The sequence below is a fragment of the Aristolochia californica genome, unplaced genomic scaffold (assembly GCF_029961685.1).
Source record: "Aristolochia californica isolate CCGP_79_NKW_82.1479 unplaced genomic scaffold, dmAriCali1.0.hap1 SCAF_7, whole genome shotgun sequence".
NCBI classification, from domain to species: Eukaryota; Viridiplantae; Streptophyta; class Magnoliopsida; order Piperales; family Aristolochiaceae; genus Aristolochia; species Aristolochia californica.
Genome location: NW_027182268.1, coordinates 23272121 through 23416299, shown reverse-complemented (window position 1 = coordinate 23416299; position 144179 = coordinate 23272121).

The following is a 144179-nucleotide window of genomic DNA, read 5'->3' as shown; positions in this document are numbered from 1 at the left end:
TTATATCTAAGGTTTTGCCATCGTCGGGAAAAGGGGGAGGCGGGGGATTTTTAACTAAGATTTGACCCCCAATCCAAAAGTCATTTCTTACAAAAATATAGCCCATTATGTATGATCAATCACCATACAATCATCTATGATTGTTATGTCAGCCTTTTGCAAATGGGCAAAATAATGGCATGTTTGACTCGGGTACATATACCACCGCAAGTTCACTTCAGAATTTAATGAGCGTTTGTTATTCTATTTAAAAACTTTGCATCCATATCTCATTTGAATCTTTAACATGTTTCAAACAAGCATATCCATTTTTAAAACATCTGCAGAAGAAATCTCTTTCTTGTAAAATTCCAAGCTATTTGGGTTAAACTAGTGGAATTTCCCAAACTTGGATGACAAAATTTATGTGTTCATTTGTGGTGTGTGAATAAATTTTTTCCATACATCAACTATAAAATTTTCATTTTGTTGTGAGCTTTTTCCCTTTTTTGTTTACGGGATGAAGGGAGAGCGAAAACTTAAAGTTTTGATTGAAGAAAAAAGTGTACATCTAAAATGGATCAACACAATGCACAAATATAGAGAGACAATTCCAAAGAGAGTCTGTATTTTTTAGGGATTATAAGCCCTTTTTAGTTTTTATATCTCAGGTTTTCCAATCGTTAGGAAGAGGGGGAGGCGGGGAATTTTTAACTGAGTGTTGAATTGCAATCCATAAGTCATGTCTTACACAAATATATCCCGTTACACATGATAAATCACTTTACAATAATATTTTATTGTTATGTCAGCCTTTTGGAAATGGGCAAAATAATGGCATGTATTGTTCATTTGTGGTGTGTGAATGAATTTTATTTATTTAAATTTTTTATTGTTTAAAATATTTTCCATAAATCAACTATAAAATTTTCATTTTGTTGTGAGCTTTTTGCCTTTTTTTTTTTGGGATGAAGGGAGAGCGAAAACTTAAAGTTTTGATTTAAGAAAAAATGTACATCTAAAATGGAAGAGCACAATGCACAAATGTAGAGAGAGATAATTCCAAAGAGTGTTTGTATTTTTTAAGGATTGTAAGCTCTTTTTAGTTTTTATATCTAAGGTTTTGGAATCGTCGAAAAAAGGGGGAGGCGGGGAATTTTTAACTGAGTGTTGACTTCCATTCTAAAAGTCATTTCTTACAAAAATATATCCCGTTACACCTGATAAATCACTTTACAATCATCTTTTATTGTTATGTCAGCCTTTTGGAAATGGGAAAAATAATGGCATGTTTGACTCGGGAAAATATCCTAGCGCAAGTTCACTTGAGAATTTAACGAGTGTTTGTTATTCTCTTTAAAATCTTTGCATCCATAGCTCATTTCATCTTTAACATGTTTCAAACATTCATATCCATTTTTAAAACAGGTGTTGAAGAAATCTCTTTCTTGTAAAATTTCAAGCTATTAGGGTTAAACTAGTGGAATTTCCCAAACTTGGATAGCAAAACTTTTGTGTTCATTTATGGTGTGTGAATAAATTTTATTTCTTTACATTTGTTATTGTTTTAAATTTTTCCATACATAAACTATAAAATTTTCTTTTTTTTGTAATCGATTTGCCTTTTTTGTTTACGGGTTGAAGGGAGAGCGAAAACTCAAAGTTCCGATTTAAGAAAAAAGTGTACATCTAAAATGAAAATGCAGAATGAAGAAATTTAGGGAGAGATAATTCCAAAGAGCGTTTGTAATTTTTAGGTATTGTAAGGACTTTTTTGGTTTTATATCTAAGGTTTCGCAATCGTCGGGAAAATGGGGAGTTGGGGAATTTATAACTGAGTGTTGATTTCCAATCCATAAGTCATTTCTTACAAAAACATAGACCGTTACACATGATAAATCACTTTACAATCATAGATGATTGTAAGGTCAACTTTTTGAAAATGGGCAAAATAATGGCATGTTCTACTCGGGTAAATATCCCACCGCAAGTTCACTTGAGAATTTAATGAGCGTTTGTTTTTCTCTATAAAACTTTGCATCCATAGCGCATTTGCATCTTTAACATGTTTCAAACATGCATATCAATTTTCAAAACATGTGTAAAAGAAATCTCTTTCTTGTAAAATTTCAAGCTATTAGGGTTAAACTAGTGGAATTTCCCAAACTTGGATAGCAAAACTTTTGTGTTCATTTATGGTGTGTGAATAAATTTTATTTTTTTACATTTGTTATTGTTTTAAAATTTTCCATACATAAACTATAAAATTTTCTTTTTTTTGTAATCGATTTGCCTTTTTTGTTTACGGGTTGAAGGGAGAGCGAAAACTCAAAGTTCCGATTTAAGAAAAAAGTGTACATCTAAAATGAAAATGCAGAATGAAGAAATTTAGGGAGAGATAATTCCAAAGAGTGTTTGTAATTTTTAGGTATTGTAAGGACTTTTTTGGTTTTATATCTAAGGTTTCGCAATCGTCGGGAAAATGGGGAGTTGGGGGATTTTTAACTGAGTGTTGATTTCCAATCCATAAGTCATTTCTTACAAAAACATAGACCGTTACACATGATAAATAACTTTACAATCATAGATGTTTGTAAGGTCAACTTTTTGAAAATGGGCAAAATAATGGCATGTTCTACTCGGGTAAATATCCCACCGCAAGTTCACTTGAGAATTTAATGAGCGTTTGTTTTTCTCTATAAAACTTTGCATCCATAGCGCATTTGCATCTTTAACATGTTTCAAACATGCATATCCATTTTCAAAACATGTGTAGAAGAAATCTCTTTCTTGTAAAATTCCAAGCTATTAGGGTTATACTAGTGGAATTTCCCAAACTTGGATAACAAAACTTTTGTGTTCATTTGTGGTGTGTGAATAAATTTTCTTTATTTACATTTGTTATTGTTTTTAATTTGTTCCTTACATCAACTATAACATTTTCATTTTGTTGTGAGCTTTTTGTCTTTTTAGTTTTCGCGATGAAGGTAGAGCGAAAACTTAAAGTTTTGATTGATGAAAAAAGTGTACATCTAAAATGGGAAAGGACAATGCATAAATGTAGAGAGTGATAATTCCAAACAGTGTCTGTGTTTTTTAGGGATTGTAAGCTCTTTTTAGTTGTTTTTATCTCAGGTTTTGCAATTGCCGGGAAAAGGGGGAGGCGGGGATTTTTAACTTAGTGTGGAATTGCAATCCATAAGTCATTTCTTACAAAAATATAGCCCATTACGCATGATAAATCACTTTACAATCATCTATGATTGTTAGGTCGACTTTTTGAAAATGGGCAAAATAATGACTTGATAAACCCGGGTAAATATCCCACCGCACGTTCACTTGAGAATTTAATGAGCATTTATTATTCTCTTTAAAAGGTTTGCAACCATATCTCATTTGAATCTTCAACATGTTTCAAGCATGCATATCCATTTTTAAGACATGTGTAGAAAAAATCTCCTTCTTGTAAAATTACAAGATATTAGGGTTGGACTAGTGGAATTTCCCAAACTTGGATAAGAAAACTTTTGTGTTCATTTGTGGAATGTGAATAAATTTTATTTATTGACATTTGTTATTATTTTAAATTTTTTCCATACATCAACTATAAAATTTTCATTTTGTTGTGATCGATATGCCTTTTTTTGTTTACGGGATGAAGGGAGAGCTAAAACTCAAAGTTCTGATTTAAGAAAAAAGTGTACATCTAAAATTGAAATGCACAGTGCACAAATGTAGAGAGAGATAATTCCAAAGAGTGTCTATAATTTTTAGGGATTGTAAGCACTTTTTCGTTTTTATATCTTAGTTTTTGCTATCGTCGGGAAAAGGGGGAGGCAGGGGGTTTTTAACTGAGTGTTGACCTCCAATCCATAAGTCATTTCTTAGAAAAACATAGCCCGTTACACATGATAAATCACTTTATAATCATCTATGATTGTTATGTCAGCCTTTTGCAAATGTGCAAAATAATAGCATGTTTGACTCGGGTAAATATCCCACTGCAAGTTCACTTGAGAATTTAATGAGCCTTTGTTATTTTCTATAAAATCTTTGCATCCATAAATCATTTGCGTCATTAACATGTTTCAAAGATGCATATCCTTTTTTAAAACATGTGTAGAAGAAATCACTTTCTTGTAAAATTCAAAGCTATTAGGGTTAAACTTATGGAATTTCCCAAACTTGGATAACAAAACTTTTGTGTTCATTTGTGGTGTGTGAATAAATTTTCTTTATTTACATTTGTTATTGTTTTAAATTTTTTCCATACATGAACTATAAAATTTTCATTTTGTTGTGAGCTTTTTGCCTTTTTTGTTTACGGGATAAAGGGAGAGCGAAAACTCAAAGTTCTGATTTAAGAAAAAAGTGTACATCTAAAATGGAAATGCACAATGCACAAATGTAGAGAGAGATAATTCCGAAGACTGTCTGTAATTTTAGGGATTGTAAGCACTTTTTCATTTTTATATCTAAGGTTTTTCAATCGTCAGGAAAAGGGGGAGGAGGGGGATTTTTAACTGAGTGTTGACTTCCAATCCATAAGTCATTTCTTACAAAAATATAGCCCGTTACACAAGATAATTCACTTTACCGTCATCTATAATTGTTAGGTCAACTTTTTGAAAATGGACAAAATAATGGCTTGTTTGACTCTGGCAAATATCCCACCGCACGTTCACTTAAGACTTTAATGAGCGTTTTTTATTCTCTTTAAAAGCTTTGGATCCATAGGTCATTTGAATCTTTAAGATGTTTCTAGCATGCATATCCATTTTTAAAACATGTGTACAAAAAATCTCCTTCATGTAAAATTTCAAGATATTAGGGTTGGACTAGTGGAATTTTCCAAACTTGGATAAAAAAACTTTGGTGTTCATTTGTGGTGTGTGAATAAAATTTCATTATTTAATTTTTTATTGTTTTAATTTTTTTCCATACATCAACTGTAAAATTTTCATTTTGTTGTGATATTTTTGCCTTTTTTTTTACGGGATGAAGGGAGAGCCAAAAACACAGTTTTGATTTAAGAAAAAAGTGTACGTATAAAATGGAAATGCACAATGCACAAATGTAGAGATAGTTAATTCCAAAGAGTGTCTGTGATTTTTAGGGATTGTAAGCACTTTTACGTTTTATGTCTCAGGTTTTGCAATCGTCGGGAAAAGGGGGAGGCGGGGGATTTTTAACTGAGTGTTGACTCCCAATCCAAAAGTCATTTCTTTAAAAAATATAGCCTGTTTCGCATGATAAATCACTTTACAATCATCTATGATTGTTATGTCAGCCTTTTGCAATTCAGCAAAATAACGGCATGTTTGACTGAAGTAAATATCCCACCGCAAGTTCTTTTGAGAATTTAATGAGCGTTTGTTATTCTCTTTAAAAGCTTTGCATCCATAGCTCATTTGCATCTTTAACATGTTTCAAACATGCATATCCATTTTTAAAACCTGTGTAGAAGAAATATCTTTTTTGTAAAATTCCAAGCTATTAGGGTTAAACAAGTGGAATTTCCCAAATTTGGATAACAAAACTTTTGTGTTCATTTGTGGTGTGTGAATGAATTTTCTTTATTTAAATTTGTTATTATTTTAAATATTTTCCATACATAAACTATAAATTTTCATTTTGTTGTGAGCTTTTTGGCTTTGTTGTTTTTTGGATGAAGGGAGAGCGAAAACTTAAAGTTTTGATTTAAGCAAAAAGTGTACATCTAAAATGGAAAACCACAATGCACAAATGTAGAGAGAGATAATTCCAAAGAGTGTCTGTATTTTTTAAGGATTTTAAGCTCTTTTTAGTTTTTATGTTTAAGGTTTCGCAATTGTCGGAAAAAGGGGGAGGCGGGGGATTTTTAACTGAGTGTTGACTTCCATTCCAAAAGTCTTTTCTTACAAAAATATACCCCGTTACACATGATAAATCACTTTAGAATCATCTATGATTGTTATGTCAGCCTTTTGCAAATGGGCAAAAGAATGGCATGTTTGACTCGGGTAAATATCCCACCGCAAGTTCACTTGACAATTTAATGAGCGTTTGTTATTCTCTTTAAAAGCTTAGCATCCATAGCTCATTTTCATCTTTAACATGTTTAAAACATGCATATCCATTTTTAAAACATGTGTACAAGATATCTCTTTCTTCTAAAATTCCAAGCTATTAGGGTTAAACTAGTGGAATTTCCCAAACTTGTATAACAAAACTTTTGTGTTCATTTGTGGTGTGTGAATGAATTTTCTTTATTTAAATTTTTTATTTTTTAAATATTTTCCATACATCAACTTTAAAATTTTCATTTTGTTGTGAGCTTTTTGCCTTTTTTGTTATCGGGATGAAGGGAGAGCGAAAACTTAAAGTTTTGATTTAAGAAAAAAGTGTACATCTAAAATGGAAAAGCACAATGCACAAATGTAGAGAGAGATAATTCCAAAGAGTGTCTATATTTTATAGGGATTTTAAGCTCTTTTTAGTTTTTATATCTCAAGTTTTGCAATCGTCGGGAAAAGGGGCAGGCGGGGGAATTTTAATTGAGTTTTGACTTCCATTCCAAAAGTCATTTCTTACAAAAATATATCCCGTTACGCATGATAAATCACTTTACAATCATCTTTGATTGTTAAGTCAACCTTTTGCAAATGGGAAAAATAATGGTATGTTTGACTCAGGTAACCACTGCAAGTTCACTTGAGAATTTAATGAGCGTTTGTTATTCTCTATAAAAGTTATGCATCCATAGCTCATTTCTTCTTTAGCATGATTCAAACATTCATCTCCATTTTTAAAACATGTGTTGAAGAAATCTCTTCCTTGTAAAATTGAAAGCTATTAGTGTTAAACTAGTCGAATTTCCCAAACTTGGATAGCAAAACTTTTGTGTTCATTTGTGGTGTGTGAATAAATTTGTTATTGTTCTTTCCATTTGTTAATGTTTTAAATCTTTTCCATACATCAACTATAAAATTTTTATTTTATTGTGATCGATTTGCATTTTTTGTTTACGGGATGAAGGGAGAGTGAAAACTCAAAGTTTGGATTTAAGAAAAAAGTGTACATCTAAAATGGAAATGCACAATGCATAAATGTAGAGAGATATAATTCCGAAGAGTGTCTGTAATTTTTACGGATTGTAAGCACTTTTTCGTTTTTATATCTAAGGTTTTTCAATCGTAGGGAAAAGGGGGAGGTGGGGGATTTTTAATTGAGGGTTGACTTCCAATCCATAAGTCATTTCTTACAAAAATATAGCCTGTTACGCATGCTAAATCACTTTACAATCATCTATAATTATAAGGTCAACGTTTTGAAAATGGGCAAAATAATGGCTTGTTTGACTCCGACAAATATCCCACCGCACGTTCACTTCAGAATTTAATAAGCATTTTTTATTCTCTTTAAAAGCTTTGGATCCATAGGTCATTTGAATCTTTAACATGTTTCTAGCATGCATATCCATTTTTAAAACATGTGTAGAAAACATCTCCTTCATGTAAAATTCCAAGATATTAGGGTTGGACTAGTGGAATTTCCCAAACTTGGATAACAAAACTTTTGTGTTCATTTGTGGTGTGTGAATAAAATTTCTTTATTTACTTTTTTTATTGTTTTAAATTTTTTCCATATATCAACTAGAAAATTTTCATTATGTTGTGATCTATTTGCCTTTTTTGTTTACGGGATGAAGGGAGAGCGAAAAACTCAAAGTTTTGATTCAAGAAAAAAGTGTACATATAAAACGGAAATACACAATGCACAAATGTAGAGAGAAATAATTTCAAAGAGTGTCTGTAATTTTTAGGGATTGTAAGCATTTTTTCGTTTTTATATCTCAGGTTTCGCTATCGTTGGGAAAAAGGGGAGGCGGGGGATTTTTACTGAGGGTTGACTCCCAATCTAAAAGTAGTTTCTTACAAAAATATAGCCCATTACGCATGATAAATCACTTTACAATCATCTATGATTGTTATGTCAGCCTTTTGCAAATGGGCAAAATAATGGATTGTTTGACTTGGGTAAATATCCCACCGCAAGTTCACTTGAGAATTTAATGAGTGTTTGCTATTCTCTTTAAAAGCTTTGCATCCATAGCTCATTTGCATCTTTAACATGTTTAAAACATGCATATCCATTTTTAAAACATGTGTAGAAGAAATCTCTTTCTTGTAAAATTCCAAGCTATTAGGGTTAAACTAGTGGAATTTCCCAAACTTGGATAACAAAACTTTTGTGTTTATTTGTGGTGTGTGAATGAATTTTCTTTATTTAAATTTGATATTGTTTTAAATATTTTCCATACATCAACTATAAAATTTTCATTTTGTTGTGAGCTTTTTGCCTTTTTTGTTTTAGGGATGAAGGGAGAGCAAAACCTTAAAGTTCTTATTTAAGAAAAAATTGTACATCTAAAATTGAAAAGCACAACGAACAAATGTAGGGACAGATAATTCCAAAGAGTGTTAGTTTTTTTTAGGGATTTTAAGCTCTTTTTATTTTTTATATCTCAGGTTTTGTACTCGAAAGGAAGAGGGGCAGGGGGGTGGGGGAATTTTAACTGAGTGTTTACATGCATTCCAAAAGTCATTTCTTACAAAAATATATCCCGTTATGCATGAAAAATTAGTTTACAATCATCTTTGATTGTTATGTCAGCCTTTTGAAAATGGGCAAAATAATGGCATGTTTGACTCGGGTAAATATCCACCGCAAGTTAACTTGAGAATTTAATGAGCGTTTGTTATTCTATTTAAAAGCTTTGGATCCATTGGTCATTTGAATCTTTAACATGTTTCAAGCATGCATATCAATTTTTAAAACATGTGTAGAAAAAATCTCCTTCATGTAAAATTCCAAGATATTAGGGTTGGACTAGTGGAATTTCGAAAACTTGGATAACAAAACTTTAGTATTCATTTGTGGTGTGTGAATAAATTTCTTTATTTAATTTTTTTATTGTTTTAAAAATTTTCCATACATCAACTATAAAATTTTCTTTTTGTTGTGATCTATTTGCCTTTTTTGTTTATGAAATGAAGGGAGAGCGAAAAACTCAAAGTTTAGATTTAAGAAAAAAGTGTACATCTAAAATTGAAATGCAAAATGCACAAATGTAGAGAGAGATAATTCCAAAGAGTGTCTGTAATTTTTAAGGATTGTAAGCATTTTTCTGTTTTATATCTCAGGTTTTGCAATCGTCAGGAAAGGAGGGAGGCGGGGGATTTTTAACTGAGTGTTGACACCCATTCCAAATGTCATTTCTTACAAAAATATTGCCCGCTACGCATGATAAATCACTTTACAATCATCTATGATTTTTATGTCAGATATTTTTCAAATGGGCAAAATAATGGTATGTTTGACTTGGGTAAATATCCCACCGCATGTTCACTTGAGAATTTATTGATCGTTTGTTATTCTCGTTAAAAGTTTTCCAACCATAGCTCATTTGCATCTTTAACATGTTTCAAACATTCATATCCATTTTTAAAACATGTGTAGAAGAAATCTCTTTCTTTTAAAATTCCAAGCTATTAATAGGTCATTTGAATCTTTAACATGTTTCAAGCAAGCATATCCATTTTTAAAACATGTGTTGAAAAAATCTCCTTCATGTAAAATTCCTAGCTTAATAGGGTTGGACTAATGGAATTTCCCAAACTTGGATTACAAAACTTTTGTGTTCATTTGTGGTGTGTTAATAGATATTTTTTATTTGCATTAGTTATTATTTTAAATATTTTCCACACATCAACTATAAAATTTTTATTTTGTTGTGATCTTTTTTGCCTTTTTTGTTTACGGGATGAAGGGAGAGCGAAAACTCAAAGTTCTGATTTAAGAAAAAAGTGTACATCTAAAATGGAAATGCACAATGCACAAATGTAGAGAGAGATAATTCCAAAGAGTGTCTGTATGTTTTAGGGATCGTATGCACTTTTTTGTTTTTATATCTAAGGTTTTGCAATCGTCGGGAAACAGGGGAGGCGGGCGATTTTTAACTAAGTGTTGACTTCAAATCCATAAGTCATTTCTTACAAAAATATAGCCGATTATGCATGACAAATCAATTTACAATCATCTATGATTGTTAGCTCAACTTTTTGAATATGGAAAAAATAATGGCTTGCTTGACTGGGGCAAATATCCCACCGCACGTTCACTTGAGACTTTAATGAGCGTTTGTTATTCTCTTTAAAAGCTTTGGATCCATAGGTCATTTGAATCTTTAACATGTTTCTGGCATGCATATCCATTTTTAAAACATGTGTAGAAAAAATCCCCTTGATGTAAAATTCCAAGACATTAGTTTAGGACTAGCAGAATTTCCCAAACTTGGATAACAAAACTTTTGTGTTCATTTGTGGTGTGTGAATAAATTTTCTTCATTTACTTTTTTTATTGTTTTAAACTTTTTCCGTACGTCAACTACGAAGTTTTCATTTTGTGGTTATCTATTTGCCTTTTTTGTTTATGGGATCAAGGGAGAGCGAAAACTCGAAGTTTTGATTTAAGAAAAATGTGTACATCTAAAACGGAAATGCACAATGCACATATGTATAGAGAGATAATTCCAAAGAGTGTCTGTAATTTTTAGGGATTGTAAGCACCTTTTTGTTTTTATATCTCAGGTTTTGCAATCGTCGGGAAACATGGGTTGCGGAGGATTTTGAACTGAGTGTTGAATTGCAATCCATAAGTCATTTCATACAAAAATATAGCCCGTTACGCGTGATAAATCACATTACAATCATCTATGATTAATTATGTCAGCTTTTTGCAAATGGGCAAAATAATGGCATGTTTGACTCGGGTAAATATCCCACCGCAAGTTCACTTGAGAATTTAATGAGCGTTTGTTATTCTCTTTAAAAGCTTTGCATCCATAGCTCATTTGCATCTTTAACATGTTTCAAACATGCATATCCATTTTTAAAACATGTGTGGACGAAATCTCTTTCTTGAAAAATTCCAAGCTATTAGGGTTAATATAGTGGAATTTTCCAAAATTGGATAACAAAACTTTTGTGTTCATTTGTGTTGGGTGAATAAATTTTCTTTATTTATATTTTTTATTGTTTTAAATTTTTTCCATACATCAACTATAACATTTTCATTTTGTTGTAAGCTTTTTGCCTTGTTTGTTTTCGAGATGAAGGGAGAGCGAAAAGTTAAAGTTTTGATTTAAGAAAAAAGTGTACAACTAAAATGGAAAAGCACAATGCACAATTGTAGGGAGAGATAATTCAAAAGTGTGTCAGTAATTTTTAGGGATTGTAAGCTCTTTTTTAGTTTTTATATCTCAAGTTTTGCAATCGTAGGGAAAAATTGGTGGCAGAGGATTTTTGACAGAGTGTTGAATTGCAATCCATAAGTCATTTCATACAAAAATATAGCCCGTTACGCATGATAAATCACTTTACAATCATCTATGATGGTTAGATCAAATTTTTGAAAATGGGCAAAAGAATGACTTGTTAGACTCGGGTAAATATCCCACTGCACGTTCACTTGAGAATTTAAAGGGCGTTTGTTATTCTCTTTAAAAGCTTTGGATCCATATGTCATTTGAATCTTTAACATGTTTCAAGCATGCATATCCATTTTTAATACATGTGTAGAAAAAATCTCCTTCATGTGAAATTCCAAGCTTAATAGGGTTGGACTAATGGAATTTCCCAAACTCTAATAACAAAAATTTTGTGTTCATTTGTGGTGTGTGAATAGATAATTTTTATTTACATTAGTTATTCTTTTAAATATTTTCCACACATCAACTATAAAAAAAAAAAATTTTGTTGTGATCTTTTGTACGTTTTTCGTTTATGGGATGAAGGGTGAGCGAAAGCTAAAAGTTCTAATTTAAGAAAAAAGTGTACATCTAAAATGGAAATGCACAATGCACAAATGTAGAGAGCGATATTTACAAAGAGTGTCTATATGTTTTAGGGATCGTATGCACTTTTTTCGTTTTTATATCTAAGGTTTTGCAATAGTCGAGAAACGGGGGAGGCGGGCGATTTTTAACTTAGTGTTGACTTAGAATCCATAAGTCATTTCTTACAAAAATATAGCCCATTACACATGACAAATCACTTTACAATCATCTATGATTGTTAGCTCAACTTTTTGATATATGGGCAAAATAATGGCTTGTATGACTCGGGAAAATATCCCACCGCACGTTCACTTGAGAATTTAATGAGCGTTTGTTATTCTCTTTAAAAGCTTTGGATCCATAGGTCATTTGAATCTTTAATATGTTTCTGGCATGCATATCCATTTTTAAAACATGTGTAGAAAAAATCCCCTTCATGTAAAATTCCAAGACATTAGTTTAGGATTAGCGGAATTTCCCAAACTTGGATAACAAAAACTTTTGTGTTCATTTGTGGTGTGTGAATAAATTTTATTCATTTACTTTTTTTATTGTTTTAAATTTTTTCTGTACATACTCTATGAAATTTTCATTTTGCTGTGATCTATTTGCCTTTTTTGTTTACGGGATCAAGCGAGAGCAAAAAACTCGAAGTTTTGATTTAAGAAAAATGTGAACATCTAAAACGGAAATGCACAATGCACATATGTAGAGAGAGATAATTCCAAAGAGTGTCTGTAATTTTTAGGGATTGTAAGCACCTTTCCGTTTTTATATCTCAAGTTTTGCAATCGTCGGGAAAAATGGGTTGCGGAGGATTTTTAACTGAGTGTTAAACAACAATCCATAAGTCATTTCATACAAAAATATAGCCCGTTACACATGATAAATCACATTACAATCATCTATGATTAATTCTGTCACCTTTTTGCAAATGGGCAAAATAATGGCATGTTTGACTCGGGTAAATATACCACCGCAAGTTCACTTGAGAATTTAATGAGCGTTTGTTATTCTCTTTAAAAGCTTTGAATCCATAGCTAATTTGCATCTTGAACATGTTTCAAACATGCATACCCACTTTTAAAACATGTGTGGATGAAATCTCTTTCTTGCAAACTTCCAAGCTATTAGGGTTAAACTAGTGGAATTTCCCAAAATTGGATAACAAAACTTATGTGTTCATTTGTGTTGGGTGAATAAATTTTCTTTATTTATATTTTTTATTGTTTTGAATTTTTTCCATACATCAACTATAAAATTTTCATTTTGTTGTAAGCTTTTTGCCTTGTTTGTTTTCTGGATGAAGGGAGAGTGAAAAGTCAAAGTTTTGACTTAAGAAAAGAGTGTACATCTAAAATGGAAAAGCACAATGCACAATTGTAGGGAGAAATAATTCCAAAGAGTGTCTGTAATTTTTAGGGATTGTAAGCTCTTTTTTTTTTTTTATATCTCAGGTTTTGTAATCGTCGGGAAAAATTGGTGGCGGAGGATTTTTAACTGAGTGTTGAATTGCAATCCATAAGTCATTTCATACAAAAATATAGCCCGTTACGCATGATAAATCACTTTACAATCATCTATGATTGTTAGATCAAATTTTTGAAAATGGGCAAAATAATGACTTGTTAGACTCGGCTAAATATCCCACCGCACGTCCACTTGAGAATTTAATGAGCGTTTGTTATTCTCTTTAAAAGCTTTGGATCCATAGGTCATTTGAATCTTTAACATGTTTCAAGTATGCATATCCATTTTTAAAACATGTGTAGAAAAAATCTCCTTCATGTAAAATTCCAAGTTTAATAGGGTTGGACTAATGGAATTTCCCAAACTTGGATAACAAAAATTTTGTGTTCATTTGTGGTGTGTGAATAGATATTTTTTATTTACATTAGTTATTATTTTAAATATTTTCCACACATCAACTATACAATTTTTATTTTGTTGTGATCCTTTTTGCCTTTTTTGTTTACGGGATGAAGGGGGAGCGAAATAAAAGTTCTGATTTAAGAAAAATGTGTAAATCTAAAATGGAAATGCACAATGCACAAATCTAGAGATAGATATTTCCAAAGAGTGTCTGTATGTTTTAGGGATCGTATGCACTTTTTTTATTTTTATATCTAAGGTTTTGCAATCGTCGGGAAACGGGGGAAGCGGGCGATTTTTAACTGAGTTTTGACTTCAAATCCATAAGTCATTTCTTACAAAATTATTGCCCGTTACGCATGAAAAATCACTTTACAATCATCTATGATTGTTAGCTCAACTTTTTGAATATGGGCAAAATAATGGCTTGTTTGACTCGAGCAAATATCCCACCGTACGTTCACTTGAGAATTTAATGAACATTTTTTATTCTCTTTAAATTGGATCCATAGGTCATTTGAATCTTTAACAAGTTTCTGGCATGCATATCCATTTTTAAAACATGTGTAGAAAAAATCCCTTTCATGTAAAATTCCAAGATATTAGTTTAGCACTAGCGGAATTTCCCAAACATGGAAAACAAAACTTTTGTGTTCATTTGTGGTGTGTGAATAAATTTTCTTCATTTAATTTTTTTATTGTTTTAATCTTTTTCCGTACATCAACTATGAAATTTTCATTTTGATGTGATCCATTTGCCTTTTTTGTTTACGGGATCAAGGGAGAGCGAAAAACTCGAAGTTTTTATTTAAGAAAAATGTGTGATCTAAAACGGAAATGCACAATGCACATATGTAGAGAGAGATAATTCCAAAGTGTGTCTGTAATTTTTATGGATTGTAAGCACCTTTCCGTTTTTATATCTCAGGTTTTGCAATCGTCGGGAAAAATGGGTTGCGGAGGATTTTGAGTTGAGTGTTGAATTGCAATCCATAAGTCATTTCATGCAAAAATATAGCCCGTTACGCATGATAAATCACATTACAATCATCTATGATTAATTATGTCAGCTTTTTGCAAATTGGCAAAATAATGGCATGTTTGACTCGGTTAAATATCCCACCGCAAGTTCACTTGAGAATTTAATGAGCGTTTGTTATTATTTTTAAAACCTTTGCATCCATAGCTCATTTACATCTTTAACATGTTTCAAACATGCATATCCATTTTTAAAACATGTGTGGACGAAATCTCTTTCTTGCTAAATTCCAAGCTATTAGGGTTAAACTAGTGGAATTTCCAAAAATTGGATAACAAAACTTTTGTGTTCATTTGTGTTGGGTGAATAAAGTATCTTTATTTTTATTTTATATTTTTTTAAATTTTTTCCATACGTCAACTATAAAATTTTAGTTTTGTTGTAGGCTTTTTGCCTTGTTTGTTTTCGGGATGAAGGGAGAGCGAAAAGTCAAAGTTTTGATTCAAGAAAAAAGTGTACATCTAAAATGGAAAAGCACAATGCACAACTTCTGGGAGAAATAGTTCCAAAGAGTGTCCATAATTTTTAGGGATTGTAAGCAGTTTTTTAGTTTTTATATCTCAGGTTTTGCAATCGTTGGCAAATATTGGTGGCAGAGGATTTTTAACAGAGTGTTGAATTGCAATCCAATAGTCATTTCATAGAAAAATATAGCCCGTTAGGCATGATAAATCACTTACAATCATCTATGATTGTTTGATCAAATTTTTCCAAATGGGCAAAATAATGACTTGTTAGACTCGGGTAAATATCCCACCGCACGTTCACTTGAGAATTTAATGAGCGTTTGTTATTCTCTTTAAAAGCTTTGGATCCATAGTTCATTTGAATCTTTAACATGTTTCAAGCATGCGTATTCATTTTCAAAACATGTGTAGAAAAAATCTCCTTCATGTAAAATTACAAGCTTAATAGGGTTGGACTTATGGAATTTCCCAAACTTGGATAACAAAACTTTTGTGTTCATTTGTGGTGTGTGAATAGATATTTTTTATTTACATTAGTTATTATTTTAAATATTTTCCTCACATCAACTATAAAATTTTTATTTTGTTGTGATCTTTTTTGCCTTTTTTGTTTACGGGATGAAGGGGGAGCGAAAACTCAAAGTTCTGATTTAAGAAAAAAGTGTAAATCTAAAATGGAAATGCACAATGCACAAATGTAGAGAGAGATATTTCCAAAGAGTGTCTGTATGTTTTAGGGATCGTATCCAGTTTTTCATTTTTATATCTAAGGTTTTGCAATCGTCGGGAAACGGGGGAGGCGGGCGATTTTTAACTGAGTGTTGACTTCAAATCCATAAGTCATTTCTTACAAAAATATACCCCATTACGCATGACAAATCACTTTACAATCATCTATGATTCTTAGCTCAACTTTTTAAATGTGGGCAAAATAATGGCTTGTTTGACTCCGGCAAATATCCCACCGCACGTTCACTTGAGAATTTAATGAGCGTTTGTTATTCTCTTTAAAAGCTTTGGATCCAAAGGTCATTTGAATCTTGAACATGTTTCTGGCATGCATATCCATTTTTAAAACATATGTAAAAAAAATCCCCTTCATGTTAAATTCCAAGATATTAGTTTTGGACTAGTGGAATTTCCCAAACTTGGATAACAAAACTTTTGTGTTCATTTGTGGTGTGTGAATAAATTTTCTTCATTTACTTTTTTTATTGTTTTAAACTTATTCCGTACATCAACTATGAAATTTTCATTTTGCTGTGATCTATTTGCGTTTTTTATTTACGGGAAGAAGGGAGAGCGAAAAACTCAAAGTTTTGATTTAAGAAAAATGTGTACATCTAAAACGGAAATGCACAATGCACATATGTAGAGAGAGATAATTCCAAAGAGTGTCTGTAATTTTTAGGGATTGTAAGCACCTTTTCGTTTTTATATCTCAGGTTTTGCAATCGTCGGGAAAAATGGGTTGCGGAGGATTTTTAACTGAGTGTTGAATTGCAATCCATAAGTCATTTCATACAAAAATATAGCCCGTTATGCATGATAAATCACATTACAATCATCTATGATTAATTATGTCAGCATTTTGCAAATGGGCAAAATAATGGCATGTTTGACTCGGGTAAATATCCCACCGCAAGTTCACTTGAGAATTTAATAAGCGTTTGTTATTCTCTTTAAAAGCTTTGCATCCATAGCTCATTTGCATCTTTAACATGTTTCAAACATGCATATCCATTTTTAAAACATGTGTGGACGAAATCTCTTTCTTGCAAAATTCCAAGCTATTAGGGTTAAACTAGTGGAATTTCCCAAAATTGGATAACAAAACTTTTTTGTTCATTTTGATTGGGAAAATAAATTTTCTTTATTTATATTTGTTTTTTGTTTTAAATTTTATCCATACATCAACTATAAAATTTTCATTTTGTTGTAGGCTTTTTGCCTTGTTTGTTTTCGGGATGAAGGGAGAGCGAATAGTCAAAGTTTTTATTTAAGAAAAAAGTGTACATCTAAAATTGAAAAGCACAATGCAAAATTGTGGGGAGAGATAATTCGAAAGAGTGTCTGTAATTTTTAGGGATTGTAAGCTCTTTCTAGTTTTTATATCTCAGGTTTTGCAATCGTAGGGAAAAATTGGTGGCACAGGATTTTTAACTGAGTGTTGAATAGCAATCCATAAGTCATTTCATTCAAAAATATAGCCCATTACGCATGATAAATCACTTTACAATCATCTATGATTGCTAGATCAAATTTTTGAAAATTGGTAAAATACTTGTTAGACTCGGGTAAATACCCCACCGCACGTTCACTTGAGAATTTAATGAGCATTTGTTATTCTCTTTAAAAGCTCTGCATGTATAGGTCATTTGAATCTTTAACATGTTTCAAGCATGCATATCCATTTTTAAAACGTGTGTAGAAAAAATCTCCTTCATGTAAAATTCCAAGCTTAATAGGATTGGACTAATGGAATTTCCCAAACTTGGATGACAAAACTTTTGTGTTCATTTGTGGTGTGTGAACAGATATTTTTTATTTACATTGGTTATTATTTTAAATATTTTCCACACATCAACGATAAATTTTTTATTTTGTTGTGATCCTTTTTGCCTTTTTTGTTTACGGGATGAAGGGGGAGCGAAAACTAAAAGTTCTGATTTAAGAAAAATGTGTACATCTAAAATGGAAATGCACAATGCACAAATGTAGAGAGAGATATTTCAAAAGAGTGTCTGTATGTTTTAGGGATCGTATGCACTTTTTTTTTTTATATCTAAGGTTTTACAATCGTCGGGAAATGGGGGCGGCGGGCGATTTTTAACTGAGTGTTGACTTCAAATCCATAAGTCATTTCTTGTAAAAATATAGCTCATTACGCGTGACAAATCACTTTACAATCATCTATGATTGTTAGCTCAACTTTTTGAATATGGGCAAAATAATGGCTTGTTTGACTCGGGCAAATATCCCACCGCATGTTCACTTGAGAATTTAATGAGCGTTTGTTATTCTCTTTAAAAGCTTTGGATCCATAGGTTATTTGAATCTTTAACATGTTTCTGGCATGCATATCCATTTCTAAATCATGTGTAGAAAAAATCCCCTTGATGTAAAATTCCAAGATATTAGTTTTGGACTAGTGGAATTTCGCAAACTTGGATAACAAAACTTTTGGGTTCATTTGTCATGTGTAAATAAATTTTCTTCATTTACTTTTTTTATTGTTTTAAACTTTTTCCGTACATCAACTATGAAATTTTCGTTTTGCTGTGATCTATTTGCCTTTTTTGTTTACGGGATGAACGGAGAGCGAAAAACACGAAGTTTTGATTTAAAAAAAATGTGTACATCTAAACCGGAAATGCACAATGCACATGTAGAGAGAGATAATTCCAAAGATTGTCTGTAATTTTTAGGGATTGTAAGCACCTTTTCGTTTTTATATCTCAGGTTTTGCAATCGTCGTGAAAAATGGGTTGCGGAGGATTTTTAACTGAGTGTTGAATTGCAATCCATAAGTCATTTCATACAAAAATAGAGCCCGTTACACATGATAAATCACATTACAATCATCTATGATTAATTATGTCAGCTTTTTGCAAATGAGCAAAATAATGGCATGTTTGACTCGGGTAAATATCCATTGCAAGTTCACTTGAGAATTTAATGAGTGTTTGTTATTCTCTTTAAAAGCTTTGCATCCATAGCTCATTTGCATCTTTAACATGTTTCAAACATGCATATCCATTTTTAAAACATGTGTGGAAGAAATCTCTTTCTTGCAAAATTCCAAGCTATTAGGGTTAAACTAGTGGAATTTCCCAAAATTGGATAACAAAACTTTTGTGTTCATTTGTTTTGCGTGAATAAATTTTCTTTATTTATATTTGTTGTTGTTTTAAATTTTTTCCATACCTCAACTATAAAATTTCCATTTTGTTGTAGGCTTTTTGCCTTGTTTGTTTTCGGGATGAAGGGAGAGCGAAAAGTCAATGTTTTGATTTAAGAAAAAAGTGTACATCTAAAATGAAAAAGCACAATGCACAATTGTAGGGAGAGATAATTCCAAAGAGTGTCTGTAATTTCTAGGGATTGTAAGCTCTTTTTAGTTTTTATATCTCTGGTTTTGCAATCGTCAGGAAAAATTAGTGGTAGAGGATTTTTAACTGAGTACTGAATTGCAATCCATAAGTCATTTCATACAAAAATATAGCCCGTTACGCATGATAAATCACTTTACAATCGTCTATGATTGCTAGATCAAATTTTTGAAAATGGGTAAAATACTTGTTAGACTCGGGTAAATATCCCACCGCACGTTCACTTGATAATTTAATGAGCGTTTGTTATTCTCTTTAAAAGCTTTGGATCCATAGGTCATTTGAATCTTCAACATGATTCAAGCATGCATATCCATTTTTAAAACATGTGTAGAAAAAATCTCCTTCATGTAAAATTCCAAGCTTAATTGGGTTGGACTAATGGAATTTCCCAAACTTGGATAACAAAACTTTTGTGTTCATTTGTGGTGTGTGAACAGATATTTTTTATTTACATTGGTTATTATTCTAAATATTTTCCACACGTCAACTATAAAAATTTTATTTTGTTGTGATGCTTTTTGCCTTTTTTTTTACGGGATGAAGGGCGAGCGAAAACTCAAAGTTCTGATTTAAGAAAAATGTGTACATCTTAGGTTTTGCAATCGTCTGAAATATGTAGAGAGAGATAATTCCAATGAGTGTCTGTAATTTTTAGGGATTGTATGCAACTTTTCGTTTTTATATCTCAGGTTTTGCAATCGTCTGGAAAAATGGGTTGCGGAGGATTTTTAACTGAGTGTTGAATTGCAATCCATAAGTCATTTCATAAAAAAATATAGCCCGTTACGCATGATAAATCACATTACAATCATCTATGATTAATTATGTCAGCTTTTTGCAAATGGGCAAAATAATGACATGTTTGACTCGGGTAAATATCCCACCGCAAGTTCACTTGAGAATTTAATGAGCGTTTGTTATTCTCTTTAAAGCTTTGCATCCATAGCTAATATGCATCTTTAACATGTTTCAAACATGCATATACATTTTTAAAACATGTGTGGACGAAATCTCTTTGTTGCAAAATCCCAAGCTACTTGGGTTAAACTAGTGGAATTTCCTAAAATTGGATAACAAAACTTTTGTGTTCATTTATTTTAGGTGAATAAATTTTCTTTATTTATATTTGTTGTTGTTTTAAATTTTTTCCATAAAATCAACTATAAAATTTTCATTTTGTTGTAGGCTTTTTGCCATGTTTGTTATCGGGATGAAGGGACAGCGAAAAGTCAATGTTTTGATTTGAAAAAAAAGTGTACATCTAAAATGGAAAAGAACAATGCAAAATTTTAGGGAGAGATAATTCCAAAGAGTGTCTGTAATTTTTAGGGATTGTAAGCTCTTTTTAGTTTTTATATCTCAGGTTTTGCAATCGTCGGGAAAAATTAGTGGCAGAGGATTTTTAACTGAGTGTTGAATTGCAATCCATAAGTCATTTCATACACAAATATAGGCCGTTACGCATGATAAATCACTTTACAATCATCTCTGATTGCTAGATTAAATTTTTTAAAATGGGTAAAATAATGACACTTTAGACTCGGGTAAACATCCCACCGCACGTTAACTTGAGAATTTAATGAGCGTTTGTTATTCCCTTTAAAAGCATTGGATCCATTGGTCATTTGAATCTTTAACATGTTTCAAGCATGCATATCCATTTTTAAAACAAGTGTAGAAAAAATATCCTTCATGTAAAATTCCAAGCTTAATTGGGTTGGACTAATGGAATTTCCTAAACTTGGATAACAAAATTTTTGTGTTCATTTGTGGTGTGTGAATAGATATTTTTTATTTACATTATTTATTATTTTAAATATTTTCCACACGTCAACTATAAAATTTTTATTGTGTTGTGATCCTTTTTGCCTTTTTCGTTTATGGGATGAAGGGGGAGAGAAAACTCAAAGTTCTGATTTAAGAAAAAAGTGTACATCTAAAATGGAAATGCACAATGCACAAATGTAGAGAGAGATATTTCCAAAGAGTGTCTATATGTTTTAGGGATCGTATGCACTTTTTCGTTTTTATATCTAAGGTTTTCCAATCGTCAAGAAACGGTGGAGGCGGGCGATTTTTAACTGAGTGTTGACTTCAAATCCATAAGTCATTTCTTACAAAAATATAGCCCATTGCACATGACAAATCACTTTACAATCATCTAAGATTGTTAGCTCAACTTTTTGAATATGGGCAAAATAATGGCTTGTTTGACTCGGGCAAATATCCCACCGCACGTTCACTTAAGAATTTAATGAGCGTTTGTTATTCTCTTTAAAAGCTTTGGATCCATAGGTCATTTGAATCTTTAACATGTTTCTAGCATGCATTTCCATTTTTAAAACATGTGTAGAAAAAATCCCCTACATGTAAAATTCTAAGATAATAGTTTTGGACTAGTGGAATTTCCCAAACTTGGATAACAAAACTTTTGTGTTCATTTGTGGTGTGTGAATAAATTTTCTTCATTTAATTTTTTTATTGTTTTAAACTTTTTCTGTACATCAACTATGAAATTTTCATTTTGCTGTGATCTATGTGACTTTTTTGTTTACGGGATGAAGGGAGAGCAAAAAACTCGAAGTTTTGATTTAAGAAAAATGTGTATAGCTAAAATGGAAATGCACAATGCACATATGTAGAGAGAGATAATTCCAAAGAGTATCTGTAATTTTTAGGAATTGTAAGCTCCTTTTTGTTTTTATATCTCAAGTTTTGCTTCGTCGGGAAAAATGGGTTGCGGAGGATTTTTAACTGAGTGTTGAATTGCAATCCATAAGTCATTTCATACAAAAATATAGCCCGTTACGCATGATAAATCACATTACAATCATCTATGATTAATTATGTCAGCTTTTTGCAAATGAGCAAAATAATGGCATGTTTGACTCGGGTAAATATCCCACGCAAGTTCACTTGAGATTTTAATGAGCGTTTGTTATTCTCTTTAAAAGCTTTGCATCCATAGCTCATTTGCATCTTTAACATGTTTCAAACATGCATATCCATTTTTAAAACATGTGTGGACGAAATCTCTTTCTTGCAAAATTCCAATCTGTTAGGGTTAAACTAGTGGAATTTCGCAAAATTGGATAACAAAACTTTTGTGTTCATTTGGGTTGGGTGAATAAATTTTCTTTATTTTTATTTTTTTTTTGTTTTAAATTTTTTCCATACATCAACTATAAAATTTTCATTTTGTTGTAGGCTATTTGCCTTGTTTGTTTTCAGTATGAAAGGAGAGCGAAAAGTCAAAGTTTTGATTTAAGAAAAAAGTGTACATCTAAAATGGAAAAGCACAATGCAAAATTGTGGGGAGACATAATTCGAAAGAGTGTCTGTAATTTTTAGGGATTGTAAGCACTTTCTAGTTTTTACATCTCAGGTTTTGCAATCGTAGGGAAAAATTGGTGGCTGAGGATTTTTAACTGAGTGTGGAATTGCAATTAATAAGTCATTTCATACAAAAATATAGCCCGTTACGCATGATAAATCACTTTACAATCATCTATGATTGCTAGATCAAATTTTTGAAAATGGGCAAAATAATGACTTGTTAGACTCGGGTAAATATCCCACCGCACGTTCACTTGAGAATTTAATGAGCGTTTGTTATTCTCTTTAAAAGCTTTGGATCCATAGGTCATTTGAATCTTCAACATGATTCAAGCATGCATATCCATTTTTAAAACATGTGTAGAAAAAATCTCCTTCATGTAAAATTCCAAGCTTAATTGGGTTGGACTAATGGAATTTCCCAAACTTGGATAACAAAACTTTTGTGTTCATTTGTGGTGTGTGAACAGATATTTTTTATTTACATTGGTTATTATTCTAAATATTTTCCACACGTCAACTATAAAATTTTTATTTTGTTGTGATGCTTTTTGCCTTTTTTTTTACGGGATGAAGGGCGAGCGAAAACTCAAAGTTCTGATTTAAGAAAAATGTGTACATCTTAAATGGAAATGAACAATGCACAAATGTAGAGAGAGATATTTCAAAGAGTGTCTGTATGTTTTAGGGATCGTATGCACTTTTCCGTTTTTATATCTAAGGTTTTGCAATCGTCGGGAAATGGGGGAGGCGGGCGATTTTTAACTGAGTGTTGACTTCAAATCCATAAGTCATTTCTTACAAAAATATAGCCCGCTACGCATGACAAATCACTTTACAATCATCTATGATTGTTAGTACAACTTTTTGAATATGGGCAAAATAATGGCTTGTTTGACTCGGGCAAATATCCCACCGCAAGTTCACTTGAGAATTTATTGAGCCTTTGATATTCTCTTTAAAAGCTTTGGATCCATAGGTCATTTGAATCTTTAACATGTTTCAAGCATGCATATCCATTTTTAAAACAAGTGTAGAAAAAATCTCCTTCATGTAAAATTCCGAGCTTAATTGGGTTGGACTAATGGAATTTCCCAAACTTGGATAACAAAACTTTTGTGTTCATTTGTGGTGTGTGAACAGATATTTTTTATTTACATTGGTTATTATTCTAAATATTTTCCACACGTCAACTATAAAATTTTTATATTGTTGTGATGTTTTTTGCCTTTTTTGTTTACGGGAAGAAGGGCGAGCGAAAACTCAAAGTTCTGATTTAAGAAGAATGTGTACATCTTAAATGGAAATGAACAATGCACAAATGTAGAGAGAGATATTTCAAACAGTGTCTGTATGTTATAGGGATCGTATGGACCTTTCCGTTTTTATATCTAAGGTTTTGCAATCGTCGGGAAATGGGGGAGGCGGGCGATTTTTAACTGAGTGTTGACTTCAAATCCATAAGTCATTTCTTACAAAAATATAGCCCGCTACGCACGACAAATCACTTTACAATCATCTATGATTTTTAGCTCAACTTTTTGAATATGGGCAAAATAATGGCTTGTTTGACTCGGGCAAATATCCCACCGCAAGTTCACTTGAGAATTTATTGAGCCTTTGTTATTCTCTTTAAAAGCTTTGGAGCCATAGGTCATTTGAATCTTTAACATGTTTCAAGCATGCATATCCATTTTTAAAACATGTGTAGAAAAAATCTCCTTCATGTAAACTTCCAAGCTTAATAGGGTTGGACTAATGGAATTTCCCAAACTTGGATAACAAAAATTTTGTGTTCATTTGTGGTGTGTGAATAGATATTTTTTATTTACATTAGTTATTATTTTAAATATTTTCCACACATCAACTATAAAATTTTTATTTTGTTGTGATCCTTTTTGCGTTTTTTGTTTACAGGAAAAAGGGGGAGCGAAAACTCAAAGTTCTGATTTAAGAAAAAAGTGTACATCTAAATTGGAAATGCACAATGCACAAATGTAGAGAGAGATAATTACAAAGAGTGTCTGCCTATTTTAGGGATCGTATGCACTTTTTCGTTTTTATATCTAAGGTTTTGCAATCGCGGGGAAACGGGGGAGGCGGGCGATTTTTAACTGAGTGTTGACTTCAAATCCATAAGTCATTTCTTACAAAAATATAGCCCGTTATGCATGACAAATCACTTTACAATCATCTATGATTGTTAGCTCAACTTTTTGAATATGGGCAAAATAATGGCTTGTTTGACTCGGGCAAATATCCCACCGCAAGTTCACTTGAGAATTTAATGAGCCTTTGTTATTCTCTTTAAAAGCTTTGGATCCATAGGTCATTTGAATCTTTAACATGTTTCAAGCATGCATATCCATTTTTAAAACACGTGTAGAAAAAATCTCCTTCATGTAAAATTCCAAGCTTAATAGGGTTGGACTAATGGAATATCCCAAACTTGGATAACAACACTTTTGTGTTCATTTGTGGTGTGTGAATAAATATTTTTTATTTACATTAGTTATTATTTTAAATATTTTCCACACATCAACTATAATATTTTTATTTTGTTGTGATCCTTTTTGCCTTTTTTGTTTACGGGATGAAGGGGGAGCGAAAACTCAAAGTTTTGATTTAAGAAAAAGTGTACATCTAAAATGGAAATGCACAATGCACAAATGTGGAGAGAGATATTTCCAAGGAGTGTCTGTATGTTTTAGGGATCGTATGCACTATTTCGTTTTTATATCTAAGGTTTTGCAATCGTCGCGAAACGGGGGAGGCGGGCGATTTTTAACTGAGTGTTGGCTTCAAATCAATAAGTCATTACTTACAAAAATATAGCCCGTTACGCATGACAAATCACTTTACAATCATCTATGATTGTTAGCTCAACTTTTTCAATATGGGCAAAATAATGGCTTGTTTGACTCGGGCAAATATCCCACCGTACGTTCACTTGAGAATTTAATGAGCTTTTGTTATTCTCGTTAAAAGCTTTGGATCCATAGGTCATTTGAATCTTTAACATGTTTATGGCATGCATATCCATTTTTAAAACATGTGTAGAAAAAATCCCTTTCATGTAAAATTCCAAGATATTAGTTTTGGACTAGTGGAATTTCCCAAACTTGGATAACAAAACTTTTGTATTCATTTGTGGTGTGTGAATAAATTATCTTCATTTACTTTTTTTATTGTTTTAAACTTTTTCCGTACATTAACTATGAAAATTTCATTTTGCTGTGATCTATTTGCCTTTTTTGTTTACTGGATGAAGGGAGAGCGAAAAACTCGATGTTTTGATTTAAGAAAAATGTGTACATCTCAAATGGAAATTCACAATGCACATATGTAGAGAGAGATAATTCCTAGAGTGTCTTTAATTTTTAGGGATTGGAAGCACCGTTTCGTTTTTATATCTCTCGTTTTGCAATCGTCGGGAAAAATGGGTTGCGAAGGATTTTTAACTGAGCGTTGAATTGCAATCCATAAGTCATTTCATACAAAAATATAGCCCGTTACGCATGATAAATCACTTTACAATCATCTATGATTGCTAGATCAAATTTTGGAAAATGGGCAAAATAATGACTTCTTAGACTAGGGTAAATATCCCACCGCACGTTCACTTGAGAATTTAATGAGCTTTTTTATTCTCTTTAAAAGCTTTGGATCCATAGGTCATTTGAATCCTTAATATGTTTCAAGCATGCATATCCATTTTAAAAACATCTCTAGAAAAAATCTCCTTCATGTAAAATTCCAAGCTTAATAGGGTTGGACTAATGGAATTTCCCAAACATGGATAACAAAACTTTTTTGTTCATTTTTGGTGTGTGAATAGATATTTTTTATTTACATTAGTTATTATTTTAAATATTTTCCACACATCAACTATAAATTTTTATTTTGTTGTGATCCTTTTTGCCTTTTTGTTTACAGGATGAAGGGTGACCGAAAACACAAAGTTCTGATTTAAGAAAAAGTGTACATCTAAAATGGAAATGTACAATGCACAAATGTTGAGAGTGATATTTCCAAAGAGTGTCTGTATGTTTTAGGGATCGTATGCACTTTTTCATTTTTATATCTAAGGTTTTGCAATGGTCGGGAAAGGGGGGAGGCGGGCGATTTTTAACTGAGTGTTGGCTTCAAATCCATAAGTCATTTCCTACAAAAATATAGCCCGTTACGCATGACAAATCACTTTACAATCATCTATGATTTTTAGCTCAACTTTTTGAATATGGGCAAAATAATGGCTTGTTTTACTCGGGCAAATATCCCACCGCATGTTTACTTGAGAATTTAATGAGCGTTTGTTATTCTCTTTAAAAGCTTTGGATCCATAGGTCATTTGAATCTTTAACATGTTTCTGGCACGCATATCCATTTTTCAAACAAGTGTAGAAAAAATCTCATTCATGTAAAATTTCAAGATATTAGTTTTGGACTAGTGAAATTTCCCAAACTTGGATAACAAAACTTTTGTGTTCATTTGTGGTGTGTGAATAAATTTTCTTCATTTAATTTTTTTATCGTCTTAAACTTTTTCCGTACATCAACTATGAAATTTTCATTTTGCTGTGATCTATTTGCCTTTTTTGTTTACGGGATGAAGGGAGACCGAAAAACACGAACTTTTGATTTAAGAAAAATGTGTACGTATAAAACGGAAATGCACAATGCACATATGTAGAGAGAGATAATTCCTAGAGTGTCTTGAATTTTTAGGGATTGTAAGCACCTTTATATCTGAGGTTTTGCAATCGTCGGGAAAAATGGGTTGCGGAGGATTTTCAACTGAGTGTTGAATTGCAATCCATAAGTCATTTCACACAAAAATATAGCCCGTTACGCATGATAAATCACATTACAATCATCTATGATTAATTATGTCAGCTTTTTGCAAATGGGCAAAATAATGGCATGTTTGACTCGGGTAAATATCCCACCGCAAGTTCACTTGAGAATTTAATGAGCGTTTATTATTCTCTTTAATAGCTTTGCATCCATAGCTCATTTGCATCTTTAACTTGTTTCAAACATGCATATCCATTTTTAAAACATGTGTGGACGAAATCTCTTTCTTGCAAAATTCCAAGCTATTAGGGTCAAACTAGTGTTATTTCCAAAAATTGGATAACAAACCTTTTGGGTTCATTTGTGTTGGGTGAATAAATTTTATTTATTTATATTTGTTGTTGTTTTAAATTTTTTCCACACATCGACTATGACATTTTCATTTTGTTGTACACTTTTTGCCTTGTTTGTTTTCGGGATGAAGGGAGAGCGAAAAGTCAAAGTTTTGATTTAATAAAAAAGTGTACATGTTAAATGGAAAAGCACAATGCGCAATTTTAGGGAGAGATAATTCGAAAGAGTGTCTGTAATTTTTAGGGATTGTATGCTCTTTTTTGTTTTTATATCTCAGGTTTTGCAATCGTCGGGAAAAATTGGAGGCAGAGGATTTTTAACTGAGTGTTGAATTGCAATCCATAAGTCATTTCATAGAAAAATATAGCCCGTTAGGCATGATAAATCACTTTACAATCATCTATGATTGCTAGATCAAATTTTTGAAAATGGGCAAAATAATGACTTGTTAGACTCGGGTAAATATCCCACCGCACGTTCACTTGAGAATTTAATGAGCGTTTGTTATTCTCTTTAAAAGCTTTGGATCCATAGGTCATTTTAATCCTTAACATGTTTCAAGAATGCATATCCATTTTTAAAACATGCGTAGAAAAAATCTCCTTCATGTAAAATTCCAAGCTTAATAGGGTTGGACTAAAAGAATTTCCCAAAATTGGATAACAAAACTTCTGTGTTCATTTGTGGTGTGTGAATAGATATTTTTTATTTACATTAGTTATTATTTTAAATATTTTCCACACATTAACTATAAAAATTTTATTTTGTTGTGATCTTTTTTGAATTTTTTGTTTACGGGATGAATTGGGAGCGAAAACTCAAAGTTCTGAATTAAGAAAAAAGTGTACATCTAAAATGGAAATGCACAATGCACAAATGTAGAGAGAGATATTTCCAAAGAGTGTCTGTATGTTTTAGGGATCGTATGCACTTTTTCGTTTTTATATCAAAGGTTTTGCAATCGTCGGGAAACGGGGGAGGCGTGCGATTTTTAACAGAGTGTTGACTTCAAATCCATAAGTCATTTCTTATAAAAATATAGCCCGTTACACATGAAAAATCACTTTACAATCATCTATGATTGTCAGCTCAACTTTTTGGAATATGGGCAAAATAATGGCTTGTTTGACTCGGGCAAATATCCCACTGCATGTTCACTTGAGAATTTAATGAGCGTTTGTTATTTTCTTTAAAAGCTTTGGATCCATAGGTCATTTAAATATTTAACATGTTTCAAGCATGCATATCCATTTTTAAAACATGTGTAGAAAAAATCTCCTTCATGTAAAATTCCAAGCTTAATAGGGTTGGACTAATGGAATTTCCCAAACTTGGATAACAAAACTTTTGTGTTGATTTGTGGTGTGTGAATAGATATTTTTATTTACATTAGTTATTATTTTAAATATTTTCCACACATAACCTATAAAATTTTTATTTTGTTTTGATCTTTATTGCCTTTTTTGTTTACGGGATGAAGGGGGAGCGAAAACTCAAAGTTCTGATTTAAGAAAAACGTGTACATCTAAAATGGAAATACAAATGTAGAGAGAGATATTTCCAAAGAGTGTCTGTATGTTTTAGGGATCGTATGCACTTTTTCATTTTTATATCTAAGGTTTTGCAATCGTCGGGAAAATGGGGAGGCACCCGATTTTTAACTGAGTGTTGACTTCAAATCCATAAGTAACTTCTTACAAAAATATAGCCCGTTACACATGAAAAATCACTTTACAATCATCTATGATTGTTCGCTCAATTTTTTGAATATGGGCAAAATAATGGCTGGTTTGACCCTGGCAAATATCCCACCGCAAGTTCTCTTGAGAATTTAATGAGCCTTTGTTATTCTCTTTAAAAGCTTGGGATCCATAGGTCATTTTAATCTTTAACATGTTTCAAGCATGCATATCCATTTTTAAAACACGTGTAGAAAAAGTCTCCTTCATGTAAAATTCCAAGCTTAATAGGGTTGGACTAATGGAATTTCCCTAACTTGGATAACAAAACTTTTGTGTTCATTTGTGGTGTGTGAATAGATATTTTTTATTTACATTAGTTATTATTTTAAATATTTTCCACACATCAACTATAAATTTTTTTTTTTGTTGTGATCCTTTTTGCCTTTTTTGTTTACGGGATGAAGGGGGAGCGAAAACTCAAAGTTCTGAATTAAGAAAAAGTGTACTTCTAAAATGGAAATGCACAATGCCCAAATGTGGAGAGAGATATTTCCAAAGAGTGTCTGTATGTTTTAGGGATCATATGCACTTTTTCGTTTTTATATCTAAGGTTTTGCAATTGTCGGGAAAGGGGGGAGGCGGGCGATTTTTAATTGAGTGTTGACTTCAAATCCAAAAGTCATTTCTTAAAAAAATATAGCCCATTAAGCATGATAAATCACTTTACAATCATCTATGATTTCTAGATCAAATTTTTGAATATGGGCAAAATAATGACTTGTTACACTCGAGTAAATTTCCCACCGTACGTTCACTTGAGAATTTAATGAGCGTTTGTGATTCTCTTTAAAAGCTTTGGATCCATAGGTCATTTGAATCTTTAACATGTTTCAAGCATGCATATCCATTTTTAAAACATGTCTAGAAAAAATCTCCTTCACGTAAAATTCCAAGCTTTATAGGGTTGGACTAATGGAATTTCCCAAACTTGGATAACAAAACTTTTGTGTTCATTTTTGGTGTGTGAATAGATATTTTTTATTTACATTAGTTATTATTTTAAATATTTTTCACACATCAACTATAAAATTTTTATTTTGTTGTGATCCTTTTTGCCTTTTTTGTTTATGGGATGAAGGGGGAGCGAAAACACAAAGTTCTGATTTAAGACAAAAGAGTACATCTAAAATGGAAATGCACAATGCACAAATGTAGAGAGAGATATTTCCAAAGAGTGTCTGTATGTTTTAGGGATCGTATGCACTTTTTCGTTTTAATATCTAAGGTTTTGCAATCGTCGGGAAACGGGGGAGGCGGGCAATTTTTAACTGAGTGTTGGCTTCAAATCCATATGTAATTTCTTACAAAAAAATAGCCCATTACGCATGACAAATCACTTTATAATCATTTATGATTGTTAGCTCAACTTTTTGAATATGTGCAAAATAATGGCTTGTTTGACTCGGGCAAAAATCCCACCGCACGTTCACTTGAGAATTTAATGAGCATTTGTTATTCTCTTTAAAAGCTTTGGATCCATAGGTCATTTGAATCTTTAACATGTTTCTGGCATGCATATCCATTTTTAAAACATGTGTAGAAAAATTCCCCTTCATGTAAAATTCCAAGATATTAGTTTTGGACTAGTGGAATTTGCCAAACTTGGATAACAAAACTTTTGTGTTCATTTGTGGTGTGTGAATAAATTTTCTTCATTTATTTGTTTTATTTTTTTATACTTTTTCCGTACATCAACTATGAAATTTTCATTTTGCTGTGATCTATTTGCCTTTTTTGTTTACGGGATGAAGGGTGAGCGAAAAACTCGAATATTTGATTTAAGAAAAATGTGTACATCTAAAACGGAAATGCACAATGCACATATGTAGAGAGAGATAATTCCTAGAGTGTCTTTAATTTTTAAGGATTGTAAGCACCTTTTCATTTTTATATCTCAGGTTTTGCAATCGTCGGGAAAAAAGGGTTGCGGAGGATTTTTAACTGAGTGTTGAATTGCAATCCATAAGTCATTTCATACAAAAATATAGCCCGTTACGCATGATAAATCACATTACAATCATCTATGATTAATTATGTCAGCTTTTTGCAAATGGGCAAAATAATGGCATGTTTGACTCGGGTAAATATCCCACCGCAAGTTCACTTGAGAATTTAATAAGTGTTTGTTATTCTCTTTAAAAGCTTTGCATCCATAGCTCATTTGCATCTTTTTAAAACATGTGTGGACGAAATCTCTTTCTTGCAAAATTCCAAGCTATTAGGGTTAAACTAGTGTAATTTCCCAAAATTAGATAACAAAACTTTTATGTTCATTTGTGTTGGGTGAATAAATTTTCTTTATTTATATTTGTTGTTGTTTTAAATTTTTTCCATACATCAACTATAAAATTTTCATTTTGTTGTACGCTTTTTGCCTTGTTTGTTTTCGGGATAAAGGGAGAGCAAAAAGTCAAAGTTTTGATTTAAGAAAAAAGTGTACATCTAAAATGGAAAAGCACTATGCACAATTGTTGGGAGAGATAATTCCAAAGAATCTGTAATTTTTAGGGATTCTAAGCTCTTTCTAGTTTTTCTATCTCAGGTTTAGCAATCGTCGGGAAAAATTGGTAGCAGAGGATTTTTAACTGAGTGTTGAATTGCAATCCATAAGTCATTTCATAGAAAAATATAGCCCGTTACGCATGATAAATCACTTTACAATCATCTATGATTGCTAGATCAAATTTTCGAAAATGGGCAAGATAATGACTTGTTAGACTCGGGTAAATATCCCACCGCACGTTCACTTGAGAATTTAATGAGCGTTTGTTTTTCTCTTTAAAAGCCTTGGATCCATAGGTCATTTGAATCCTTAACATGTTTCAAACATTGATATCCATTTTTAAAACATGTGTAGAAAAAATCTCCTTCATGTAAAATTCCAAGCTTAATAGGGTTAGACTAATGGAATTTCCCAAACTTGGAAACAAAATTTTTGTGTTCATTTGTAGTGTGTGAATAGATATTTTTTATTTACATTAGTTATTATTTTAAATATTTTCCACACATCAACTATATAATTTTCATTTTGTTGTGATCCTTTTTGCCTTTTTTGTTTACGGGATGAAGGGGGAGCAAAAACTCAAAGTTCTGATTTAAGAAAAAGTGTACATCTAAAATGGAAAGGCACAATGCACAAATGTGGAGAGAGATATTTCCTAAGAGTGTCTGTATGTTTTAGGGATCGTATGCACTTTTTCGTTTTTATATCGAAGGTTTTCCAATCGTCGGGAAAGGGGGAGGCGGGCAATTTTTAACTGAGTGTTGACTTCAAATCCATAAGTCATTTCTTACAAAAATATAGCCTGTTACACATGACAAATCACTTTACAATCATCTATGATTGTTAGCTCAACTTTTTGAATATGGACAAAATAATGGCTTGTTTGACTCGGTCAAATAACCCACCGCACGTTCCCTTGAGAATTGGTGGCAGAGAATTTTTAACTAAGAGTTAAATTGCATTCCATAAGTCATTTCATAAAAAATATAGCCCGTTACGCATGATAAATCACTTTACAATCATCTAAGATTGTTAGATCAAATTTTTTAAGATGGGCAAAATAATGACTTGTTAGATTCGGGTAAATATCCCACCGCAGGTTCACTTGAGAATTTAATGACGGTTTGTTATTCTCTTTAAAAGCTTTGGACCCATAGGTCATTTGAATCTTTAACATGTTTCAAGCATGCATATCCATTTTTAAAACATGTGTAGAAAAAATCCCCTTCATGTAAAATTCCAAGATATTAGTTTTGGACTAGTGGAATTTCCCAAACTTGGATAACAAAACTTTTGTGTTCATTTGTGATGTGTGAATAAATTTTCTTCATTTTTTTTTTATTGTTTTAAACTTTTTCCGTACATCAACTATGAAATTTTCATTTTGCTGTGATCTATTTGCCTTTTTTTTACGGGATCAAGGGAGAGCGAAAAACTCGATGTTTTGATTTAAGAAAAATGTGTATATCTAAAACAGAAATGCAAAATGCACATATGTAGAGAGAGATAATTCCAATGAGTGTCTATAATTTTTAGGGATTGTAAGCACCTTTTTGTTTTTATATCTCAGGTTTTGCAATAGTCGGGAAAAATGGGTTGCGAATGATTTTTAACTGAGTGTTGAATGGCAACCCATAAGTCATTTCATACAAAAATATAGCCCGTTACACATGATAAATCAAATTACCATCACCTATGATTAATTATGTCAGCTTTTTACAAATGGGCAAAATAATGGCATGTTTGACTCCGGTAAATATCCCACCGCAAGTTCACTTGAGAATTTAAGGAGCGTTCGTTATTCTCTTTAAAAGCTTTGCATCCATAGCTCATTTGCATATTTAATATGTTTCAAACATGCATATCCATTTTTAAAACATGTGTGGATGAAATCTCTTTCTTGCAAAATTCCAAGCTATTAGGGTTAAACTAGTGGAATTTCCCAAAATTGGATAACAAAACGTTTGTGTTCATCTGTGTTGGGTGAATAAATTTTATTTATTTATATTTTTTATTGTTTTAAATTTTTTCCATACTTCAACTATAAAATTTTCATTTTGTTGTAAGCTTTTTGCCTTGTTTGTTTTCGTGATGAAGGGAGAGCGAAAAGTCAAAGTTTTTATTTAAGAAAAAAGTGTACATCTAAAATGGAAAGGCATAATGCACAATTGTAGGGAGAGGTAATTCCAAAGAGTGTCTGTAATTTTTAGGGATTGTAAGCTCTTTTTAGTTTTTATATCTCAGGTTTTGCAATCGTCGGGAAAAATTGGTGGCAGAGGATTTTTAACTGAGTGTTGAATTGCAATCCATAAGTCATTTCATACAAAAATATAGCCCATTACGCATGATCAATCACTTTACAATCATCTATGATTGTTAGATCAAATTTTTGAAAATGGGCAAAATAATGACTTGTTAGACTCGGGTAAATATCCCACCGCATGTTCACTTGAGAATTTATTGAGTGTTTGTTATTCTCTTTAAAAGCTTTGGATCCATAGGTCATTTGAATCTTTAACATGTTTCAAGCATGCATATCCATTTTTAAAACATGTGTTGAAAAAATCTCCTTCATGTAAAATTCCGAGCTTATTAGGGTTGGACTAATGGAATTTCCCAAACTTGGATGACAAAACTTTTGTGTTCATTTGTGGTGTGTTAATAGAAATTTTTTATTTCCATTAGTTATTATTTTAAATATTTTCCACTCATCAACTATAAATATTTTATTTTGTTGTGATCTTTTTTGCGTTTTTTGGTTACGGGATGAAGGGGGAGCGAAAACTCAAAGTTCTGATTTAAGAAAAAAGTGTATATCTAAAATCGAAATGCACAATGCAAAAATGTAGAGAGAGATATTTCCAAAGAGTGTCTGTATGTTTTAGGGATCGTATGCACTTTTTTGATTTTATATCTAAGGTTTTGCAATCGTCGGGAAACAGGGGAGGCGGGCGATTTTTAACTGAGTGTTGACATCAAATTCATAAGTCATTTCTTACAAAAATAAAGCCCGTTATGCATGACAAATCACTTTACAATCATCTATGATTGTTAGCTCAACTTTTTGAATATGGGCAAAATAATGGCTTGTTTGACTCAGGCAAAGATCCCACCGCACCTCCACTTGAGAATTTAATGATCCTTTGTTATTCTCTTTAAAAGCTTTGGATCCATAGGTCATTTGAATCTTTAACATCTTTCTGGCATGCATATCCATTTTTAAAACATGTGTAGAAAAAATCCCCTTCATGTTAAATTCCAAGATATTAGTTTTGGACTAGAGGAATTTCCCAAACTTGGATAACAAAACTTTTGTGTTCATTTGTGGTGTTGGAATAAATTTTCTTCATTTACTTTTCTTATAGTTTTAAAATTTTTCCATGCATCAACTATGAAATTTTCATTTTGCTGTGATCTATTTACCTTTTTTGTTCACGGGATGAAGGGAGAGCGAAAAACTCGAAGTTTTGATTTAAGAAAAATGTGTACATCTAAAAAGGAAATGCAAAATGCACATATGTAGAGAGAAATAATTCCAATGAGTGTCTATATTTTTTAGGGATTGTAAGCACCTTTTCGTTTTTATATCTTTGGTTTTGCAATCGTCGGGAAAAATGGGTTGCGGAGGATTTTCAACTGAGGGTTGAATTGCAATCCATAAGTCATTTCATACAAAAATATAGCCCGTTACACACAATAAATCACATTACAATCACCCATGATTAATTATGTCAGCTTTTTGCAAATGGGCAAAATAATGGCATGTTTGACTCGGGTAAATATCCCACCGCAAGTTCACTTGAGAATTTAATGAGCGTTTGTTATTCTCTTTAAAAGTTTTGCATCCATAGCTCATTTGCATCTTTAACATGTTTCAAACATGCATATCCATTTTTAAAACATGTGTGGACAAAATCTCTTTTTTGCAAAATTCCAAGCTATTAGGGTTAAACTAGTGGAATTTCCCAAAATTGGATAACAAAACATTTGTTTTCATTTGTGTTGGGTGAATAAATTTTCTTTATTTATATTTGTTATTGTTTTAAATTTTTTCCATACTTCAACTATAAAATTTTCATTTTGTTGTAAGCTTTTTGCCTTGTTTGTTTTCGGGATGAAGGGAGAGCGAAAAGTCAAAGTTTTTATTTAAGAAAAAAGTGTACATCTAAAATGGAAAGGCATAATGCACAATTGTAGGGAGAGATAATTCCAAAGAGTGTCTGTAATTTTTAGGGATTGTAAGCTCTTTTTAGTTTTTATATCTCAAATTTTGCAATCGTCGGGAAAAATTGGTGGGAGATGATTTTTAACTGAGTGTTGAATTGCAATCCATAAGTCATTTCATACAAAAATATAGCCCATTACGCATGATCAATCACTTTACAATCATCTATTATTGTTAGATCAAATTTTTGAAAATGGGCAAAATAATGACTTGTTAGACTCGAGTAAATATCCCACCGCAGGTTCACTTAAGAATTTAATGAGCGTTTGTTATTCTCTTTAAAAGCTTTGGATCCATAGGTCATTTGAATCTTTAACATGTTTCAAGCATGCATATCCATTTTTAAATCATGTGTAGAAAAAATCTCCTTCATGTAAAATTCCAAGCTTAATAGGGTTGGACTAATGGAATTTCCCAAACTTAGATTGTGTTCATTTGTGGTGTGTGAATAGATATTTTTTATTTACATTAGTTATTATTTTAAATAATTTCCACACATCAACTACAAATTTTTTTTTTGTTGTGATCTTTTTTGCCTTTTTTGGTTACGGGATGAAGGGGGAGCGAAAACTCAAAGTTCTGATTTAAGAAAAAAGTGTACATCTAAAATGGAAATGCACAATGCACAAATGTAGAGAGAGATATTTCCAAAGAGTGTCTGTATGTTTTAGGGATCGTATGCACTCTTTCATTTTTATATCTAAGGTTTTGCAATCGTCGGGAAATGGAGGAGGCGAGCGATTTTTAACCGAGTGTTGACTTCAAATCCATAAGTCATTTCTTAAAAAAATATAGTCCGTTACGCATGACAAATCACGTTACAATCATCTATGATTGTTAGCTCAACTTTTTGAATATGGGCAAAATAATGACTTGTTTGACTCGGGCAAATATCCCACCGCACGTTCACTTGAGAATTTAATGAGCGTTTGTTATTCTCTTTAAAAGCTTTGGATCTATAGGTCATTTGAATCTTTAACATGTTTCTGGCGTGCATATCCAATTTCAAAACATGTGTATAAAAAATCTCCTTCAACTAAAATTCCAAGATATTAGTTTTGGACTAGTGGAATTTCCCAAACTTGGATAACAAAACTTTTGTGTTCATTTGTGGTGTGTGAATAAATTTTCTTCATTTACTTTTTTTATTTTTTTAAACTTTTTCCGTACATCAACTATGAAATTTTCATTTTGCTGTGATCTATTTGCGTTTTTTTTTTAAGTGAAGAAGGGACAGCGAAAAACTCAAAGTTTTTATTTAAGAAAAATGTGTACATCTAAAACGGAAATGCACAATGGACATATGTAGAGAGAGATAATTCCAAAGTGTGTCGATTGTAAGCTCTTTTTAGTTTTTATATCTTAGGTTTTGCAATCGTTGGGAAAAATTGGTGGGAGAGGATTTTTAACTGAGCGTTGAATTGCAATACATAAGTCATTTCATACAAAAGTACAGCTCATTACACATGATAAATCATTTTACAATCATCTATAATTGTTAGATCAAATTTTTGAAAATGGGCAAAATAATAACTTGTTAGACTCGGGTAAATATCCCACCGAACAATCACTTGAGAATTTAATGAACGTTTGTTATTCTTTTTAAAAGCTTTGGATCCATAGGTCATTTGAATCTTTAACATGTTTCAAGCATGCATATCCATTTTTAAAACATGTGTAGAAAACATCTCCTTCATCTAAAATTCCGAGCTTAATAGGGTTAGACTAATGGAATTTCCCAAACTGGGATAACAAAACTTTTGTGTTCATTTGTGGTGTGTGAATAGATATTTTTTATTTACATTAGTTATTATTTTAAATATTTTCCACACATCAACTATAAAATTTTTATTTTGTTGTGATCTTTTTTACCTTTTTTGTTTACGGGATGAAGGGGGAGCGAAAACTCAAAGTTCTGATTTAAGAAAAAAGTGTATATTTAAAATGGAAATGCACAATGCACAGATGTAGAGAGAGATATTTCCAAAGAGTGTCTGTATGTTTTAGGGATCGTATGCACTTTTTCATTTTTATATCTAAGGTTTTGCAATCGTCGGGAAATGGGGGAGGCGGGCGATTTTTAACTGAGTGTTGACTTCAAATCCATAAGTCATTTCTTACAAAAATATAGCCCGTTACGCATGACAAATCACTTTACAATCATCTATGATTGTTAGCTCAACTTTTTGAATATGGGCAAAATAATGGCTTGTTTGACTCGGGCAAATATCCCACCGCACTTTCGCTTGAGAATTTAATGAGCGTTTGTTATTCTCTTTAAAAGCTTTGGAACCATAGGTCATTTGAATCTTTAACATGTTTCTGGCAAGCATATCCATTTTTAAAACATGTGTAGAAAAACTCCCCTTCATGTAAAATTCCAAGATATTAGTTTTGGACTAGTGGAATTTCCCAAACTTGGATAACAAAACTTTTGTATTCATTTGTGGTGTGTGAATAAATTTTCTTCATTAACTTTTTTTATTGTTTTAAACTTTTTCCGTACATCAACTATGAAATTTTTATTTTACTGTGATCTATTTGCCTTTTTTGTTTACGGGAAGAAGGGACAACGAAAAACTCAAAGTTTTGATTTAAGAAAAATGTGTACATCTAAAACGGAAATGCACAATGCACATATGTAGAGAGAGATAATTCCAAAGAGTGTCTGCAATTTTTAGGGATTGTAAGCACCTTTTCGTTTTTATATCTCAGGTTTTGCAACCGTCGGGAAAAATGGGTTGCGGAGGATTTTTAACTGAGTGTTGAATTGCAATCCATAAGTCATTTCATACAAAAATACAGCTCGTTACACATGATAAATCATTTTACAATCATCTATGATTGTTAGATCAAATTTTTGAAAATGGGCAAAATAATGACTTGTTAGACTCGGGTATATATACCACAGCACGTTAACTTGAGAATTTAATGAGCGTTTGTTATTATCTTTAAAAGCTTTGGATCCATAGGTCATTTGAATCTTTAACATGTTTCAAGCATGCATATCCATTTTTAAAACATGTGTTGAAAAAATCTCCTTCATGTAAAATTCCGAGCTTAATAGGGTTGGACTAATGGAATTTCCCAAACTTGGATAACAAAACTTTTGTGTTCATTTGTGGTGTGTGAATAGATATTTTTTATTTACATTAGTTATTAGTTTAAAAATTTTCCACACACCAACTATAAATTTTTTATTTCTTTGTGATCTTGTTTGCCTTTTTTGTTTACGGGATGAAGGGGGAGCGAAAACTCAAAGTTCTTATTTAAGAAAAAAGTCTACATGTAAAATGGAAATGCACAATGCACAAATGTTGAGAGAGATATTTCCAAAGAGTGTTTGTATGTTTTAGGGTTCGTATGCACTTTTTCATTTTTATATCTAAGGTTTTGGAATCGTCGGGAAATGGGGGAGGCGGGCGATTTTTAACTGAGTGTTGACTTCAAATCCATAAGTCATTTCATACAAAAATATAGCCCGTTACCCATGACAAATCACTTTACAATCACCTATGATTGTTAGCTCAACTTTTTGAATATGGGCAAAATAATGGCTTGTTTGACTCGGGCAAATATCCCACCGCACGTTCGCTTGAGAATTTAATGAGCGTTTGTTATTCTCTTTAAAAGCTTTGGATCCATAGGTCATTTGAATCTTTAACATGTTTCTGGCATGCATATCCATTTTTATAACATGTGTAGAAAAAATCTCCATCATGTAAAATTCCATGATATTAGTTTTGGACTAGAGGAATTTCCCAAACTTGGATAACAAAACTTTTGTGTTCATTTGTGGTGTGTGAATAAATTTTCTTCATTTACTTTTTTATTGTTTTAAACTTTTTTCGTACACGAACTATGAAATTTTCATTTTGCTGTGATCTATTTGCCTTTTTTGTTTACGGGATGAAGGGAGAGCGAAAAACTCGAAGTTTTTATTTAAGAAAAATGTGTACATCTAAAACGGAAATGCACAATGCACATATGTAGAGAGAGATAATTCCAAAGAGTGTGTGTAATTTTTAGGGTTTGTAAGCACCTTTTTGTTTTTATATCTTAGGTTTTGCAATCGTCGGGAAAAATGGGTTGCGGAGGATTTTTAACTGAGTGCTGAATTGCAATCCATAAGTCATTTCATACATAAATATAGCCCGTTACGCATGATAAATCACATTACAATCACCAATGATTAATTATGCAAGCTTTTTGCAAATGGGCAAAATAATGGCATGTTTGACTTGGGTAAATATCCCACCGCAAGTTCACTTGAGAATTTAATGAGTGTTTGTTATTCTCTTTAAAAGCTTTGCATCCAAAGCTCATTTGCATCTTTAACATGTTTCAAACATGCATATCCATTTTTAAAACATGTGTGGATGAAATCTCTTTCTTGCAAAATTCCAAGCTATTAGGGTTAAACTAGTGGAATTTCCCAAAATTGAATAACTAAACGTTTGTGTTCATTTGTGTTGGGTGAATAAATTTTTTTTATTTATATTTGTTATTGTTTTAAATTTTTTCCAAACATCAACTATAAAATTTTCATTTTGTTGTAAGCTTTTAGCCTTGTTTGTTTTTGGGATGAAAGGAGAGCGAAAAGTCAAAGTTTTGATTTAAGAAAAAAGTGTACATCTAAAATGGAAAAGCACAATGCACAATTGTAGGGAGAGATAATTCCAAAGAGTGTCTGTAATTTTTAGGGATTGTAAGATCTTTTTAGTTTTCATATCTTAGGTTTTGCAATCGTCGGGAAAAATTGGTGGCAGAGGATTTTTAACTATGTGTTGAATTGCAATCCATCAGTCATTTCATACAAAAATATAGCCCGTTACGCATGATAAATCACTTTACAATCATCTATGATTGTTAGATCAATTTTTTTAAAATGGGCAAAATAATTACTTGTTAGACTCGGGTAAATATCCCACCGCACGTTAACTAGAGAATTTAATGAGCGTTTGTTATTCTCTTTAAAAGCTTGGGATCCATAGGTCATTTGAATCTTTAACATGTTTCAAGCATGCATATCCATTTTTAAAACATGTGTAGAAAAAATCTCCTTCATGTAAACTTCTAAGCTTAATAGGGTTGGACTGATGGAATTTCCCAAACTTGGATAACAAAACTTTTGTGTTCATTTGTGGTGTGTGAATAGATATTTTTTATTTACATTAGTTATTATTTTAAATATTTTCCACACATCAACTAAAAAATTTTTATTTTGTTGTGATCTTTTTTGCCTTTTTTGTTTAAGGGATGAAGGGGAAGCGAAAACACAAAGTTCTGATTTACGAAAAAAGTGTACATCTAAAATTGAAATGCACAATGCACAAATGTAGAGAGAGATATTTCCAAAGAGTGTCTGTATGTTTTAGGGATCGTATGCACTCTTTCATTTTTATATCTAAGGTTTTGCAATCGTTGGAAAACGGAGGAGGCGAGCGATTTTTTACTGAGTCTTGCCTACAAATCCATAAGTCATTTCTTACAAAAATATAGCCCGTTACACTTGACAAAGCACTTTACAATCACCTATGATTGTTAGCTCAACTTTTTGAATATGGGCAAAATAATGGCTTGTATGACTCGGGCAAATATTCCACTGCACGTTCACTTGAGAATTTAATGAGCGTTTGTTATTCTCTTTAAAAGCTTTGGATCAATAGGTCATTTGAATCTTTAACATGTTTCCGGCATGCATATCCATTTTTAAAACATGTGAAGAAAAAATCACCTTCATGTAAAAGTCCAAGCTATTAGTTTTAGACTAGTGGAATTTCCCAAACTTGGACAACAAAACTTTTGTGTTCATTTGTGGTGAGTGAATAAATTTTCTTCATTTACTTTTTTTATCATTTTAAACTTTTTCCGTACATCAACTATGAAATTTTCATTTTGCTGTGATCAATTTTTCTTTTTTGTTTACGGGATGAAGAGAGAGCGAAAAGCTCGAAGTTTTTATTTAAGAAAAATGAGTACATTTAAACCGGAAATGTACAATGCACATATGTAGAGAGAGATAATTCCAAAGAGTGTCTATAATTTTTAGGGATTGTAAGCACCTTTTCGTTTTTATATCTCAGGTTTTGCAATCGTCGGGAAAAATGGGTTGTGGAGGATTTTTAACTGAGTGTTGAATTCCAATCCATAAGTCATTTCATACAAAAATGTAGCCCATTACGCATGATAAATCACATTACAATCAACTATGATTACTTATGTCAGCTTTTTGCAAATGGGCAAAATAATGGCATGTTTGACTCGGGTAAATATCCCACCGCAAGTTCACTTGAGAATTTAATGAGCGTTTGTTATTCTCTTTAAAAGCTTTGCATCCATAGCTCATTTGCATCTTTAACATGTTTCAAACGTGCATATCCATTTTTAAAACATGTGTGGATGAAATCTCTTTCTTGCAAAATTCCAAGCTATTAGGGTTAAACTAGTGGAATTTCCCAAAATTGGATAACAAAACGTTTGAGTTCATTTGTGTTGGGTGAATAAATTTTCTTTATTTATACTTGTTATCGTTTTAAATTTTTTCCATACATCAACTATAAAATTTTCATTTTGTTGTAAGCTTTTTGCCTTGTTTGTTTTCGGGATGAAGGGAGAGCGAAAAGTCAAAGTTTTGATTTAAGAAAAAAGTGTACATCTAAAATGGAAAAGCACAATGCACAATTGTAGGGAGAGATAATTCCAAAGAGTATCTGTAATTTTTAGGGATTGCAAGCTCTTTTTAGTGTTTATATCTCAAGTTTTGCAATCGTCGAGAAAAATTGGTGGCAGAGGATTTTTAACTGAGTGTTGAATTGCAATCCATAAGTCATTTCATACAAAAATATAGCCTGTTACACATGATAAATCACTTTACAATCATCTATGATTGTTAGATCAAATTTTTGAAAATGGGCAAAATAATGACTAGTTAGACTTGGGTAAATATCCCACCGCACGTTCACTTGAGAATTTAATGAGCGTTCGTTATTCTCATTAAAAGCTTTGGATCCATAGGTCATTTGAATCTTTAACAAGTTTCAAGCATGCATATCCATTTTTAAAACATGTTTTTAAAAAATCTCCTTCATGTAAAATTCCAAGCTTAATAGGGTTGGACTAATGGAATTTCCCAAACATGGATAACAAAACTTTTGTGTTCATTTGTGGTGTGTGAATAGATATTTTTTATTTAAATTAGTTATTATTTTAAATATTTTCCGCACATCAACTATAAAATTTTTATTTTGTTGTGATATTTTTTGCCTTTTTTGTTTACAGGATGAAGGGGGAGCAAAAACTCAAAGTTCTGATTTAAGAAAAAAGTGTACATCTATAATGGAAATGCGCAATGCACAAATGTAGAGAGAGATATTTCCGAAGAGTGTCTGTATGTTTTAGGGATCGTATGCACTCTTTTGTTTTTATATCTAAGGTTTTGCAATCGTCGGGAAACGGGGGAGGTGGGCTATTTTTAACTGAGTGTTGACTTCAAATCCATAAGTCATTTCTTACAAAAATATAGCCCATTACGCATGACAAATCACTTTACAATCACCTATGATTGTTAGCTCAACTTTTTGAATATGGGCAAAATAATGGCGTGTTGGACTCGGGCAAATATCCCACCGCACGTTCACTTAAGAATTTAATGAGCATTTGTTATTCTCTTTAAAAGCTTTGGATCCATAGGTCATTTGAATCTTTAACATGTTTCTCGCATACATATCCATTTTTAAAACATGTGTAGAAAAAATCTCCTTCATGTAAATTTTCCCAAATATTATTTTTGGACTAGTGGAATTTCCCAAACTTGGATAACAAAACTTTTGTGTTCATTTGTGGTGTGTGAATAAATTTTCTTCGTTTACTTTTTTTATTGTTTTAAACTTTTTCCGTACATCAACTATGAAATTTTCATTTTGCTGTGATATATTTGCCTTTTTTGTTTACGGGATGAAAGGAGAGCAAAAAACTCGAAGTTTTGATATAAGAAAAACGTGTACATCAAAAACGGAAATACATAATGCACATATGTAGAGAGAGATAATTCCAAACAGTGTGTGTAATTTTTAGGGATTGTAACCACCTTTTCGTTTTTATATCTCAGGTTTTGCAATCTTCGGGAAAAATGGCTTGCGGAGGATTTTTAAGTGAGTGTTGAATTGCAATCCATGAGTCATTTCATTCAAAAATATAGCCCATTACGCATGATAAATCACATTACAATGACCTATGATTAATTATGTCAGCTTTTTTCAAATGGGCAAAATAATGGCATGTTTGACTCCGGTAAATATCCCACCGCAAGTTCACTTGAGAATTTAATGAGCGTTTGATATTCTCTTTAAAAGATTTGCATCCATAGCTCATTTGCATCTTTAACATGTTTCAAACATGCATATCCATTGTTAAAACATGTGTGGATGAAATCTCTTTCTTGCAAAAATTCCAAGCTATTAGGGTTAAACTAGTGGAATTTCCAAAAATTGGATAACAAAACGTTTGTCTTCATTTGCGTTGGGTGAATAAATTTTCTTTATTTATATTTGTTATTGTTTTAAATTTTTTCCATACATCAACTATAAAATTATCATTTTGTTGTAAGCTTTTTGCCTTGTTTGTTTTCGGGATGAAGGGAGAGGGAAAAGTCAAAGTTTTGATTTAAGAAAAAAGTGTACATCTAAAATGGAAAAGTGCAATGCACAATTGTAGGGAGAGATAATTCCAAAGAGTGTTTGTAATTTTTAGAGATTGTAAGCTCTTTTTAGTTTTTATATCTCAGGTTTTGCAATCGTCGGGAAAAATTGGTTGCAGAGGATTTTTAACTGAGTGTTGAATTGCAATCCATAAGTCATTTCATACCAAAGTATAGCCCGTACGCACGATAAATCACTTTACAATCATCTATGATTGTTAGATCAAACTTTTGAAAATAGGCAAAATAATGACTTCTTAGACTCAGGTAAATATCCCATCGCACGTTCACTTGAGAATTTAATGAGCGTTTCTTATTCAGTTTAAAATCTTTGGATCCATAGGTCATTTGAATCTTTAACATGTTTCAAGCATGCATATCCATTTTTAAAACATGTGTAGAAAAAATCTCCTTCATGTAAAATTCCAAGCTTAATAGGGTTGGACTAATGGAATTTTCCAAACTTGGATAACAAAACTTTTGTGTTCATTTGTGGTGTGTGAATCGATATTTTTTATTTACATTAGTTATTATTTTAAATATTTTCCACACATCAACTATAAAATTTTTATTTTGTTGTGATATTTTTTGCCTTTTTTGTTTACGAGATGAAGGGGGAGCAAAAACTCAAAGTTTTGATTTAAGAAAAAAATGTACATCTATAATGGAAATGCGCAATGCACAAATGTAGAGAGAGATATTTCCGAAGAGTGTCTGTATGTTTTAGGGATCGTATGCACTCTTTTGTTTTTATATCTAAGGTTTTGCAATCGTCGGGAAACGGGGGAGGTGGGCGATTTTTAACTGAGTGTTGACTTCGAATCCATAAGTCATTTCTTACAAAAAGATAGCCCGTTACGCATGAAAAATCACTTTACAATCACCTATGATTGTTAGCTCAACTTTTTGAAAAAGGGCAAAATAATGTCTTGTTTGACTCGGGCAAATATCCCACCGCACGTTCACTTAAGAATTTAATGAGTGTTTGTTATTCTCTTTAAAAGCTTTTGATCCATAGGTCACTTGAATCTTTAGCATGTTTCTGGCATGCATATCCATTTTTAAAACATGTGTAGAAAAAATATCCTTCATGTAAAATTCCAAGATATTAGTTTTGGACTAGTGGAATTTCCCAAACTTGGATAACGAAACTTTTGTGTTCATTTGTGGTGTGTGAATAAATTTTCTTCAATTAATTTTTTTATTGTTTTAAACTTTTTCCGTACATCAACTATGAAATTTTCTTTTTGCTGTGATCTATTTGCCTTTTTTGTTTACGGGATGAAGGGAGAGCGAAAAACTCAAAGTTTTGATTTAAGAAAAATGTGCACATGTAAAACGGAAATGCACAATGCACATATGTAGAGAGAGATAATTCGAAAGAGTGTCAGTAATTTTTAGGGATTGTAAGCTCCTTTTCGTTTTTATATCTCAGGTTTTGCAATCGTCGGGAAAAATGGGTTGCGGAGGATTTTTAACTGAGTCTTGAAATGCAATCCATAAGTCATTTCATACAAAAATATGGCCCGTTACGCATGATAAATCACATTACAATCACCTATGATTAATTATGTCAGCTTTTTGCAAATGGGCAAAATAATGGAATGTCTGACTCCGGTAAAAATCCCACCGCAAGTTCACTTGAGAATTTAATGAGCGTTTGTTATTCTCTTGAAAAGCTTTGCATCCATAGCTCATTTGCATCTTTAACATGTTTCAAACATGCATATCCATTTTTAAAACATGTGTGGATAAAATCTCTTTCTTGCGAAATTCCTTGCTATTAGGGTTAAACTAGTGGAATTTCCCAAAATTGGATAACAAAACGTTTGTGTTCATTTGTGTTGGGTGAATAAATTTTATTTATTTATATTTGTTATTCTTTTAAATTTTTTCCATACATCAACTATAAAATTTTCGTTTTGTTGTAAGCTTTTTGCCTTGTTTGATTTCGGGATGAAGGTAGAGCGAAAAGTCAAAGTTTTGATTTAAGAAAAAGTGTACATGTAAAATGGAAAAGCACAAAGCACAACTGTAGGGAGAGATAATTCCAAAGAGTGTCTGTAATTATTAGGGATTGTAAGCTCTTTTTAGTTTTTATATCTCAGGTTTTGCAATCGACGGGAAAAATTGGTGGTAGAGGGTTTTTCACTGAGTGTTGAATTGCAATCCGTAAGTCATTTCATACAAAAATATAGCCCGTTACACATGATAAATCACTTTACAATCATCTATGATTGTTAGATCAAATTTTTGAAAATGGGCAAAATAATGACTTGTTAGACTCGGGTAAATATCCCACCGCACGTTCACTTGAGAATTTAATGAGCATTTGTTATTCTCTTTAAAAGTTTTGGATCCATAGGTCATTTGAATCTTTAACATGTTTCAAGCATGCATATCTATTTTTAAAACATGTGTAGAAAAAATCTCCTTCATGTAAAATTCCAAGCTTAATAGGGTTGGACTAATGGAATTTCCCAAACTTGGATAACAAAACTTTTGGGTTCATTTGTGGTGTGAATAGATATTTTTTATTTACATTAGTTATTATTTTAAATATTTTCGACACATCAACTATAAAATTTTTATTTTGTTGTGATCTTTTTTGCCTTTTTTGTTTACAGGATGAAGGGGGAGCGAAAACTCAAAGTTCTGATTAAGAAAAACGTGTACATCTAAAATGGAAATGCACAATGCACAAATGTAGAGTGAGATATATCCAAAAAGTGTCTGTATGTTTTAGGGATCGTAAGCACTCTTTCGTTTTTATATCTAAGCTTTTGCAATCGTCGGGAAACGGGGGAGGCGGGCGATTTTTAACTGAGTGTTGACTTCAAATCCATAAATCATTTCTTACAAAAATATAGCCCATTACGCATGACAAATCACTTGACAACCACCTATGATTGTTAACCGAACTTTTTGAATATGGGCAAAATAATGGCTTGTTTGACTAGGGCAAATATCCCACCGCACGTTCACTTGAGAATTTAATGAGCGTTTGTTATTATCTTTAAAAGCTTTGGATCCATAGCTCATTTGAATCTTTAACATGTTTCTGGCATGCATATCCATTTTTAAAACATGCGTAGAAAAAATCTCCTTCATGTAAAATTCCAAGCTTAATAGGGTTGGACTAATGGAATTTCCCAAACTTGGATAACAAAACTTTTGTGTTCATTTGTGGTGTGTGAATAGATATTTTTTATTTACATTAGTTAATATTTTAAATATTTTCCACACATCAACTATAAATTTTTTATTTTGTTGGGATCTTTTTTGCCTTTTTTGTTTACGGGATGAAGGGGGAGCGAAAACTCAAAGTTCTGATTTAAGAAAAAAGTGTACATCTAAAATGGAAATGCACAATCCACAAATGTAGACAGAGATATTTCCAAAGAGTGTCTGTATGTTTTAGGGATCGTATGCACTCTTTTGCTTTTATATCTAAGGTTTTGCAATCGTCGGGAAATGGGGGAGGCAGGCGATTTTTAACTGAGTGTTGACTTCAAATCCATAAGTGTTTTGTTACAAAAATATAGCCCGTTACGCATGACAAATCACTTTACAATCACCTATGATTGTTAGCTCAACTTTTTGAAAAAGGGCAAAATAATGGCTTTTTTGACTCGGGCAAATATCCCACCGCACGTTCACTTAAGAATTTAATGAGCGTTTGTTATTCTCTTTAAAATCTTTGGATCCATAGGTCATTTGAATCTTTAACATGTGTCTGGTATGCATATCCATTTTTAAAACATGTGTAGAAAAAATCTCCTTCACGTAAAATTCCAAGATATTAGTTTTGAACTAGTGGAATTTCCCAAACATGGATAACAAAACTTTTGTGTTCATTTGTGGTGTGTGAATAAATTTTCTTCAATTACTTTTTTTATTATTTTAAACTTTTTCCGTACATCAACTATGAAATTTTCATTTTGCTGTAAGCTTTTTGCCTTTTTTGTTTACGGGATGAAGGGAGAGCGATTGTCAAGGTTTTGATTTAAGAAAAAAGTGTATATCTAAAACGGAAAAGCACAATGCACAATTGTAGGGAGAGATAATTCCAATGAATGTCTGTAATTTTTAGGGATTGTAAGCTCTTTTTAGTTTTTATATCTCAAGTTTCGCAATCGTCAGGAAAAATTGGTGGCAGAGGATATTAAACTGAGTGTTGAATTGCAATCCATAAGTCATTTCATACAAAAATATAGCCCGTTACGCATGATAAATCACTTTACAATCATCTATGATTGTTAAAACAAATTTTTGAAAATGGGCAAAATAATGACTAGTTAGACTCGGGTAAATATCCCACCGCACGTTCACTTGAGAATTTAACGAGCGTTTGTTATTCTCTTTAAATGTTTTGGATCCGTAGGTCATTTGAATCTTTAACATGATTCAAGCATGCATATCCATTTTTAAAACATGTGTAGAAATAATCTCCTTCATGTAAAATTCAAAGCTTAAGAGGATTGGACTAATGGAATTTCCCAAACTTGGATAACAAAACTTTTGTGTTCATTTGTGGTGTGTGAATAGATATTTTTTATTTACATTAGTTATTATTTTAAATATTTTCCACACATCAACTATAAAATTTTTATTTTGTTGTGATCTCTTTCACCTTTTTACTTTACGGGATGAAGGGGGAGCGAAAACTCTAAGTTCTGATTTAAGAAAAAAGTGTACATCTAAAATGGAAATGCACAATGCACAAATGTAGAGAGAGATATTTCCAAAGATTGTCTGTATGTTTTTGGGATCGTAAGCACTCTTTCGTTTTTATGTCTAAGGTTTTGCAATCGTCTGGAAATGGGGGCGGCGGGCGATTTTTAACTGAGAGGTGACTTCAAATCCATTAGTCATTTCTTACAAAAATATAGCCCGTTACGCATGACAAATCACTTTACAATCACCTATGATTGTTAGCTCAACTTTTTCTATATGGGCAAAATAATTGCTTGTTTGACTCGAGCAAATATCGCACCACACGTTCACTTGAGATTTTAAAGAACGTTTGTTATTCTCTTTAAAAGCTTTGGATCCATAGGTCATTTGAATCTTTAACATGTTTCTAGCATGCATATCCATTTTTAAAACATGTGTAGAAAAAATCTCCTTCATGTAAAATTCCAAGATATTAGTTTTGGACTAGTGGAATTTCCCAAACTTGGATAACAAAACTTTTGTGTTCATTTGTGGCGTGGAATAAAATTTCTTCTTTTACTTTTTTTATTGTTTTAAACTTTTTTCGTACATCAACTATGAAATTTTCATTTTGCTGTGATCTATTTGCCTTTTTTGTTTACGGGATGAAGGGAGAGCCAAAAACTCAAAGTTTTGATTTAAGAAAAATGTGAAGATTTAAAACGGAAATGCACAATGCACATATGTAGAGAGAGATAATTTGAAAGAGTGTCTATAACTTTTAGGAATTGTAAGCACCTTTTTGTTTTTATATCTCAGGTTTTGCAATCGTCGGGAAAAATGGGTTGCGGGGGATTTTTAGCTGACTGTTTAATTGCAATCCATAAGTCATTTCATATAATAATATAGCCCATTACGAATGATAAATGACATTACAATCATCTATGATTAATTATGTCAGCTTTTTGCAAATGGGCAAAATAATGGCATGTTTGACTCTGGTAAATATCCCACCGCAAATTCACTTGAGAATTTAATGTGCGTTTGTTATTCTCTTTAAAAGCTTTGAATCCATAGCTCATTTGCATCTTTCACATGTTTCAAACATGAATATGAATTTGTAAAACATGTGTGGATGAAATCTCTTTCTTGCAAAATTCCAAGCTATTAGGTTTAAACTAGTGGAATTTCCCAAATTTGGATAACTAAACTTTTGTGCTCATTTGTGTTGGGTGAATAAATTTTCTTTATTTATATTTCATATTGTTTAAAATTTTTTCCATACATCAACAATAAAATTTTCATTTTGTTGTAAGCTTTTTGCCTTGTTTGTTTTCGGGATGAAGGGAGAACGAAAAGTCAAAGTTTTGATTTAAGAAAAAGTGTTCATCTAAAATTGAAAAGCACAATGCACAATTGTAGGGAGAGATAATTCCAAAGAGTGTCTGTAATTTTTAGGGATTGTAAGCTCTTTTTAGTTTATATATCTCTGGTTTTGCAGTCGTCGGGAAAAATTGGTGGCAGAGGATTTTTAACTGTGTTGAATTGCAATCCATAAGTCATTTCATACAAAAATATAGCCCGTTACGCATGATAAATCACTTTACTATCATCTATGATTTTTAGATCAAATTTTTGAAAATGGGCAAAATAATGACTTGTTAGACTCGGGTAAATATCCCACCGCACGTTCACTTGAGAATTTAATGAGTGTTTGTTATTCTCTTTAAAAGCTTTGGATACATAGGTCATTTGAATCTTTAACATGTTTCAAGCATGCATATCCATTTTTAAAACATGTGTATAAAAAATCTCCTTCATGTAAAATTCCAAGCTTAATAGGGTTGGACTAATGCAATTTCCCAAACTTGGATAACGAAACTTTTGTGTTTATTTGTGGTGTGTGAATAGATATTTTTTTTTACATTAGTTATTGTTTTAAATACTTTCCACACATCAACTATAAAATTTTTATTTTGGTGTGATCTTTTTTGCCTTTTTACTTTACGGGGTGAAGGGGGAGCGAAAACTCAAAGTTCTGATTTAAGAAAAAAGTGTACATCTAAAATGGAAATGCACAATGCAAAAATGTAGAGAGAGATATTTCCAAAGACTGTCTGTATGTTTTTGGGATCGTAAGCACTCTTTCGTTTTTATATCTAAGGTTTTGCAATCGTCGGGAAATGGGGGAGGCGAGCGATTTTTAACTGAGAGTTGACTTCAAATCCATAAGTAATTTCTTAAAAAAATATAGCCCGTTACGCATTACAAATCACTTTACAATCACCTATGATTGTTAGCTCTACTTTTTGTATATGGGCAAAATAATGGCTTGTTTGACTCGCGCAAATATCACACCACACGTTCACTTGAGATTTTAATGAACGTTTGTTATTCTCTTTAAAAGCTTTGGATCCATAGGTCATTTGAATCTTTAACATGTTTCTAGCATGCATATCCATTTTTAAAACATGTGTAGAAAAAATCTCCTTCATGTAAAATTCCAAGATATTAGTTTTGGACTAGTGGAATTTCCCAAACTTGGATAACAAAACTATTGTGTTCATTTTTGATGTGTGACTAAATATTTTTATTTACATTAGTAATTATTTTAAATATTTTCCACACATCAACTATAAAATTTTTATTTTGTTGTGATCTTTTTTGTCTTTTTTGTTTACGGGATGAAGGGGGAGCGAAAACTCAAAGTTCTGATTTAAGAAAAAAGTGTACATCTAATATGGAAATGCACAATGCACAAATGAAGAGAGAGATATTTCCAAAGAGTGTCTATAATTTTTAGGAATTGTAAGCCCCTTTTTGTTTTTATATCTCAGGTTTTGCAATCGTCGGGAAACGGGGGAGGCGGGCGATTTTTAACTGAGTGTTGACTTCAAATCCATAAGTCATTTATTACAAAAATATAGACCGTTACGCATGACAAATCACTTTACAATCATCAATGATTGTTAGCTCAACTTTTTGAATATGGGCAAAATATTGGCTTGTTTGACTCCGGCAAATATCCGACCGCACGTTCACTTGAGAATTTAATGAGCGTTTTTCATTCTCTTTAAAAGCTTCGAATCAATAGGTCATTTGAATCTTTAACATGTTTCTGGCATGCATATCCATTTTTAAAACATGTGTAGAAAAAATCTCCTTCCCGTAAAATTCCAACATATTATTTTTGGACTAGTGGAATTTCCCAAACTTGGATAACAAAACTTTTTTGTTCATTTGTGGTGTGTGAATAAATTTTCTTCATTTCATTTTTTAATTGTTTTAAACTTTTTCCGTACATCAACTATGAAATTTTCATTTTGCTGTGATCTATTTGCCTTTTTTGTTTTCGGGATGAAGGGAGAGTGAAAAACTCGAAGTTTTGATTTAAGAAAAATGTGTACAACTAAAACGGAAATGCACAATGCACATATCTAGAGAGAGATAATTCCAAAGAGTGTCTGCAATTTTTAGGCATTGTAAGCACTTTTTCGTTTTTATATCTCAGGTTTTGCAATCGTCATGAAAAATGGGTTGCGGAGGATTTTAACTGAGTGTTGAATTGCAATCCAATAATCATTTCACACAAAAATATAGCCTGTTACGCATGATAAATCACATTACAATCATCTGTGATTATTATGTCAGCTTTTTGCAAATGGGCAAAATAATGGCTAGTTTGACTGGGGTAAATATCCCATCGCAAGTTCGCTTGAGAATTTAATGAGCGTTTGTTATTCTCCTTAAAAGCTTTGCATCCATAGCTCATTTGCATCTTTAACATGTTTCAAACATGCATATCCATTTTTAAAACATTTGTGGATGAAATCTCTATCTTGCAAAATTCCAAGCAATTTGGGTTAAACTAGTGGAATTTCCTCAAATTGGATAACAAAACTTTTGTGTTCATTTGTGTTGGGTGAATAAATTTTCTTTATTTATATTTGTTATTATTTTAAATTTTTTCCATACATCAACTATAAAATTTTAATTTTGTTGTAAGCTTTTTGCCTTGTTTGTTTTCGGGATGAAAGGAGAACGAAAAGTCAAAGTTTTGATTTAAGAAAAAAGTGTACATCTAAAACGGAAAAGTATAATGCACAATTGTAGAGAGAGATAATTCCAATGATTGTCTATAATTTTAAGGCATTGTAAGCTCTTTTTAGTTTTTATATCTCAGGTTTTGCAATCATCGGGAAAAATTGGTGGCAGAGGATTTTTAACTGAGTGTTGAATTGCAATCCATAAGTCATTTCATACAAAAATATAGCCCGTTACGCATGATAAATCACTTTACAATCATCTATGATTGTTAGATCAAATTTTTGAAAATGGGCAAAATAATGACTTGTTAGACTCGGGTAAATATCCCACCGCACATTCACTTGAGAATTTAATGAGCGTTTGTTATTCTCTTTAAAAGCTTTGGATCCATAGGACATTTGAATCTTTAAAATGTTTCAAGCATGCGTATCCATTTTTAAAACATGTGTAGAAAAAATCTCCTTTATGTAAAATACCAAGCTTAATAGGGTTTGACTAATGGAATTTCCCAAACTTGGATAACAAAACTTTTGTGTTCATTTGTGGTGTGTGAATAGATATTTTTTATTTACATTAGTTATTAATTTAAATATTTTCCACACATACTATAAAATTTTTATTTTGTTGTGATCTTTTTTGCCTATTTTTTTTACGGGATGAAGGGGGAGCGAAAACTCAATGTTTTGATTTAAGAAAAAATTGTACATCTAAAATGGAAATGCACAATGCACAAATGTAGAGAGAGATATTTCAAAAGAGTGTTTGTATGTTTTAGGGATCGTATGCACTTTTTCGTTTTTATATCTGAGGTTTTGCAATCGACGGGAAACGGGGGAGGCGGACGATTTTTATATGAGTGTTGACTTCAAATCCAAAAGTCATTTCTTACAAAAATATAGTCTGTTACGCATGACAAATCACTTTACAATCATCTATGATTATTAGCTCAACTTTTTGAATATGGGAAAAATAATGACTTGTTTGACTCGGGCAAATATCCCACCGCACGTTCACTTGAGAATTTAATGAGCGTTTGTTATTCTCTTTAAGAGCTTTGGATCCATAGGTCATTTGAATCTTTAACATGTTTCTGGCATTCATATCTATTTTTAAAACATGTGTAGAAAAAGTCTCCTTCATGTAAAATTCCAAGATATTAGTTTTGGACAACTGGAATTTCCCAACTTTGGATAACAAAACTTTTGTGTTCATTTGTGGTGTGTGAATAAATTTTCTTCATTTACTTTTTTTTATTTTTTTAAACTTTTTCCGTACATCAACTATGAAATTTTTATTTTGTTGTGATCTATTTGCCTTTTTTGTTTACGGGATGAAGGGAGAGTGAAAAACTCGAATTTTTGATTTAAGAAAAATGTGTACATCTAAAACGGAAATGGATAATGCACATATGTAGAGAGAGAGAGATATTTCCAAAGAGTGTTTGTAATTTTTAGGGATTGTAAGCACTTTTTCGTTTTTATATCTCAGGTTTTGCAATCGTCGGGAAAAATGGGCTGCGGAGGATTTTTAACTGAGTGTTGAATTGCAATCCATAAGTCATTTCAGACAAAAATATAGCCCGTTACGCATGATAAATCACAATTATATCATCTATGATTATTATGTCAGCTTTTTGCAAATGGGCAAAATAATGGCATGTTTGACTCGGGTAAATATACAACTGCAAGTTCACTTGAGAATTTAATGAGCGTTTGTTATTCTCTTTAAAAGCTTTGCATCCATAGCTCATTTGCATCTTTAACATGTTTCAAACATGCATATCCATTTTTAAAACATGTGTGGATGAAATCTCTTTCTTGCAAAATTCCAAGCTATTAGGGTTAAAGTAGTGGAATTTCCCAAAATTGGATAACAAAACTTTTTGTGTTCATTTGTGTTGGGAGAATAAATTTTCTTTATTTATATTTGTTATTGTTTTAAATTTTTTCCATACATCAACTATAAAATTTTCATTTTGTAGTAAGCTTTTTGCCTTGTTTGTTTTCGGGATGAAGGGAGAGCGAAAAGTCAAAGTTTTGATTTAAGAAAAAAGTGTACATCTAAAATATAAAAGCACATTGCACAATGGTAGGGAGAGATAATTCCAAAGAGTGTCTGTAATTTTTAGGGATTGTAAGCTCTTTTTAGTTTTTATATCTCAGGTTTTGCAATCGTCGGGAAAAATTGGTGGCAGAGGATTTTTAACTGAGTGTTGAATTGCAATCCATAAGTCATTTCATACAAAAATATAGCACGTTACGCATGATAAATCACTTTACAATCATCTATGATTGTTACATCAAATTTTTGAAAATGGGCAAAATAATTACTTGTTAGACTCGGGTAAATATCCCACCGCACGTTCACTTGAGAATTTAATGAGAATTTAATGAGCGTTTGCTATTCTCTTTAAAATCTTTGGATCCATAGGTCATTTGAATCTATAACATGTTTCAACCATGCATATCCATTTTTAAAACATGTGTAGAAAAAATCTCCTGCATGTAAAATTCCAAGCTTAATAGGGTTGGACTAATGGAATTTCCCAAACTTGGATAACAAAACTTTTGTGTTCATTTGTGGTGTGCGAATAGATATTTTTTATTTACATTAGTTATTATTTTAAATATTTTCCACACATCAACTATAAAATTTTTATTTTGTTGTGATCTTTTCTGCATTTTTTGTTTATGGGATGAAGGGGGAGTGAAAACTCAAAGTTCTGATTTAAGAAAAAAGTGTACATCTAAAATGGAAATGCACAATGCACAAATGTAGAGAGAGATATTTCCAAAGAGTTTCTGTATGTTTTAGGGATCGTAAGCACTTTTTCGTTTTTATATCTAAGGTTTTGCAATCGTTGGGAAACGGGGGAGGCGGGCGATTTTGAACTGAGTGTTGACTTCAAATCCATAAGTCATTTCTTACAAAAATATAGCCTGTTACGCATGACAAATCACTTTACAAATCATCTATGATTGTTAGCTCAACTTTTTGAATATGGGCAAAATAATGGCTAGTTTGACTTGGGCAAATATCCCACCACTTGTTCACTTGAGAATTTAATGGGCGTTTGTTATTCTCTTTAAAAGCTTTGCATCCATAGCTCATTTGAATCTTTAACATGTTTCAAACATGATATCAATTTTTAAAACATGTGTAGAAAAAATCTCCTTCACGTAAAATTCCAATATATTAGTTTTGGATTAGTGGAATTTCCCAAACTTGGATAACAAAACTTTTGTGTTCATTTGTGGTGTGTGAATAAATTTTCTTCATTTACTTTTTTTTATTGTTTTAAACTTTTTCCGTACATCAACTATGAAATTTTCATTTTGCTGTGATCTATTTGCCTTTTTTGTTTACGGGATGAAGGGAGAGCGAAAAACTCGAAGTTTTGATTTAAGAAAAATGTGTATATCTAAAATGAAAATTCACAATGGACATATGTAGAGAGAGATAATTCCAAATAGTATCTGTAATTTTTAGGGATTGTAAACACTCTTTCATTTTTATATCTCAGGTTTTGCAATCGTCGGGAAAAATGGGTTGCGGAGGATTTTTAACAGAGTGTTGAATTGCAATCCGTAAGTCATTTCTTAAAAAAATATAGCCCGTTACGCATGATAATTCATATTACAATCATCTATGATTATTATGTCAGCTTTTTGCAAATGGGCAAAATAATGGTATGTTTGACTCGGGTAAATATCCCATCGCAAGTTCACTTGTGAATTTAATGTGCGTTTATTGTTCTCTTGAAAAGCTTTGAATCCATATCTCATTTGCATCTTTAACATGTTTCAAACATGCATATCCATTTTTAAAACATGTGTGGATGAAATCTCTTTCTTGCAAAATTCCTAGCTATTAGGGTTAAACTAGTGGAATTTCCCAAAATTGGATAACAAAACTTTTGTGTTCATTTGTGTTGGGTGAATAAATTTTCTTTATTTATATTTTTTATTGTTTTAAATTTTTTCCATACATCAACTATAAAATTTTCATTTTGTTGTAAGTTTTTTGCCTTGTTTGTTTACGGGATGAACGGTGAGCGAAAATTTATAGTTTTGATTTAAGAAAAAAGTGTACGTCTAAAATGCAAAAGCACAATGCAAAATTGTAGCGAGAGATAATTCCAAAGAGTATTTGTAATTTTTAGGATTGTAAGCTCTTTTTGGTTTTTATATCTCAGGTTTTGCAATCGTCGAGAAAAATTGGTGGCAGAGGATTTTTACCTGAGTGTTGAATTGCAATCAATAAGTCATTTCATATAAAATTATAGCCCGTTACGCATGATAAATCACTTTACAATCATCTATGATTGTTAGATCAAATTTTTGAAAATGGGCAAAATAGTGACTTGTTAGACTCGGGTAAATATCCCACCGCACATTCATTTGAGAATTTAATGAGCATTTGTTGTTCTCTTTAAAAGCTTTGGATCCGTAGGTCATTTGAATCTTTAACATGTTTCAAGCATGCATATCCATTTTTAAAACATGTGTAGAAAAAACCTCCTTCATGTAAAATTCCAAGCTTAATAGGGTTGACTAATGGAATTTCCCAAACTTGGAAAACAAAAATTTTGTATTCATTTGTGGTGTGTGAATAGATATTTTTTATTTACATTAGTTATTATTTTAAATATTTTCCACACATCAACTATAAAATTTTTATTTTGTTGTGATCTTTTTTGCCTTTTTTCTTTATGAGATGTAGGGGGAGCGAAAACTCAAAGTTGTGATTTAAGAAAAAAATGTACATCTAAAATGAAAATGCACAATGCACAAATGTAGAGAGAGATATTTCCAAAGAGTGTCTGTATGTTTTAGGGATCGTATGCACTTTTTCGTTTTTATATCTAAGGTTTGGCAATCGTCGGGAAACAGGAGAGGCGGGCGATTTTTAATTGAGTATTGACTTCAAATCCATAAGTCATTTCTTACAATAATATAGCCCGTTACACATGACAAATCACTTTACAAATCATCTATGAGTGTTAGCTCAACTTTTTGAATATGGGCAAAATAATGGCTTGTTTGACTCGGGCAAATATCCCACCGCACGTTCACTTGAGAATTTAATGAGCGTTTGTTATTATCTTTAAAATCTATGGATCCATAGGTCATTTGAATCATTAACATGTTTCTAGCATGCATATCCATTTTTAAAACATGTGTAGAAAAAATCTCCTTCATGTAAAATTCCAAGATATTAGTTTTGGACTAGTGGAATTTCCCAAACTTGGATAACAAAACTTTTGTGTTCATTTGTGGTGTGTGAATAAATTTTCTTCATTTACTTTTTTTTATTGTTTTAAACTTTTTCCGCACATCAACTATGAAATGTTCATTTTGCTGCGATCAATTTGCCTTTTTGGTTTAAGGGATGAAGGGAGAGCGAAAAACTGGAAGTTTTGATTTAAGAAAAATGTGTACATCTAAAACGGAAATGCACAATGCACAAATGTAGAGAGAGATAATTCCAAAGAGTGTCTGTAATTTTTAGGGATGGTAAGCACTTTTTCGTTTTTATATCTTAGGTTTTGCAATCGTCTAGAAAAATGGGTTGCAGACGATTTTTAACTGAGTGTTGAAATGCAACCCATAAGTCATTTCATACAAAAATATAGCCTGTTACGCATGATAAATCACATCACAATCATCTATGATTATTATATCAACTTTTTGCAAATGGGTAAAAAAATGGCATGTTTGACTCGCGTAAATATCCCACCGCAAGTTCACTTGAGAATTTAAAGAGTGTTTGTTATTCTCTTTAAGAGCTTTGCATCCATAGCCCATTTTCATCTTTAACATATTTCAAACATGCATATCCATTTTGAAAACATGTGTGGATGAAATCTCTTTCTTCCAAAATTCCAAGCTATACGGGTTAAACTAGTGGAATTTCCCAAAATTGCATAACAAAACTTTTGTGTTCATTTGTGTTGGGTGAATAAATTTTCTTTATTTATATTTGTTATTGTTTTAAAAATTTTCCATACATCAACTATAAAATTTTCATTTTGTTGCAAGTTTTTGGCCTTGTTTGTTTTCGAGATGAAGGGAGAGCGACTAGTTAATGTTTTGATTTAAGAAAAAAATGTACATCTAAAATGGGAAAGCACAATGCACAATTTTAGGGAGATATAATTCCAAAGAGTATCTGTAATTTTTAGGGACTGTAAGCTCTTTTTAGTTTTTATATCTCAGGTTTTGCAATCGTCGTGAAAAATTGGTGGCAATGGATTTTTAACTGAGTGTTGAATTGCAATGCATAAGTCATTTCATACAAAAATATAGCCCGTTACGCATGATAAATCAATTTACAATCATCTATGATATTTAGATCAAATTTTTGAAAATGGGCAAAATAATTACTTGTTAGACTCGGGTAAATATCTCACTGCACGTTCACTAGAGAATTTAATGTGTTAGTTATTCTCTATAAAAACTTTGGATCTATAGGTCATTTGAATCTTTAACATGTTTCAACCATGCATATCCATTTTTAAAACATGTGTAGAAAAAATCTCCTTCATGTAAAATTCCAAGCTTAATAGGGTTGGACTAATGGAATTTCCCAAACTTGGATAACAAAACTTTTGTGTTCATTTGTGGTGTGTGAATAGATATTTTTTATTTACATTAGTTATTATTTTAAATATTTTTCACACATCAACTACAAAAATTTTATTTATTTGTGATCTTTTTTGCCTTTTTTGTTTACGGGATGAAGGGGGAGTGAAAACTCAAAGTTCTGATTTAAGAAAAAAGTGTACATCTAAAATGGAAATGCACAATGCACAAATGTAGAGAGAGATATTTGCAAAGAGTGTCTGTATGTTTTAGGGATCGTATGCACATTTTTTGTTTTTATATCTAAGGTTTTGTAATCGTCGGGAAACGGGGGAGGCGGGCGATTTTTAACTGAGTGTTGACATCAAATCCATAAGTCATTTCTTTAAAAAAATATAGCCCGTTACACATGACAAATCACTTTACAATCATCTATGATTGTTACCTCAACTTTTTGAATATGGGCAAAATAATGGCTTGTTTGACTCGGGCTAATATCCCACCACACGTTCACTTGAGAATTTAATGAGCGTTTGTTATAATCTTTAAAAGCTATGGATCCATAGGTCATTTGAACCTTTAACATGTTTCTGGCATGCATATCCATATTTAAAACATGTGGAGAAAATCTCCTTCATGTAAAATTTGAGGATATTGGTTTTGGAGTAGTGGAATTTCCCAAACTTGGATAACAAAACTTTTGTGTTCATTTGTGGTGTGTGAATAAATTTTCATCATTTAATTTTTTTATTGTTTTGAACTTTTTCCGTACATCAACTATGAAATTTTCATTTTGCTGTGATCTATTTGCCTTTTTTGTTTACGAGATGAAGGGAGAGCCAAAAACTCGAAGTTTTGATTTAAGAAAAATGAGAACATCTAAAACGGAAACGCACAATGCACATATGTAGAGAGAGATAATTCCAAAGAGTGTCTATAATTTTTAGGTATTGTAAACACCTTTTCGTTTCTATATCTCAGGTTTTGCAATCGTCGAGAAAATTGGGTTGCGGAGGATTTTTAACTGAGTGTTGAATTGCAATCCATAAGTCATTTCATACAAAAATATAGTCCGTTACGGATGATAAATCACATTACAATCACCTATGATTAATTATGTTAGCTTATTGCAAATGGGCAAAATAATGGCATGTTTGACTCCAGTAAATATCCCATCGCAAGTTCACTTGAGTATTTAATGAGCGTTTGTTATTCTCTTGAAAAGCTTTGTATCCATAGCTCATTTTCATCTTGAACATGTTTCAAACATGCATATCCATTTTTAAAACATGTGTGGATGAAATCTCTTTCTCGCAAAATTCTAAGCTATTAGGGTTAAACTAGTGGAATTTCCCAAAATTGGATAACAAAACGTTTGTGTTCATTTGTGTTGGGTGAATAAATTTTCTTTATTTATATTTTTTATTGTTTTAAATTTTTTCCATGCATCAACTATAAAATTTTCATTTTGTTGTAAGCTTTTTGCCTTGTTTGTTTTTGGGATGAAGGGAGAGCGAAAAGTCAAAGTTTTGATTTAAGAAAAAAGTGTACATCTAAAATGGAAAAGCACAATGCTCAATTGTAGGGAGAGATAATTCCAAAGAGTGTCTGTAATTTTTAGGGATTGTAAGCTCTTTTTAGTTTTTATATCTCAGGTTTTGCAGTCGTCGGGAAAAATTGGTGGCAGAGGATTTTTAACTGAGTGTTGAATTGCAATCCGTAAGTCATTTAATACAAAAATATAGCCCGTTACGCATGATAAATCACTTTACAATCATCTATGATTTTTAGATCAAATTTTTGAAAATGGGCAAAATAATGACTTGTTAGACTCGGGTAAATATCCCACCGCACGTTCACTTGAGAATTTAATGAGTGTTTGTTATTCTCTTTAAAAGCTTTGGATCCATAGGTCATTTGAATCTTTAACATGTTTCTGGCATGCATATCCATTTTTAAAACATGTGTAGAAAAAATCTCCTTCACGTAAAATTCCAACATATTAGTTTTGGACTAGTGGAATTTCCCAAACTTGGATAACAAAACTTTTTTTTTCATTTGTGGTGTGTGAATAGATATTTTTTTTTACATTAGTTATTATTTTAAATACTTTCCACACATCAACTATAAAATTTTTATTTTGTTGTGATCTATTTTGCCTTTCTACTTTACAGGGTGAAGGTGGAGCGAAAACTCAAAGTTCTGATTTAATAAAAAAGTGTACATCTAAAATGGAAATGCACAATGCACAAATGTAGAGAGAGATATTTCCAAAGAGTGTTTGTATGTTTTAGGGATCGTATGCACTTTTTGTTTTTATATATAAGGTTTTGCAATCGTTGGGAAACAGGGGAGGCGGCCAATTTTTACTTGAGTGTTGACTTCAAATCTATAAGTCATTTCTTACAAAAATATAGCCCGTTACGCATGACAAATCACTTTACAATCACCTATGATTGTTAGCTCAAATTTTTGAATATGGGCAAAATAATGACTTGTTAGACTCGGGTAAATATCCCACCGCACGTTCACTTGAGAATTTAACGAGCGTTTGTTATTCTCTTTAAAAGCTTTGGATCCGTAGGTCATTTGAATCTTTAACATGTTTCAAGCATGCATATCCATTTTTAAAACATGTGTAGAAAAAATCTCCTTCATGTAAAATTTCAAGCTTAAAAGGGTTGGACTAATGGAATTTCGCAAACTTGGATAAAAAAACTTTTGTGTTCATTTTTGGTGTGTGAATAAATATTTTTTATTTACATTAGTAATTATTTTAAATATTTTCCACACATCAACTATAAAATTTTTATTTTTTTGTGATCTTTTTTGCCTTTTTTGTTTACGGGATGAAGGGGGAGCGAAAACTCAAAGTTCTGATTTAAGAAAAAAGTGTACATCTAATATAGAAATGCACAATGCACAAATGAAGGGAGAGATATTTCCAAAGAGTGTATGTATGTTTTAGGGATCGTATGCACTTTTTAGTTTTTGTATCTCAGGTTTTGCAATCGTCGGGAAATGGGGGAGGCGGGCGATTTTTAACTGAGTGTTGACTTCAAATCCATAAGTCATTTCTTACAAAAATATAGCCCGTTACGCATGACAAATCACTTTACAATCATCAATGATTGTTAGCTCAACTTTTTGAATATGGGCAAAATAATGGCTTGTTTGACTCGGGCAAATATCCCACCGCACGTTCAGTTGAGAATTTAATGAGCGTTTGTCATTCTCTTTAAAAGCTTTAGATCAATAGGTCATTTGAATCTTTAACATGTTTCTGTCATGCATATCCTTTTTTAAAACATGTGTAGAAAAAATCTCCTTCACGTAAAATTCCAACATATTAGTTTTGGACTAGTGGAATTTCCCAAACTTGGATAACAAAACTTTTTCGTTGATTTGTGGTGTGTGAATAAATTTTCTTCATTTCATTTTTTAATTGTTTTAAACTTTTTCCGTACATCAACTATGAAATTTTCATTTTGCTGTGATCTATTTGCCTTTTTTGTTTACGGGATGAAGGGAGAGTGAAAAACTCGATGTTTTGATTTAAGAAAAATGTGTACATCTAAAACAGAAATGCACAATGCACATATCTAGAGAGAGATAATTCCAAAGAGTGTCTGCAATTTTTAGGGATTGTAAGAACTTTTTCGTTTTTATATCTCAGGTTTTGCAATCGTCGGGAAAAATGGGTTGCGGAGGATTTTAACTGAGTGTTGAATTGCAATCCATAAATCATTTCACACAAAAATATAGCCTGTTACGCATGATAAATCACATTACAATCATCTGTGATTATTATGTCAACTTTTTGCAAGTGGGCAAAATAATGGCTAGTTTGACTGGGGTAAATATCCCACAGCAAGTGCGCTTGAGAATTTAATGAGCGTTTGTTATTCTCATCAAATGCTTTGCATCCATAGCTCATTTCAATCTTTAACATGTTTCAAACATGCATATCCATTTTTAAATCATTTGGGGATGAAATCTCTTTCTTACAAAATTCCGAGCAATTTGGGTTAAACTAGTGGAATTTTCAAAAATTGGATAACAAAACTTTTGTGTTCATTTGTGTTGGGTGAATAAATTTTCTTTATTTATATTTGTTATTGTTTTAAAATTTTTCCATACATCAACTATAAAATTTTCATTTTGTTGCAAGCTTTTTGCCTTGTTTGTTTTCGAGATGAAGGGAGAGCGACAAGTTAAAGTTCTGATTTAAGAAAAAAATGTACATCTAAAATGGGAAAGCACAATGCACAATTTTAGGGAGAGATAATTCCAAAGAGTATCTGTAATTTTTAGGGATTGTAAGCTCTTTTTATTTTTTATATCTCATGTTTTGTAATCGTCGGGAAAAATTGGTGGCAATGGATTTTTAACTGAGTGTTGAATTGCAATCCATAAGTCATTTCATACAATAATATAGCCCGTTACGCATCACAAATCCCTTTACAAATCATCTATAAGTGTTACTTCAACTTTTTGAATATGGGCAAAATAATGGCTTGTTTGACTCGGGCAAATATCCCACCGCACGTTCACTTGAGAATTTAATGAGTGTTTGTTATTCTCTTTAAAATCTTTGGATCCATAGGTCATTTGAATCATTAACATGTTTCTAGCATGCATATCCATTTTTAAAACATGTGTAGAAAAAATCTCCTTCATGTAAAATTCCAAGATATTAGTTTTGGACTAGTGGAATTTCCCAAACTTGGATAAGAAAACTTTTGTGTTCATTTGTGGTGTGTGAATAAATTTTCTTCATTTACTTTTTTTTATTGTTTTAAACTTTTTCCGCACATCAACTAGGAAATGTTCATTTTGCTGTGATCAATTTGCCTTTTCGTTTTAAGGGATGAAGGGAGAGCGAAAAACTGAAAGTTTTGATTTAAGAAAAATGTGCACATCTAAAACGGAAATGCACAATGCACAAATGTAGAGAGAGATAATTCCAAAGAGTGTCTGTAATTTTTAGGGATGGTAAGCACCTTTTCGTTTTTATATCTTAGGTTTTGCAATCGTCTAGAAAATTGGGTTGCAGACGATTTTTAACTGAGTGTTGAAATGCAACCCATAAGTCATTTCATACAAAAATATAGCCTCTTACGCATGATAAATCACATCACAATCATCTATTATTATTATATCAACTTTTTGCAAATGGGCAAAAAAATGGCATGTTTGAGAAAGCATTTCAAATGCACAATGCACAATTTTCAAATACACCTAAAATGGGAAAGCACAATGCACAATTTTAGGGAGTGATAATTCCAAAGAGTATCTGTAATTTTTAGGGATTGTAAGCTCTTTTTATTTTTTATATCTCAAGTTTTGTAATCGTCGGGAAAAATTGGTGGCAATGGATTTTTAACTGAGTGTTGAATTGTAATCCATAAGTCATTTCATACAAAAATATAGCCCGTTACGCATGATAAATCACTTTACAATCATCTATGATTTTTAGATCAATTTTTTGAAAATGGGCAAAATAATGACTTGTTAGACTCGGGTAAATATCCAACCGCATGTTCACATAAAATTTAATGAGTGTTAGGTATCCTCTTTAAAAACTTTGGATCTATAGGTCATTTGAATCTTTAACATGTTTCAAGCATGCATATCCATTTTTAAAACATGTGTAGAAAAAATCTCCTTCATGTAAAATTCCAAGCTTAATAGGCTTGGACTAATGGAATTTCCCAAACTTGGATAACAAAACTTTTGTGTTCATTTGTGGTGTGTGAATAGATATTTTTTATTTACATTAGTTATTATTTATTTTCCACACGTCAACTATAAAATTTTTATTTTGTTGTGATCTTTTTTGCCTTTTTTGTTTACGGGATGAAGGGGGAGCGAAAACTTAAAGTTCTGATTTAAGAAAAAAGTGTACATCTAAAATGAAAATGCACAATGCACAAATATAGAGAGAGATATTTCCAAAGAGTGTCTGTATGTTTTAGGGATCGTATGCACTTTTTTGTTTTTATATCTAAGGTTTTGCAATCGTCGGGAAACGGGGGAGGCGGACGATTTTTAACTGAGTATGAATTCAAATCCATAAGTCATTTCTTAAAAAAATATAGTCTGTTACGCATGACAAATCACTTTACAAATCATCTATTATTGTTAGCTCAACTTTTTGAATATGGGCAAAATAATGGCTTGTTTGACTCGGGCAAATATCCCACCACACGTTCACTTGAGAATTTAATGAGCGTTTTTTATTCTCTTTAAAAGCTTAGGATCCATAGGTCATTTGAATCTTTAACATGTTTCTGGCTCACATATCCATTTTTAAAACATGTGTAGAAAAAATCTCCTTCATGTAAAATTCCAAGATATTAGTTTTGGACTAGTGGAATTTTCCAACCTTGGATAAAAATACTTTTGTGTTCCTTTGTGGTGTATGAATAAATTTTCTTCATTTACTTTTTTTTATTGTGTTAAACTTTTTCCGTACCTCAACTATGAAATATTCATTTTGCTATGATCTATTTGCCTTTTTCTTTACGGGATGAAGGGAGAGCGAAAAACCTCGAAGTTTTGATTTAAGAAAAATGTGTACATCTAAAACGGAAATGCACAATGCACATATGTAGAGAGAGATAATTCCAAAGAGTGTCTGTAATTTTTAGGAATTGTAAGCACTTTTTCGTTTTTATATCTCAGGTTTTGCAATCGTCAGGAAAAATGGGTTGCGGAGGATTTTTAACTGAGTGTTGAATTGCAACCCATAAGTCATTTCATACAAAAATATAGCCCATTGCGCATCATAAATCACATCATCATCTATGTCAGCTTTTTGCAAATGGGCAAAATAGTGCATGTTTGACTCGGGTAAATATCCCACCGCAAGTTCACTTGAGAATTTAATGAGCGTTTGTTATTCTCTTTAAATGCTTTGTATCCATAGCACATTTTCATCTTTAACATGTTTTAAACATGCATATCCATTTTTAAAACATGTGTGGATGAAATCTCTTTCTTGCAAAATTCCAAGCTATTAGGGTTAAACTAGTGGAATTTCCCAAAATTGGATAACAAAACTTTTGTGTTCATTTGTGTTGGGTGAATAAATTTTCTTTATTTATATTTGTTATTGTTTTAAATTTTTCCATACATCGACTATAAAATTTTCATTTTGTTGTAAGCTTTTTGCCTTGTTTGTTTTCGGGATGAAGGGAGAGCGAAAAGTCAAAGTTTTGATTTAAGAAAAAAGTGTACATCTAAAATAGAAAAGCACATTGCACAATGGTAGGGAGAGATAATTCCAAAGAGTGTCTGTAATTTTTAGGGATTGTAAGCTCTTATTAGTTTTTATATCTCAGGTTTTGCAATCGTGGGGAAAAATTAGTGGCAGAGGATTTTTAACTGAATGTTGAATTGCAACCCATAAGTCATTTCGTACAAAAATATAGCCCGTTATGCATGATAAATAACTTTACAATCATCTATGATTGTTAGATCAAATTTTTGAAAATGGGCAAAATAATGACTTGTTCCCATCGCACGTTCATTTGAGAATTTAATGAGTGTTTGTTATTCTCTTTAAAAGCTTTGGATCCACAGGTCATTTGAAACTTTAACATGTTGCAAGCATGCATATCCATTTTTAAAACATGTGTAGAAAAAATCTCCTTCATGTAAAATTCCAAGCTTAATAGGGTTGACTAATGGAATTTCCCAAACTTGGATAACAAAACTTTTGTGTTCATTTGTGGTGTATGAATAGATATTTTTTATTTACATTAGTTATTATTTTAAATATTTTCCACACATCAACTATAAAATTTTTATTTTGTTGTGATCTTTTTTGCCATTTTTGTTTACGGGATGAAGGGGGAGCGAAAACTCAAAGTTGTGATTGAAGAAAAAAGTGTACATCTAAAATGAAAATGCACAATGCACAAATGTAGAGAGAGATATTTCCAAAGAGTGTCTGTTTGTTTTAGGGATCGTATGCACTTTTTCGTTTTTATATCTAAGGTTTTGCAATCGTCGGGAAACGGGGGAGGCGGGCGATTTTTAACTGAGTGTTGACTTCAAATCCATCAGTCACTTTTTACAAAAATATAGCCCGTTATGCATGACAAATCACTTTACAAATCATTTATGATTGTTAGCTCAACTTTTTGAATATGGGCAAAATAATGGCTTGTTTGACTCGAGCAAATATCCCACCGCACGTTCACTTGAGAATTTAATGAGCATTTGTTATTCTCTTTTAAAGCTTTGGAAGCATAGGTCATTTGAATCATTAACCTGTTTCTGGCATGCATATCCATTTTTAAAACATGTGTAGCAATACTTCATGTAAAATTCCAAGATATTAGTTTTGGACTAGTGGAATTTCCCAAACTTGGATAACAAAACTTTTGTGTTCATTTGTGGTGTGTGAATAAATTTTCTTCATTTAATTTTTTTTATTTTTTTATTCTTTTTCCTTACATCAACTATGAAATTTTTATTTTGCTGTGATCTATTTGCCTTTTTGTTATACGGGAAAAAGGGAGAGCGAAAAACTCGAAGTTTTGAATTAAGAAAAATGTGTACATCTAGAACAGAAATGCACAATGCACATATGTAGAGAGAGATAATTCCAAAGAGTGTCTATAATTTTTAGGGATTGTAAGCACTTTTTCGTTTTTATATCTCAGGTTTTGCAATCGTCTGGAAAAATGGGTTGCGGAGGATTTTTAACTGAGTATTGAAATGCAACCCATAAGTCATTTCATGCAAAAATATAGCCCGTTACGCATGATAAATCATATCACAATCATCTATGATTATTATGTCAGCTTTTCGCAAATGGGCAAAATAATGGCATGTTTGACTCGGGTAAATATCCCACCGCAAGTTCACTTGAGAATTTAATGAGCGTTTGTTATTCTCTTTAAAAGCTTTGCATCCATAGCTCATTTGCATCTTTAACATGTTTCAAACATGCATATCCATTTTTAAAACATGTGTGGATGAAATCTCTTTCTTGCAAAATTCCATGCTATTAGGGTTAAACTAGTGGAATTTCCCAAAATTGGATAACAAAACTTTTGTGTTCATTTGTGTTGGGTGAATAAATTTTCTTTATTTATATTTTTTATTGTTTTAAATTTTTTCCATACATCAACTATAAAATTTTTATTTTGTTGTAAGCTTTTTGCCTTGTTTGTTTTCAGGATGAAGGGAGAGCGAAAAGTCAAAGTTTTGAATTAAGAAAAAAATTTAAATCTAAAATGGGAAAGCACAATGCACAATTTTAGGGAGAGATAATTCCAAAGAGTATCTGTAATTTTTAGAGATTGTAAGCTCTTTTTAGATTTTATATCTCAGGTTTTCCAATCGTCGGGAAAAATTGGTGGCAGAGGATTTTTAACTGAGTGTTGAAATGCAATCCATAAGTCATTTCATACAAAAATATAGCCCGTCACGCATGATAAATCACTTTACAATCATATATGATTTTTAGATCAAATTTTTGAAAATGGGCAAAATAATGACTTGTTAGACTCGGGTAAATATCCCACCGCACGTTCACTAGAGAATTTAATGAGAATTTAATGAGAATTTAATGAGCGTTTGTTATTCTCTTTAAAAGCTTTGGATCCATAGGTCATTTGAATCTTTAACATGTTTCAGGCATGCATATCCATTTTTAAAACATGTGTAGAAAAAATCTCCTCCATGTAAAATTCTAAGGTTAATAAGGTTGGACTAATGGAATTTCCCAAACTTGGATAACAAAACTTTTGTGTTCATTTGTGGTGTGTGAATAGATATTTTTTATTTACATTAGTTATTATTTTAAATATTTTCCACACATCAACTATAAAATTTTTATTTTGTTGTGATCTTATTTGCCTTTTTTGTTTACGGGATGAAGGGGGAGCGAAAACTCAAAGTTCTGATTTAAGAAAAAAGTGTACATCTAAAATGGAAATGCATAATGCACAAATGTAGAGAGAGATATTTCCAAAGAGTGTCTGTATGTTTTAGGGATCTTACGCACTTTTTCTTTTTTATATCTAAGGTTTTGCAATGGTCGGGAAATGGGGGAGGCGGGCGATTTTTAACTGAGTGTTGACTTCAAATCCATAAGTCATTTCTTAAAAAAATATAGCCCGTTACGCATGACAAATCACTTTAAATATCATCTATGATTGTTAGCTCAACTTTTTGAATATGGGCAAAATAATGGCTTGTTTGACTCGGGCAAATATCCCACCGCATGTCCACTTGAGAATTTAATGAGCGTTTGTTATTCTCTTTAAAAGCATTTGATCCGTTGGTCATTTGAATCTTTAACATGTTTCTGCAAGCATATCCATTTTTAAAACATGTGTAGAAAAAATCTCCTTCATGCAAAATTCCAAGATATTAGTTTTGGAGTAGTGGAAGTTTCCAAACTTGGATAACAAAACTTTTGTCTTCATTTGTGGTGTGTGAATAAATTTTCTTCATTTACTTTTTTGATTGTTTGAAAATTTTACCGTGCATCAACTATGAAATTTTCATTTTGCTGTGATCCATTTGCCTTTTTGGTTTACGGAATGATGGGAGAGCGAAAAACTCGAACTTTTGATTTAAGAAAAATGTGTACATCTAAAACGGAAATGCACAATGCACATATGGAGAGAGAGATAATTCCAAAGAGTGCTTGTAATTTTTAGGGATTGTAAGCACCTTTTCGTTTTTATATCTCAGGTTTTACAAACGCCGGGAAAAATGGGTTGCGGAGGATTTTTAACTGAGTGTTGAATTGCAATCCATAAGTCACTTCATACAAAAATATAGCCCGTTACGTATGATAAATCACATTACAATCATCTATGATTAATTATGTCAGCTTTTTGCAAATGGCCAAAATAATGGCATGTTAGACTCGGGTAAATATCCCTCTGCAAGTTCACTTGAGAATTTAATGAGCGTTAGTTATTCTTTTTAAAAGCTTTGCATCCATAGCTCATTTGCATCTTTAACTTGTGTAGAAAAAATATCCTTTATGTAAAATTCCAAGATATTAGTTTTGGACAAGTGGAATTTCCCAAACTTGGATTACAAAACTTTTGTGTTCATTTGTGGTGTGTGAATAAATTTTCTTCACTTACTTTTTTTATTGTTTTAAACTTTTTCCATACAACAACTATAAAATTTTCATTTTGTTGTAAGCTTTTTGCCTTGTATGTTTTCGGGATGTAGGGAGAGCGAAAAGTCAAAGTTTTAATTTAAGAAAAAAGTGTATATATAAAATGGAAAAGCACAATGCACAATTGTAGGGAGAGATAATTCCAAAGAGTGTCTATAATTTTTAGGGATTGTAAGCTCTTTTTAGTTTTTATATCTCAGGTTTTGCAATCGTCGGGAAAAATGGGTTGCGGAGGATTTTTAACTGAGTGTTGAATTGCAACCCATAAGTCATTTCATAAAAAAAATAGCCCGTTAGGCATGATAAATCACATCACAATCATCTATGATTCTTATGTCCAGTTTTTGCACATGGCAAAATAATGGCATGTTTGACTCGGGTAAATATCCCACCACAAGTTCACCTGAGAATTTAATGAGCGTTTCTTATTCTCCTTAAAAGCTTTGCATCCATAGCACATTTGCATCTTTAACATGTTTCAAACATGCATATCCATTTTTGAAACATGTCTGGATGAAATCTCTTTCTTACAAAATTCCAAGCTATAGGGTTAAACTAGTGGAATTTCCAAAATTTGGATAACAAAACTTTTGTGTTCATTTGTGTTGGGTGAATAAATTTTATTTTTTTATATTTTTAATTTTTTTAAATTTTTTCCATACATCAACTATAAAATTTTCATTTTGTTGCGAGCTTTTTGCCTTGATTGTTTTCGGGATGAAGTGAGAGCGAAAAGTCAAAGTTTTGATTTAAGAAAAAAGTGTACATATAAAATGGAAAAGCACAATGCACAATTGTAGGGAGAGATAATTCCAAAGAGTGTTTGTAATTTTTAGGGATTGTAAGCTCTTTTTAGTTATTAAATCTAAGGTTTTGCAATCGTCGGGAAAAATTGGTGGCAGAGGATTTTTAACTGAGTGTTGAATTGCGATCCGTAAGTCATTTCATACAAATATATAGCCCGTTACGCATGATAAATCACTTTACAATCATCTATGATTTTTAGATCAAATTTTTGAAAATGGGCAAAATAATGACTTGTTAGACTCGGGTAAATATCCCACCGCACGTTCTCTTAAGAATTTAATGAGCGTTTGTAAATCTCTTTAAATGCTTTGCATCCATAGCTCATTTGCATCTTTAACATGTTTCAAACATGCATATCCATTTTTAAAACATGTGGGGATGAAATCTCTTTCTTGCAAAATTCCAAGCAATTAGGGTTAAACTTGTGGAATTTCCCAAAATTGGATAACAAAACTTTTGTGTTCATTTGTGTTGGGTGAATAAATTTTCTTTATTTATATTTGTTATTGTTTTAATTTTTTTCCATACATCAACTATAAAATTTTCATATTGTTGTAAGCTTTTTGCCTTGTTTGTTTTCGGGATGAAGGGAGAGCGAAAAGTCAAAGTTTTGATTTAAGGAAAAAGTGTAAATCTAAAATGGAAAAGCACAATGCACAATTGTAGGAGAGATAATTCCAAAGAGTGTCTGTAATTTTTATGGATTGTAAGCTCTTTTTAGGTTTTATATATCAGATTTTACATTCGTCAGGAAAAATTGGTGGCAGAGGATTTTTAACTGAGTGTTGAATTGCAATCCATAAGTTATTTCAAACAAAATTATAGCCCGTTACGCATGTTAAATCACTTTACAATCATCTATGACTGTTAGATCAAATTTTTGAAAATGGGCAAAATAATGACTTGTTAGACTCGGGTAAATATCCCACCGCACCTTCAGTTGAGAATTTAATGAGCGTTTGTTATTCTCTTTAAACGCTTTGGATCCATAGGTCATTTGAATCTTTAACATGTTTCAAGCATGCATATCCATTTTTAAAACATGTGTAGAAAAAATCTCCTTCATGTAAAATTCCAAGCTTAATAGGGTTGGACTAATGGAATTTCCCAAACTTGGATAACAAAAATTTTGTGTTCATTTGTGGTGTGTCAATAGATATTTTTTATTTACATTAGTTATTATTTTAAATATTTTCCATACATCAGCTATAAATTTTTTATTTTGTTGTGATCTATTTTGCCTTTTTTGTTTACGGGATGAAGGGGGAGCGAAAACTCAAAGTTCTAATTTAAGACAAAAGTGTACATCTAAAATGGAAATGCATAATGCACAAATGTAATGAGAGATATTTCCAAAGAGTATCTGTATGTTTTAGGGATCGCATGCACTTTTTCGTTTTTATATCTAAGGTTTTGCAATCGTCGGGAAACGGGGGAGGCGGGCGATTTTTAACAGAGTGTTGACTTCAAATCCATAAGTCATTTCCTAAAAAAATATATCCCGTTACGCATGACAAATCACTTTACAAATCATCAATGATTGTTAGCTCAACTTTTTGAATATGGCAAAATAATGGCTTGTTTGACTCGGGCAAATATCCCACCGCACGTCCATTTGAGAATTTAATGAGCATTTTTTATTCTCTTTAAAATCTTTGGATCCATAGGTCATTTGAATCTTTAACATGTTTCTGCATGCATATCCATTTTTAAAACATGTGTAGAAAAAATCTCCTTCATGTAAAATTCCATGATATTAGTTTTGGACTAGTGGAATTTCCCAAACTTGGATAACAAAACTTTTGTGTTCATTTGTGGTGTGTGAATAAATTTTCTTCATTTACTTTTTTTATTGTTTTAAACTTTTTCCGTACATCAATTATGAAATTTTCATTTTGCTGTGATCTATTTGCCTTTTTTTCTTTACGGTAAGAAGGGAGAGCGAAAAACTCGATGTTTTGATTTAAGAAAAATGTGTACATATAAAACGAAAATGCACAATGCACATATGTGGAGAGAGACAATTGCAAAGAGTGCCTGTAATTTTTAGGGATTGTAAGCACCTTTTCGTTTTTATATCTCAGGTTTTACAATTGCCGGGAAAAATGGGTGGCGGAGGATTTTTAACTGAGTGATGAATTGCAATCCATAAGTCATTTCATACAAAAATGTAGCCCGTTACGCATGATAAATCACATTACAATCATCTATGATTAATTATGTCAGCTTTTTGCTAATGGGCAAAATAATGGCATGTTTGACTCGGGTAAATATCCCACCGCAAGTTCACTTGAGAATTTAGTGAGCGTTTGTTATTCTCTTTAAAAGCTTTGCATCCATAGCTCATTTGCATCTTTAACATGTGTAAAAAAAATCTCCTTCATGTAAAAGTCCAAGCTTAATAGGGTTGGACTAATGGAATTTCCCAAACTTGGATAAAAAAACTTTTGTGTTCATTTGCGGTGTGTGAATAGATATTTTTTATTTACATTAGTTATTATTTTAAATATTTTCCACACATCAACTATAAAATTTTTATTTTATTGTGATCTTTTCTGCCTTTTTTGTTTAAAGGATGAAGGGGGACCGAAAACTCAAAGTTCTGATTTAAGAAAAAGTGTACATCTAAAATGGAAATGCACAGTGCAGAAATTTAGAGAGAGATATTTCCAAAGAGTGTCTGTATGTTTTAGGGATCGTATGCACTTTTTCGTTTTCATATCTAAGGTTTTGCAATGGTCGGGAAACGGGGGAGGCGGGCGATTTTTAACTGAGTGTTGACTTCAAATCCATAAGTCATTTCTTAAAAAAATATATCCCGTTACGCATGACAAATCACTTTACAATCATCTATGATTGTTAGCTCAACTTTTTGAATATGGGCAAAATAATGGCTCGTTTGACTCGGGCAAATATCCCAGCGCACGTTCACTTGAGAATTTAATGAGCGTTTGTTATTCTCTTTAAAAGCTTTGCATCCATAGCTCATTTGCATCTTTAACATGTTTCTGGCATGCATATCCATTTGTAAAACATGTGTAGAAAAAATCTCCTTCATGTAAAATTCTAAGATATTAGTTTTTGACTGGTGGATTTTCCAAAACTTGGATAACAAAACTTTGGTGTTCATTGGTGGTGTGTGAATAGATATTTTTTATTTACATTAGTTATTAATTTAAATATTTTCCACACATCAACTATTGAATTTTTATTTTGTTGTGATCTTTTCTGCCTTTTTTCTTTACAGGATGAAGGGGGAGCAAAAACTCAAAGTTCTGATTTAATAAAAAATGTACATCTAAAATGGAAATGCACAACGCACAAATGTAGAGAGAGATATTTCCAAAGAGTGTCTGTATATTTTAGGGATCGTATGCACTTTTTCGTTTTTATATCTAAGGTTTTGCAATCGTCGGGAAACGGGGGAGGCGGGCGATTTTTAACTGAGTGTTGAGTTCAAATCCATAAGTCATTTCTTACAAAAATATGGCCCGTTACACATGACAAATCAGTTTACAATCATCTATGATTGTTAGCTCAACTTTTCGAATATGGGCAAAATAATGGCTTGTTCGCCACGGGGAAATATCCCACCGCACGTTCACTTGAGAATTTAATGAGCGTTTGTTATTCTCTTTAAAAGCTTTGGATCCATAGGTCGTTTGAATCTTTAACATGTTTCTGGCATGCATATTCATTTTTAAAACATGTGTAGAAAAAATCTCCTTCTTGTAAAATTCCAAGATATTAGTTTTCGACAAGTGGAATTTCCCAAACTTGGATAACAAAACTATTGTGTTCATTTGTGGTGTGTGAATAAATTTTCTTCATTTACTTTTATTTTTGTTTTAAACTTTTTCCGTACATCAAGTATGAAATTTTCATTTTGCTGTGATCTATTTGCCTTTTTTTTTTTACGGGATGAAGGGAGCGTGAAAAACTTGAAGTTTTGATTTAAGAAAAATGTGTACATCTAAAACGGAAATGCAATTTGCACATATGTAGAGAGAGATAATTCCAAAGAGTGCAAGTAATTTTTAGGGATTGTAAGCACCTTTTTGTTTTTATATCTCAGGTTTTGCAATCGTCGGGAAAAATGGGTTGCGGAGGATTTTTAACCGAGTGTTGAATTGCAATCCATAAGTCATTTCATACAAAATTTTTGCCCGTTACGCATGATAAATCACATTACAATCATCTATGATTAATTATGTCAGCGTTTTGTAAATGGGCAAAATAGTGGCATGTTTGACTCGGGTAAATATCCCACCGCAAGTTCACTTGAGAATTTAATGAGCGTTTATTATTCTCTTTTAAAGCTTTGCATCCATAGCTCATTTTCATCTTTAACATGTTTCAAATATGCATGTCCATTTTTAAAACATGTGTGGATGAAATCTCTTTCTTGCAAAATTCCAAGCTATTAGGGTTAAACTAGTGGAATTTCCAAAAATTGGACAACAAAACTTTTGTGTTCATTTGTGTTGGGTGAATAAATTTTCTTTATTTATATTTGTTATTGTTTTAAATTTTTTCCATACATCAACTATAAAATTTTCATTTTGTTGTAAGCTTTTTTGCCTTATTTGTTTTCGGGATGAAGGGAGAGCGAAGAGTCCAAGTTTTGATTTAAGAAAAAAGTGTACATCTAAAATGGAAAATCACAATGCACAATTGTAGGGAGAGATAATTCCAAAGAGTGTCTGTAATTTTTAGGGATTGTAAGCTCTTTTTAGTTTTTATATCTCAGGTTTTGCAATCGTGGGGAAAAATTAGTGGCAGAGGATTTTTAACTGAATGTTGAATTGCAACCCATAAGTCATTTCGTACAAAAATATAGCCCGTTATGCATGATAAATAACTTTACAATCATCTATGATTGTTAGATCAAATTTTTGAAAATGGGCAAAATAATGACTTGTTCCCATCGCACGTTCATTTGAGAATTTAATGAGCGTTTGTTATTCTCTTTAAAAGCTTTGGATCCACAGGTCATTTGAAACTTTAACATGTTTCAAGCATGCATATCCATTTTTAAAACATGTGTAGAAAAAATCTCCTTCATGTAAAATATCCCACCGCAAGTTCACTTGAGAATTTAATGAGCGTTTATTATTCTCTTTAAAAGCTTTGCATCCGTAGCTCATTTGCATCTTTAACATGTATCAAACATGCATATCCATTTTTAAAACATGTGTGGATGAAATCTCTTTCTTGCGAAATTCCAAGCTATTAGGGTTAAACTAGTGGAATTTCCCAAAATTGGATATCAAAACTTTTGTGTTCATTTGTGTTGGGTGAATAATTTTTTTTATTTATATTTTTTATTGTGTTAAATTTTTTCCATACATCAACTATAAAATTTTCATTTTGTTGTAAGCTTTTTGCCTTGTTTGTTTTCGGGAAGAAGGGAGAGCGAAAACTCAAAGTTTTGATTTAAGAAAAAATTGTACATCTAAAATGGAAAAGCACAATGCCAAATTGTAGGGAGAGATCATTCCAAAGAGTGTCTGTAATTTTTAGGGATTCTAAGCTGTTTTTAGTTTTTATATCTCAGGTTTTACAATCGTTGGGAAAAATTGGTGGCAGAGGATTTTTAACTGAGTGTTGAATTGCAATCCATAAGTCATTTCATACAAAAATATAGCCCGTTACGAATGATAAATCACTTTACAATCATCTATGGTTGTTAGATCAAATTTTTGAAAATGGACAAAATAATGATTTTTAGGACTCGGGAAAATATCCCACTGCACGTTCACTTGACAATTTAATGAGCGTTTGTTATTCTCTTTAAAAGCTTTGGATCCATAGGTAATTTGAATCATTAACATGTTTCAAGCATGCATATCCATTTTTAAAACATGTGTAGAAAAAATCTCCTTCTTGTAAAATTCCAAGCTTAATAGGGTTGGACTAATGGAATTTCCCAAACTTGGATAACAAAACTTTTGTGTTCATTTGTGCTGTGTGAATAGATATTTTTTATTTACATTAGTTATTATTTTAAATATTTTCCACACATCAACTATAAAATTTTTATTTTGTTGTGATCTTTTTTGCCTTTTTTGTTTATGGGATGAAGGGGGAGCGAAAACTCAAAGTTCTGATTTAAGAAAAAAGTGTACATCCAAAATGGAAATGAACAAAGCAAAAATGTAGAGAGAGATATTTCCAAAGAGTTTCTGTATATTTTAGGGATCGTATGCACTCTTTCATTTTTATATCTAAGGTTTTGCAATCGTCGGGAAATGGGGGAGGCGGGCGATTTTTAACTGAGTGTTGACTTCAAATCCATAAGTCATTTCTTACAAAAATATAGCCCATTACGCATCACAAATCACTTTACAATCATCTATGATTGTTAGCTCAGCTTTTTGAATATGGGCAGAATAATGGCTTGTTTGAGTCGGGCAAATATCCCACCGCACGTTTACTTGAGAATTTAATGAGCGTTTGTTATTCTCTTTAAAATCTTTGGTTCAAAAGGTCTTTTGAATCTTTAACATGTTTCTTGCATGCATATCCATTTTTAAAAATGTGTAGAAAAAATCTCCTTCATGTAAAATTCCAAGATATTAGTTTTGGACTAGTGGAATTTCCCAAACTTGAATAACAAAACTTTTGTGTTCATTTGTGGTGTGTGAATAAATTTTCTTCATTTACTTTTATTTTTGTTTTAAACTTTTTCCGTACATCAACTATGAAATTTTCATTTTGCTGTGATCTATTTGCCTTTTTTTTTTTACGAGATGAAGGGAGCGTGAAAAACCTTGAAGTTTTGATTTAAGAAAAATGTGTACATCTAAAACGGAAATGCAATTTGCACGTATGTAGAGAGAGATAATTTCAAAGAGTGCAAGTAATTTTTAGGGATTGTAAGCACCTTTTCATTTTTATATCTCAGGTTTTGCAATCGTCAGGAAAAATGGGTTGCAGAGGATTTTTAACTGAGTGTTGAATTGCAATCCATAAGTCATTTCATACAAAATTTTTGCCCGTTACGCATGATAAATCACATTACAATCATCTATGATTAATTATGTCAGCGTGTTGTAAATGGGAAAAATAATGGCATGTTTGACTCGGGTAAATATCCCACCGCAAGTTCACTTGAGAATTTAATGAGCGTTTATTATTCTCTTTAAAAGCTTTGCATCCATAGCTCATTTTCATCTTTAACATGTTTCAAACATGCATGTCCATTTTTAAAACATGTGTGGATGAAATCTCTTTCTTGCAAAATTCCAAGCTATTAGGGTTAAACTAGTGGAATTTCCAAAAATTGGACAACAAAACTTTTGTGTTCATTTGTGTTGGGTGAATAAATTTTCTTTATTTATATTTTTTATTGTTTTAAATTTTTTCCAAACATCAACTATAAAATATTCATTTTGTTGTAAGCTTTTTGCCTTGTTTGTTTTCAGGATGAAGGGAGAGCGAAAAGTCAAAGTTTTGATTTAAGAAAAAAGTGTACATCTACAATGGAAAAGCACAATGCACAATTGTAGGGAGAGATAATTTCAAAGGGTGTCTGCAATTTTTTGGGATTGTAAGCTCTTTTTAGTTTTTATATCTCAGGTTTTGCAGTCATCGGGGAAAATTGGTGGCAGAGGATTTTTAACTGAGTGTAGAATTGCAATCCATAAGTCATTTCATAAAAAAATATAGCCCGTTACACATGATAAATCACTTTACAATCATCTATGATTGTTAGATCAAATTTTTTAAAATGGACAAAATAATGATTTTTTAGACTCGGGAAAATAGCCCACCACGCGTTCACTTGAGTATTTAATGAGCGTTTGTTATTCTCTTTAAAAGCTTTGGATCCATAGGTCATTTGAATCTTTAACATGTTTCAAGCATGCATATCCATTTTTAAAACATGTGTACAAAAAATCTCCTTCATGTAAAATTCCAAGCTTAAAAGGGTTGGACTAAAGGAATTTCCGAAACTTGGATAACAAAACTTTTGTGTTCATTTGTGGTGTGAGAAGATATTTTTTATTTACATTAGTTATTATTTTAAATATTTTCCACACATCAACTATAAAAGTTTTATTTTGTTGTGATCTTTTTTGCCTTTTTTGTTTACGGGATGAAGGGGGAGCGAACACCCAAAGTTCTGATTCAAATAAAAAGTGTAAATCTAAAATGGAAATGCACAATGCACAAATGTAGAGAGAGATATTTGCAAAGTGTGTCTGTATGTTTTAGGGATCGTATGCACTCTTTCGTTTTTATATCTAAGGTTTTGCAATCGTCGGGAAACGGGGGAGGTGGGCGATTTTTAACTGAGTGTTGACTTCAAATCCATAAGTCATTTCTTACAAAAAATATAGCCCGTTACGCATGACAAATCACTTTACAATCACCTATGATTGTTAGCTCAACATTTTGAATATGGGCAAAATAATGTCTTGTTTGACTCGGGCAAATATCCCACCGTATGTTCACTTGAGAATTTAATGAGCGTTTGTTATTCTCTTTAAAAGCTTTGGATCCATAGGTCATTTGAATCTTTAACATGTTTCTGGCATGCATATCCATTTTTAAAACATGTGTAGAAAAAATCTCCTTCATGTAAAATTCAGAGATATTAGTTTTGGACTAGTGGAATTTCCCAAACTTGGATAACAAAATTTTTATGTTCATTTGTGGTGTGTGAATAAATTTTCTTCATTTACTTTTTTTATTGTTTTAAACTTTTTCCGTACGTCAACTATGAAATTTTCATTTTGTTGTGATCTATTTGCCTTTTTTGTTTACGGGATGAAGGGAGAGCGAAAAACTCAAAGTCTTGATTTAAGAAAAATGTGTACATCTAAAACGGAAATGGACAATGCACATATGTAAAGAAAGATAATTCCAAAGAGTGTCTGTAATTTTTAGGGATTGTAAGCGCTTTTTCGTTTTAATATCTCAGGTTTTGCAATCGTCAGAAAAAATGGGTTGGGGAGGATTTTTAACTGAGTGTTGAATTGCAATCCATAAGTCATTTCATACAAAAATATAGCCCGTTACGCATGATAAATCAAATTACAATCATCTATGATTATTATGTCAGCTTTTTGGAAATGGGCAAAATAATGCCATGTTTGACTCGGGTAAATATCCCACCGGAAGTTCACTTAAGAATTGAATGAGCGTTTTTTATTCTCTTTAAAAGATTTGCATCCATAGCTCATTTGCATCTTTAACATGTTTCAAACATGCATATCCATTTTTAAAACATGTGTGGATGAAATATCTTTCTTTCGAAATTCCAAGCTATTAGGGTTAAACTAGTGGAATTTCCCAAAATAGGATAACAAAATTTTGTGTTCATTGCATTGGGTAAATAATTTTTTTTTATTATATTTTTTATTGTTTTAAATTTTTCCCGTACATCAACTATAAAATTTTCATTTTGTTGTAAGCTTTTTGCCTTGTTTATTTTCGGGATGAAGGGAGAGCAAAAAGTCAAAGTTTTGATTTAAGAAAAAAGTGTACATCTAAAATGGAAAAGCACAATGCCCAATTGTAGGGAGAGATCATTCCAAAGAGTGTCTATAATTTTTAGGGATTGGAAGCTCTTTTTAGTTTTTATATCTCAGGTTTTGCAATCGTCGGGAAAAATTGGTGGCAGAGGATTTTTAACTGAGTGTTGAATTGCAATCCATAAGTCATTTCATACAAAAATATTGCTCGTTAGGCATGATAAATCACTTTACAATCATCTATGATTGTTAGATAAAATTTTTGAAAATGGGCAAAATAATGACTTGTTAGACTCGGGTAAATATCCCACCGCACGTTTACTTTAGAATTTAATGACCGTTTGTTATTCTCTTTAAAAGCTTTGGATCCGTAGGTTATTTGAATCATTAACATGTTTCAAGCATGCATATCCATTTTTAAAACATGTGTAGAAAAAATCTCCTTCATGTAAAATTCCAAGATAATAGTTTTGGACTAGTGGAATTTCTCAAACTTGGATAACAAAACTTTTATGTTTATTTGTGGTGTGTGAATAAATTTTCTTCAGTTACTTTTTTTTATTGTTTTAAACTTTTTCCGTACATCAACTATGAAATTTTAATTTTGCTGTGATCTATTTTCCTTTTTTGTTTACGGGATGAAGGGAGAGCAAAAAACTCGAAGTTTTGATTTAAGAAAAATGTGTACATCTAAAATGGAAATGCACAATGCACATATGTAGAGTGAGATAATTCCAAAGTGTGCCTGTATTTTTTAGGGATTGTAAGCACCTTTTCGTTTTTATATCTCAGGTTTTGCAATCGTTGGAAAAATGGGTTGCGGAGGATTTTTAACTGAGTGTTGAATTGCAATCCATAAGTCATTTCATACAAAAATATAGCCCGTTACGCATGATAAATCACATTACAATCATCTATGATTATTATGTCAGCTTTTTGCAAATGGGCAAAATAATGACATGTTTGACTCGGGTAAATATCCCACCGCAAGTTCACTTAAGAATTGACTGAGTGTTTGTTATTCTCTTTAAAAGCTTTGCATCCATAGCTCATTTGCATCTTTAGCATGTATCAAACATGCATATCCATTTTTAAAACATGTGTGGATGAAATCTCTTTCTTGCGAAATTCCAAGCTATTAGGGTTAAACTAGTGGAATTTCCCAAAATTGGATATAAAACTTTTGTGTTCATTTGTGTTGGGTGAATAATTTTTTTTATTTATATTTTTTATTGTGTTAAATTTTTTCCATACATCAACTATAAAATTTTCATTTTGTTGTAAGCTTTTTGCCTTGTTTGTTTTCGGGATGAAGGGAGAGCGAAAACTCAAAGTTTTGATTTAAGAAAAAATTGTACATCTAAAATGGAAAAGCACAATGCCAAATTGTAGGGAGAGATAATTCCAAAGAGGGTCTGTAATTTTTAGGGATTCTAAGCTTTTTTTAGTTTTTATATCTCAGGTTTTGCAATCGTTGGGAAAAATTGGTGGCAGAGGATTTTTAACTGAGTGTTGAATTGCAATCCAGAAGTCATTTCATACAAAAATATAGCCCGTTACGCATGATAAATCACTTTACAATCATCTATGATTGTTAGATCAAATTTTCGAAATTGGGCAAAATAATGACTTGTTAGACTCGGGTAAATATCCCACCGCACGTTCACTTGAGAATTTAATGAGCGTTTGTTATTCTCTTTAAAAGCTTTGGATCCATAGGTCATTTGAATCTTTAACATGTTTCAAGCATGCATATCAGTTTTTAAAACATGTGTAGAAAAAATCTCCCTCATATTAAATTCCAAGCTTAATTGGGTTGGACTAATGGAATTTCCCAAACATGGATAACAAACCTTTTGTGTTCATTTGTGGTATGTGAATAGATATTTTTTATTTAAATTAGTTATTATTTTAAATATTTTCCACACATCAACTATAAATTTTTTATTTTGTTGTGATCTTTTCTGGTTTTTTTTTTACGGGATGAAGGGGAAGCGAAAACTCAAAGTTCTGATTTAAGAAAAAAGTGTACATCTAAAATGGAAATGCACAATGCACAAATGTAAAGAGAGATATTTCCAAAGAGTGTCTGTATGTTTTAGGGTTCGTATGCACTTTTTCGTTTTTATATCTAAGATTTTGCAATCGTCGGGAAACGGGGGAGGCGGGCGATTTTTAACTAAGTGTTGACTTCAAATCCATAAGTCATTTCTTACAAAAATATAGCCAGTTACGCATGACAAATCACTTTACAATCATCTATGATTGTTAGCTATACTTTTTTAATAGGGGCAAAATAATGGCTTGCTTGACTCGGGCAAATATCCCACCGCACGTTCACTTGAGAATTTAATGAGCGTTTTTTATTCTCTTTAAAAGCTTTGGATCCATAGGTCATTTGAATCTGGAACACATGTTTCTGGCATGCATATCCATTTTTAAAACATGTGTAGAAAAATTCTCCTTCATGTAAAATTCCAAGATATTAGTTTTGGACTAGTGGAATTTCCCAAACTTGGATAACAAAACTTTTATGTTCAATTGTGGTGTGTGAATAAATTTTCTTCAGTTACGTTTTTTATTGTTTTAAAATTTTTCTGTACATCAACTATGAAATTTTCATTTTGCTGTGATCTATTTGCCTTTTTTGTTTATGGGATAAACGGAGAGCGAAAAACTCGAAGCTTTGATTTAAGAAAAATGTGTACATCTAAAAAGGAAATGCACAATGCACATATGGAGAGTGAGATAATTCCAAAGAGTGCCAGTAATTTTTAGGGATTGTAAGCACCTTTTCGTTTTTATATCTCAGGTTTTGCAATCGTTGGAAAAAATGGGTTGCGGAGGATTTTTAACTGAGTGTTGAATTGCAATCCACAAGTCATTTCATACAAAAATATAGCCCATTACGCTTGATAAATCACATTGCAATCATCTATGATTAATTATGTCAGCTTTTTGCAAATGGGCAAAATAATGGCACGTTTGACTCGGGTAAGTATCCCACTGCAAGTTCACTTGAGAATTTAATGAGAGTTTGTTATTCTCTTTAAAAGCATTGCATCCATAGCTCATTTGCATCTTTAACTTGTTTCAAACATGCATATCCATTTTTAAAACATGTGTGGATGAAATCTTTTTCTTGCAAAATACCTAGCTATTAGGGTTAAACTAGGGGAATTTCCCAAAATTGGATAACCAAACTTTTGTGTTCATTTGTGTTGGGTGAATAAATTTCTTTATTTATATTTGTTATTGTTTTAAATTTTTTCCATACATCAACTATAAAATTTTCATTTTGCTGAAAGCTTTTTGCCTTGTTTGTTTTCGGGGTGAAGGGTGAGCGAAAAGTCATAGTTTTGATTTAAGAAAAAAGTGTACATCTAAAATGGAAAAGCACAATGCACAATTGTAGGGAGAGATAATTCCAAAGAGTGTTTGTAATTTTTAGGGATTGTAAGCTCTTTTTGGTTTTTATATCTCAGGTTTTGCAATCGTCGAGAAAAATTGGTAGCAGAGGATTTTTAACTGAGTGTTGAATTGCATTCTATAAGTCACTTCATACAAAAATATAGGTCGTTACACATGATAAATCACATTACAATCAAATATGATTGTTAGATCAAATTTTTGAAAATGGGAAAAATAATCCCTTGTTAGACTCGGGTAAATATCCCACCGCACGTTCACATGAGAATTTAATGAACGCTTGTTATTCTCTTTAAAAGCTTTGGATCCATAGGTCATTTGAATCTTTAACATGTTTCAAGCATGCATATCCATTTTTAAAACATGTGTAGAAATAATCTCCTACATGTACAATTCCAAGGTTAATAGGGTTGGACTAATGGAACTTCCCAAACTTGGATAACAAAACATTTTTGTTCATTTGTGGTGTGTGAATAAATATTTTTTATTTACATTAGTTATTATTTTAAATATTTTCCACACATCAACTATAAAATTTTTATTTTTTTTTTATCTTTTCTGCCTTTTTTGTTTACGGGATGAAGGGGGAGCGAAAACTCAAAGTTCTGATTCAAGAAAAAAGAGTACATCTAAAATGGAAATGCACAATGCACAAATGTAGAGAAAGATATTTCCAAAGAGTGTCAATATGTTTTAGGGATCGTATGCACGTTTTTGTTTTTATATCTAAGGTTTTGTAATCGTCGGGAAACGAGGGAGGCGGGCGATTTTTAACTGAGTGATGACTTCAAATCCATAAGTCATTTCTTACAAAAATATAACCCGTTATGCATGACAAATCACTTTATAATCATCTATGATTGTTAGCTCAACTTATTGAATAATGGCAAAATAATGGCTTGTTTGACTCGGGCAAATATCCCACCACACGTTTACTTGAGAATTTAATGAGCGTTTGTTATTCTCATTAAAAGCTTTGGATCCATAGGTCATTTGAATCTTTAACGTGTTTTTGGCATGATTATTCATTTTTAAAACATGTGTAGAAAAAATCTCCTTCATGTAAAATTACAAGATATTAGTTTTGGACTAGTGGAATTTCTCAAACTTGGATAACAAAACTTTTGTGTTCATTTGGGGTGTGTGAATAAATTTTCTTCATTTACTTTTTTTATTGTTTTGAACTTTTTCCGTACATCAACTATGAAATTTTCATTTTGCTGTGATCTATTTGCCTTTTTAGTTTACGGGATGAAGGGATAGGGAAAAACTCAAAGTCTTGATTTGAGAAAAATGTGTACATCTAAAACGGAAATGCACAATCCACATATGTAGAGAGAGATAATTCCAAAGAGTCTCTGTAAGTTTTAGGGATTGTAAGCGCTTTTTCGTTTTTATATCTCAGGTTTTACAATCGTTGGGAAAAATGGGTTACAGAGGATTTTTAACTGAGTGTTGAATTGCAATCCATAAGTCATTCCTTACAAAAATATAGCCTGTTATGCTTGATAAATCACATTCAAATCATCTATGATTATTATGTCAGCTTTTTGGAAATGGGCAAAATAATGGCAAGTTTGACTCGGGTAAATATCCCACCGCAAGTTCACTTAAGAATTGAATGTGCGTTTGTTATTCTCTTTAAAAACTTTGCATCCGTAGCTCATTTGCATCTTTAACATGTTTCAAACATGCATATCCATTTTTAAAACATGTGTGGATGAAATCTCTTTCTTGCGAAATTCCAAGCTATTAGGGTTAAACTAGTGGAATTTCCCAAAATTGGATAACATAATTTTGTGTTCATTTGTGTTGGGTGAATAATTTTTTTTATTTATATTTTTTATTGTTTTAAATTTTTTCCATACATCAACTATAAAATTTTCATTTTGTTGTAAGCTTTTTGCCTTGTTTATTTTCGGGATGAAGGGAGAGCGAAAAGTCAAAGTTTTTATTTAAGAAAAAAGTGTACTTCTAAAATGGAAAAGCACAATGCCCAATTTTAGGGAGAAATCATTCCAAAGAGTGTCTGTAATTTTTAGGGATTGTAAGCTCTTTTTAGTTTTTATATCTCAGGTTTTGCAATCGTCGGGAAAAATTGGTGGCAGAGGATTTTTAACTGAGTGTTGAATTGCATTCCATAAGTCATTTCATACAAAAATATTGCCCGTTACGCATGATAAATCACTTTACAATCATCTATGATTGTTAAATCAAATTTTTCAAAATGGGCAAAATAATGACTTGTTAGACTGGGGTAAATATCCCACCGCACGTTCACATGAGAATTTAATGAGCGTTTTTTATTCTCTTTAAAAGCTTTGGATCCATAGGTCATTTGAATCCTTAACGTGTTTTTGGCGTGCTTATTCATTTTTAAAACATGTGTAGAACAAAATCTCCTTCATGTAAAATTCCAAGACATTAGTTTTGGACTAGTGGAATTTCTCAAACTTGGATAACAAAACTTTTGTGTTCATTTGTGGTGTGTGAATAAATTTTCTTCATTTAATTTTTTTATAGTTTTAAACTTTTTCCGTACATCAAGTATGAAACTTTCATTTTGCTCTAATCTATTTGCCTTTTTTGTTTACGGGATGAAGGGAGAGCGTAAAACTCAAAGTTTTTATTTAAGAAAAATGTGTACATATAAAACGGAAATTCACAATCCACATAAGTAGAGAGAGATAATTCCAAAGAGTGCCTGTAATTTTTAGGGATTGTAAGTACCTTTTCGTTTTTACATCTCAGGTTTTACAATCGTCGGGAAAAATGGGTTGCAGAGGATTTTTAACTTAGTGTTGAATTGCAATCCATAAGTCATTTCATTCAAAAATATAGCCCATTACACATGATAAATCACATTACAATCATCTATGATTAATTATGTCAGCTTTTTGCAAATGGGCAAAATAATGGCATGTTTGACTCGGGTAAATATCCCACCGTAAGTTCACTTTAGAATTTAATGAGCGTTTGTTATTCTCTTTAAAATATTTGCATCCATAGCTCATTTGCATCTTTAACATGTTTCAAACATGCATATCCATTTTTAAAACATGTGTGGATGAAATCTCTTTCTTGCAAAATTCCAAGCTATTAGGGTTAAACAAGTGGAATTTCCCAAAATTGGATAACAAAACATTGGTGTTCATTTGTGTTGGGTGAATAAATTTCTTTATTTATATTTGTTATTGTTTTAAATTTTTTCCATACATCAACTATAAAATTTTCATTTTGTTGTAAGCTTTTTGTCTTGTATGTTTTCGGGATGAAGGGTGAGCGAAAACTCAAAGTTTTGATTTAAGAAAAAAGTGTACATCTAAAATGGAAAAGCACAATGCACAAATTTAGGGAGAGATAATTGCAAAGAGTGTCTGTAATTTTTAGGGATTGTAAGCTCTTTTTGGTTTTTATATCTCAGGTTTTGCAATCGTCGGGAAAAATTGGTGGCAGAGGATTTTTAACTGAGTGTTGAATTGCATTCCATAAGTCATTTCATACAAAAATATAGCCCGTTACGCATGATAAATCACTTTACAATCATCTATGATTGTTAGATAAAATTTTTGAAAATGGGATAAATAATGACTTGTTAGACTTGGGTAAATATCCCACCGCACGTTCACATGAGAATTTAATGAGCGTTTGTTATTCTCTTTAAAAGCTTTGGATCCATAGGTCATTTGAATCTTTAACATGTTTCAAGCATGCATATCCATTTTTAAAACATGTGTAGAAATAATCTCCTTCATGTAAAATTCCATGCTTAATAGGGTTGGACTAATGGAATTTCCCAAACTTGGATAACAAAATTTTTTTGTTCATTTGTGGTGTGTGGATAAATATTTTTTAGTTACATTAGTTATTATTTTAAATATTTTCCACGCATGAACTATAAAATTTTTATTTTGTTGTGATCTTTTATGCCTTTTTTGTTTACGGGATGAAGGGGGAGCGAAAACTCAAAGTTCTGATTCAAGAAAAAAGTGTACATCTCAAATGAAATGAACAATGCACAAATGTAGAGAGAGATATTTCCAAAGAGTGTCTGTATGTTTTAGGGATCGTATGCAATTTTTCTTTTTTATATCTAAGGTTTTGCAATAGTCGGGAAACGAGGGAGGCGGGCGATTTTTAACTGAGTGTTGACTTAAAATCCATAAGTCATTTCTTACAAAAATATAGCCCGTTACGCATGAAAAATTACTTTATAATCATCTATGATTGTTAGCTCAACTTTTTGAATATGGGCAAAATAATGGCTTGTTTGACTCGGGCAAATATCCCACCGCACGTTCACTTGAGAATTTAATGAGCGTTTGTTATTCTCTTTAAAAGCTTTGGATCCATAGGTCATTTGAGTCTTTAACGTGTTTCAGGCATGCTTATTCATTTTTAAAACATGTGTAGAAAAAATCTCCTGCATGTAAAATTCGAAGATATTAGTTTTGGACTAGTGGAATTTCTCAAACATGGATAACAAAAATTTTGTGTTCATTTGTGGTGTGTGAATAAATTTTCTTCATTAACTTTTTTTTATTTTTTTAAACTTTTTCCATACATCAACTATGAAATTTTCATTTTGCTCTAATCTATTTCCCTTTTTTGTTTACGGGATAAAGGGAGAGCGTAAAACTCGAAGTTTTGATTTAAGAAAAATGTGTACATATAAAACGGAAATGCACAATCCACATATGTAGAGAGAGATAATTCCAAAGAATGCCTGTAATTTTTAGGGATTGTAAGCACCTTTTCGTTTTTATATCTCAGGTTTTGCAATCGTCGGGAAAAATGGTTTGCGGAGGATTTTTAACTCAGTGTTGAATTTCCATCCATAAGTCATTTCATAAAAAAATATAGCCCATTACGCGTGATAAATCACATTACAATCATCTATGATTAATTATGTCAGGTTTTTGAAAATTGGCAAAATAATGGTATGTTTGATTCGGGTGAATATCCCACCGTAAGTTCACTTGAGAATTTAATGAGTGTTTGTTATTCTCTTTAAAATCTTTGCATCCATAGCTCATTTGAATCTTTAACATGTTTCAAACATGCATATCCATTTTTAAAACATGTGTGGATGAAATCTCTTTCTTGCAAAATTCCAAGCTATTAGGGTTAAAGTAGTGGAATTACCCAAACTTGGATAACAAAACTTTTGTGTCATTTGTGTTGTCTGAATAAATTTTCTTTCTTTACATTTATTTTTTTTTTGAATTTTTTTCATACATCAACTATAAAATTTTCATTTTGTTGTAAGTTTTTTGCCTTGTTTGTTTTCGAGATGAAGGGAGAACGAAAAGTCAAAGTTTCGATTTAAGAAAAAAGTTTACATCTAAAATGGAAAAGCACAATGCACAATTGTAGGGAGAGATAATTCGAAAGTGTGTTTGTAATTTTTAGGGATTGTAAGCTCTTGTTTGTTTTTATATCTCAGGTTTTGCAATCGTCAGGAAAAATTGGTGGCACAAAATTTTTAACTGAGTGTTGAATCGCAATCCATAAGTCATTTCATACAAAAATATAGCCCGTTACACTTGATAAATCACTTTACAATCATCTATTATTGTTAGATCAAATTTTTGAAAATGGGCAAAATAATTACTTGTTAGACTCGGGTAAATATCCTCCCGCACGTTCACTTGAGAATTTAATAAGCATTTGTTATTCTCTTTAAAAGATTTGTATCCATAGGTCATTTGAATCTTTAACATGTTTCTAGCATGCATATCCATTTTTAAAACATGTGTAGAAAAAATCTCCTTCATGTAAAATTCCAAGCTTAATAGGGTTGGACTAATGGAATTTCCCAAACTCAGATAACAAAACTTTTTTGTTCATTTGTGGTGTGTGAATAGATATTTTTTATTTACATTATTTATTATTTTAAATATTTTCTACACATCAACTATAAAATTTTTATTTTGTTGTTATCTTTTCTGCCTTTTTTAGTTACGGGATGAACGGGGATCGAAAACTCAAAGTTCTGATTTAAGAAAAAAGTGTACATCTAAAAGGGAAGTGCACAATGCACAAATGTAGAGAGGGATATTTCCGAAGAGTGTCTGTATGTTTTAGGGAACGTATGCACTTTTTCGTTTGTATATCTAAAGTTTTGCAATCGTCAAGCAACGGGAGAGGCGGGCGATTTTTAATAGAGTGTTGACTTCAAATCCATAAGTCATTTCTTACAAAAATATAGCCCGTTACGCATGACAAAGAACTTTACAATCATCAATGATTGCTAGCTCAACTTTTTGAATATGGGCAAAATAATGGCTTGTTTGACTCGGGCAAATATCCCACCGTACGTTCACTTGAGAATTTAATGAGCGTTTTTTATTCTCTTTAAAAACTTTGGATCCATAAGTCATTTGAATCTTTAACACTTCTTTCTATCATGCATATCCATTTTTAAAACATGTGTAGAAAAAATCTCCTTCATGTAAAATTCATAGATATTAGTTTTGGACTAGTGGAATTTCCCAAACTTGGATAACAAAAATTTTGTGTTCATTTGTGGTTTGTGAATAAATTTTCTTCATTTACTTTTTTTATTGTTTTAAAATTTTTCCATACAACAACTATGAAATTTTCATTTTGCTGTGCTCTATTTGCCTTTTTTGTTTACGGGATGAAGGGAGAGCGAAAAACTCGAAATTTTGATTTAATATAAATGAGTACATCTAAATCGGAAATGCACATGTAAAGAGAGATAATTCCAAAGAGTGGCTGTAACTTTTAGGGATTGTAAGCACCTTTTCATTTTTATATCTCAGGTTTTGCAATTGTAGGGAAAAATGGGTTGCGGAAGATTTTTAAGTGAGTGTTGAATTCCAATCCATAAGTCATTTCATACAAAAATATAGCCCGTTACACATGATAAACCACACTACAATCGTCAATGATTAATTATGTCAGCTTTTTGCAAATGGGCAAAATAATGGCATTTTTGACTCGGGTAAATATCCAACCGCAAGTTCACGTGAGAATTTAATGAGCGTTTGTTATTCTCTTTAAAAGCTTTGCATCCATAGCTCATTTGCATCTTTAACATGGTTCAAACATGCAAAATTCCAAGCTATTAGGGTTAAACTAGAGGAATTTCCCAAAATTGGAGAACAAAACTTTTGTGTTCATTTGTGTTGGGTGAATAAATTTTCTTTATTTATATTTGTTATTGTTTTAAATTTTCTCCATACGTCAACTTTAAAATTTTCATTTCTTTGTAAGCTTTTTGCCTTGTTTGTTTTCGGGATGAAGGGAGAGCGAAAAGTTAAAGATTTCATTTAAAAAAAAAAGTGTACATCTAAAATGGAAAAGCACAATGCCCAATTGTAGGGAGAGATCATTCCAAAGAGTGTCTTTAATTTTTAGGGATTGTAAGCTCTTTTTAGTTTTTATATCTCAGGTTTTCCAATCGTCGGGAAAAATTGGTGGCAGAGGATTTTTCACTGAGTGTTGAATTGCAATCCATAAGTCATTTCATACAAAAATATAGCCCGTTACACATGAAAAATCACTTTACAATCATCTATGATTGTTAGATCAAATTTTTTGAAAATGGGCAAAATAATGACTTGTTAGACTCGGGTAAATATCCCACCGCACGTTCACTTGAGAATTTAATGAGCGTTTGTTATTCTCTTTAAAAGCTTTGGATCCATAGGTCATTTGAATCTTTAACATGTTTCAAGCGTGCATTTCCATTTTTAAAACATGTGTAGAAAAAATCTCCTTCATGTAAAATTCCAAGCTTAATAGGGTTGGACTATTGGAATTTCGCAAACTTGGATAACAAAACTTTTGTGTTCATTTGTGGTGTGTGAATAGATATTTTTTATTTACATTAGTTATTATTTTAAATATTTTCCACACATCAACTATAAAATTTTTATTTTGTTGTGATCCTTTCTGCCTTTTTTGTTTATGGGATGAAGGGGGAGCGAAAACTCAAAGTTCTGATTTAAGAAAAAAGTGTACATCTAAAATGGAAATGCACAATGCACAAATGTAGAGAGATATTTCCAAAGAGTGTCTGTATGTTTTAGGGATCGTATGCACTTTTTCGTTTTTATATCTAAGGTTTTGTAATCGTCGGGAAATGGGGGAGGCGGGTGATTTTTAACTGAGTGTTGACTTCAAATCCATAAGTCATTTCTTACAAAAATATAGCCCGTTACGCATGACAAATCACTTTACAATCATCTATGATTGTTAGCTCAACATTTTGAATATGGGCAAAATAATGGCTTGTTTGACTCGGGCAAATATCCCACCGCACGTTCACTTGAGAATTTAATGAGCGTTTTTTATTCTCTTTAAAAGCTTTGGATCCATAGATCATATTAATCTTTAACACATGTTTCTGGCATGCATATCCATTTTTAAAACATGTGTAGAAAAAATCTCCTTCATGTAAAATTCCAAAATATTAGTTTTGGATTAGTGGAATTTCCCAAACTTGGATAACAAAACTTTTGTGTTCATTTGTGCTGTGTGAATAAATTTTCTTCAATTACTTTTTTTATTGTTTTAAACTTTTTCCGTACATCAACTATGAAATTTTCATTTTGCTGTGATTTGTTTGCCTTTTTTTTTACGGGATGAAGGGAGTGCGAAAAACTCGAAGTTTTGATTTAAGAAAAATGTGTATATCTAAAATGGAAATGCACAATGCACATATGTAGAGTGAGATAATTCCAAAGAGTGCCTGTATTTTTTATGGATTGTAAGAAACTTTTCGTTTTTATATCTCAGGTTTTGCAATCGTCGGGAAAAATGGGTTGCGGAGGATTTTTAACTTAGTGTTGAATTGCAATCCATAAGTCATTTCATACAAAAATATAGCCCGTTACGCATGATAAATCATATTACAATCATCTATGATTAATTATGTCAGCTTTTTGTAAATGGACAAAATAATTGCATGTTCGACTCGGGTAAATCTCCCACCGCAAGTTCACATGAGAATTTAATGAGCGTTTGTTATTCTCTTTAAAATCTTTTCATCCATAGATCATTTGCATCCTTAACATGTTTCAAACACACATATCCATTTTTAAAACATGTGTGGATGAAATCTCTTTCTTGCAAAATTCCAAGCTATTAGGGTTAAACTAGTGGAATTTCCAAAAATTGGATAAAAAAACTTTTGTGTTCATTAGTGTTGGGTGAATAAATATTTTTATTTATATTTGATATTGTTTTAAATTTTTTCCAAACATCAGCTATAAAATTTTCATTTTTTTGTAAGCTTTTCGCCTTGTTTGTTTTCGGGATGAAGGGAGAGCGAAAAGTCAAAGTTTTGATTTAAGAAAAAAGTGTACATCTAAAATGGAAAAGCCCAATGCACAATTGTAGGGAGAGATAATTCCAAAGAGTGTCTGCAATTTTTAGGGATTGTAAGCTCTTTTTAGTTTTTATATCTCATGTTTTGCAATCGTCGGGAAAAATTGGTTACTGAGAATTTTTAACTGAGTGTTGAATTGCAATCCATAAGTCATTTCATACAAAAATATAGCCCGTTACGCATGATAAATCACTTTACAATCATCTATGATTGTTAGATCAAATTTTTGAAAATGGGTAAAATAATGACTTGTTAGTCTCGAGTAAATATCCCACCGCACGTTCACTTGAGAATTTAATGAACGTTTGTTATTCTCTTTAAAAGCTTTGGATCCATAGGTCATTTGAATCTTTAACATGTTTCAAGCATGCATATCCATTTTTAAAACATGTGTAGAAAAAATCTCCTTCTTGTCAAATTCCAAGCTTAATAGGGTTGGACTAATGGAATTTTCCAAACTTAAATAACAAAACTTTTGGGTTCATTGTGGTGTGTGAATAGATATTTTTTATTTACATTAGTTATTATTTTAAATATTTTCCACACATCAACTATAAAATTTTCATATTGTTGTGATCTTTTCTGCCTTTTTTGTTTACTGGATGAAGGGGGAGCGAAAACTCATAGTTCTGATTTAATAAAAAATTGTACATCTAAAATGAAAATGCACAATGCACAAATGTAGAGAGAGAGATTGCCAAAGAGTGTCTGTATGTTTTAGGGATCGTATGCACTCTTTCGTTTTTATATCTAAGGTTTTGCAATCGTCGGGAAACGGGGGAGGCGTGTGATTTTTAATTGAGTGTTGACATCAAATCCAGAAGTCATTTCTTACAAAAATATAGCCCGTTACGCATGACAAATCACTTTCCAATCTTTTATGATTGTTAGCTCCACTTTTTGAATATGGGCAAAATAATGGCTTGTTTGACACGGGCAAATATCCCACCGCTCGTTCACTTGAGAATTTACTGAGCGTTTGTTATTCTCTTTAAAAGCTTTGCATCCATAGCTCATTTGCATCTTTAACATGTTTCAAACACGCATATCCATTTTTAAAACATGTGTGGATGAAATCTCTTTCTTGCAAAATTCCAAGCAATTAGGGTTAAACTAGTGGAATTTCCCAAAATTGGATAGCAAAACTTTTGTATTCATTTGAGTTGGGTGAATAAATTTTTTTTATTTATATTTGTTATTTTTTAAAATTTTTTCCATTCATCAACTATCAAATTTTCATTTTGTTGTAAGCTTTTTGCCTTGTTTGTTTTCGGGATGAAGGGAGAGCGAAAAGTCAAAGTTTTGATTTAAGAAAAAAGTGTGTATCTAAAATGGAAAAGGACAATGCGCAATTGTAGGGAGAGATAATTCCAAAGAGTGTCTATAATTTTTAGGGATTGTAAGCTCTTTTTAGTTTTTATATCTCAGGTTTTGCAATCGTCGGGAAAAATCGGTGGCAGAGGATTTTTAACTGAGTGTTGAATTGCAATCCATAAGTCATTTCATACAAAAATATAGCCCGTTACGCATGATAAATCACTTTACAATCACCTATGATTGTTAGATCAAATTTTTGAAAATGGGCAAACTAATGACTTGTTGGACTCGGGTAAATATCCCACCGCACGTTCACTTGAGAATTTAATGAGCGTTTGTTATTCTCATTAAAAGCTTTGGATCCATAGGTCATTTGAATCATTAACATGTTTCTGGCATGCATATCCATTTTTAAAACATGTGTAGAAAAAATCTCCTTCATGTAAAATTCCAAGATATTAGTTTTGGACTAGTGGAATTTCCCAAACTTGGATAACAAAACTTTTGTGTTCATTTGTGGTGTGTGAATAAATTTTCTTCATTTACTTTTTTTATTGTTTTAAACTTTTTCCGTACATCAACTATCAAAAACTCGAAGTTTTGATTTAAGAAAAATGTGTACATCTAAAACGGAAATGCACAATGCACATATGTAGAGAGAGATAATTCCAAAGAGTGTCTGTAATTTTTAGGGATTGTAAGCACCTTTTCGTTTTAATATCTCAGGTTTTGCAATCGTCGGGAAAAATGGGTTGTGGAGGATTTTTAACTAAGTGTTGAATTGTAATCCATAAGTCATTTCATACAAAAATATAGCCCGTTACGCATGATAAATCACATAACAATCATCTATGATTAATTATGTCAGCTTTTTGCAAATGGGCAAAATAATGGCATGTTTGGCTTGGGTCAATATCCCACCGCAATTTCACTTGAGAATTTAATGTGCATTTGTTATTCTCTTTAAAAGCTTTGCATCCATTGCTCATTTGCATCTTTAACATGTTTCAAACACGGATATCCATTTTCAAAACATGTGTGGATGAAATCTCTTTCTTGCAAAATTCCAAGCAATTAGGGTTAAATTAGTGGAATTTCCCAAAATTGGATAGCAAAACTTTTGTATTCATTTGTGTTGGGTGAATAATTTTTTTTTATTTATATTTGTTATTTTTTAAAAAATTTTCCATACATCAACTATAAAATTTTCATTTTGTTGTAAGCTTTTTGTCTTGTTTATTTTCGGGATGAAGGGAGAGAGAAAATTCAAAGTTTTGATTTAAGAAAAAAGTGTACATCTAAAATGGAAAAGGACAATGCACAATTGTAGGGAGACATAATTTCAAAGAGTGTCTGTAATTTTTAGGGATCGCAAGCTCTTTTTAGTTTTTATATCTCAGGTTTTGCAGTCGTCGGGTAAAATTGGTGGCAGAGGATTTTTAACTGAGTGTTGAATGGCAATCCATAAGTCATTCCATACAAAAATATAGCCCGTTACGCATGATAAATCACTTTACAATCACCTATGATTGTTAGATCAAATTTTTGAAAATGGGCAAACTAATGACTTGTTAGACTCGGGTAAATATCCCACCGCACGTTCACTTGAGAATTTAATGAGCGTTTGTCATTCTCTTTAAAAGCTTTGGATCCATAGGAATCTTTAACATGTTTCAAGCATGCATATCCATTTTTAAAACATGTGTAGAAAAAATCTCCTTCATGTAAAATTCCAAGCTTAATAGGGTTGGCCTAATGGAATTTCCCAAACTTGGATAACAAAACTGTTGTGTTCATTTGTGGTGTGTGAATAGATATTTTTTATTTACATTAGTTATTATTTTAAATATTTTCCACACATCAACTATAAAATTTTTATTTTGTTGTGATCTTTTTTGCCTTTTTTGTTTACGGGATGAAGGGGGAGCGAAAACTCAAAGTTCTGATTTAAACCAAAAGTATACATCTAAAATGGAAAGGCACAATGCACAAATGTAGAGAGAGATATTTCCAAAGAGTGTCTGTATGTTTTTGGGATCGTATGCACTCTTTCGTTTTAATATCTATGGTTTTGCAATTGTCGGGAAACGGGGGAGGCAGGCGATTTTTAACTGAGTGTTGACTTCAAATCCATAAGTCATTTCTTACAAAAATATAGCCCGTTACGCATGACAAATCACTTTACATTCATCTATGATTGTTAGCTCAACTTTTTGAATATGGGCAAAATAATGGGTTGTTTGACTCGGGCAAATATCCCACCTGACGTTCACTTGAGAATGAGCGTTTGTTATTCTCTTTAAAAGCTTTGGATCCATAGGTCATTTGAATCTTTAACAATTTTCAAGCATGCATATCCATTTTTAGAACTTGCGTAGAAAAAATCTCCTTCATATAAAATTCCAAGCTTAATTGGGTTGGACTAATGGAATTTCCCAAACTTGGATAACAAAACTTTTTTGTTCATTTGTGGTGTGTGAATAAATATTTTTTATTTACATTAGTTATTATTTTAAATATTTTCCACACATCAACTATAAAATTTTTATTTTGTTGTGATTTTTTCTGCCTTTTTGTTGACGGGATGAAGGGGGAGCGAAAACTCAAAGTTCTGATTGAAGAAAAAAGTTTACATCTAAAATGGAAATGAACAATGTACAAATATACAGAGAGATATTTCCAAAGAGTGTCTGTATGTTTTAGGGATCGTATGCACTTTTTCGTTTTTATATCTAAGGTTTTGCAATCGTCCGGAAACGAGGGAGGCGGGCGATTTTTAACTGAGTGTTGACTTCAAATCCATATGTCATTTCCTACAAAAATATAGCCCATTACGCATATCAAATTACTTTATAATCATCTATGATTGTTAGCTCAACTTTTTGAATATGGGCAAAATAATGGCTTGTTTGACTCGGGCAAATATCCCACCACACGTTCACTTGAGAATTTAATGAGTGTTTGTTATTCTCTTTAAAAGCTTTGGATCCATAGGTCATTTGAATCTTTAACGTGTTTCTGGCATGCTTATTCATCTTTAAAACATGTGTAGAAAAAATCTCCTTCATGTAAAATTCCCAGATTAGTTTTGGACTAGTGGAATTTCTCAAACATGGATAACAAAACTTTTGTGTTCATTTGTGGTGTGTGAATAAATTTTCTTCAGTTACTTTTTTTATTGTTTTAAACTTTTTCCGTACATCAACTATGAAATTTTCCTTTTGCTCTAATCTGTTTGCCTTTTTTGTTTACGGGATAAAGGGAGAGCGTAAAACTTGAAGTTTTGATTTAAGAAAAATGTGTACATATAAAACGGAAATGCACAATCCACATATGTAGAGAGAGATAATTCTAAAGAGTGCCTGTAATTTTTAGGGATTTTAAGGACCTTTTCGTTTTTATATCTAAGGTTTTGCAATCGTCGGGAAAAATGGGTTGCGAAGGATTTTTAACTGAGTGTTGAATTTCAATCCATAAGTCATTTCATACAAAAATATAGCCCGTTACGCGTGATAAATCACATTACAATCATCTATGATTAATTATGTCAGCTTTTTGCAAATGGGCAAAATAATGGCATGTTTGACTCGGGTAAATATCCCACCGTAAGTTCACTTGAGAATTTAATGAGCGTTTGTTATTCTCTTTAAAAGCTTTGCATCCATAGCTCATTTGCATCTTTAACATGTTTCAAACATGCATATCCATTTTTAAAACATGTGTGGATGAAATCTCTTTCTTGCAAAATTCTAAGCTATTAGGGTTAAAGCAGTGGAATTTCCCAAACTTGTATAACAAAAATTTTGTGTCATTTGTGTTTTTTGAATAAATTTTATTTCTTTACATTTATTTTTGTTTTGAATTTTTTCCATACATCAACTATAAAATTTTCATTTTGTTGTAAGTTTTTTGCCTTGTTTGTTTTCGAGATGAAGGGAGAACGAAAAGTCAAAGTTTTGATTTAAGAAAAAAGTGTACAGCTAAAATGGAAAAGCACAATGCACAATTGTAGGGAGAGATAATTCCAAAGATTGTTTGTAATTTTTAGGGATTGTAAGCTCTTGTTTGTTTTTATTTCTCAGGTTTTGCAATCGTCGGGAAAAATTGGCGGCAGAGGATTTTTAACTGAGTGTTGAATCGTAATCCATAAGTCATTTCATACAAAAATATAGCCCGTTACACATGATAAATCACTTTACAATCATCTATGATTGTTAGATCAAATTTTTGAAAATGGGCAAAATAATTACTTGTTAGACTCGGGTAAATATCCTACCTCACGTTCACTTGAGAATTTAATGAGCGTTTGTTATTCTCTTTAGAAACTTTGGATCCATCGGTCATTTGAATCTTTAACATGTTTCAAGCATGCATTTCCATTTTTAAAACATGTGTAGAAAAAATCTCCTTCATGTAAAATTCCAAGCTTAATAGGGTTGGACTAATGGAATTTCCAAAACTCGGATAACAAAACTTTTATGTTCATTTGTGGTGTGTGAATAGATATTTTTTATTTACATTAGTTATTATTTTAAATATTTTCCACACATCAACTATAAAATTTTTATTTTGTTGTGATCTTTTCTGCCTTTTTTGTTTACAGGATGAACGGGGAGCAAAAACTCAAAGTTCTGATTTAACAAAAAAGTGTACATCTAAAATGGAAGTGCACAATGCACAAATGTAGAGAGGGATATTTCCAAAGAGTGTCATTATGTTTTAGGGATCGTATGCACTTTTTCGTTTGTATATCTAAAGTTTTGCAATTATCGGGCAACGGGGGAGGCAGGCAATTTTTAACAGAGTTTTGACTTCAAATCCATAAGTCATTTCTTACAAAAATATAGCTCGTTATGCATGACAAAGAACTTTACAATCATCTATGATTGCTCGCTCAACTTTTTGAATATGGGCAAAATAATGGCTTGTTTGACTCGGGCAAATATCCCACCGAACGTTCGCTTGAGAATTTAATGAGCGTTTTTTATTCTCTTTAAAAACTTTGGATCCGTAGGTCATTTGAATCTTTAACACTTATTTCTGGCATGCATATCCATTTTTAAAACATGTGTAGAAAAAATCTCCTTCATGTAAAATTCCAGGCTATTAGTTTTGGACTAGTGGAATTTCCCAAACTTGGATAACAAAAATTTTGTGTTCATTTGTGGTTTGTGAATAAATTTTCTTCATTTAATTTTTTTATTGTTTTAAACTTTTTCCGTACAACAACAATGAAATTTTCATTTTGTTGTGCTCTATTTGCCTTTTTTGTTTACGGGATGAAGGGAGAGCGAAAATATTGAAGTTTTGATTTAATATAAATGTGTACATCTAAAACGGAAATGCACAATGCACATATGTAGAGAGAGATAATTCCAAAGAGTGCATGTAATTTTTAGAGATTTTAAGCACCTTTTCGTTTTTATATCTCAGGTTTTGCAATTGTAAGGAAAAATGGGTTGCGGAGGATTTTTAACTGAGTGTTGAATTGCAATCCATAAGTCATCTCATACAAAAATATAGCCCGTTACGCATGATAAATCACACTACATTCGTCTATGATTAATTATGTCGGCCTTTTGCAAATGGGCAAAATAATGGCATGTTTGACTCGGGTAAATATCCCACCGCAAGTTCACTTGAGAATTTAATGAGCGTTTGTTATTCTCTTTAAAAGCTTTGCATCCATAGCTCATTTGCATCTTTAACATGTTTCAAACATGCATATCCATTTTTAAAACATGTGTGGATGAAATCTCTTTCTTACGAAATTCCAAGTTATTAGGGTTAAACTAGTGGAATTTCCCAAAATTGGATAACAAAACTTTTGTGTTCATTTGTGTTGGGTGAATAAATTTTCTTTATTTATATTTGTTATTGTTTTAAATTTTTTCCATACATCAACTATAAAATTTTCATTTTGTTGTAAGCTTTTTGCCTTGTTTGTTTTCGGGATGAAGGGAGAGCGAAAAGTCAAAGATTTGATTGAACAGAAAAGTGTAATTCTAAAAAAGAAAAGCACAATGCCCAATTGTAGGGAGAGATCATTCCAAAGAGTGTCTGTAATTTTTAGGGATTGTAAGCTCTTTTTAAAAAATTGGTGGCAGAGGATTTTTAACTGAGTGTTGAATTGCAATCCATAAGTCATTTCATACAAAAATATAGCCCGTTACGCATGACAAATCACTTTACAATCATCTATGATTGTTAGATCAAATTTTTTGAAAATGGGCAAAATAATGACTTGTTAGACTCGGGTAAATGTCCCACCGCACGTTCACTTGAGAATTTAATGAGCGTTTGTTATGCTCTTTAAAAGCTTTGGATCCATAGGTCATTTGAATCATTAACATGTTTCAAGCATGCATATCCATTTTTAAAACATGTGTAGAAAAAATCTCCTTCATGTAAAATTCCAAGCTTATAAGGGTTGGACTAATGGAATTTCCAAAACTCGGATAACAAAACTTTTTTGTTCATTTGTGGTGTGTGAATAGATATTTTTTATTTACGTTATTTATTATTTTAAATATTTTCCACACATCAACTATAAAATTTTTATTTTGTCTTGATGCTTTCTGCCTTTTTTGTTTATGGGATGAAGGGGGAGCGAAAACTCAAAGTTCTGATTTAAGAAAAAAGTGCACATCTAAAATGGAAATGCACAATGCACAAATGTAGAGAGAGTTATTTCCAAAGAGTGTCTGTATGTTTTAGGGATCGTTTGCACTTTTTCAATTTTATATCTAAGGTTTTGCAATTGTCGGGAAACAGGGGAGACGGGCGATTTTTAACTGAGTGTTGACTTCAAATCCATAAATCATTTCTTACAAAAAAATATAGCCCGTTACGCATGAGAAATCACTTTACAATCATCTATGATTGTTAGCTCAACTTTTTGAATATGGACAAAATAATGGCTTGTTTGACTCGGGCGAATATCCCACTGCACGTTCACTTGAGAATTTAATGAGCGTTTGTTATTCTCTTTAAAAGCTTTGGATCCATAGGTCATATGAATCTTTAACACATGTTTCTGGCATGCAGATCCATTTTTAAAACATGTGTAGAAAAAATCTCCTTCAAGTAAAATTCCAAGATAGTTTTGGACTAGTGGAATTTCCGAAACTTGGATAACAAAACTTTTTTGTTCATTTGTGGTGTGTGAATAAATTTTCTTCATTTACTTTTTTTAATGTTTTAAACTTTTTCCGTACATCAACTATGAATTTTTCATTTTGCTGTGATCTATTATCCTTTTTTGTTTACGGGATGAAAGCAGAGTGAAAAACTTGAAGTTTTGATTTAAGAAAAATGTGTACATCTAAAACGGAAATCCACAATGCACATATGTAGAGAGTGATAATTCCAAAGAGTGCCTGTAATTTTTAGGGATTGTAAGCACCTTTTCGTTTTTATATCTTAGGTTTTGCAATCGTCGAGAAAAATGGGTTGGGGAGGATTTTTAACTGAGTGTTGAATTGCAATCCATAAGTCATTTGATACAAAAATATTGCCCGTTACGAAAGATAAATCACATTACAATCATCTATGATTAATTATGTCAGCTTTTTGCAAATGAGCAAAATAATGGCATGTTTGACTCGGGTAAATATCCCACATCAATTTCACTTGAGAATTGAGTGAACGTTTGCTATTCTCTTTAAAAGCTTTGCATCCATAGCTCATTTGCATCTTTAACATGTTTCAAGCATGCATATTCATTTTTAAAACATGTGTGGATGAAATCTCTTTCTTGCAAAATTCCAAGCTATTAGGGTTAAACTAGCGGAATTTCCAAAAATTGGATAGCAAAACTTTTGTGTTCATTTGTGTTGGGTGAATAACTTTTTTTTATTTATATTTTTTATTGTTTTAAATTTTTTCCATACATCAACTATAAAATTTTCATTTTGTTGTAAGCTTTTTGCCTTGTTTGTTTTGAGGATGAAGTGAGAGCGAAAAATCAAAGTTTTGATTTAAGAAAAAATTGTACATCTAAAATGGAAAACCACAATGCCAAATTGTAGGGAGAGATCATTCCAAAGAGTGTCTGTAATTTTTAGGGATTCTAAGCTCTTTTTAGTTTTTATATCTCAGGTTTTGCAATCGTCGGGAAAAATTGGTGGCAGAGGATCTTTAACTGAGTGTTGAATTGCAATCCATAAGTCATTTCATACAAAAATATAGCCCGTTACGCATGATAAATCACTTTACAATCATCTATGATTGTTAGATCAAATTTTTGAAAATGGGCAAAATAATGACTTGTTAGACTCGGGTAAATATCCCACCGCACGTTCACTTGAGAATTTAATGAGTGTTTGTTATTCTCTTTTAAAGCTTTGGATCCATAGGTCATTTGAATCTTTAACATGTTTCAAGCATGCATATCCATTTTTAAAACATGTGCAGAAAAAATCTCCTTCATGTAAAATTCCAAGCTTAATTGGGTTGGACTAATGGAATTTCCTAAACTTGGATAACAAACCTTTTGTGTTCATTTGTGGTATGTGAATAGATATTTTTTATTTAAATTAGTTATTATTTTAAATATTTTCCACACATCAACTATAAAAATTTTATTTTGTTGTGATCTTTTCTGGTTTTTTGTTTTTTTACGGGATGAAGGGGGAGCGAAAACTCAAAGTTCTGATTTAAGAAAAAATTGTACATTTAAAAAGGAAATGCACAATGCACAAATATAGAGAGAGATATTTCCAAAGAGTGTCTATATGTTTTAGGGTTCGTATGCACATTTTTGTTTTTATATCTAAGGTTTTTCAATCGTCGGGAAACAGGGGAGGCGGGCGATTTTTAACTAAGTGTTGACATAAAATCCATAAGTCATTTCTTACAAAAATATAGCCCGTTACGCATGACAAATCACTTTATAATCATCTATGATTGTTAGCTCAACTTTTTGAATATGGCCAAAATAATGGCTTGTTTGACTCGGGCAAATATCCCACCGCACGTTCACTTGAGAATTTAATGAGCGTTTTTTATTCTCTTTAAAAGCTTTGGATCCATAGGTCATTTGAATCTTGAACACATGTTTCTGGCATGCATATCCATTTTTAAAACATGTGTAGAAAAATTCTCCTTCATGTAAAATTCCAAGATATTAGTTTTGGACTAGTGGAATTTCCCAAACTTGGATAACAAAACTTTTATGTTCAATGGTGGTGTGTGAATAAATTTTCTTCAGTTACTTTTTTTATTGTTTTAAATTTTTCTGTACATCAACTATGAAATATTCATTTTGATGTGATCTATTTGCCTTTTTTGTTTACGGGATAAAGGGAGAGCGAAAAAATCGAAGCTTTGATTTAAGAAAAATGTGTACATCTAAAAGTAAATGCACAATGCACATATGGAGGGTGAGATAATTCCAAAGAGTGCCTGTAATTTTTAGGGATTGTAAGCACCTTTTCGTTTTTATATCTCAGGTTTTGCAATCGTCGCGAAAAATGGGTTGCGGTGGATTTTTAACTGAGTGTTGAATTGCAATCCATAAGTCATTTCATACAAAAATATAGCCCGTTACGCATGATAAATCACATTACAATCATCAATGATTAATTATGTCAGCTTTTTGCAAATGGCAAAATAATGGCAAGTTTGACTCGGGTAAATATCCCACCTCAAGTTCACTTGAGAATTTAATGAGCGTTTGTTATTCTCTTTAAAAGCATTGCATCCATAGCTCATTTGCATCTTTAACATGTTTCAAACATGCATATCCATTTGTAAACCATGTGTGGATGAAATCTCTTTCTTGCAAAATTCCTAGCCATTAGGGTTAAACTAGTGGAATTTCCCAAAATTGGATAACAAAACTTTTGTGTTCATTTGTGTTGGGTGAATAAATTTCTTTATTTATATTTGTTAATGTTTTAAATTTTTTCCTTACATCAACTATAAAATTTTCGTTTTGTTGTAAGATTTTTGCCTTGTTTGATTTCGGGATGAAGGGTGAGCGAAAAGTCAAAGTTTTGATTTAAGAAAAAAGTGTACATCTAAAATGGAAAAGCACAATGCACAATTGTAGGGAGAGATAATTCCAAAGAGTGTCTATAATTTTTAGGGATTGTAAGCTCTTTTTGGTTTTTGTATCTCAGGTTTTGCAGTCGCCGAGAAAAATTGGCGGCAGAGGATTTTTAACTGAGTGTTGAATTGCATTCCATAAGTCATTCCATACAAAAATATAGCCCGTTACGCATGATAAATCACATTACAATCATCTATGATTAATTATGTCAGTTTTTTGTAAATGAGCAAAATAATGGCATGTTTGACTAGGGTAAATATCCCACCGCAAGTTCACTTGAGAATTTAATGAGCGTTTGTTATTCTTTTTAAAAGCTTTGGATCCATAGGTCATTTGAATCTTAACATGTTTCAAGCATGCATATCCATTTTTAAAACATGTGTAGAAAAAATCTCCTTCTTGTAAAATTCCAAGCTTAATAGGGTTGGACTAATGGAACTCCCCAAACTTGGATAACAAAACATTTTTGTTCATTTGTGGCGTGTGAATAAATATTTTTTTTTACATTAGTTATTATTTTAAATATTTTCCACACATCAACTATAAAATTTTTATTTTGTTGTGATCTTTTCTACCTTTTTTGTTTACGGGAAGAAGGGGGAGCGAAAACTCAAAGTTCTGATTCAAGAAAAAAGTGTACATCTAAAATGGAAATGCACAATACACAAATGTAGAGAGAGATATTTCCAAAGAGTGTTTGTATGTTTTAGGGATCGTATGCACTTTTTTGTTTTTATATCTAAGGTTTTGCAATCGTCGGGAAACGAGGGAGGCGGGCGATTTTTAACTGAGTGTTGACTTCAAATCCATAAGTCATTTCTTACAAAAATATAGCCCGTTACGCATGACAAATCACGTTATAATCATCTATGATTGTTAGCTCAACTTTTTGAATATGGGCAAAATAATGGCTTGTTTGACTCGGGCAAATATCCCACCGCACGTTCAGTTGAGAATTTAATGAGCGTTTGTTATTCTCATTAAAAGCTTTGGATCCATAGGTCATTTGAAACTTTAACATGTTTCAAGCATGTATATCCATTTTTAAAACATGTGTAGATAAAATCTCCCTCATGTAAAATTCCAAGCTTAATAGGGTTGGACTAATGGAATTTCCCAAACTTGGATAACAAAAATTTTGTGTTCATTTTTGGTGTGTGAATAGATATTTTTTATTTACATTAGTTATTATTTTAAATATTTTCCACACATCAACTATAAAATTTTTATTTTGTTGTGATCTTTTTTGCCTTTTTTGTTTAAGGGATGAAGGGGGAGTGAAAACTCAAAGTTCTGATTTAAAAAAAAAGTGTACATCTAAAATGGAAATTAACAATGCAAAAATGTAGAGAGAGATATTTCCAAAGAGTGTATGTATGTTTTACGGATCGTATGCACTCTTTCATTTTTATATCTAAGGTTTTGGCAATCGTCGGGAAATGGGGGAGGCCGAGGATTTTTAACTAAGTGTTGACTTCAAATTCATAAGTCATTTCTTACAAAATTATAGCCCGTTATACATGAAAAATCACTTTACAATCATCTATGATTGTTAGCTCAACTTTTTGAATATGGGCAAAATAATAGCTTGTTTGACTCTGGCAAATATCCTACCACACGTTCACTTGAGAATTTAATGAGCGTTTGTTATTCTCTTTAAAAGCTTTGGATCCATAGGTCATTTGAATCTTTAACATGTTTCTGGCATGCATATCCATTTTTAAAACATGTGTAGAAAAAATCTCCTTCGTGTAAAATTCCATGATATTAGTTTTGGACTAGTGGAATTTCCCAAACTTGGTTAACAAAACTTTTGTGTTCATTTGTGGTGTGTGAATAAATTTTTGTCATTTACTTTTTTTGTTGTTTAAAACTTTTTCCGTACATCAACTATGAAATTTTCATTTTGTTGTGATCTATTTGCCTTTTTTGTTTATGGGATGAAGGGTGCAAAAAACTCGAAGTTTTGTTTTAAGAAAAATGTGTACATCTAAAATGGAAATGCACAATGCACATATGTAGAGAGAGATAATTTCAAACAGTGTCTGTAATTTTTAGGGATTGTAAGAAAAATGTGTAAACTCTTTTTAGTTTTTATATCTCAGGTTTTGCAATCGTCGGGAAAAATTAGTGGTAGAGGATTTTTCATTGAGTGTTTAATTGCAATCCATAAGTCATTTCATACAAAAATATAGCCCGTTACGCATGATAAATCACTTTACAATCATCTATGATTGTTAGATCAAATTTTTGAAAATGGGCAAAATAATGACTTGTCAGACTTAGGTAAATATCCCACCGCCTGTTCACTTGAGAATTTAATGAGCGTTTGTTATTCTCTTTAAAATCTTTGGATCCATAGGTCATTTGAATCTTTAACATGTTTCAAGCATGCATATCCATTTTTAAAACAAGTGTAGAAAAAATCTCCATCATGTAAAATTCCAAGCTTAATAGGGTTGGATGAATGGAATTTCCCAAACGTGGATAACAAAACTTTTGTGTTCATTTGTGGTGTGTGAATAAATTTTCTTCATTTAGTATTTTTATTGTTTTAAACATTTTCCGTACATCAACTATGAAATTTTCATTTTGCTGTGATCTATTTGCCTTTTTTGTTTACAGGATGAAGGGAGAGCGCAAAACTCAAAGTTTTGATTTAAGAAAAATGTGAATATCTAAAACTGAAATGCACAATGCACATATGTAGAGAGAGATAATTCCAAAGAGTGTATGTAATTTTTAGGGATTGGAAGCACCTTTTCGTTTTTATATCTCAGGTTTTGCAATTGTTGGGAAAAATGGGTTGCAAAGGATTTTTAACTGAGTGTTGAATTGCAATCCATTAGTCATTTCATACAAAAATATAGCCCGTTATGTATGATAAATCACATTACAATCATCAATGATTAATTATGTCAGCTTTTGCAAATGGGCAAAATAATGGCATGTTTGACTCGGGTAAATATCCCACTGCAAGTTCAGTTGAGAATTTAATGAGCGTTTGTTATTTTCTTTAAAAGCTTTGCATCCATAGCTCATTTGCATCTTTAACATGTTTCAAACACGCTTATCCATTTTTAAAACATGTGTGGCTGAAATCTCTTTATTTTAAAATTCCAAGCTTTTATTGTTAAACTAGTGGAATTTCCCAAAATTGGATAACAAAACTTGTGTTCATTTGTGTTGGGTGAATTAATTTTCTTTATTTATATTTGTGATTCTTTTATATTTTTTCCATTCATCAACTATAAAATTTTCATTTTGTTGTAAGCTTTTTCCCTTGTTTTTTTTCGGGATGAAGGGAGAGCGAAAAGTCAAAGTTTTGATTTAAGAAAAAAGTGTACATCTAAAATGGAAAAGCACAATGCACAATTGTAGGCAGAGATAATTCCAAAGAGTGTCTGTAATTTTTAGGGATTGTAAGATCTTTTTAGTTTTTATATCTCAGGTTTTGCAATCATCGGGAAAAATTGGTGGAAGAGGATTTTTAATTGAGTGTTGAATTGTAATCCATAAGTCATTTCAAACAAAAATATAGCCCGTTACGCATGACAAATCAATTTACAATCATCTATGATTGTTAAAACAAATTTTTGAAAATGGGCAAAATAATGACCATTTAGACTCGGGTAAATATCCCACCGCACATTCACTTGAAAATTTAATGAGCGTTTGTTATTCTCTTTAAAAGCTTTGAATCCATAGGTCATTTGAATCTTTAACATTTTTTGGCATGCATATCCATTTATAAAACATGTGTAGAAAAAATCTTTTTCATGTAAAATTCCAAGATATTAGTTCTGGACTAGTGGAATTTCCCAAAGTTGGATAACAAAACTTTTGTGTTCATTTGTGGTGTGTGAATAAATTTTCTTCATTTACTTTTTTTATTGTTTTAAAATTTTTCCGTACATCAACTATGAAATTTTCATTTTGCTGTGATCTATTTGCCTTTTTTGTTTACGGGATGAAGGGAGAGCGAAAAACTCGAAGTTTTGATTTAAGAAAAATGTGTACATCTAAAACGGAAATGCACAATGCACATATGTAGAGAGAGATAATTCCAAAGAGTGTCTGTAATTTTTAGGGATTGTAAGCTCTTTTTAGTTTTTATATCTCAGGTTTTGCAATCGTCGGGAAAAATTGGTGGCAGTGGATTTTTAATTGAGTGTTGAATTATAATCCATAAGTCATTTCAAACAAAAATATAGCCCGTTACGCATGACAAATCAATTTACAATCATCTATGATTGTTAAAACAAATTTTTGAAAATGGGCAAAATAATGACCATTTAGACTCGGGTAAATATCCCACCGCACGTTCACTTGAAAATTTAATGAGCATTTGTTATTCTCTTTAAAAGCTTTGGATCCATAGGTCATTTGAATCTTTGACATGTTTCAAGCATGCATATCCATTTTAAAACATCTGTACAAAAAATCTCCTTCATGTAAAATTTGAGGCTTAATAGGGTTGTACTAAAGGAATTTCCCAAACTTGGATAACAAAACTTTTGTGTTCATTTGTGTTTTGTGAATAGATATTTTTCATCTACATTAGTTATTATTTTAAATATTTTCCACACATCAACTATAAAATTTTTATTTTGTTGTGATCTTTTTTGCCTTTTTTGTTTACGGGATGAAGGGGGAGCGAAAACTCAAAGTTTTGATTTAAGAAAAAAGTGTACATCTAAAATAGAAACACACAATGCACAAACGTAGAGAGAGATATTTCCAAAGAGTGTCTGTATGTTTTAGGGATCGTATGCACTCTTTCGTTTTTATATCTAAGGTTTTGCAATCGTCGGGAAACGGGTGAGGCGGGCGATTTTTAACTGAGTGTTGACTTCAAATCCATAAGTCATTTCTTACAAAAATATAGCCCGTTACGCATGACCAATCACTTTACAATCATCTATGATTGTTAGCTCAACTTTTTGAATATGGGCAAAATAATGGCTTGTTTGACTCGGGCAAATATCCCACAGCACGTTCACTTGAGAATTTAATGAGCGTTTGCTATTCTCTTTAAAAGCTTTGGATCCATAGGTCATTTGAATCTTTAACATGTTTCTGGCATGCATATCCATTTTTAAAACATGTGTAGAAAAAATTTCCTTCATGTAAAATTCCAAGATATTAGTTTTGTACTAGTGGAATTTCCCAAACTTGGATAACAAAACTTTTGTGTTCATTTGTGGTGTGTGAATAAATTTTCTTCGTTTACTTTTTTTATCGTTTTAAACTTTTTCCGTACATCAACTATGAAATTTTCATTTTGCTGTGATCTATTTGCCTTTTTTGTTTACGGGATGAAGGCAGAGCGAAAAACAAGAAGTTTTGATTTAAAAAAAATGTGTACATCTAAAACGGAAATGCACAATGCACATATGTAGATAGATATAATTCCAAAGAGTGTCTGTAACTTTTAGGGATTGTAAGCACCTTTTCATTTTTATTTCTCAGGTTTTGTAATCATCAGGAAAAATGGGTTGCGGTGGATTTTTAACTGAGTGTTGAATTGCAATCCATAAGTCATTTCATCCAAAAATTTAGCCCGTTACGCATGATAAATCACATTACAATCATCTATGATTAATTATGTCAGCTTTTTGCAAATGGGCAAAATAATGGTATGTTTGACTCGGGTAAATATCCCACCACAAGTTCACTTGAGAATTTAATGAGCGTTTTTTATTCACTTTAAAGGCTTTGCATCCATAGCTCATTTGCATCTTTAACATGTTTCAAACACTCATATCCATTTTTAAAACATGTGTGGATGAAATCTCTTTCTTGCAAAATTCCAAGCTATAAGGGTTAAACTAGTGGAATTTCCCAAAATTGGATAACAAAACATTTGTGTTCATTTGTGTTGGGTGAATTAATTTTCTTTATTTATATTTGTTATTGGTTTAAATTTTTCCATACATCAACTATAAAATTTTCATTTTGTTGTAAGCTTTTTGCCTTGTTTGTTTTTGGGATGAAGGGAGAGTGAAAATTAAAAGTTTTGATTTAAGAAAAAAGTGTACATCTCAAATGGAAAAGCACAATGCACAATTGTAGGGAGAGATAATTCCAACGAGTGTCTATAATTTTTTGGGATTGTAAGCTCTTTTTAGTTTTTATATCTCAGGTTTTGCAATCATCGAGAAAAATTGGTGGCAAAGGATTTTTAACTGAGCGTTGAATTGCAATCCATCAGTCATTTCATACAAAAATATAGCCCGTTACGCATGATAAATCACTTTACAATCATCTATGATTGTTAGATCAAATTTTTGAAAATGGGCAAAATAATGACTTGTTAGACTCGGGTAAATATCCCACCGCACGTTCACTTGAGAATTTACTGAGTGTTTGTTATTCTCTTTAAAAGCTTTGGATCCATAGGTCATTTGAATCTTTTACATGTTTCAAGCTTGCATATCCATTTTTAAAATATGTGTAGAAAAGATCTCCTTCATGTAAAATTCCAAGCTTAATAGGGTTGGACTAATGGAATTTCCCAAACTTGGATAACAAAAACTTTTGTGTTCATTTGTGGTGTGTGGATAGATATTTTTTATTTAAATTAGTTATTATTTTAAATATTTTCCACACATCAACTATAAAATTTTTATTTTGTTGTGATTTTTTCTGCCTTTTTTGTTTACGGGATGAAGGGGGAGCGAAAACTCAAAGTTCTGATTTAAGAAAAAAGTTTACATCTAAAATGGAAATGCACAATGCAAAAAAGTAGAGAGAGTTATTTCCAAAGAGTGTTTGTATGTTTTAGGGATCGTTTGCACTTTTTCATTTTTATATCTAAGGTTTTGCAATCGTCGGGAAACGGGGGAGGAGGGCGATTTTTAATTGAATGTTGACTTCAAATCCATAAGTCATTTCTCACAAAAATATAGCCCGTTACGCATGACAAATCACTTTACAATCATCTATGATTGTTAGCTCAACTTTTTGAATATGGCCAAAATAATGGCTTGTTTGACTTCGGCAAATATCCCACCGCTCGTTCACTTGAGAATTTAATGAGCATTTGTTATTCACTTTAAAAGCTTTGGATCCATAGGTTATTTGAATCTTTAACATGCTTCTGGCATGCATATCCATTTTTAAAACATGTGTAGAAAAAATCTCCTTCATGTAAAATTCCAAGATATTAGTTTTGGACTATTGGAATTTCCCAAACATGGATAACAAAACTTTTGTGTCCATTTGTGGCATGTGATTAAATTTTCTTCATTTACTTTTTTTATTGTTTTAAACTTTTTCCGTATATCAACTATGAAATTTTCATTTTGCAGTGATCTATTTGCCTTTTTTGTTTATGGGAAGAAGGGAGAGCGAAAAACTCGAAGTTTTGATTTAAGAAAAATGTGTACATCTAAAATGGAAATGCACAATGCACATATGTAGAGAGAGATAATTCCAAAGAGTGACAGTAATTTTTAGGGATTGTAAGCGCCTTTTCGTTTTTATATCTCAGGTTTTGCAATCGTCGGGAAAAATGGGTTGCGGAGGATTTTTAACTGAGTGTTGAATTGCAATCCATAAGTCATTTCATACAAAAATATAGCCAGTTACGCATGATAAATCACATTACAATCATCTATGATTAATTATGTCAGGTTTTCCCAAATGGCCAAAATAATGGCATGTTTGACTCGGGTAAATATCCCACCGCAAGTTCACTTGAAAATTTAATGAGCATTTGTTATTCTCTTTAAAAGCTTTGCATCTATAGCTCATTTGCATCTTTAACATGTTTCAAACATGCATATCCATTTTTAAAACATGTGTGGATGAAATCTCTTTCTTGCAAAATTCCAAGCTATTAGGGTTATACTAGTGGAATTTCCCAAAATTGGATAACAAAACTTTTGTGTTCATTTGTGTTGGGTGACTAATTTTTTTTTATTTATATTTGTTTTTTTTTTAAATTTTTTCCATACATCAACGATAAAATTTTCATTTCATTGTAAGCTTTTTGCCTTGTTTGTTTTCGGGATGAAGGGAGAGCGAAAAGTCAAAGTTTTGATTTAAGAAAAAAGTGTACAAGTAAAATGCAAAAGCACAATGCACAATTGTAGGGAGCGATAATTCCAAAGAGTGTCTGTATATTTTAGGGATTGTAAACTCTTTTTTGTTTTTATATCTCAGGCTTTGCATTCTTAGGGAAAAATTTGTGGCAGAGGATTTTTAATTGAGTGTTGAATTGCAATCCATATCTGAGTGTTAGGCATGATAAATCACTTTACAATCATCTATGATTGTTAGATCAATTTGTTGAAAATGGGCAAAATAATGACTTGTTAGACTCGGGTAAATATCCCACCGCACGTTCACTTGAGAATTTAATGAGTGTTTGTTATTCTCTTTGAAAGCTTTGGATCCATAGGTCATTTGAATCTTTAACATGTTTCAAGCATGGATATCCATTTTTAAAACGTGTAGAAAAAATCTCCTTCATGTAAAATTCCAAGCTTAATAGGGTTGGACTAATAGAATTTCCCAAACTTGGATAACAAAACTTTTGTGTTAATTTGGGGTGTGTGAATAGATATTTTTTATTTACATTAGTTATTATTTTAAATATTTTCCGCACATCAACTATAAAATTTTTATTTTGTTGTGATCTTTTTTGCCTTTTTTGTTTACGGGATGAAGGGGGAGCGAAAACTCAAAGTTCTGATTTAAGAAAAAAGTTTACATATAAAAAGGAAATGCAAAATGCACAAATGTAGAGAGAGATATTTCCAAAGAGTGTCCGTATGTTTTAGGGATCGTATGCACTCTTTCGTTTTTATATCTAAGGTTTTGCAATCGTTGGGAAATGGGGGAGGCGGGCGATTTTTAACTGAGTGTTGACTTCAAATCAATAAGACATTTTTTAAAAAAATATAGCCCGTTACGCATGAAAAATCACTTTACAATCATCTATGATTGTTAGCTCAACTTTTTGAATATGGGCAAAATAATGGCTTGTTTGACTCGGGCAAATATCCCACCGCACGTTCACTTGAGAATTTAATGAGCGTATGTTATTCTCTATAAAAGGTTTGGATCCATAGGTTATTTGAATCTTTAACATGTTTCTGGCATGCATATCCATTTTTAAAACATGTGCAGAAAAAATCTCCTTCATGAAAAATTCCTTGATATTAGTCTTGGACTAGTGGAATTTCCCAAACTTGGATAACAAAACTTTTGTGTTCATTTGTGGTGTGTGAATAAATTTTCTTCATTTACTTTTTTTATTGTTTTAAACGTTTTTTGTACATCAATTATGAAATTTTCATTTTGATGTGATCTATTTGCCTTTTTTGTTTACGTGATGAAGGCAGAGCAAAAAACTCGAAGTTTTGATTTAAGAAAAATGTGTACATATCAAATGGAAATGCACAATGCACATATGTAGAGAGAGATAATTCCAAAGAGTGTCTATAATTTTTAGGGATTGTAAGCACCTTTTCGTTTTTATATCTCAGGTTTTGCAATCGTCGGGAAAAATGGGTTCCGGAGGATTTTTAACTGAGTGTTGAATTGCAATCCATAAGTCATTTCATACAAAAATATAGCCCGTTACGCATGATAAATCACATTACAATCATCTATGATTAATTATGTCAGCTTTTTGCAAATGAGCAAAATAATGGCATGTTTGACTCAGGTAAATATCCCACCGCAAGTTCACTTGAGAATTTAATGAGCGTCTGTTATTCTCTTTAAAATCTTTGCATCCATAGCTCATTTGCTTCTTTAACATGTTTCAAAAATGCATATCTATTTTTAAAACATATGTGGATGAAATCTCTGTCCTACAAAATTCCAAGCTATTAGGGTTAAACTTGTGGAATTTCCCAAAATTGGATAACAAAACTTTTGTGTTCATTTGTGTTGGGTGACTCATTTTTTTTATTTATATTTTTTATTGTTTTAAATTTTTTCCACACATCAAAGATAAAATTTTCAAATTTTCATTTTGTTGTAAGCTTTTTGCCTTGTTTGTTTTCGGGATGAAGGGAGAGCGAAAAGACAGTTTTGATTTAAGAAAAAAGTGTACATCTAAAATGGAAAAGCACAATGCACAATTGTAGGGAGAGATAATTCCAAAGAGTATCAGTAATTTTTAGGGATTGTAAGCTCTTTTTAGTTTTTATATCTCAGGTTTTGTAATCGTCGGGAAAAATTGGTGGTAGAGGATTTTTAACTGAGTGTTGAATTGCATTCCATAAATCATTTCATACAAAAATATAGCCCATTACGCGTGATAAATCACTTTACGATCATCTATGATTGTTAGATCAAATTTTTGATAATGGGAAAAATAATGACTTGTTAGACTCGTGTAAATTTCCCACCGCACGTTCACTTGAGAATTTAATGAGCGTTTGTTATTCTCTTAAAAACATTGGATCCATAGGTCATTTGAATCTTTAACATGTTTCAAGCATGCATATCCATTTTTAAAACATGTGTAGAAAAAATCTCCTTCATGTAAAATTCCAAGCTTAATAGGGTTGGACTAATGGAATTTCAAAAAGTTGGATAACAAAACCTTGTGTTCATTTGTGGTGTGTGAATAGATATTTTTTATTTACATTAGTTATTATTTTAAATATTAGCCACACATCAACTATAAAATTATTATTTTGTTCTGATCTTTTTTGCCTTTTTTGTTTACGGGATGAAAGCGGGGCGAAAACTCAAAGTTCTGATTTAAGAAAAAAGTGTACATCTAAAATGGAAATGCACAATGCACAAATGTAGAGAGAGATATTTCCAAAGACAGTCCATATGTTTTAAGGATCGTATGCAATCTTTCGTTTTTATATCTAAGGTTTTGCAATCGTCAGGAAAAGGGGGAGGTGGGCGATTTTTAACTGAGTGTTGACTTCAAATCCACAAGTCATTTCTTACAAAAATATAGCCCGTTACGCTTGACAAATCACTTTACAATCATCTATGATTGTTAGCTCAACTTTTTGAATATGGGCAAAATAATGGCTTGTTTGACTCGGTCAAATATCCCACCGCACGTTCACTTGAGAATTTAATGAGCGGTTGTTATTCTCTTTAAAAGCTTTGGATCCATAGGTCATTTGAATCTTTAACATGTTTCTGGCATGCATATCCATTTTTAAAACATTTGTAGAAAAAATCTCCTTCATGTAAAATTCCAAGAAATTAGTTTTGGACTAGTGGAATTTCCCAAACTTGGATAACAACTTTTGTGTTCGTTTGTGGTGTGTGAATAAATTTTCTTCTTTTACTTTTTTGTTGTTTTAAACTTTTTTCATACATCAACTATGAAATTTTCATTTTGCTGTGATCTATTTGCCTTTTTTGTTTACGGGATGAAGGGAGAGCGAAAAACTCGAAGTTTTGATTTAAGAAAAATGTGTACATCTAAAACGGAAATGCACAATGCACGTATGTAGAGAGAGATAATTCCAAAGAGTGTCTGTAATTTTTAGGGATTGGAAGCACCTTTTCGTTTTTATATCTCAGGTTTTGCAATCGTCTGGAAAAATGGGTTGCAGAGGATTTTTAACTGAATGTTGAATTGCAATCCATAAGTCATTTCATACAAAAATATAGCCTGTTAGGCATGATAAATCACATTACAATCATCTATGATTAATTATGTCAGCTTTTTGCAAATGGGCAAAATAATGGCATTTTTTACTCGGGTAAATATCCCACCACAAGTTCACTTGAGAATTGAATGAGCGTTAGTTATTCTCTTTAATAGCTTTGCATCCATAGCTCATTTGCATCTTTAACATGTTTCAAACATGGATATCCATTTTTAAAACATGTGTGGATGAAATCTCTTTCTTGCAAAATTCCAAGCTATTAGTGTTAAACTAGTGGAATTTCCCAAAAATTGATAAGAAAACTTTTGTGTTCATTTGGGTTGGGTGAATAATTTTTTTTTATTTATATTTTTTACTGTTTTAAATTTTTTCCACACAGCAAAGATAAAATTTTCATTTTGTTGTAAGCTTTTTGCCTTGTTTGTTTTCGGGATGAAGGGAGAGCGTAAAGACAGTTTTGATTTAAGAAAAAAGTGTACATCTAAAATGGAAAAGCACAATCCACAATTGTAGGGAGAGATAATTCCAAAGAGTGTCTGTAATTATTAGGGATTGTAAGCTCGTTTTAGTTTTTATATCTCAGGTTTTGCAATCGTCGGGAAAAATTGGTGGCAGAGGATTTTTAACTGAGTGTTGAATTGCAATCCATAAGTCATTTCATACAAAAATATAGCCCGTTACGCATGATAAATCATTTTACAATCATCTATGATTGTTAGATCAAATTTTTGAAAATGAGCAAAATAATGACTTGTTAGACTCGGGTAAATATCCCACCGCACATTCACTTGAGAGTTTAATGAGCGTTTGTTATGCTCTTAAAAACTTTGGATCCATAGGTCATTTGAATCTTTAACATGTTTCAAGCATGCATATCCATTTTTAAAACATGTGTAGAAAAAATCTCCTTCTTGTAAAATTCCAAGCTTAATAGTGTTGGACTAATGGAATTTCCGAAAGTTGGATAACAAAACTTTGTGTTTATTTGTGGTGTGTGAATAGATATTTTTTATTTACATTAGTTATTATTTCAAATATTAGCCACACATCAACTATAAAATTTTTATTTTGTTCAGATCATTTTTGCATTTTTTGTCTACGGGATGAAGGGGGAGCGAAAACTCAAGGTTCTGATTTAAGAAAAAAGTGTACATCTAAAATGGAAATGCACAATGCACAAATGTAGAGAGAGATATTTCCGAAGAGTGTCCGTAAGTTTTAAGGATCGTATGCACTCTTTCGTTTTTATATCTAAGGTTTTGTAATCGTCGGGAAACGGGGGAGGCGGGCGATTTTTAAATGAGTGTTCACTTCAAATCCATAAGTGATTTCTTACAAAAATATAGCCCGTTACGCATGACAAATCACTTTACAATCATCTATGATTGTTAGCTCAACTTTTTGAATATGGGCAAAATAATGGCTTGTTTGACTCGGGCAAATATCCCACCGCACGTTCACTTCAGAATTTAATGAGCGTTTGTTATTCTCTTTAAAAGCTTCGGATCCATAGGTCATTTAAATCTTTAACATGTTTTTGGCATGCATATGCATTTTTAAAACATGTGTAGAAAAAATCTCTTTCATGTAAAATTCCAAGATATTAGTTTTGGACTAGTAGAATTTCCCAAACTTGGATAACAACTTTTGTGTTCGTTTGTGGAGTGTGAATAAATTTTCTTCTTTTACTTTTTTTATTGTTTTAAACTTTTTCCGTACATCAACTATGAAATTTTCATTTTGCTGTGATCTATTTGCCTTTTTTGTTTACGGGATGAAGGGAGAGCATAAAACTCGAAGTTTTTATTTAAGAAAAATGTGTACATATAAAACGGAAATGCACAATGCACATATGTTGAGAGAGATAATTCCAAAGAGTGTCTGTAATTTTTAGGGATTGGAAGCACCTTTTCGTTTTTATATCTCAGGTTTTGCAATCGTCGGGAAAAATGGGTTGCGGAGGATTTTTAACTGAGTGTTGAATTGCAATCCATAAGTCATTTCATACAAAAATATAGCCCATTACGCATGATAAATCACATTACAATCATCTATGATTAATTATGTTAGCTTTTTGCAAATGGGAAAAATAATGGCATGTTTGACTCGGGTAAATATCCCACCGCAAGTTCACTTGAGAATTTAATGAGGGTTTGTTATTCTCTTTAAAATCTTTGCATCCATAGCTCATTTTCATCTTTAACATGTTCCAAACATGCATATCCATTTTTAAAACATGTGTGGATGAAATCTCTTTCTTGCAAAATTCCAAGCTATTAGGGTTAAACTAGTGGAATTTCCCAAAATTGGATAACAAAACTTTTGTGTTCATTTGTGTTGGGTGAATAAATTTTTTTTATTTATATTTGTTATCGTTTTAAATTTTTTCCATACATCAACTATAAAATTTTCATTTTGTTGTAAGCATTTTGCCTTGTTTGTTTTCGGGATGAAGGGAGAGCGAAAAGTCAAAGTTTTGATTTAAGAAAAAATTGTACATATAAAATGGAAAAGCACAATGCACAATTGTAGGGAGAGATAATTAAAAAGAGTGTCTGTAATTTTTAGGGATTGTAAGCTCTTTTTAGTTTTTATATCTCAGGTTTTGCAATCGTCGGGAAAAATTGGTGGCAAAGGATTTTTAACTGAGTGTTGAATTGCAATCCATAAGTCATTTCACACAAAAATATAACCCGTTACGCATTATAAATCACTTTACAATCATAGATGATTTTTAGATCAAATTTTTGAAAATGGGCAAAATAATGACTTGTTTGGCTTGGGTAAATATCCCACCGCACATTCACTTGAGAATTTAATGAGCGTTTGTTATTCTCTTTAAAAGCTTTGGATCCATAGGTCTTTTTCATCTTTAACATGTTTCAAGCATGCCTATCCCTTTTTGAAACATGTTTAGAAAAAATCTCCTCCATGTAAAATTCCAAGCTTAATAGGGTTGGACTAATGGAATTTCCCAAACTTGGATAACAAAACTTTTGTGTTCATTTGTAGTGTGTGAATAGATATTTTTTATTAACATTAGTTATTATTTTAAATATTTTCCACACATCAACTACAAGAATTTTTGTTTTGTTGTGATCGTTTTTACCTTTTTTGTTTACGGGATGAAGGGAGGAGCGAAAACTCAAAGTTCTGATTTAAGAAGAAAGTGTACATCTAAAATGGAAATGCACAATGCACAAATGTAGAGAGAGATAATTCCAAGAGTGTCTATATGTTTTAGGGATCGTATGCACTCTTTCGTTTTTATATCTATGGTTTTGCAATCGTCGAGAAAGGGGGAGGAGGGCGATTTTTAACTGAGTGTTGACTTCAAATCGATAAGTCATTTCTCACCAAAATATAGCCCGTTACGCATAACAAATCACTTTATGATCACCTATGATTGTTAGCTCAAGTTTTTGAATATGGGCAAAATAATGGCTTGTTTGACTCAGGCAAATATGCCACCGCACGTTCACTTGAGAATTTAATGAGCGTTTGTTATTCTCTTTAAAAGCTTTGGATCCATAGGTCATTTCAATCTTTAACATGTTTCAAGCATGCATATCCATTTTTAAAACATGTCTGGATGAAATCTCTTTCTTGCAAAATGCCAAGCTATTAGTGTTAAACTAGTGGAATTTCCCAAAATTGGATAACAGAACTTTTGTGTTCATTTGTGTTGTGTGAACAAATTTTCTTTATTTATATTTGTTATTGTTTTAAATTTTTTCCATACATTAACGATAAAATTTTCATTTTGTTGTAAGCTTTTTGCCTTGTTTTTTTTTGGGATGAAGGGAGAGGGAAAAGTCAAAGTTTTGATTTAAGAAAAAAGTGTACATCTAACATGGAAAAGCACAATGCACAATTGTAGGGAGAGATAATTCCAAAGAGTGTCTGTAATTTTTAGGGATTGTAAGCTCTTTTTAGTTTTTATATCTTAGGTTTTGCAATCGTCGGGATAAATTGGTGGCAGAGGATTTTTAACTAAGTGTTAAATTGCAATCCATAAGTCATTTCATACAAAAATATAGCCCATTATGCATGATAAATCACTTTAAAATCACCTACGATTGTTAGATCATTTTTTTAAAAATGGGCTAATAATGACTTGTTAGACTCGGGTAAATATCCCACCGCACGTTCACTTGAGAATTTAATGAGCGTTTGTTATTCTCTTTCAAAGCTTTGGATCCATAGGTCATTTGAATCATTAACATGTTTCAAGCTTGCATATCCATTTTTAAAACATGTGTAGAAAAAATCTCCTTCATGTAAAATTCCAAGCTTAATAGGGTTCGACTAATGGTATTTCCCAAACTTGGATAACAAAACTTTTGTGTTCATTTGTGGTGTCTGAATAGATATTTTTTATTTACATTAGTTATTATTTTAAATATTTGCCACACATCAACTGTGTACATCTAAAATGGAAATGCACAATGCACAAATGTAGAGAGAGATATTTCCAAAGAGTGTCTGTATGTTTTTGGGATCGTATGCACTTTTTTGTCTTTATATCTATGGTTTTGCAATCGTTGGGAAACGGGGGAGGCGGGCGATTTTTAACTGAGTGTTGACTGCAAATCCATAAGTCATTTCTTACAAAAATATAGCCCGTTATGCATGAAAAATCACTTTACAATCACCTATGATTGTTAGCTCAACTTTTTGAATATGGGCAAAATAATGGCTTATTTGACTCGGGCAAATAACCCACCGCACGTTCACTTGAGAATTTAATGAGCATTTGTTATTCTCTTTAAAAGCTTTGGATCCATAGGTCATTTGAATCTTTAACATGTTTCTGGCATGCATATCCATTTTTAAAACATGTGTAGAAAAAATCTCCTTCGTGTAAAATTCCAAGATATTAGTTTTGGACGAGTGGAATTTCCAAAACTTGGATAACAAAACTTTTGTGTTCATTTGTGGTGTGTTAATAATTTTTCTTCATTTACTTTTTTTATTGTTTTAAGCTTTTTCTGAACATCAACTATAAAATTTTCATTTTGCTGTGATCTATTTGCCTTTTTTGTTTACGGGATGAAGGGTGCAAAAAACTTGAAGTTTTGTTTTAAGAAAAATGTGTACATCTAAAATGGAAATGCACAATGCACATATGTAGAGAGAGATAATTCCAAACAGTGTCTGTAATTTTTAGGGATTGTAAGCACCTTTTCGTTTTTATATCTCAGGTTTTGCAATCGTCGGGAAAAATAAGTTGCGGAGACTGTTGAATTGCAATCCATAAGTCATTTCAAAAAAAAATATAGCCCGTTACGCGTGATAAATCACATTACAATCATCTATGATTAATTATGTCAGCTTTTTGCAAATGGACAAAATAATGGCATCTTTGACTCGGGTAAATATCCCACCGCAAGTTCACTTGAGAATTTAATGAGCGTTTGTTATTCTCTTTAAAAGCATTGCATCCATAGCTCATTTGCATCTTTAACATGTTTCAAACATGCATATCCATTTTTGAAACATGTGTGGACGAAATCTCTTTCTTGCAAAATTCCTAGCTATTAGGTTAAACCAGTGGAATTTCCCAAAATTGGATAACAAAACTTTTGTGTTCATTTGTGTTGGGTGAATCAATTTTATTTGTTTATATATGTTTTTGTTTAAAATTTTTTCCATACATCAACTATAAAATTTTCATTATGTTGTAAGCTTTTTGCCTTGTTTGTTTTCAGGATAAAGGGAGAGCGAAAAATCAAAGTTTTGATTTAAGAAAAAAGAGTAGATCTAAAATGGAAAAGCACAATGCACAATTGTAGGGAGAGATAATTCCAAAGTGTGTCTGTAATTTTTAGGGATTGTAAGCTATTTTCAGTTTTTATATCTCAGGTTTTACAATCGTCGGGAAAAATTGGTGGCAGAGGATTTTTAACTGAGTATTGAATTGCAATCCGTAAGTCATTTCATACAAACATATAGCCCGTTACGCATGATAAATCACTTTACAATCATTTACGATTGTTAGATCAAATTTTTGAAAATGGGCAAAATAATGAGTTGTTAGACTCGGGTAAATATCCCACCGCCGGTTCACTTGAGAATTTAATGAGCGTTTGTTATTCTCTTTAAAAGCTTTGGATCCATAGATCATTTGAATCTTTAACATGTTTCAAGCATGCATATCCATTTTTAAAACATGTGTAGAAAAAATCTCCTTCATGTAAAATTCCAAGCTTAATAGGGTGGGACTAATGGAATTTCCCAAACTTGGATAACAAAACTTTTGTGTTCATTTGTGGTGTGTGAATAGATATTTTTTATTAACATTAGTTATTATTTTAAATATTTTCCACACATCAACTATAAAATTTTTATTTCGTTGTGATCTTTTTTGCCTTTTTTGTTTACGGGATGAAGGGGGAGCGAAAACTCAAAGTTCTTATTTAAGAAAAAAGTCTACAACTGAAATGGAGACGCACAATGCACAAATGTAGAGAGAGATATTTCCAAAGAGTGTTCGTATGTTTTAGGGATCTTATGCACTTTTTTCATTTTTATATCTAAAGTTTTACAATCGTCGGGAAACGGAGGAGGCGGGCTATTTTTAACTGAGTGTTGACTTCAAATCCATAAGTCATTTCTTACAAAAATATAGCCCGTTACGCATGACAAATCACTTTACAATCATCTATGATTATTAGCTCAACATTTTGAATATGGGCAAAATAATGGCTTGTTAGACTCGGGCAAATATCCCACCGCACGTTCACTTGAGAATTTAATGAGCGTTTGTTATTCTCTTTAAAAGGTTTTGATCCATAGGTCATTTGAATCTTTAACTTGTTTCTGGCATGCATATCCATTTTTAAAACATGTGTAGAAAAAATCTCCTTCATGTAAAATTCCAAGATATTAGTTTTGGACTAGTGGAATTTCCCAAACTTGGATAACAAAACTTTTGAGTTCATTTGTGGTGTGTGAATATATTTTCTTCAGTTCCTTTTTTTATTGTTTTAAACTTTTTCCGGACATCAACTATGAAATTTTCATTTTGCTGTGATCTATTTGCCTTTTTTGTTTACGGGGATGAAGGGAGAGAGAAAAACTCGAAGTTTTGATTTAAGAAAAATGTGTACATCTAAAACGGAAATGCACAATGCACATATGTAGATAGAGATAATTCCAAAGAGTGTATGTAATTTTTAGGGATTGTAAGCACCTTTTCGTTTTTATATCTCAGGTTTTGCAATCGTCGGGAAAAATGGGTTGCGGAGGATTTTTAACTGAGTGTTGAATTGCAATCCGTAAGTCATTTCATACAAAAATATAGCCCGTTACGCTTGATAAATCACATTACAATCATCTATGATTAATTATGTCAGCTTTTTGTAATTGGGCAAAATAATATATTTTTTTAAGAAATGACTTATGGATTTGAAGTCAACACTCAGTTAAAAATCGCCCGCCTCCCCCGTTTCCCGACGATTGCAAAACCTTAGATATAAAAATGAAAGAGTGCATACGATCCCTAAAACATACAGACACTCTTTGGAAATATCTCTTTCTACATTTGTGCATTGTGCATGTCCATTTTAGATGTACTCTTTTTTCTTAAATCAGAACTTTGAGTTTTCATTCCCCCTTCATCCCGTAAAAAAAAAGGCAAAAAATATCACAACAAAATAAAAATTTTATAGTTGATGTGTGGAAAATATTTAAAATAATAACTAATGTAAATAAAAAATTTCTATTCACACACCACAAATGAACACAAAAGTTTTATTATCCAAGTTTGGGAAATACCATTAGTCCAACCCTATTAAGCTTGGAATTTTGCATGAAGGAGATTTTTTCTACACATGTTTTAAAAATGGATATGCATGCTTGAAACTTGTTAAATATTCCAATGACCTATGGATCCAAAGGTTTCAAAGAGAATAACAAACGCTCATTAAATTCTCAAGTGAACGTGCGGTGGGATATTTACCCGAGTCTAACACGTCATTATTTTGCCCATTTTCAAAAATTTGATCTAACAATCATAGATGATTGTAAAGTGATTTATCATGCGTAACGGGCTATATTTTTGTATCAAATGACTTATGGATTGGAATTCAACACTCAGTTAAAAATCATCTACCACCAATTTTTCCAGACGATTGCAAAACCTGAGATATAAAAACTAAAAAGAGCTTGCAATCCCTAAAAATTACAGACACTCTTTGGAATTATCTCTCCATAAAATTGTGCTTTGTGCTTTTCCATTTTAGATGTACACTTTTTTCTGAAATCAAAACTTTGACTTTTCGCTCTCCCTTCATCTTGAAAACAAACAAGGCAAAAAGCTTACAAAAAAAAGAAAATTTTATAGTTGATGTATGGAAAAAATTTAAAACAATAACAAATATAAATAAAGAAAATTTATTCACCCAACACAAATGAACCCAAAAGTTTTGTTATCCAATTTTGGGATATTCCACAAGTTTAAACCCCAATAGCTTGAAATTTTGCAAGAAAGACATTTCATTCACACATGTTTTAAAAAAGGATATGCATGTTTGAAACATGTTAAAGATGCAAATGAGCTATGGATGCAAAGCTTTTAAAGAGAATAACAAACTCTCATTAAATTCCCAAGTGAACTTGCGGTGGGATATTTACCCGCGTCAAACATGCCATTATTTTGCCCATTTACAAAAAGCTGACATAATTAATCATAGATGATTGTAATGTGATTTATCATGCGTAACGGGCTATATTTTTGTATGAAATGACTTATGGATTGCAATTCAACACTCAGTTAAAAATCCACCGCAACCCATTTTTCCCGAGGATTGCAAAACCTAAGATATAAAAAAGAAAAGGTGCTTACAATCCCTAAAAATACTGACACTCTTTGGAATTATCTCTCTCTACATATGTGCATTGTGCATTTCCGTTTTAGATGTACACATTTTTCTTAAATCAAAACTCCGAGTTTTTCCTCTCCCTTCATCTTGTAAACAAAAAAGGCAAATAGATCATAGCAAAATAAAAATTTCATATTTGATGTACGGAAAAAGTTTAAAACAATAAAAAAAGTAAATGAAGAAAATTTATTCACACACCAAAAATGAACACAAAAGTTTTATTATCCGAGTTTGGGAAATTCCACTAGTCCAAAACTAATATCTTGGAATTTTACATGAAGGAGATTTTTTCTACACATTTTTTATAAATGGATATGCATACTTGAAACATGTTAAAGATTCAAATGACCTATGGATCCAAAGCTTTTAAAGAGAATAACAAGCACTCATTAAATTCTCAAGTGAACGTGCGGTGGGATATTTGCCCGAGTCAAACAAGGCATTATTTTGCCCATATTCAAAAAGTTGAGCTAACAATCATAGATGATTGTAAAGTGATTTGTCATGCGTAACGGGCTATATTTTTGTAAGAAATGACTTATGGATTTGTAGTCAACACTCAGTTAAAAATTGCCCACCTCTCCCGTTTCCCGATGTTTGCAAAACCTTAGATATAAAAACGAAAGAGTGCATACGATCCCTAAAACATACAGACACTCTTTGGAAATATCTCTGTCTACATTTGTGCATTGTGCATGTCCATTTTAGATGTACACTTTTTTCTTCAATCAGAACTTTGAGTTTTCGCTCCCCCTTCATCCCGTAAACAAAAAAGGCAAAAAATATCACAACAAAATAAAAATTTTATAGTTGATGAGTGGAAAATATTTAAAATAATAACTAATGTAAATAAAAAATATCTATTCACACCCCACAAATGAACACAAAAGTTTTATTATCCAAGTTTGGGAAATACCATTAGTCCAACCCTATTAAGCTTGGAATTTTACATGAAAGAGATTTTTTCTACACATGTTTTAAAAATGGATTTGCATGCTTGAAACTTGTTAAATATTCCAATGACCTATGGATCCAAAGGTTTCAAAGATAATAACAAACGCTCATTAAATTCTCAAGTGAACGTGCAGTGGGATATTTACCCAAGTCTAACAAATCATTATTTTGCCCATTTTCAAAAATTTGATCTAACAATCATAGATGATTGTAAAGTGATTTATCATGCGTAATGGGCTATATTTTTGTATCAAATGACTTATGGATTGCAATTCAACACTCAGTTCAAAATCCTCTGCCACCAATTTTTCCCGACGATTCCAAAACCTGAGATATAAAAACTAAAAAGAGCTTGCAATCCCTAAAAATTACAAACACTCTTTGGAATTATCTCTCCCTAAAATTTTGCATTGTGCTTTTCCATTTTAGATGTACACTTTTTTCTTAAATCAAAACTTTGACTTTTCGCTCTCCATTCATCCCAAAAACAAACAAGGCAAAAAGCTTACAACAAAAAGAAAAATTTATAGAGTATGTATGGAAAAAATTTAAAACAATAAAAAATATAAATAAAGAAAATTTATTCACCCAACACAAATGAAGACAAAAGTTTTGTTATCCAATTTTGGGAAATTCCACCAGTTTAACCCTAATAGCTTGAAATTTTGCAAGAAAGACATTTCATCCACACATGTTTTAAAAATGGATATGCATGTTTGAAACATGTTAAAGTTGCAAATGAGCTATGGATGCAAAGCTTTTAAAGAGAATAACAAACGCTCATTAAATTCTCAAGTGAACTTGCGGTGGGATATTTACCCGAGTCAAACATACCATTTTTTTGCCCATTTGCAAAAGCTAACATAATTAATCATAGATGATTGTAATGTGATTTATCATGCGTAACGGGCTATATTTTTGTATGAAATGACTTATGGATTGCAATTCAACACTCAGTTAAAAATCCTCCGCAACCCATTTTTCCAGACGATTGAGAAACCTGAGATAAAAAACGAAATGGTGCTTACAATCCCTAAAAATTACTGACACTCTTTGGAATTATCTCTCTCTACATATGTGCATTGTGTATTTCCGTTTTAGATGTACACATTTTTCTTAAATCAAAACTTCGAGTTTTTCCCTCTCCCTTCATCCTGTAAACAAAAATGGCAAATAGATTACAGCAAAATGAAAATTTCATAGTTGATATATGAAAAAAGTTTAAAACAATAAAAAAAGTAAATGAAGAAAATTTATTCACACACCACAAATGAACACAAAATTTTTGTTATCCAAGTTTTGGAAATTCCACTAGTCCAAAACTAATATCTTGGAATTTTACATGAAGGAGATTTTTTCTACACATGTTTTAAAAATGGATATGCATGCCAGAAACATGTTAAAGATTCATATGACCTATGGATCCAAAGCTTTAAAGAGAATAACAAATGCTCATTAAATTCTCAAGTGAACGTGTGGTGGGATATTTGCCCGAGTCAAACAAGACATTATTTTGCCCATATTAAAAAAGTTGAGCTAACAATCATAGGTGATCGTAAAGTGATTTGTCATGCGTAACGGGCTATATTTTGGTAAGAAATAACTTATGGAGTTGAAGTCAACACTCAATTAAAAATCTTTGGCTTTTCCCGACAATTGGATTATAGTGACTTATGAATTTGAAGTCAACACTTAGTTAAAAATCTTTGGTTTTTCCCGAAGATTGTAAAACCTGAGATATAAAAATTAAAAAGAGCTTAGAATCCCTAAAAATTACAGACACACTTTGGAATTATCTCTCCCTACAATTGTGCATTGTGCTTTTCCATTTGAGATGTACACTTTTTTCTTAAATTAAAACTTTGACTTTTCGCTCTCCCTTCATCCCAAAAACAAACAAGGGAAAAAGCTTACAACAAAATGAAAATTTTATAGTTGATGTATGGAAAAAATATAAAACAATAACAAATATAAACAAAGAAAATTTATTCACCGAATACAAATGAACACAAAAGTTTTGTTATCCAATTTTGGGAAATTCCACTAGTTTAAACCTAATTTCTTGGAATTTTGCAAGAAAGAGATTTCATCCACACATGTTTTAAAAATGGATATGCATGTTTGAAACATGTTAAAAATGCAAATGATTTATGGATGAAAAGCTTTTAAAGAGAATAACAAACACTCATTAAATTCTCAAGTGAACTTGTGGTGGGATATTTACCCGAGTCAAACATGCCATTATTTTGCCCATTTTCAAAAAGCTGACATAATTAATCATAGCTGATTGTAATGTGATTTATCATGCATAACGGGCTATATTTTTGTATGAAATGACTTATGGATTGCACTTCAACACTCAGTTAAAAATCCTCCGCAACCTATTTTTCTCGACGATTGCAAAACCTGAGATATAAAAACGAAAAGATGCTTACAATCCCTAAAAATTACAAACACTCTTTGGAATTATCTCACTCTACAAATGTGCATTGTGCATTTCCGTTTTAGATGTACACATTTTTCTTAAATCGAAACCTCGAGTTTTTCGCTCTCTTTTCATACCGTAAACAAAAAAGGCAAATTGATCACAGCAAAATGAAAATTTCATAGTAGATGTACGGAAAAAGTTTAAAACAATTAAAAAAGTAAATGAAGAATATTTATTCACACACCACAAATGAACACAAAAGTTTTGTGATCCAAGTTTGGGAAATTCCACTAGTCCAAAACTAATATCTCAGAATTTTACATGAACGAGATTTTTTCTACACATGTTTTAAAAATGTATATGCATGCAAGAAACATGTTAAAGATTCAAATGACCTATGGATCCAAAGCTTTTAAAGAGAATAACAAATGCTCATTAAATTCTCTAGTGAACGTGCGGTGGGATATTTGCCCCAGTCAAACAAGCCATTATTTTTCTCATATTCTAAAAGTTGAGCTAACAATCATAGATGATTGTAAAGCGATTTATCATGCGTAACGGGCTATATTTTTGTAAGAAATGACTTATGGATTTGAAGTCAACACTCAGTTAAAAATCGCCCGCCTCCTCCGTTTCCCGACGATTGCAAAACCTTAGATATAAAAACAAAAGACTGCATACGATCCCTTACACATACAAACACTCTTTGGAAATATCTCTCTCCACATTTGTGCATTGTGCATTTCCATTTTAGATGTACAATTTTTTCTTAAATCAGAACTTTGAGTTTTCGCTCCCCCCTTCATCCCGTAAACAAAAAAGGCAAAAATATCACTACAAAATAAAAAAATTTATAGTTGATGTGTGGAAAATATTTTAGATAGTAACTAATGTAAATAAAAAATATCTATTCACACAACACAAATTAACATAAAATTTTTGTTATCCAAGTTTGGGAAATTCCATTTGTCCAACCCTATTAAGCTTGGAATTTTACATGAAGGAGATTTTTTCTACACATTTTTTAAAAATGGATATGCATGCTTGAAACAAGTTAAAGATTCAAATGTCCTAAGGATCCAAAGCTTTTAAAGAGAATAACAAACGCTCATTAAATTCTCAAGTGAACGTGCGGTGGGATATTTACCCGAATCTAACAAGTCATTGTTTTGCCCATTTTCAAAAATTTGATCTAACAATCATAGATGATTGTAAAGTGATTTATCATGCTTAACGGGTTATATTTTTATATGAAATGACTTATGGATTGCATTTCAACACTCAGTTAAAAATACTCTGCCACCAATTTTTCCCCACGATTGCAAAACCTGAGATATAAAAACTAAAAAGAGCTTACAATCCCTAAAAATTAAAGACACTCTTTGGAATTATCTCTCCCTACAATTGTGCATTGTGCTTTTCCATTTTAGATGTACACTTTTTTCTTAAATCAAAACTTTGACTTTTCACTCTCCCTTCATCTCGAAAACAAACAAGGCAAAAAGCTTACAAAAAAATGAAAATTTTATAGTCGATGTATGGAAAATATTTAAAAAATAAAAAATATAAACAAAGAAAATTTATTCACCCAAAACAAATGAACACAAAAGTTTTGTTATCCAATTTTCGGAAATTCCTCTAGTTTAACCCTAATTGCTTGGAAATTTGCAAGAAAGAGATTTCATCCACACATGTTTTAAAAATGGATATGCATGTTTGAAACATGTTAAAGATGCAAATGAGCTATGGATGCAAAGCTTTTAAAGAGAATAACAAACGCTCATTAAATTCTCAAGTGAACTTGCGGTGGGATATTTACCCGAGTCAAACATGCCATTATTTTGCCCATTTGCAAAAAGCTGACATAATTACTCATAGATGATTGTAATGTGATTTATCATGCGTAACGGGCTATATTTTTTTATGAAATGACTTATGGATTGCAATGCAACACTCAGTTAAAAATCCTTCGCAACCCATTTTCCCTACGATTGAAAAACCTGAGATATAAAAACGAAAAGGTGCTTACAATCCCTAAAAATTACAAAAACTCTGTGGAATTATCTCTCTCTACATATGTGCATTGTGCTTTTTCGTTTTAGATGTACACATTTTTCTTAAATCAAAACTTCGAGTTTTTCGCTCTCCCTTCATCCCGTAAAATAAAAAGGCAAATAGATCACTGCAAAATGAAAATTTCATAGTTGATGTACGGAAAAAGTTTAAAACAATAAAAAAAGTATATGAAGAAAATTTATTCACACACCACAACTGAACACAAATGTTTTTTTATCCAAGTTTGGGAAATTCCACTAGTCCAAAACTAATATCTCGGAATTTTACATAAAGGACATTTTTTCTACACATGTTTTAAAAATGTATATGCATGCCAGAAACATGTTAAAGATTCAAATGACCTATGAATCCAAAGCTTTAAAAGAGAATAACAAACGCTCATTAAATTCACAAGTGAACGTGCGGTGGGATATTTGCCCGAGTCAAACAAGCCATTATTTTGCCCATATTCAAAAAGTTGAGCTAACAATCATAGATGATTGTAAAGTGATTTGTCATGCGTAACGGGCTTTATTTTTGTAAGAAATGACTTATGGATTTGAAGTCAACACTCCGTTAAAAATCGCCCGTGTCCCCCATTTCCCGACGATTGCAAAACCTTAGATATAAAAACGAAAGAGTGCATACGATCCCTAAAACATACAGACACTCTTTGGAAATATCTCTCTCTACATTTGTGCAATGTGCATTTTCATTTCAGATGTACACTTTTTTCTTAAATCAGAACTTTAAGTTTTCGCTCCCCCTTCATCCCGTAAACAAAAAAGGCAAAATTGATCACAACAAAATAAAAATTTTATAGTTGTTGCGTGGAAAATATTTAAAATAATAACTAATGTAAACAAAAAATATCTATTCACACACCACAAATGAACACAAAAGTTTCGTTATCCAAGTTTGGGAAATTCCATTAGTCCAACCCTATTAAGCTTTGAGTTTTACATGAAGGAGATTTTTTCTATATATGTTTTAAAAATGGATATGCATTCTTGAAACATGTTAAAGATTCAAATGACCTATGGAACCAATGCTTTTAAAGAGAATAACAAACGCTCATTAAATTCTCAAGTGAACATGAGGTGGGATATTTACCCGAGTCTAACAAGTCATTATGTTGCCCTTTTTCAAAAATTTGATCTAACAATCATAGATGATTGTAAATTGATTTGTCATGTATAACGGGCTATATTTTTGTATGAAATGACTTATGGATTGCAATTCAACACTCGGTTAAAAGTCCTCTGCCACATATTTTTCCCGACGATTGCAAAACCTAAGATATAAAAACTAAAAAGAGCTTACAAACCATAAAAATTACAGACACTTTTGTGAATTATCTCTCCCTACAGTTGTGCATTATGCTTTTCCATTTTAGATGCACACTTTTTTCTTAAATCAAAACTTTGACTTTTCGCTCTCCCTTCATCCCGAAAACAAAATGGCAAAAAGCTTACAACAAAATGAAAATTTATCGTTGATGTATGGAAAAAATTTAAAACCATGAAAAATATAAATAAAGAAAATTTATTCACCCAACACAAATGAACACAAAAGTTTTGTTATCCAATTTTGGGAAATTCCACTTGTTTAACCCTAATAGCTTGGAATTTTGCAAGAAAGAGATTTCATCCACACTTGTTTTAAAAATGGATATGCATGTTTGAAACATGTTAAAGATGCAAATGAGCTATGGATGAAAAGCTTTTAAAGAGAATAAAAAATGCTCATTAAATTCTCAAGTGAACTTGCGGTGGGATATTTACCCGAGTCAAACATGCCATTATTTTGCCCATATGCAAAAAGATGACATAATTAATCATAGATGATTTTAATGTGATTTATCATGCGTAACGGGCTATATTTTTGTATGAAATGACTTATGGATTGCAATTCTACCCTCAGTTAAAAATCCTCCGCAACCCATTTTTCCCGACGATTGCAAAACCTGAGATATAAAAACGAAAAGGTGCTTACAATCCCTAAAAATTACAGACACTCTTTGGAATTATCTCTCTCTACATATGTGCAAAGTGCATTTCCGTTTTGGATGTACACATTTTTCTTAAATCAAAACTTCGAGTTTTTCGCTCTCCCTTCATCCCGTAAACAAAAAAGGCAAATAGATCACAGCAAAATGAAAATTTCATAGTTGATGTACGAAAAAATTTTAAAACAATAAAAAAAGTAAATGAAAAAAATTTATTCACACACCACAATTGAACACAAAAGTTTTGTTATCCAAGTTTGGGAAATTCTACTAGTCCAAAACTAATATCTTGGAATTTTACATGAAGGAGATTTTTTCTACATGTTTTAAAAATGGATATGCATGCCAGAAACAAGTTAAAGATTCAAACGACCTATGGATCCAAAGCTTTTAAAGAGAATAACAAACGCTCATTAAATTCTCAAGTGAACGTGCGGTGGGATATTTGCCCGTGTCAAACAAGCCATTATTTTGCCCATATTCAAAAAGTTGTTCTAACAATCATAGATGATTCTAAAGTGATTTGTCATGCGTAACGGGCTATATTTTTGTAAGAAATGACTTATGGATTTGAAGTCAACACTTAGTTAAAAATCGCCTGCTTCCCCCTTTTCCCGACGATTGCAAAACCTTAGATATAAAAACGAAAGAGTGCATACGATCCCTAAAAGATACAGACACTCTTTGGAAATAACTCCCTCTACATTTGTGCATTGTGCATTTCCATTTTAGATGTACACTTTTTTCTTAAATCAGAACTTTGAGTTTTCGCACCCCCTTCATCCCGTAAACAAAATAAAAATTTTTTAGTTGATGTGTGGAAAATATTTAAAATAATAACTAATGTAAATTAAAAATATCTTTTCACACACCACAAATGAACATAAAAGTTTTGTTATCCAAGTTTGGGAAATTGCATTAGTCCAACCTATTAAGCATGGAATTTTACATGAAGGAGATTTTTTCTACACATGTTTTAAAAATGGATATGCATGCTTGAAACATGTTAAAGATTCCAATGACCTATGGATCCAAAGATTTTAAAGAGAATAACAAACGCTCATCAAATTCTCAAGTGAACGTGCGGTGGGATATTTACCCGAGTCTAACAAGTCATTATTTTGCCCATTTTCAAAAATTTGATCTAACAATCATAGATGATTGTAAAGTGATTTATCATGCGTAACGGGCTATATTTTTGTATCAAATGACTTATGGATTTCAATTCAACACTCAGTTAAAAATCCACTGCCACCAATTTTTCCCGACGATTTCAAAAGCTGAGATATAAAAACTAAAAAGAGCTTACAATCCCTAAAAATTACAGACACTCTTTGGAATTATCTCTCCCTACAATTGTGCATTGTGCTTTTCCATTTTAGTTGTACACTTTTTTCTTAAATCAAAACTTTGACTTTTCGTTCTCCTTTCATCCCGAAAACAAACAAGGCAAAAATCTAACAACCAAGTGAAAATTTTATCGTTGATGTATGGAAAAAATTTAAAACAATCACAAATATAAATAAAGAAAATTTATTCACCCAACACAAATGAACACAAAAGTTTTGTTATCCAATTTTTGGAAATTCCACTATTTTAACCCTAATAGCTGGGAATTTTGCAAGAAAGAGATTTCATCCACACATGTTTTCAAAATGGATATGCATATTTGAAACATGTTAAAGATGAAAATGTGGTGTGGATGCAAAGCTTTTAAAGAGAATAACAAACGCTCATTAAATTCTCAAGTGAACTTGCGGTGGGATATTTACCCGAGTCAAACATGCCATTATTTTGCCCATTTGCAAAAAGCTGACAAAATTAATCATAGTTTATTGTAATGTGAGTTATCATGAGAACGGGCTATATTTTTGTATGAAATGACTTATGGATTGCAATTCAACACTTAGTTAAAAATCCACCGCAACCCATTTTTCCCGACGATTACAAAACCTGAGATATAAAAACGAAAAGGTGCTTACAATCCCTAAAAATTACATACACTCTTTGGAATTATGTCTCTGTACATATGTGCATTGTGCATTATCGTTTTAGATGTACACATTTTTCTTAAATCAAAACTTCGAGTTTTTCGCTCTCCCATCATCCCGTAAACAAAAAAGGGAAATAGATCACAGCAAAATGAAAATTTCATTGTTGATGTACGGAAAAAGTTTAAAACAATAAAAAAAGTAAATGAAGAAAATTTATTCACACACCACAAATGAACACAAAAGTTTTGGTATCCAAGTTTGGGAAATTCCACTAGTGCCAAACTAATATCTTGGAATTTTACATTGAGGAGATTTTTTCTACATATGTTTTAAAAATGGATATGCAAGCCCAAAACATGTTAAAGATTCAAAGGACCTATGGATCCAAAGCTTTTAAAGAGAATAACAAACGCTCTTTAAATTCTCAAGTGAACGTGCGGTGGGATATTTGCCCAAGTCAAACAAGGCATTATTTTGCCCATATTCAAAAAGTTGAGCTAAAAATCTTAGATGATTGTAAAGTTATTTGTCATGCGTAACGGGCTATATTTTTGTAAGAAATGACTTATGGATTTGAAGTCAACACTCAGTTAAAAATCTCCCGCCTCCCCCGTTTCCCAATGATTGCAAAACCTTAGATATAAAAATGAAAGAGTGCATACGATCCCTAAAACATACAGACACTCTTTGGAAATATCTCTCTCTAAATTTGTGCATTGTGCATTTCCATTTTAGATGTACACTTTTTTCTTTAATAAGAACTTTGAGTTTTCGCTCCCCCTTCATCCCGTAAAAAAAAAAGGCAAAAATGATCACAACAAAATAAAAATTTTATAGTTGATGTGTGGAAAATATTTAAAATAATAACTAATGTAAATAAAAAATATCTATTCACACACCACAAATGAACACAAAAGTTTTGTTATCCAAGTTTGGGCAATTCCATTAGTCCAACCCTATTAAGCTTTGAATTTAACAAGAAGAAGATTTTTTCTACACATGTTTTAAAAATGGATATGCATGCTTGAAACATGTTAAAGAATCAAATGACGTATGGATCCAAAGCTTTTAAAGAGAATAAAAAACGCTCATCAAATTCTGAAGTGAACGTGCGGTGGGATATTTACCCAAGTCCAACAAGTCATTATTTTGCCCATTTTCAAAAATTTGATCTAACAATCATAGATGATTGTAAAGTGATCTATCATGCGTAATGGGCTATATTTTTGAATGAAATGACATATGGATTGCAATTCAACACTCAGTTAAAAATCCTCTGCCACCAATTTTTCCCGACGATTGCAAAACCTGAGATATAAAAACGAAAAGGTGCTTACAATCCCTAAAAATTACTGACACTCTTTGGAATTATCTCTCACTACAAATGTGCAATGTGCATTTCCGTTTTAGATGTACACATTTTTCTTAAATCAAAACTTCGAGTTTTTTCACTCTCCCTTCATCCCATAAACAAAAATGGCAAATAGATCACAGCAAAATGAAAATTTCATAGTTGATGTACGGAAAAAGTTTAAAACAATAAAAAAAGTAAATGAAGAAAATTTATTGACACACCACAAATGAACACAAAAGTTTTGTTCTCCAAATTTGGGAAATTCCGCTAGTCCAAAACTAATATTTTGGAATTTTACATGAAGGAGATTTTTTCTACACATGTTTTAAAAAAGGATATGCATGCCCGAAACAAGTTAAAGATTCAAAGGACCTATGGATCCAAAGCTTTTAAAGAGAATAACAAACGCTCTTTAATTTCTCAAGTGAACGTGCGGTGGGATATTTGCCCAAGTCAAACAAGGCATTATTTTGCCCATATTCAAAAAGTTGAGCTAAAAATCTTAGATGATTGTAAAGTTATTTGTCATGCGTAACGGGCTATATTTTTGTAAGAAATGGCTTATGGATTTGAAGTCAACACTTAGTTAAAAATCTCCCGCCTCCCCCGTTTCCCAACGATTGCAAAACCTTAGATATAAAAACGAAAGAGTGCATACGATCCCTAAAACATACAGACATTCTTTGGAATTATCTCTCCCTACAATTGTGCATTGTGCTTTTCCATTTTAGATGTACACTTTTTTCTTAAATCAAAACTTTGACTTTTCTCTCTCCCTTCATCCCGAAAACAAACAACGCAAAAAGCTTACAATAAAATGAAAATTTTATCGTTAATGTATGGAAAAAATTTAAAACAATAACAAATATAAATAAAGAAAATTTATTCACCCAACACAAATGAACTCAAAACTTTTGTTATCATATTTGGGAAATTCCACTAGTTTAACCCTAATAGCTTGGAATTTTGCAAGAAAGAGATTTCATCCACACATGTTTTAAAAATGGATATGCATGTTTGAAACATGTTAAAGATGCAAATGATCTATGAATGCAAAGCTTTTAAAGGGAATAACAAACGCTCATTAAATTCTCAAGTGAACTTGCGGTGGGATATTTACTCGAGTCAAACATGCCATTATTTTGCCCATTTGCAAAAAACCGACTTAATTAATCATAGTTGGTAGTAATGTGATTTATCATGCATAACGGGCTATTTTTTTGTATGAAATGACTTATGGATTGCAATTCAACACTCAGTTAAAAATCCTCCGCAACCCATGTTTCTCGACGATTGCAAAACCTGAGATATAAAAACGAACAGGCGCTTACAATCCCTAAAAATTACAGACACTCTTTGGAATTATCTCTCTCTACATATGTGCATTGTGCATTTCCGTTTTAGATGTACACATTTTTCTTCAATCAAAGCTTCGAGTTTTTCGTTCTCCCTTGATCCCTTAAACAAAAAAGGCAAATAGATCACAGCAAAATGAAAATTTCATAGTTGATGTACGGAAAAAGTTTAAAACAATAAAAAAAAGTAAATGAAGAAAATTTATTCACACACCACAAATGAACACAAAAGTTTTGTTATCCAAGTTTGGGAAATTCTACTAGTCCAAAACTAATATCTTGGAATTTTACATGAAGGAGATTTTTTCTACACATGTTTCTAAAATGGATATGAATGCCAGAAACATGTTAAATATTCAAATGACCTATGGATCCAAAGCTTTTAAAGAGAATAACAAACGCTCAATGAATTCTCAAGTGAACGTGCGGTGGGATATTTGCCCGAGTCAAAAAAGCCATTATTTTGCCCATATTCAAAAAGTTGAGCTAACAATCATAGACGATAGTAAAGTGATTTGTCATGCATAACGGGCTTTATTTTTTTAAGAAATGACATATGGATTTGAAGTCAGCACTCAGTTAAAAATCGCCCACCTCCCCCGTTTCCCGACGATTGCAAAACCTTAGATATAAAAACGAAAGAGTGCATACGATCCCTAAAACATACAGACACTCTTTGGAAATATCTCTTTCTACATTTGTGCATTGTGCATTTCCATTTTAGATGTACACTTTTTTCTTAAATCAGAACTTTGAGTTTTCGCTCCCCCTTTCATCCCGTAAACAAAAAAGGCCAAAAAGATCACAACAAAATAAAAATTTTATAGTTGATGTGTGGAAAATATTTAAAACAATAACTAATGTAAATAAAAAATATCTATTCACACACCACAAATGAACACAAAAGTTTTGTTATCCAAATTTGGGAAATTCCATTAGGCCAACCCTATTAAGCATGGAATTTTACAAGAAGGAGATTTTTTCTACACATGTTTTAAAAATGGATATGCATGCTTGAAACATGTTAAAGATTCAAATGACCTATGGATCCAAATATTTTAAAGAGAATAACAAACGCTCATTAAATTCTCAAGTGAACGTGTGGTGGGATATTTACCCGAGTCTAACAAGTCATTATTTTGCCCATTTTCTAAAATTTGATCTAACAATCATAGATGATTGTAAAGTGATTTATCTTGCGTAACGGGCTATATTTTTGTATGAAATGACTTATGGATTGCAATACAACACTCATTTAAAAATCCTCTGCCACCAATTTTTCCCGGCAATTGCAAAACCTGAGATATAAAAACTAAAAAGAGCTTACAATCCCTAAAAATTAAAGACACTCTTTGGAATTATCTCTCCCTACAATTGTGCATTGTGCTTTTCCATTTTAGATATACACTTTTTTCTTAAATCAAAACTTTGACTTTTCGCTCTCCCATCTTCCCGAAAACAAACAAGGCAAAAAGCTTACAACAAAAAGAAAATTTTATAGTTGATGTATGGAAAAAATTTAAAACAATAACAAATATAAATAAAGAAAATTTATTCACCCAACACAAATGAACACAAAAGTTTTGTTATCCAATTTTGGGAAATTGCACTAGTTTAACCCTAATAGCTTGGAATTTTTCAAGAAAGAGATTTCATCCACACATGTTTTAAAAATGGATATGCATGTTTGAAACAGGTTAAAGATGCAAATGAGCTATGGATTTAAAGCTTTTAAAGGGAATAACAAACGCTCATTAAATTCTCACGTGAACTTCCGGTGGGATATTTACTCGAGTCAAACATGCCATTATTTTGCCCATTTGCAAAAATCCGACATAATTAATCATAGGTGATTGTAATGTGATTTATCATGCGTAACGGGCTATTTTTTTGTATGAAATGACTTATGGATTGCAATTCAACACTCAGTTAAAAATCCTCCGCAACCCATGTTTCCCGACGATTGCAAAACCTGAGATATAAAAACGAACAGGCGCTTACAATCCCTAAAAATTACAGACACTCTTTGGAATTATCTCTCTCTACATATGTGCATTGTGCATTTCCGTTTTAGATGTGCATATTTTTCTTAAATCAAAGCTTCGAATTTTTCGCTCTCCCTTGATCCCGTAAACAAAAAAGGCAAATAGATCATAGCAAAATGAAAATTTCATAGTTGATGTACGGAAAAAGTTTAAAACAATAAAAAAAAGTAAATGAAGAAAATTTATTCACACTCCACAAATGAACACAAAAGTTTTGTTATCCAACTTTTGGAAATTCTACTAGTCCAAAACTAATATCTTGGAATTTTACATGAAGGATATTTTTTCTACACATGTTTTTAAAATGGATAAGAATGCCAGAAACATGTTAAATATTCAAATGACCTATGGATCCAAAGATTTTAAAGAGAATAACAAACGCTCATTAAATTCTCAACTGAACGTGCGGTGGGATATTTGCCCGAGTAAAAAAAGCTATTATTTTGGCCATATTCAAAAAGTTGAGCTAACAATCATAGACGATTGTAAAGTGATTTGTCATGCATAACGGGCTTTATTTTTGTAAGAAATGACTTATGGATTTGAAGTCAACACTCAGTTAAAAATCGCCCGCCTCCCCCGTTTCCCGACGATTGCAAAACCTTAGATATAAAAACGAAAGAGTGCATACGATCCCTAAAACATACAGACACTCTTTCTACATTTGTGCATTGTGCATTTCCATTTTGGATGTACACTTTTTTCTTAAATCAGAACTTTGAGTTTTCGCTCCCCCCTTCATCCCGTAAACAAAAAATGCAAAAATGATCACAACAAAATAAAAATTTTATAGTTGATGTGTGGAAAATATTTAAAACAATAACTAATGTAAATAAAAAATATCTATTCACACACCACAAATGAACACCAAAGTTTTGTTATCCAAGTTTGGGAAATTCCATTAGTCCAACCCTATTAAGCTTGGAATTTTACATGAAGGAGATTTTTTCTACACATGTTTTAAAAATGGATATGCATGCTTGAAACATGTTAAAGATTTAAATGACCTACGGATCCAAAGATTTTAAAGAGAATAATAAACGCTCATTAAATTCTCAAGTGAACGTGCGGTGGGATATTTACTCGAGTCTAACAAGTCATTATTTTGCCCATTTTCTAAAATTTGATCTAACAATCATAGATGATTGTATAGTGATTTATCATGCGTAACGGGCTATATTTTTGTATGAAATGACTTATGGATTGCAATTCAACACTCAGTTAAAAATCCTCAACCACCAATTTTTCCCGACGATTGCAAAATTTGAGATATAAAAACTAAAAAGAGCTTACAATCCCTAAAAATTACAGACACGCTTTGGAATTATCTCTCCCTACAATTGTGCATTGTGCTTTTCCATTTTAGATGTACATTTTTTTCTTAAATCAAAACTTTGACTTTTCTCTCTCCCTTCATCCCGAAAACAAACAAGCCAAAAAGCTTACAACAAAATGAAACTTTTATTGTTTATGTATGGAAAAAATTTAAAAAAATAACAAATATAAATAAAGAAAATTTATTCACCCCACACAAATGAACACAAAAGTTTTGTTATCCAAGTTTGGGAAATTTCACTAGTCCAAAACTAATATCTTGGAATTTTACATGAAGGAGATTTTTTCTACACATGTTTTAAAAATGGATATGCATGCCAGAAACATGTTAAAGATTCAAATGACCTATGGAACGAAAGCTTTTAAAGAGAATAACAAACGCTCATTAAATTCCCATGTGAACGTGCGGTGGGATATTTGCCCGAGTAAAACAAGCCATTATTTTGCCCATTTTCAAAAAGTTGAGCTAACAATCATAGATGATTGTAAAGTGATTTGTCATGCGTAATGGGCTATATCTTGGTAAGAAATGACTTATGGATTTGAAGTCAACACTCAGTTAAAAATCGCCTGCCACCTCTGTTTCCCGACGATTGCAAAACCTTAGATATAAAAACGAAAGAGTGCATACAATCCCTAAAACATACATATACTCTTTGGAAATATCTCTCTCTATATTTGTGCATTGTGCATTTCCGTTTTAGATGTACACTTTTTTCTTAAATCAGAACTTTGACTTTTCGCTCCCCCTTCATCCCGTAAAGAAAAGAGGCAGAAAAGATCACAACAAAATAAAAAATTTGTAGTTGATGTGTGGAAAATATTTAAAATAATAACTAATGTAAACAAAAAATATCTATTCACACACCACAAATGAACACAAAAGTTTTGTTATCCAAGTTTGAGAAATTCCAGTAGTCCAACCCTATTAAGCTTGGAATTTTACATGAAGGAGATTTTTTCTACACATGTTTTAAAAATGGATATGCATGCTTCAAACATGTTAAAGATTCAAATGACCTATGGATCCAAAGCTTTGAAAGAGAATAACAAACGCTCAATAAATTCTCTAGTGAACGTGCGGGGGGATATTTACCCCAGTCTAACAAGTCATTATTTTGCCCATTTTCAAAAATTTGATCTAACAATCATAGATGATTGTAAAGTGATTTATCAAGCGTAACGGGCTATATTTTTGTATGAAATGACTTATGGATTGCAATTCAACACTCAGTTGAAAATCCTCAACCACCAATTTTTCCCGACGATTGCAAAATCTAAGATATAAAAACTAAAAAGAGCTTACAATCCCTAAAAATTACAGACACTCTTTGGAATTATCTCTCCCTACAATTGTGCATTGTGCTTTTCCATTTTTGATGTACACGTTTTTCTTCAATCAAAACTTTGACTTTTCGCTCTCCCTTCTTCTAGAAAACAAACAAGGCAAAAAGCTTACAACAAAATGAAAATTTTATTGTTTATGTATGGAAAAAATTTAAAACAATAACAAATATAAATAAAGAAAATCTATTCACCCAACACAAATGAACACAAAAGTTTTGTTATCCAATTTTGTGAAATTCCACTAGTTTAACCCTAATAGCTTGGAATTTTGAAAGAAAGAGATTTCATCCACACATGTTTTAAAAATGGATATGCGTGTTTGAAACATGTTAAAGATGCAAATGAGCTATGGATGCAAAGGTTTTAAAGAGAATAAAAAACGCTCATTAAATTCTCAAGTGAACTTGCGGTGGGATATTTACTCGAGTCAAACATGCCATTATTTTGCCCATTTGCAAAAAGCTGACATAATTAATCATAGATGATTGTAATGTGATTTATCATGCCTAACGGGCTATATTTTTGTCTGAAATGACTTATGGATTGCAATTCAACACTCAGTTAAAAATCCTCCGCAACCCATTTTTCCCGACGATTGCAAAACCTGAGATATAAAAATGAAAAGGTGCTTACAATCCCTAAAAATTACAGATACTCTTTGGAATTATCTCTCTCTACAAATGTGCATTGTGCATTTCCTTTTTAGATGTACACTTTCTTCTTAAATCAAAACTTCGAGTTTTTCACTCTCCCTTCATCCCGTAAACAAAAAAGGCAGATAGATCACAGCAAAATGAAAATTTCATAGTTGATGTACGGAAAAAGTTTAAAACAATAAAAAAAGTAAATGAAGAAAATTTATTCACACACCACAAATGAACAAAATTGTTTTGTTATCCAAGTTTGG